The following is a 144,179-nucleotide window of genomic DNA, read 5'->3' on the forward strand; positions in this document are numbered from 1 at the left end:
TCCTTTAATGTCACACATTCATGTACACAATGAGGAGCATGGTATTTGGCCTACTAACAAAAACATCTACAATTATATGTGACATTAATGCTGCTTAACACAATGCAATTAATGATATGAGGTGGAATAGTGCAATACTAACATGTCTCAGAGTAACACAGGCCACAAGTCACATGTAGAGTTTTTAGTAAATGGACACTATAGCCATCACAATACGTTTAGCTCAGAAAGCAGGTTCTGTGCCTACATCAGGCTAAAGTAAATTGTGTGACCATAGTGTCACTTAAAGAACACATTTTTTCCATCATTGATATGTACACATAGCTATTGTATGAAACACATACCTGTATACTGTGCAGATTAAAATCCCTCATATCACAAATCACATTGTGCACATGCATGTTATAGAGTTTGACATGAGAATGAGTATAAGCCCTAGCATGTATCAATGTACATTGTATGCCCACATGGACATATATATGACTGTACTAATCCCTCTCATCATTTGACTCCTCCACAGAACCTCCTGTCACCAGGATTCAAACAGGCATGCCGCCACCTCCACCACCACCAGTCACAGGCATGCAGCCACCACCACCAGTCTTCAGGCAACAACGTGAACATTATGCTCCCAGGCATGAGCAGGGTTGGATGGCTTCAGTAGAGGACCCGGAAGTGATATTGACATATGACCCCTGGCCAGAGGAATTTTCTTCTTTTGGCTTTGAGGGGGAGCCAAATCAGCCACAAAGGGTCCATGTCTTTACCCCCCCCCCAACGCAATATCAGGGCAGTCATGGATTTTACACACAAGGTATGTCACAAGAAGTGAAAACTGGACAAGCTGAGTGGTCACACACTGGTCATCAATGGGACTACCAATCAACCCTGAGAGCTCCACCATTCTCTTCCCTTGGGAGAGCTCCACCATCCTCTTCCCTTGAGAGAGCTTCACCATCCTCTTCCCTTGGGAGGGCTCCACTATCCTCTTCCCTTCGGAGAGCTCCACCATCTGCAGATGAGCATATAGCTGGAATTACTCAAGCACCAGCAGATGCAGCTGAGGATGTCCCACCAGCAGATGCAGCTGAGGATGTCCCACCAGCAGATGCATCTGAGGATGTCCCACCAGCAGATGCAGCTGAAGATGTCCCACAAGCACCAGCAGATGCAGCTGAAGATGTCCCCCAAGCACCAGCAGATGCAGCTGAACCTGCACCTCAAGCACCTAGAAGCCCTGCTGCTCAAGAGCCTGTGAATGCACTGTATTCTCCCCTGGGTGAGGAATACATTTCACTCCAGAGGAGGCTTATAACAAGCTTCAAGAGCAGACAAAGGGGCCAACAGAGGTTTCACAGGAGCCAAGGGAGGTTACTCAAGCATAGCATAGAGCTGCAGAGGGACATGGCAGCATCATTAAATGGAATTGTACAAAACCAGTCACAGATCATGATAATTCTGTCTGATATGCAGATGCAGATGGACAATAGATGGCGGGAACAAAATCAACTCTTGGGTGTGTTGGTTGAGCACTTTACACACCAGCAGGACACTGCCTCCAGCCTATCATCTGTCGCCAGCACACCAGCAGAAACACCTCAGCCCCCTCATCCAAGAAGCCTAAAAAGAAATAAATATTCTTATAGTTCACCATAAATCTTGTCCTCTGTTATTTACCATATAATTGTCATCCACATCTATGTGAGGTGTGTTTTAGTACACTAATATTGTGTAAACATATAATAAGACCTGTGTGGAAATGGCCCAAAAAAGGTAATATTATCCTGTTTATGACATATTCTTGTACTATAACTCACATCCACAATAGTTGTTTATGAAGGGTACATATAGTAATATTCACTTGTAAGATGTAAATCAATGTATCTCACATCCAATATAAATTGACACATTGGTATATATAGTAGTGATGTTACTGATAGGGTGGGCATTATCAGGTGTTTTAAGTCTTCAGGTGAGAGGTTGTGGTGCCTGTGATTGGTTTGACACAATTGCAAAGAGGCAGCCTTCAAGAAGGTCTTAGAAATGATCATATGAGCCATCCTAGGTTTTGCTTTCAACTAAGAATACCAAGAGAACAAAGCAAGTGTTCTAATTAAATCTGAAAGTAGATTGAAATAACATGCCCTATTTAAAAGAAGAAGGTTTTCTTTGGACTTGACTGTCCCTTTATATATTTTGGCATCAGTGCCAAGCTGTGTTAGCATTAGAATAAATTACACTCCAGTGGGTTCTAAAGAGATGAAGGTAATCCAATTTAAAGTAAATAAGCAAGTATATGTCCACAATGTGATAAAGTACCTACAAGCTCAATCCATTTGATTATGTTGTGGCTTGAAACTATTTCAAATACACAAATAAACCTTAAAAAAAGAAATATCATTGTATACTGTCCCTTTAACCTTGAGATGCTGCTTAAATGTATGTGTTTGTTAAGGCTTCCAGGGAGCTACGTTGTTTTTTTAGTCAGTGCAAGGGTTCCTGTGCCTGCAATTTGTGGCGAGATGAGAATGGAGTAGATTTTCAGAAATCTGTGCGCGTAAGTCCTTACGCTGTATATTGGATACCAAATTGCGGGTATTTCTATGTTAGTGTATGGGTAAAAAAAATACGACCGAAGGGTGAAATATACGCTTGTAACTTGTATGCTACGCCGTATATGTGATATCAAAATTGCACAAAATCTGGCGTCGCTGGCTTTTGCGGGCGACGCTGCAAATCGGATGGGGCCCCTGATTCTGCACAATTTTACAGAAAAAAAAAACTGACACAGGCACACACCAATGCACTGGTCAAAAAAAGTACAAATGACTGGAAGATGGTTAATGTTTCATATACTAACACCTCCATATGATATGGTTACAGTGGATTGGACAAGTCTGTTTGGGATTTAATGCCTAACTTTGCTGGATCTCACATCGATCATTTACTGATGCTCTGTCAGGATTGGACATGGGGAATTGTCCACTTTAAGGAATGGATAATATTTTATATGTGGTGGTTTTTTGTTTTTTTTGTTGGTTTTTTTTTAAACAGACTTAACAGGTGCTACAACTATCTGCATATGGGAGTTGAATATATGACATAAACTCAAAGCTAGGGGCAGTCCGCTCACTTCTCATGTTGCTTAACTATTACATGAATAATTGATCTATCTAGTGTATCTGCAGCATCAAGGTACAATTTCCTTATTTGACCTAAATATAATACAATGGTTTAAGAATTAACATCTTAATCTCTCTTTTTACAAAACCCAATTTCATGTGTGCTATAATCTAATTATTATGTTTCATTATACTTTGTACTGATTCTAAATGATCTTTTCTTTATTTAAGATTCTGTTTTCTTTCCCTCACTTTACAGGACTCAATTTAACACTGTTCAAAATACTTTTTATGTGAAGCAGAAGCTAAGAAATGTTTGTTCTTTTTTAGTAGAGCTTATAATTAAAATGTATCACATGGGATTGTGCTATAAAGTAGAATATGAATATGTGCATGTTTTTGATTCTGTACCAACTGAAAAGTTTATCATAAAATCTACTTGCAAGTATTCCATAGTTTGATATATATATATATATATATATACTATCCTTCCTTCACCTCCCCATCGGTGCAAATGTCCTGGTTTGTAGAAACAATCCCAGCTCCACCCACTTCATGCCCTGGCAGTGCCTAACCTCATCCTAACATGCCCCAGTCCAGCCCATGGTACGCTTCTTTGCCCCACCCTTCTAACAGCAGCTCTGCCAACTAAACATCCTCAAAAGTCCTTGTAATGAAAGCTTGAAATACTGGAACATATGCTGATTTGTGCTATGATATAACTATTTAGAAAAGGGCTGCTGGCAATGGAGTGTGATATAAGCACCTACATAGGCATATCACAAAGGCACTGATTGAGCAGTATTTTTGTAAAAGACAGCTGGTGACCCTAATAGAAATTTAACAGAATGAAATGGTGGATATATTTTTGTAATGCTATAAAATGCATTTTTATTTTTTAAGCAAGGGAGCAAAGACTAATGAAATTCCTTTGAAGGGTGACTCCAATTTATTGTGGGGCTGCTAAAGTCCACAAAACAATTTTTTTTTTTTTTTTGTGGTTAAATACAAAAAACAAATCATTCCCTTTTGAATGCCCCCTAAAAAAATGCTTTTAGGAATGGATTATATTATATTTGTGTTTTTTTTTTTTTGCTTGTTTTTTAGCAAGGTTATCTGTTTATGCTGTTCAGTTCACTTTAATAAACAGACTTAACAGGTGCTACAACTATCTGCATATGGGAGTTGAATATATGACATAAACTGAAAGCTAGGGGCAGTCAGATCACGTCTCATGTTGCTTAACTATTACATGAATAATTGATCTACCTAGTGTATCTGCAGCATCAAGGTACGATTTCCTTATTTTACCTAAATATAATACAATGATTTAAGAATTAACATCTTAATCTCTCTTTTACAAAACTCAATTTCCTTTGTGCTATTATCTAATTATTATGTTTCATTATACTTTTTACTGATTCTAAATGATCTTTTCTTTATTTAAGATTCTGTTTTCTTTCCCTCACTTTACAGGACTCAATTTAACACTGTTCAATATACTTTTTATGTGAAGCAGAAGCTAAGAAATGTTTGTTCTTTTTTAAAAGCCTAGTAGAATTTATAATTAAAATGTATCACATGGGATTGTGCTATAAAGTGGAATATGAATATTTGTATGTTTTTGATTCTGTACTAACTGAAAAGAAAAAATATTCCATAGTTTGATATATATATATATATATATATATATATATATATATATATATATAACACACAGATAAATATATGTTCTGTTATATATATATATATATATATATATATATATATATTATTATTTTTTTTTTTTAAATAAATACATTTGTGTGTGTGTGTGTAGCGTGGAGGTGCCCACATAATTATTTTTGATGTATTTATTCCTTTTTATGACATGTCCCCATTTTAACTGTACAAATTCAAACCCTTTGTGTTTCTCAATAGTAGATACTTACATTACTGCTTATATAACCTGACTTTTTATGGTGTGTCATTAGTTATCCAATACTTCCCTTCTGTACATACATAAATACGCACACACACAGGTACAAATCACAAAATCCGTAATTCCAAAATCCAGACTTTCATTAATATGTTTTTTAAATAAAAATTATGATTACAATTTTTCCCTGACAGTAAGTCCCAATCTTCTCTTCCTGTGTTTTTTGTGTTCTAAAATGCAAATAAATTATAGTCTATATTTTTTAAAACAACAACTATTACCATCCTGATTACAGTACGTACTATCTTTCTTATAGTACTACGTATAAAAGTACTAAAGGCACTAAAAAGGATATAAAACTACCTTTAGGTTGCATGTATAAGATGTATTATGACATGTAATGAATACCTAAATGACATGATATATTGTTGTTTACACATCTAATCTCCACGCTGTCACATTTTAAAGATGCAAATACAGCAATATTCTGCAATCCAAACCTTTTCCAGCCCCAAGCAGCTTGGATATATGTATGTATGTATGTATGTGTGTGTCTTGTATATGTCTAGTGAAATGTGACATTTTACTATTATTTCACTGCATTAAATATATTTTAGTACTTCCTTGTAGCATTGCTTATAAAAATGCTCTGGTAAACTTGAAATTAAAAATAAAGTGTTAATATATTATGGGCAAAATCACAATGCTACAGATGAAAGAAGTTAATTTAAGATTTTTTTTTTTAATGCCATTTAAATTTTTATATAAGATACTCAACTAAGTATAACACTTTGTAGATAAGTAGGTGTTTCATTTCCATAATGAAGGATGGACTGGAAGAGAAAGGGTGTCATTAACTACCACATTTTGCACTTCTGGTAGGGATGGGCGAATGTGCTGAAAGTGTAATTAATTTGGTAGAACCAATAATCCTGTGGACATTCGTTTTGGACAATCGAATGTTGATAAGAATGACATTTTTCGAATGTTGCAAAACATTCCTAACTTCTGGTACTGTCATAGTGGCACCATTGGCATTCACAAACATTTGCCCATGGATTGATGGTCATAAAAATAAAAGGTCCTAATATAATATGACTGTATGCAAACGAAGGGTAAAGATGTCATAAGTTTGCAGTCTTCAGCCTGTTTTTTCAAGGTTCTCTTGCAGCTCTTTTCGTAAGTGCTAAACAACACTATTGAGGAAAATATCTTGTTATGATAATGCAATTGGGTTTTAGTATATGGATTTTTTATGCAAAAAAGCTTATCACTTCAACAAGGGCATTGTCTGGCAAATGCCCTTTACAGTAGGTTTAAGTGTTAGTTTAGGGGTTTTTTAGGTTTGGGCTTTTTTTTTAAGGGGACTGATTTTAGGATGTCTTACTTTTTTTTTTTAGTAATGTATTTTTTATTTTGGTATGTTTTTGGATTTTTTAAAGGTTTTTTTTGCACCCACAAGAAATCAAGGAGCCCAGTACAGTCGCAGGCTATGGTCCAACAGCAAAAGTACATATGCAGCTTTTAAATTGAAGTTTAACTGACTGCAGCAAAATAGAACTGTTTTTTTTTGCAGCTACAAAAAAATCAAGGGGCAAGCCAAATACAGTCTCATGCTTTGGCCCGCAGCAAAAGTATATGTGCAACTATTAAATTAAAGTTTAACTGACTGTAATAAAAAAATGTTTTCTGCATACAAAGGGTTGAATTTGAATTCTATTTTTTTTGCACCCCCAAAAAAGCAATGAGCCCAGTGCAGTCACAGGCTATGGTTCCACAGCCAATGCATATGTGCAGCTTTTAAATTAAAGATTAACTGACTGTAAAAAAACAGAACTAGTTGTCTGCACACATTGAGTTAACATTTTTATTTTAAATTTGTTTGCATTCCCAAAAAAGCAGTGAGCCCAGTACAGTCACAGGCTATGGCTCCACAGCAAAATTATAATGCAGCTTTTAAATTAAATTTTAATTGACTGCAATAAAATAAAAATGGTTTTCTGCATACAAAGGGTTAAAGTTAAATTCTCTTTTTTTTTTTGTCCCCCCCAAAAAAGCAGTGAGCCCAGTACAGTCACAGGCTATGGCTCCACAACAAAAGGATAATGCAGCTTTTAAATTCAAGTTTAATTGAGTGCGATAAAATAAAAATGGTTTTCTACACACAAAGGGTTAAAGTGTAACTTTACTTTTTTTGCATCACTAAAAAATCAAAGAGGACAGAACAGTTGCAGGCTATGCCCCCCCCCCCCCCCCCATCTAAAGATAGTGCAGTTTTAAATTAAAGTTTTACTGAGTACAGTAAAATAGAACTGGTTTTCACACAATGGGGTCAATATACCAATTGATTTGCTGTAGCTGTCGGCATTTATCATTGCACAAGCATTTCTAGGGAAATGCTTGTGCAATGCACTCCCGAAAAATCAAGGAGAACAGTGCAGTTGCAGTCTGTGTCTCCGCAGCAAAAGTATACACAAAGTATTTATATTAAAGTTTAACTGACTGCAATAAAATAGAATTCATTTTCTGCACACAAAGGGTTAAAGATGTATACAAAAAAATTTAGCACACCCAAAACAGCAAGTAGCAAGCCCAATACAGTTGCAAGCTACAACCCCACAGTAAACATAAAAGTGCAGCTTTTAAATTAAAGTTTTGCAATAAAATAGAAAAAAATCTGAACACAAAGGATGAAACTAAGTTTTTTCTTTTATAAAAATAATGGCAGCAGCAATCACACAGCTATTATCCACTGCCATAACGTAAGTTACAACTCTTTTACACTAAAACAAAGAAAAAGTTATAATGCCCTGGTCCCCAGAGTGAAAGTAAAAATAAATAAGTCTGAAGTGTGCATTGCTTTGCAAGAAAAAAATCTTATTCTGCACAATTTTACAGAAAAAAAAAAAACAGCACAGCAAACTGAAACAGGCACGCACCACTGCACTGGTCAAAAAAAGTACAAATAACTGGAAGATGGTTATGGTTAATGTTCCGTATTCTAGCACCTCCATATGATATGGTTACAGTGGATTGGACAAGTCTGTTTGGGATTTAAAGGGACATGACAACCACATTTTTTCTTTCATGATTTAGAAAGATAATGCATTTTTAAACATCTTTCTAATTTACTTCTATTATCTAATATGTGTTATTCTCTTGATATTCTTTGCTGAAAAGCATATCTAGATATGCTCAGTAGCTGCTGATTGGTTGCTGCACATAGAAGCCTCATGTGATTGGCTCACCCATGTGCATTGCTTTTTCTTCAAATAAGGATATCTAAAAAATGAAGCAAAATAAATAATAGAAGTAAATTGCAATGTTGTTTAAATTTGTATGTTCTATCTGAATCATGAAAGAAAGATTTTGGGTTTAGTGGCCCTTTAATGCCTAACTTTGCTGGATCTCACATCGATCATTTACTGATGCTCTGTCAGGATTGGACATGGGGAATTGTACACTTCAAGGAATGGTTATATTTTATTTGTTGTGGGGTTTTTTTGTGTTTGTTTTAAACAGACTTAACAGATGCTACAACTATCTGCATATGGGAGTTAAATATATGACATAAACTCAAAGCTAGGGGCAGTCCGTTCACTTCTCAAGTTGCTTAACTACTACATGAATAATTGATCTACCTAGTGTTTCTGCAGCATCAAGGTACGATTTCCTTATTTGACCTAAATATAATACAATGATTTAAAAATTAACATCTTAAAGGGACATGAAACCTAAATTTTTTCTTTCATGATTTAGAAAGAACATGCAGTTTTAAACAACTTTCTAATTTACTTCTATTATCTAATTTGCTTCATTCTCTTGATATTCTTAGCTGAAAAGCATATCTAGATAGGCGCAGTAGCTGCTGATTGGTTGCTGCACATAGATGCCTCCTGTGATTGGCTCTCCCATGTGCATTGCTCTTTCTTCAACAAAGGATATCTAAAACATGAACCAAATTAGATAATAGAAGTAAATTGGAAAGTTGTTTAAAATTGTATTCTGTATCTGAATCATGAAAGAAAAAATTTGGGTTTAGTGTCCCTTTAATCTTTCTTTTTACAAAACCCAATTTAATTTGTGCTTTAATCTAATTATTATGTTTCATTATACTTTTTACTGATTCTAAATGATCTTTTCGTTATTAAAGATTCTGTTTTCTTTCCCTCACTTTACAGGACTCAATTTAACACTTTTCAATATACTTTTTATGTGAAGCAGAAGCTAAGAAATGTTTGTTATTTTTTAAAACCCTAGTAGAACTTATAATTAAAATGTATCACATGGGAATGTGCTATAAAGTGGAATATGAATATGTGTATGTTTTTGATTCTGTACTAACTGAAAAATTTATAATAAAATCTACATGAAAATATTCCATAGTTTGAGATATATATATATATATATATATATATATATATATATATATATATATATATACAGGTGGCCCTCGTTTTACAATGGTTCAATTTACACCGTTTCAGAATAACAACCTTTTTTTCCAGTCATGTGACTGCTATTGAAAAGCATTGAGAAGCAGTGCATTTATTAAAATAGCCAGTAGGTGGAGCTGTCCTCTTGTGTTGCAGCAAAGCCAAGCAAGCTGAAATTAATCAGTTTAACCAGACCTGAGCTATCAAGCAGATTTCAAAGGAACAAGATTTCCTGTCTATAATTCAGTCCAGATTGGAATGCATAAAAAGAACTGTTTGCAGAAAAATGTAAGTGAAGTCTGTGTTGTGATTAATTTATTAGGTTTCTAATGCTGTTTAGCAAATGTTTTTGTTCATTTAACTTAGTTTAATTATATATTCTGTGTTGTGTGATTTTTTTTATTAGTTTTATAATGCTGTTTAGCATTTAAAGTCTTCATTTCAAAGCTTTAAAAATAATGTATTAGGTGTTACTTATGACAATTTTGAGAGGGGCCTGGAACCTATCTCCCTCACTTCCCATTGACTTACATTATAAACTGGGATTCAATTTACAATGGTTTCGATTTACAACCATTCCTTCTGGAACCTAATACCGGCGTAAACTGAGGGCTACCTGTATATATATATATATATATATATATATATATAAAACACAGATAAATATGTGATCTGTGTTTTATATATATATATATATATATATTTATTTTTTTATTTTTATTTTTTTAAATCTGTGTGTGTGTGTAGCGTGGAGGTGCCCACATAATTATTTTTAATATATTTATTCCTTTTTATGACATGTCCCCATTTTAACTGTACAAATTCAAACTCTTTGTGTTTCTCAATAGTAGCTACTTAGTTACAGGACATTACTGCTTATATAACCTGACTTTTTATGGTGTGTCATTAGTTATCCAATACTTCCCTTCTGTACATGCATTAATCCACACAGACAGGTACAAATCACAAAATCCGTAATTCCAAAATCCAGACTTTCATTAATATGTTTTTTAAATAAAAATTATGATTACAATTTTTCCCTGACAGTAAGTCCCAATCTTCTCTTCCTGTGTTTTTTGTGTTCTAAAATGCAAATAAATTATAGTCTATATTTATTTAAAACAACAACTATTACCATTCTGATTATAGTAATGTACTATCTTTCTTATAGTACTACGCATAAAAGTACTAAAAGCACTAAAAAGGATATAAAACTACCTTTAGGTTGCATGTATAAGATGTATTATGACATGTAATGAATACCTAAATGACATGATATATTGTTGTTTACACATCTAATCTCCACGCTGTCACATTTTAAAGATGCAAATACAGCAATATTCTGCAATGCAACCTTTTCCAGCCCCAAGCAGCTTGGATATATGTATGTATGTATGTATGTGTGTGTCTTGTATATGTCTAGTGAAATGTGACATTTTACTATTATTTCACTGCATTAAATATATTTTAGTACTTCCTTGTAGCATTGCTTATAAAAATGCTCTGGTAAACTTGAAATTAAAAATAAAGGGCCCGATCCGATATGCAGTGTCGCCCGCAACAGCCGACAACGCCATATTTTGCGCTGGTTTGGTATCACACATCCCTACAAACTTCCACAAACCCCTGCAAACATCCTTTACTAATTGACCCTAGGATTAGGAACGGATCAACCTGACAAAAACACAACCTGAGTTCCTATCTAAGCAGACGCTATTGAGACGCCAACAGTACTGAGGCTACACGCTGGGACATTGCTGACACGGAGTCCTGCGCATCATAGGCCTGCTGCAGCTGGTGGCCCTCAAAGGATCCTTCTCCTCTCCAGCCTGACACCGGACCTCCAGGCCCCCAGTAGGGCCCACGCAGAGCACAACACCTAAAGCGACCAGCCGCAGGACAAGCTACCTGGTAACCGGAGGCTCCCCCGCTCAGACCACTGCCCTGACTACCGCCGCTTAGCATAAGAGGTGAGAAGCCCGCACCACACACACACAACTCACAACTTACTACTGCGCGGGGAATTCATTCTGACCCCTCACTCGTCCAGACATCTGACCCGGGGGCTTCCCGCTGCAGAACTGGGCCACGATAACGGTCCCTTTTTTCTTGGCGCAAATAGACGCCATTTTGCCTCGCCACATCTTTAAGTGCTAGAAAGGGAAACAAAAACCCTACGATCCCTTACTAAGTCCCTTGTTATCGGTTTAGAGCAGGGAAATTGAGGAACGCTTCTCACCTTTGTACACTAAACCACTTCAACTTGTAAGATCCTAGACTTTGAGAGGAATTGAGCTGGGGGAATAAGGAGTGATAACTCCATTGCTCGCAGCAGTGCTAAACTGAAACTGTCTCAACCAGCACTAGCCCCATTATTCCTACTGGTACTGTCCCTGTTCTTTTTCCTCCCACCTGCATAGTGCTGGGGATAGTTTGATACTGAGAGGAAGGAGAAAGAGAAATATTAAACATTTCTAAGAGAAAGAGAGGAAGTGGTAAGAGAGAAATTAGGAAGAAAAGGAGAGAGAGGAGAGAGAGAAAGATAGAGATAAAAAGAGGGGAAGTGTAAAGGAACCTGAATTCTGATATCAGACCAGGAACAACAGCTACTGGGCACTCATTTCAGTACCAAATCCACCCTCCCCCCCTTTCTGGGGAGACTCCATTACGACTTAGCCTCAAATTTAAAATATCTGAAACAAATCCCTCCAGAAGGACAGTTACTCCTTACAAGAACAGGGAGCAAGCACAAATACTAGGACGCCCATCGTTAGCACCTCCCCCCCTCCCCCCTTTCCTACAGCTGTACCTAGCTGTGGGTCATACCCACCTTCCCTCTTCCAGACTCGCCCGGAGGTGGCAACTCCCCTGGAGGGGGGTAACTTCTGAAGACCCATCCTGCTACCCTGACAAGGATCTCACCCTCTGAGTACCTTTTACTAATAATTGTACCACTGTGCCACACTTGGGTAACATATCTGGCACACAACCAATGAGACTTTCACTGTTTCTGCCACAGTAACCCCAGAGCAAAATGCAGGGCTAGACCCTCAATCATGTGAGGTGCCAACTTAAGCTCCCCCAGGTTGCATTCCTAGAGCAGAGTATTCATCTCCTCTTGTCTACTTGGCACAATCCGGTAAACGAAAACCAAAGCACCAGGAAATTCCTAAAAGGACCCTAACAGACCACTGCCACAGCAAAAACACCTCTGACACTGACCTCTCAGAGGAAGACTCGAGAGACTCTAACCTCTCACTACACAGATGCCTGAAAGACGACAATCTATCTAAAGACAGAACAGCACTCTCTCAGTCAACTTTTTTCGAGTCTATCAAGACCTTATCAGACAAAATGGATACCCACTATTCCTCCATTCGACAAGATCTCCGCCAATCAGTCAGTGATTTGAAGAGGGAGATCTCTACATTAGGAGAAAGAACAGAAACCCTGGAAAAAAAACATGAAGAGCTGGCTGTAGATCACACCAACCTCCTTGCATATTCCCAGAGCCTAGCAGAGCAGATCTCTGAGTTAGAAGTCAAAATGGCAGACCTGGAGGACATATCCCATAGGAACAACTTGAGAATCAGAGGAATAACAGAGGAAATACCATCAGCGGATCTCAACAGTTATCTCTCTTTAAATGCATACTAGGTCCAATTCCTGTCTCAGATCTCCTAATTGACAATGCCCACAGAGCCTTACGCTCCCGCAATTCACCATCTGATGCCCCAAGAGATGTAATTATAAGACTCCACTACTATACGACAAAGGAGAAGATCCTCAGAGCATCCTTCACCAATAAGCCTCTTAACGAGCCTTACCAGAACTTACAAATTTTTCCGGATCTGTCTCTCCACACTCTAGCAAAAAGGAGATCCTTTCAACAGATGACACAAACCCTGAGACACCATAATATCAAATACAGATGGGGGTTCCCGGTAAAAATCTTCTTCAGACATGTTGAACAATCCTATACTATCTCGACCTTGGAACAAGGACTAAACATTTTGCACAACCTAGGCCTTGCACACCCTAGGGATCTCAAGACAAGACAGAAGAACACCCCCAAAGTCCTTAACTCTGCAGCTCCGGAATGGCATTCTCCAGCGGAGACCTCCCCTCCTCAGGAGGACAGTGACTTTGCTGGTCAACCCAGTCATTTGTGACAGTAACTTCTATCTCAGGTTATGGTTGCTGTCCTTACTCCCCCTGGAACTTCTAGCTGATACCAGAGCACACATACGGGTACTTCCCTTGACTGAAGGACTCATCCAGATAAACCCAAGAGCCTACATACGGGTACATAACTTACTCTCTTATGGCTCTAGGCTGTTTATTACATCTTCATGCTACATTATGTTGTACACTGTATTCCAAGCTGTCATTGCACTTTCTATTCATCCCTATGTTATAAGTTACTAGAGTAAATTCCTGCGGGCTGGCTCCCACTCCCCTCCCCCTTGCTCGGGGGGAGGGGACTCAAGCTCTCCTGCACAGAGATAATAGATACCATTCGCCTCTTACAAAAGACGATACTTAATATAATCAAGTGCAACATTTTATGCTAGCCTTCATATGCTATGTCCATTAAATGATATCTTACACCCTCTCCAGCTAGACCGAATTAAAAGATTCGACAAACACTCCATACTCCTACCTAGAGGAGCATAAGGGAGACGATTTGAAACTCATGTTTTTGATTTTCCCTATGTTTATGTTTCATAATATGCATATTTTTGTTGACTGATATGTTGGGTCTCTTCTTACATGCTCTCTCTCTTTCTAGAATTTAGGTAGTAATGGTGACATATGCATTATGTATATATTTTTATATCCATAGAGAGAATAGATCTAATACTGAGACTCGTCTTTAAGTTTTACTTTATATAGTTTGAATTGTTTAATATATTGTACTGCATATACGGGCTCTCCTTTCTATCTGGAGTTCAGTTAGTAACAATAACTCAATGACTTTGCTAAATGATTGTATAAGACAATCTTGAAGAATTCGACCACATAAGACACTACCCCCCTATCTTAGATACTCCCCCCTATACACATTACATCACAATACCACCCTCTGCAAATCATGCCCTCTTATATGAGGTCTTCTAGCTCCCGCTCTTATTCCCTGGCACAAATCAGCCTCACTATCTGCTATTCTCACACATATCATATGTCATAACCTGGGGGATACCCCCTTGTTTTGCACCTCCATCCCTCCGCAATTACATTCCTCACACCTGTTAACCATTAGCTATACCTTCTATTCATGCTCCAATTCTATCCACGTATACACACCCTGTACGCTAGACCGCTCAGTGGCCCAGAAACACACTTTATTTAAAGTAACGTGACATATTATAGGGCTCCTCCCTCCCCCCCACCCTCTCCCCCCAGCTTAATTCCTCTCTGCCAGTTTATTTATTTAAAGTTGCTCTCGTCCGCTGAATACCTCAGACCCCCCTTAAATCTCTCACACACTAGTTATTCATTATCTGAACTACGCTTGTAGCAGTACACAACACCTGCTGGCTGTCTCATCCCTAGATTCCCTGACCCGGGGGCACCCACCTCCCATCCACTTCCATCTCACACATACCTACCCTTCCCCCCTCTTCCCACCCCGCAACCATGAATGACATCAGACTTATTACCCTTAATACAAAAGGACTTAACTCCCCTTCAAAGCGCAGCCTCCTCAATACCTACCTCCATAAAAATAATATAGACATAGCTTTCATTCAGGAGACCCTCTGGACCTCCACCTCAGGGATCTCCCATACTACACGCCGCTATCCCATAGTACTTGAAGCCACATATTTCTTAGCATAAATGTTCAGTACGAACCATTATATACTGAATGCGATCCTGCCGCCAGATTTATCATTCTAGTCTGTAAGCTCAACAAACAACCAGTCACTCTCGTTAACCTGTATGCCCCTAACTCTAGGCAGTTTAGATTCCTCAGATCGCTTCTTCGATCTGTTTCCGCAGTAAAACAAGGGATACTCATTGCGGGTGGAGACTATAACTTACTTTGGGATATACACTTAGACAGAATCGGACCAAGCAATCATCACAGCAACAGAAACGTACATTCACTCTCCAAAGCCTTCCAGACCCTAATGGCACAGTACGATCTTTATGATATTTATAGATCGTTCCACCCACAGGAGAAAGACTTCACTTTTTATTCTGCTCCACATAAATTGCACTCCAGTATAGACTACTTCTTTTCAAATGCCACATTGCTTTCACAGGTATCCTATATCAAAATAACCATGATATCATGGTCAGACCATGATGCCCTACACTTACAGCTAGGCCCGTCCCTCTTTCCCAACTCCCCCCCTAGCTGGCGACTACAGGACTGGACAATTACTGTCCCAACCCTTAAAGTAGAATTACAATCCATAATCACGGATTACCTTAGCCTAAACGATAATCAGCAAACATCGATACAGTATTCATGGGCTGCACTTAAAGCAGTTATGAGAGGTTACCTTATACAGGCCGAGTCCACCGCCCGTTGGAGAAACAACACAACTCTCTCAGCCCTAAACATACAATTGAGACAATTAAGAACCTTACTGAGATCCCGGTACACCCCGTCAGTGAATCGTCAAATAGCAGACATCACTAATCAAATCTAACACCTAGAAATCCACAAAACACACAAACTACTAGAAAAGTTCAAAAGAATATACTACCACCAAAGCAATAAAGCTACTAGCCTATTAGCATTAAAACTTAAACATCAGACTGCCCAATCTCGCATCATGGCCATTCATGATCCGCAAGATAGACTAGTCTACTCCCCCTTGGATATAGGGAACTCATTTAAACAATTTTATCACACCCTGTATAATATAGAGGAATCACAAGACATGCAGGCTCACTCTATAGAGGAAATAGCCTCCTATTTGGAGACTATTTCTCTCCCCAGCCTCGACCCAGAAAAAGCTCAAATCCTGACAGCACTAGTCACATTAGTTGAAGTACAGAATGTTATACAATCCATGAAACTCGGGAAATCTCCTGGCCCAGACGGTTTCACCGCGAGATTTTATAAGGCCTTCCAACACTTACTCACTCCCATCCTCTGTAGACTCTGTCAGGAAACCATGAGTAGAGGCTCTTTCCTGGCAGAATATTTAGAAGCTACCATAGTAACAATCTTAAACCCAGGTAAACCACCAGATCAGTGCTCTAGCTACCGCCCAATCTCTCTATTAAACTTGGATACTAAAATCTATGCCAAATTATTAGCCAATAGACTCTCAGCAGTTGTCCCGTCTCTCATAGACCTTGACCAGGTGGGCTTCATCCCAAATAGAGAGGGCCCAGACGCGACAAGACGCATCCTGAACCTTCTACATTTTGCCTCGAATCAGCAGATTCCCCTTCTGGCCCTGTCCTTAGATGCCGAAAAGGCGTTTGACAGGGTCAGATGGGACTACTTATGGAAAACTATGGAATCCTTTCGAATTCCGGATCCATTCATACTTGCAGTCAATGCCCTCTACTCCAGCCCCTCAGCTAGGGTACGTGGAGTGGGGTTCCAGTCCTCCTCATTCACCATATCTAATGGCACTAGGCAGGGGTGCCCTTTGTCGCCCCTGCTGTTTGCCTTAGCTATCGAACCCTTAGCTCAGAGTATCAGAGAGGACTCATGAATATCAGGCCTCCATATTGGGACGCAGACTCACACCATTTCACTGTACGCAGACGACATCACCCTCTTGTTATCCTGAGTCCCAGGGACTCCCTCCCCCCTGTTTTTGAGATAATAGAAAACTTTGGTAAATTGAGTTATTACAAGCTTAATATTGTGAAAACAAAAGCACTTCCCATACACATTCCCTCTAAGGTCCTTGCCCGTCTGCAAAAGGAATACCATTTCCATTGGAATGAATCTACCCTTAAGATCTTGGGAATATCCCTTAGTCCAGACCCATCCATCACAATTACCCACAATTACTCGGATAGACTCCCAGAGTTCAGGAAACTGTTAGACACATGGGAATTCCGTGAAATTTCTTGGACTGGTCGCATTGCGGCGATAAAGATGTCCTTTCTTCCCAAAATCTCTTACCTCTTCAGATCCATACCGTACAATATTCCTAGACCTATTCTAAACAAATTACAGAGCCTGATGACGTCTTATGTCTGGAGAGGTAACAGACCCAGAACCTCTAGGCGAACAATAGAGAAACCGATTGAACACGGAGGCCTTGCCCTCCCCAACCTTATAAACTATTATTATGCAGCCAGGCTCTCACACCTCTTAGCCTTTAACAACATGGAATGCCACTCAAAGTGGCAGATCCTCGAATCAGACCTCATCCCATCTTCACTTACCCTGACGGATCTCCTCTGGATCCCGTCACACCATAGACAGCAATTGAATATTACCCTACCAGTATTAAAACACGCGTATCAGATATGGGACCAAGTCCGACATAATCCAGCCATATCTCCTTACCCTTCACCCATGCTCACGGTCCGAGGCGCGCTGTATTGCCTACCAGATTCCCACCCCGAAGCTTGGCGACACAGACAGATTCAGACTGTGACAGACTTCTATGATGGTGACAGGTGGCTCTCACACCCTAATCTTTGCTCTATGTACCAAATTCCTCCTAATCTTAGCTTTGAGGCATACCAACTGAGCACACGCCTACGCACATGGGGGTATCCAAAGACAAAACTCAGACAATCTACACCCTGGGAGTCCATGTGGTAACAAGCCTCCAATGTCACTCACCCCTTAGCTGCACACTACAACCTACTAAACAACACAAACACTCCACATAAAATTCCACAGCATATGGCGTGGGAAAGAGAACTAGGTTTCTCCGCAGATCTCGAGACATGGCAGGTCAGGATACTGATAACTAAAAAATTGATACACTCTGCTACTCTATGGGAGTTACATTATCAAATTCTGATCCGCTGGCATCTAGTCCCAAACGCTTTACACAGAATCCATAATACTTGCTCCCCTACATGTTGGAGATGGTGCCAACACCTAGGTACTGCACAACACATTTGGTGGTCCTGCCCAGCCATTCAGCCGTTATGGGAAAAAGTATATAGCCTCCTCCGCAACTTGGGAATCACAATACAGTACACTCCTGTAACAGCCCTACTCCATCTACAGATGCCAAACCTCTCTATCTCAAAAGAAGCCCTTGCAATTTATGTTCTCATGGCCACGAAATTAACGATAGCCAGATCATGGAGAAACGAAAACCCCCCATACTTCGCCCAGACACTCGCTGTAATCCACTATATTGGTCAAATGGAGCAATACTCCTATAGGACCTTAGATAAAGCCGACTCTTTCTTCGAGATCTGGTCTCCATGGCTTACGAAATTCCCTGATTGGGATACACATCAAACAACTAATCCGCGAATTTAAATACGTCCCAATCTTTTTCCCCCCCCCCCCCCCCTCTGCCTCCTCTCACTTCCCCTCCCGGGCAGGGAACCTTTCCCCGCTTTCCATCCACTATCCAGCATGCACACCTTGTACTCTCTATTACTGCTACACATATATCTTTGAAATAACTACTCTTATTAACTCTACATCTACCAACCCCACTCCCCCTTAAAACAAAACAAAAAAACGAATTGAGTCCATTCCTCACCATAACGTGCTTCACGCTTTATTTACAACTGTGTATTACATTGTTATATGGAAATGACATGTTTCACTCTACATTGGTTTCTTCTTAATCTGGTAATAACCATCACAATGTTGTTAACGCTTTGACTGTTCATTCACTGTGCATCTTACCCAACTGTTATTCTTCTACTTTGCATTGATCTCAATAAAATATTTTCTGTAACAAAAAAAAAAAAAAACAATAATATTCTTAATGAAATGTAATGAAATTCTTGGACATCTTGGGATTAGTTTAGCAACCTATATTGTTACTGGTATCCCAAGGGTCTTGTAGGTTTCATCAATAGAGGGGACTCTTGAATAGAGATAATTTAATAATGTATGTATATATATATATGTAATCGGGGGTTGAAAATTATCCTGAAATGCTAATAGTCCTAGTTTACTAGTATACTATAGTTTTGAAATCACTATATGCTAAAATATAATACACTTTTACACTTTTTTGTGGGTGTAATAAAATGAATGTCTTTATCCAGACTCCTAACTTATAATCTGTTGCATTATACAGTTATAAAGAAGAAAAATATAAGTTAACCTATACATATAATGTCTAAAACTGCTATCAGTACATTACTTAAAGGGATAGCAAACACCAAAAATGTTTTTTTTAAAACAATAGATAATCCCTTTATTTACCATTCCCCAGTTTTAAATAAGCAACACTGTTATAGAAATTAACTTTTTACCTCTGTATTTACCTTGTATCTAAGCTTCTGCCGACTGCCTCCTTATTTCAGATCTTTTGACAGACTTGCATTTCAGGCAATTAGTGCTGACTTCACGTGCATGAGCACAGTGTTATCTATATAGAACGCATGAACTTACGCCCTCTAGTGGTAAAAAACTGTCAAATGCAGAGGTGGCCTTCAAGGGCTTAGAATTTAGCATATGAGCCTACCTATGTTTAGATTTCAACTAAGAATAACAAGAGAACAAAGCAAATTTGATGATAAAAGTAAATTAGAAAGTTGTGTAAAATGACATGCCCTATCTGAATCATGAAAGTTTAATTTGGACTGTACTATCCCTTTAAAATATGTAAATAAACATTCCTCTATGTGTGCTTTTGCCAAAACTTTTAACAAACTATTCCAATATGTGAGTAGGACTCTGCACAGAAAGTGTTAACTTAGAACACATTGCTATTAATGAATTGAGATTCCATATTCTTTGCTGCTGTTAAAAAGGTTGTGGGAGTAAAAAATTCCCATATGTAGATCATAGCACACACAAACAGCATTGTGGAAGGGGGTGAACTCATGCAAAACTTTCTGCTTCCCAGGATGCTCACTTCCCACTACTGTATAATGCATACTGGGATCTGGAGTGCAGAACTGCAGTGCACAATACTGAGAGGGAAATAGTTTACTCTAAATTCCAGAAAGCCATGTAACTCAAAGAATACTGTGCTTTTTCCTCTAAAACTGAGCTACATTCAAGGAAAATAAAAGAAGTCAATTGTCTTTTTTTTCTGCAGTTTGTAGTCCAGGTGGGGAGAAAAATCCAGAGGGGATGCCCATGATTTCCAGACAAATATATTGAAATATGAAATATAATTTGTATTCAGTTTTAATATGTTTTAATATGTTTTAATGGTTTTTTTTTATAGAAATACTTGAAATTCCTATGTTCTTTCTGTTATTTATTTTAAAATAAATATTTCTAAAGATATCTGTATATACTATCTTTCAATCAATCAATCTATCTATCTATCTATCTATCTATCTATCTATCTATCTATCTATCTATCTATCATCTATTCATCTATCTATGAATAGATTCATATAAATATATTAGTATAGATATATATTTTACTAAAAATTTGTATAGATATATATATATATATATAGAAATATATCTTTTAAAATAAATAGATAATTTTCTTTTAAGTGAAGTACATAGCAATTTTAAAGGGATAGTAAACCCATTTATTTTTTTCTTTCATGATTTAAATAGAGCATGCAATTATAAGCAAATTTCTAATTTCCTCTTACTAGCAATTTTTCTTCATTCTCTTGGTATCTTTATTTGACAAAGCAGGAATGTGTGTTCCTTTATATATATGTGTGTGCATATAAATATGTTTGGATAGATGATAGACAGATAGATAGATATATAGATAGATAGATAGATAGATACTGTGTGTGTGTATGTGTGTGTGTGTGTATGTGTGCACATGTATGTGTATGTATGTCTATGCATGCAGTGTGCCTGTGTATATATGTGTGTATATATATGTCTGGATATGTATTTGTGTATATTTGTGTGTCTGTGTATGTATAATAGCCATACATGTGTATGCAGCTTCTAAAAGATCTCAAGCTCATCTCTTGAAATTAATTTAAAATAATGATTGGGTATGTTTACACAGAAATTCCACAAGTGTAAATGCATAGTTATGGCATTTTTATCCTGTTACCTGCAGGCTGTAACTTCTCTGTCACGCTATAGCAAAAGAGGATAGCTGACTGTGCATAAAATACACTCATACAATCTCACTATTAAAGGTTACCTAACAAACCTAGGATAATTACGACAGATACAAATGGAGATATAATAGGAGCACCAACAGTCTAAAGTATGATATTAGGCAACAGACAATATTGAAGATAAAATATAAACTATTACATTTATTATAAACGACTAAAAACCAATTCAAATAAATTAAAATTAAAATTGTCTAAAATGATGGTAGGATTAAAAACAAATCTCTATCGGCTAGATTTAGAGTTTGACGTTAGCCGTCAAAACCAGCGTTAGAGGCTCCTAACGCTGGTTTTGGGCTACCGCTGGTATTTAGAGTCTTGTAGGTAAGGGTCTAACGCTCACTTTGCAGCCGCGACTTTTCCATACCGCAGATCCTCCTACGCCACTTGCATATCCTATCTTTTCAATGGGATCTTTCTAACGCCAGTATTTAGAGTCTTGGCTGAAGTGAGCGTTAGAAATCTAACGACAAGACTCCAGCCGCAGAAAAAAGTCAGTAGTTAAGAGCTTTCTGGGCTAACGCCGGTTTATAAAACTCTTAACTACTGTGCTCTAAAGTACACTAACACCCATAAACTACCTATGTACCCCTAAACCAAGGCCCCCCACATCGCCGCCACTATAATAAAATTTTTTAACCCCTAATCTGCCGACAGCACACCGCTGCAACCTACGTTATCCCTATGTACCCCTAATCTGCTGCCCCTAACACCGCTGACCCCTATATTATATTTATTAACCCTTAATCTGCCGCCACCAACGTCGCTGCTACCTACCTACACTTATTAACCCTTAATCTGCCGACCGGACCTCACAGCTACTATAATAAAGTTATTAACCCCTAATCTGCCTCACTCACGCCTCAATAACCCTATAATAAATAATATTAACCCCTAATCTGCCCTCCCTAACATCGCCGACACCTAACTTCAAGTATTAACCCCTAATCTGCCAACTGGACCTCGCTGCTACTATAATAAATGTATTAAACCTAAAGCTAAGTCTAACCCTAACACTAACACCCCCCTAAATTAAATATAATTTAAATCTAACGAAATAAATTAAATCTTATTAAATAAATTATTCCTATTTAAAGCTAAATAATTACCTGTAAAATAAACCCTAATATAGCTACAATATAAATTATAATTATATTGTAGCTATTTTAGGATTAATATTTATTTTACAGGCAACTTTTATTTATTTTAACCAGATACAATAGTTATTAAATAGTTAAGAACTATTTAATAGCTACCTAGTTAAAATAAGTACAAAATTACCTGTAAAATAAATCCTAACCTAAGTTACAATTAAACCTAACACTACACTATCAATAAATTAATTAAGTAAAATACCTACAATTAAATCTAACACTACACTATCAATAAATTAATTAAATGAAATACCTACAAATAAATACAATTAAATAAACTAACTAAAGTACAAAAAATAAAAAAAGCTAAGTTACAAAAAATAAAAAAAATAATTACAAACAATAAAAATATTACAACAATTTTAAGCGAATTAAACCTACTCTAAGCCCCCTAATAAAATAACAAAGCCCCTCAAAATAAAAAAATGCCCTACCCTAAAAGCTCTTTAACCTTACCAGCCCTTAAAAGGGCCTTTTGCGGGGCATGTCCCAAAGAATTCAGCTCTTTTGCCTGTAAAAATAAACACAATACCATCCCCCCAACATTACAACCCACCACCCACATACCCCTAATCTAACCCAAATCCCCTTAAATAAACCTAACACTAAGCCCCTGAAGATCTTCCTACCTTATCTTCACCACACCGGGTATCACCGATCCATCCAGGCTCCGAAATCTTCATCCAAGCCCAAGCGGGGGCTGGAGATCCATCATCCGGCTGATGACTTCTATCAAGCGGCAAGAAGAAGTCCAGAAGAGGCTCCAAAGTCTTCATCCTATCCGGGCAGAAGAGGAGATCCAGACCGGCAACCATCTTCATCCAAGCGGCATCTTCTATCTTCATCCGATGACGAGCGGCTCCATCTTGAAGACCTCGGCGCGGATCCATCCTCTTCTTCCGACGTCCTAAGTCCGAATGAAGGTTCCTTTAAATGACGTGATCCAAGATGGCGTCCCTCGAATTCCGATTGGCTGATATAATTCTATCAGCCAATCGGAATTAAGGTAGGGAAAATCTTATTGGCTGATTGAATCAGCCAATCAGATTGAGCTCGCATTCTATTGGCTGTTCCGATCAGCCAATAGAATGCAAGCTCAATCTGATTGGCTGATTGGATCAGCCAATCAGATTGAACTTGAATCTGATTGGCTGATTCCATCAGCCAATCAGATTTTTCCTACCTTAATTCCGATTGGCTGATAGAATGCTATCAGCCAATCGAAATTCGAGGGACGCCATCTTGGATGACGTCATTTAAAGGAACCTTCATTCGGATGAAGATAGAAGATGCCGCTTGGATGAAGATGGTTGCCGGTCCGGATCTCCTCTTCTGCCCGGATAGGATGAAGACTTTGGAGTCTCTTCTGGACTTCTTGCCGCTTGATAGAAGACTTCAGCCGGATGATGGATCTCCAGCCCCCACTTGGGCTTGGATGAAGGTTTCGGAGCCTCTTCTGGACGGATCTGTGATACCCGGTGTGGTGAAGATAAGGTAGGAAGATCTTCAGGGGCTTAGTGTTAGGTTTAATTAAGGGGGTTTGGGTTAGATTAGGGGTATGTGGGTGGTGGGTTGTAATGTTGGGAGGGTGGTATTGTGTTTATTTTTACAGGCAAAAGAGCTGAATTCTTTGGGGCATGCCCCGCAAAAGGCCCTTTTAAGGGCTGATAAGGTAAAAGAGCTTTTCTATTTTAATTTTAGAATAGGGTAGGGCATTTTTTTATTTTGGGGGGCTTTGTTATTTTATTAGGGGGCTTAGAGTAGGTGTAATTAGCTTAAAATTGTTGTAATATTTTTATTATGTTTGTAATAAAAAAAAAAAATTGTAACTTAGCTTTTTTTATTTTTTGTACTTTAGTTAGTTTATTTATTTGTAGGTATTTTATTTAATTTTTTTTGATAGTGTAGTGTTAGATTTAATTGTAGATAATTGTAGGTATTTTATTTAATTAATTTATTGATAGTGTAGTGTTAGGTTTAATTGTAACTTAGGTTAGGATTTATTTTACAGGTCATTTTGTAATTATTTTAACTAGGTATCTATTAAATAGTTATTAACTATTTAATATCTATTGTACCTGGTTAAAATAATTACAAAGTTTCCTGTAAAATAAATATTATTCCTAAAATAGCTACAATATAATTATAATTTATATTGTAGCTATATTAGGGTTTATTTTACAGGTAAGTATTTAGCTTTAAATAGGAATAATTTATTTAATAAGATTTAATTTATTTTGTTAGATTTAAATTATATTTAACTTAGGGGGGTGTTGTTAGGGTTAGACTTAGCTTTAGGGGTTAATACATTTATTAGAGTAGCGGTGAGGTCCGGTCGGCAGATTAGGGGTTAATACTTGAAGTTAGGTGTCAGCGATGTTAGGGAGGGCAGATTAGGGGTTAATACTATTTATTATAGGGTTAGTGAGGCGGATTAGGGGTTAATACATTTATTATAGTAGCGGTGAGGTCCGGTCGGCAGATTAGGGGTTAATTATTGTAGGAAGCTGGCGGCGACGTTGTGGGGGGCAGATTAGGGGTTAATAAATATAATATAGGGGTCGGCGGTGTTAGGGGCAGCAGATTAGGGGTACATAGGTATAATGTAGGTTGCGGCGGTGTACGGAGCGGCAGATTAGGGGTTAAAATAATATGCAGGGGTCAGCGATAGCGGGGGTGACAGATTAGGGGTTAATAAGTGTAAGGTTAGGGGTGTTTAGACTCGGGGTACATGTTAGGGTGTTAGGTGCAGACTTAGGGAGTGTTTCCCCATAGGAAACAATGGGGCTGCGTTAGGAGCTGAACGCTGCTTTTTTGCAGGTGTTAGGTTTTTTCAGCTCAAACTGCCCCATTGTTTTCTATGGGGGAATTGTGCACAAGCACGTTTTTGAAGCTGGCCGCGTCCGTAAGCACCGCTGGTATTGAGAGTTGCAATGGCGGTAAATATGCTAAATGCTCCCTTTTTGGAGCCTAACGCAGCCCTTCTGTGAACTCTAAATACCAGCGGTATTTAAAAGGTGAGGGGGGAAAAAGGCCAGCGTTAGCTAAATCTAGCCGTATGTTAGGTACATAAAATCACTATCAACTAGATTAAAAGTTTTGTGTTTGTGTTTTAATGCTGAAAATTTCAGTGTTAAACAGCAATGCAGCCATTACGAGTCTTGTCGGTATAGCTGTACCGCAAGCATTTTAGCGTGTAATGCAACATCAGTCCCACACTCAAAAAAATGAATGAATGAAGTTTTTGCATGGGATTTCCATAGCTCTGTCACTCATTACAAGTTTTGCGGTGAGGCTAAAAAGCTTGCATTACAGCCTATACCTACACGATCCGTTCCGCAATCTGAGACCAGTAGATATGAGTTTTACGCAACAAAACTGTTACACAAAACTCATAACTAAAATGTTACATAGTACACTAACACCCATAAACTACCTATTAACCCCTAAACCGAGGCCCTCCAGCATTTCAAATACTATATTAAATTTATTAACCTCTAATCTGCCACTCCCGACATCGCCACCACTAATAATTTTTTTAACTCCTATTCCACTGCTCCCTGACATTGTCACCGCTATAGTAAAGTTATTAACCCCTATTCCCCCACACCCCAACATCACCCACACTATAATAAAGATATTACTCCCTATTCCACTGCTCCCCGACATCGCCACAAATAAATAAAGTTATTAACCCCTAATTCTCTGGCCTCCCACATCACTGCCACTAAATAAACCTATTAACCCCTAAACCGCAAGCCCCCCACATTGCAAAAAAATGAATTAAACTATTAACCCCTAAACCTAACAACCCCCTAACTTTAAATTAAAATTGCAAGGTCTCTATCTTAAAATAAATTAAAACATACCTGGGAAATTAAAAAAAACTAAGTTTAAACTTTAAATTAAACTAACTTTACTATTATACTAAAATTAAAATAACTATTAATTAAATAAATTAAACTACTCATTAAAAAGAACCTAACACTACTAAAAAAATTAAATTTACAGTTGCAAAAAATAAAAAATACTAAATTACAAAAAAATAAAAAAATACTAAAGTACACAAAATAACAAACACTAAATTATGAAAAATAACAAACAAAATTATACAAAATAAAAATAATCATTCATCCAGACGACGAAGTCTTCATCCAGGCGGTGAGGTTTTCATCCATCCAGGTGGCATCTTCTATCTTCATCCAGACGGCATCTTCTATTTTCATCCCGGTGGTGAGGAGCGGGTCCATCCTGAAGACATCCAGCACAGAGCATCCTCTTCATACAGTCGCCGCTGTATACTGAATTTTCAATGCAAGGGAGCCTTTTCAAAATGGAGTCCCTTGCATTCCTATTGGCTGATTTGATTTTTGAAATTCAAATCAGCCAATGGGATGAGAGCTACTGAAATCCTATTGGCTTTTCAAATCAGTCAATAGGATGAGAGCTACTGTAATTGTATTGGCTGATTTGAATAGCCAATAGAATTTCTTTATCTCTCATCCAATTGGCTGATTTGAACAGCCAATAGGATTTCAGTAGCTCTCATCCTATTGGCTGATTTGAAAAATCAAATCAGCCCATAGGAATGCAAGGGATGCATTTTTGAAAAGGCTCCCTTGCATTGAAGATTCAGTATACTGCGACGACCATATGAAGAGGATTCTCCGCGCTGGATGTCTTCAGGATGGACCCGCACTGTGCCACCAGAATGAAGATAGAAGATGCCACCTGGATGAAGATAGAAGACACCGCCTGGTTGGATGAAGACTTCCCCGCCTGGATGAAAACTTTGCCGCTTGGATATTCGGACTTCAGAAACTGTAAGTGGATCGTTGGGGGTTAGTTTTAAGCTTTTTTTTGGTTGGTATTTTTTTTAGATTAGGGTTTGGGCTTTTCTTAAAAGAGCTGAATGCCTTTTTCAGGGCAAGGGAAAGAGTTGAATGCCTTTTCAGGGCAATGGGTAGCTTAGGTTTTTGTTAGAGTTAGGCTTTTTATTTTGGGGGGTTGGCTGGGTGGTGGGTTTTAATGTTGGGGGTCTTTGTATTTTTTTCAGGGAAAAGAGCTGATTTTTTAGGGCAATGCCCTACAAAAGGTTCTTTTAAGGGCTATTGGTAGTTTATTGTAGGCTAGGTGTTTTTTTTATTTGGGGGGGGGCTTTATTATTTTTATAGGGCTATTAGATTAGATGTAATTGTTTTTATTTTGGAGAATTTTGTTTGTTATTTTTCGTAACTTAGGCCTAGATTTAGAGTTCGGCGGTAGCCGTCAAAACCAGCGTTAGAGGCTCCTAACGCTGGTTTTGGCCGCCCGCTGGTATTTGGAGTCAGTGATTAAAGGGTCTAACGCTCACTTTGCAGCCGCGACTTTTCCATACCGCAGATCCCCCTACGCCATTTGCGTATCCTATCTTTTCAATGGGATCTTTCTAACGCCGGTATTTAGAGTCGTTTCTGCAGTGAGCGTTAGAGCTCTAACGACAAGATTCCAGCCGCCTGAAAATAGCAGGAGTTAAGAGCTTTCTGGCTAACGCCGGTTTATAAAGCTCTTAACTACTGTACCCTAAAGTACACTAACACCCATAAACTACCTATGTACCCCTAAACCGAGGTCCCCCCACATCGCCGCCACTCGATTAAAAATTTTAACCCCTAATCTGCCGACCGCAAAGCGCCGCCACCTACGTTATCCCTATGTACCCCTAATCTGCTGCCCCTAACCCCGCCGACCCCTATATTACATTTATTAACCCCTAATCTGCCCCCCACAACATCGCCGCCAGCTACTTAAAATAATTAACCCCTAATCTTCCGACCGCAAAGCGCCGCCACCTACGTTATCCCTATGTACCCCTAATCTGCTGCCCCTAACACCGCCGACCCCTATATTATATTTATTAACCCCTAATCTGCCCCCCTCAACGTCGCCGACACCTGCCTACACTTATTAACCCATAATCTGCCGAGCGGACCGCACCGCTACTATAATAAAGTTATTAACCCCTAACCCGCCTCACTAACCCTATCATAAATAGTATTAACCCCTAATCTGCCCTCCCTAACATCGCCGACACCTAACTTCAATTATTAACCCCTAATCTTCCGATCGGAGCTCACCGCTATTCTAATAAATGGATTAACCCCTAAAGCTAAGTCTAACCCTAACACTAACACCCCCCTAACTTAAATATAATTTACATCTAACGAAATAAATTAACTCTTATTAAATAAATTATTCCTATTTAAAGCTAAATACTTACCTGTAAAATAAATCCTAATATAGCTACAATATAAATTATAATTACATTGTAGCTATTTTAGGATTAATATTTATTTTACAGGCAACTTGGTATTTATTTTAACTAGGTACAATAGCTATTAAATAGTTAAGAACTATTTAATAGTTACCTAGTTAAAATAATAACAAATTTACCTGTAAAATAAATCCTAACCTAAGATATAATTAAACCTAACACTACCCTATCAATAAAATAATTAAATAAACTACCTACAATTACCTACAATTAACCTAACACTACACTATCAATAAATTAAATAAACACAATTGCTACAAATAACTACAATGAAATAAACTAACTAAAGTACAAAAAATAAAAAAGAACTAAGTTACAGAAAATAAAAAAATATTTACAAACATAAGAAAAATATTACAACAATTTTAAACTAATTACACCTACTCTAAGCCCCCTAATAAAATAACAAAGCCCCCCAAAATAATAAATTCCCTACCCTATTCTAAATTAAAAAAGTTACAAGCTCTTTTACCTTACCAGCCCTGAACAGGGCCCTTTGCGGGGCATGCCCCAAGAAGTTCAGCTCTTTTGCCTGTAAAAGAAAACATACAATACCCCCCCCCCAACATTACAACCCACCACCCACATACCCCTAATCTAACCCAAACCACCCTTAAATAAACCTAACACTAATCCCCTGAAGATCTTCCTACCTTGTCTTCACCATACCAGGTTCACCGATCCGTCCTGGCTCCGATATCTTCATCCAACCCAAGCGGGGGCTAGACATCCACTGAAGAAGTCCAGAAGAGGCTCCAAAGTCTTCATCCTATCCGGCAAGAAGAGGACATCCGGACCGGCAAACATCTTCTCCAAGCTGCATCTTCTATCTTCTTCCATCCGGTGCGGAGCGGGTCCATCTTGAAGCAGGCGACGCGGATCCATCCTCTTCTTCCGATGTCTCCCGACGAATGACGGTTCCTTTAAGGGACGTCATCCAAGATGGCGTCCCTCGAATTCCGATTGGCTGATAGGATTCTATCAGCCAATCGGAATTAAGGTAGGAATTTTCTGATTGGCTGATGGAATCAGCCAATCAGAATCTAGTTCAATCCGATTGGTCGATCCAATCAGCCAATCAGATTGAGCTCGCATTCTATTGGGTGATCGGAACAGCCAATAGAATGCGAGCTCAATCTGATTGGCTGATTGGATCAGCCAATCGGATTGAACTTGATTCTGATTGGCTGATTCCATCAGCCAATCAGAAAATTCCTACCTTAATTCCGATTGGAATTCGAGGGACGCCATCTTGGATGACGTCCCTTAAAGGAACCGTCATTCGTCGGGAGACATCGGAAGAAGAGGATGGATCCGCGTCGCCTGCTTCAAGATGGACCCGCTCCGCACCGGATGGAAGAAGATAGAAGATGCGGCTTGGAGAAGATGTTTGCCGGTCCGGATGTCCTCTTCTTGCCGGATAGGATGAAGACTTTGGAGCCTCTTCTGGACTTCTTCAGTGGATGTCTAGCCCCCGCTTGGGTTGGATGAAGATATCGGAGCCAGGACGGATCGGTGATACCTGGATGGTGAAGACAAGGTAGGAAGATCATCAGGGGATTAGTGTTAGGTTTATTTAAGGGTGGTTTGGGTTAGATTAGGGGTATGTGGGTGGTGGGTTGTAATGTTGGGGGGGGTATTGTATGTTTTCTTTTACAGGCAAAAGAGCTGAACTTCTTGGGGCATGCCCCGCAAAGGGCCCTGTTCAGGGCTGGTAAGGTAAAAGAGCTTGTAACTTTTTAAATTTAGAATAGGGTAGGGAATTTTTTATTTTGGGGGGTTTTGTTATTTTATTAGGGGGCTTAGAGTAGGTGTAATTAGTTTAAAATTGTTGTAATATTTTTCTTATGTTTGTAAATATTTTTTTATTTTCTGTAACTTAGTTCTTTTTTATTTTTTGTACTTTAGCTAGTTTATTTAATTGTATTTATTTGTAGCAATTGTATTTAATTTATTTATTGATAGTGTAGTGTAACTATTAAATAGTTCTTAACTATTTAATAGCTATTGTACCTAGTTAAAATAAATACCAAGTTGCCTGTAAAATAAATATTAATCCTAAAATAGCTAAAATATAATTATAATTTATATTGTAGCTATATTAGGGTTTATTTTACAGGTAAGTATTTAGCTTTAAATAGGATTAATTTATTTAATAAGAGTTAATTTATTTCGTTAGATGTAAATTATATTTAAGTTAGGGGGGTGTTAGTGTTAGGGTTAGACTTAGCTTTAGGGGTTAATACATTTATTAGAATAGCGGTGAGCTCCGATCGGAAGATTAGGGGTTAATAATTGAAGGTAGGTGTCGGCGATGTTAGGGAGGGCAGATTAGGGGTTAATACTATTTATGATAGGGTTAGTGAGACGGATTAGGGGTTAATAACTTTATTATAGTAGCGCTCAGGTCCGCTCGGCAGATTAGGGGTTAATAAGTGTAGGTAGGTAGCGGCGACGTTGTGGGGGGCAGATTAGGGGTTAATAAATATAACATAGGGGTCGGCGATGTTAGGGCAGCAGATTAGGGGTACATAGGGATAACGTAGGTTGCGGCGGTTTACGAAGCGGAAGATTAGGGGTTAAAACTGTAATGCAGGGGTCAGCGATAGCGGGGGCGGCAGATTAGGGGTTAATAAGTGTAAGGTTAGGGGTGTTTAGACTCGGGGTACATGTTAGAGTGTTAGGTGCAGACGTAGGAAGTGTTTCCCCATAGGAAACAATGGGGCTGCGTTAGGAGCTGAACGCTGCTTTTTTGCAGGTGTTAGGTTTTTTTTCAGCTCAAACAGTCCCATTGTTTCCTATGGGAGAATCGTGCACGAGCACGTTTTTGATGCCGGCCGCGTCCGTAAGCAACTCTGGTATCGAGAGTTGCATTTGCGGTAAAAATGCCCTACGCTCCTTTTTTGGAGCCTAACGCAGCATTTGTTTGAACTCTCGATACCAGAGTTAAATTTATGGTGCGGCCAGAAAAAAGCCCGCGGAGCGTTAACAGCCCTTTTACCGCCGAACTCTAAATCTAGGCCTTAGTGTTTGTTATTTTTTGTATTTTAGTATTTTATTATTTTTTGTAATTTTGTATTTTTTTACCTTTAACTTACCTTTAGATTTAAATTAAACTATATTAAACTATGAATTAATCTACCCTAACTATTATACTAAAATTACCTTAAACTATATTAAAATAAAAATTAATCTAGCCTAACTTTTATACTAAAATTACATAAAACTACAATTTAAATTAAATATATTATATATTTACACATCTAACCTTACTCAAATAATTTAAATCTACACTAAAAAATTACAGTTACAAAAAACTAACGGCTAGATTTAGAGTTCTGCGGCCAAAGGGGTGCGTTAGCTACGCATGCTTTTTTTCTCCCGCACCTTTTAAATACCGCTGGTATTTAGAGTTCACAGAAGGGCTGCATTTGGCTCCAAAAAGGGAGCGTATAGCATATTTACCGCCACTGCAACTCTCAATACCAGCGGTGCTTACGGACACGGCCAGCTTCAAAAATGTGCTCATGCACGATTCCCCCATAGGAAACAATTGGGCCGTTTGAGCTGAAAAAAAACCTAACACCTGCAAAAAAAGCAGCGTTCAGCTCCTAAAGCAGCCCCATTGTTTCCTATAGGGAAACACTTCCTATCTCTGCACCTAACACTCTAACATGTACCCTGAGTCTAAACACCCCTAACCTTACACTTATTAACCCCTAATCTGCCGCCCCCGCTATCACTGACCCCTGCATATTTTTTAACCCCTAATCTGCCGCTCCGTACACCGCCACAACAAATGTTATCCCTATGTACCCCTAATCTGCTGCCCCTAACACCGCCGCAACCTATATTATATTTATTAACCCCTAATCTGCCACCCCCAATGTCGCCGCTACCTACCTACACTTATTAACCCCTAATCTGCCGACCGGACCTCGCCGCTACTATAATAAATTTATTAACTCCTAATCCACCTCACTAACCCTATAATAAATAGTATTAACCCCTAATCTGCCCTCCCTAACATCGCCGACACCTAACTTCAAGTATTAACCCCTAATCTGACGACCGGACCTCACCGCTACTCTAATACATTTATTAACCCCTAAAGCTAAGTCTAACCCTAACACTAACACACCCCTAAGTTAAATATAATTATTATCTAACAAAATAAATTAACTCTTATTAAAAAAATTAATCCTATTTAAAGCTAAATACTTACCTTTAAAATAAACCCTAATATAGCTACAATATAAATTATAATTATATTGTAGCTATTTTTGGATTTATATTTATTTTACAGGTAACTTTGTATTTATTTTAACCAGGTACAATAGCTATTAAATAGTTAATAACTATTTAATAGCTACCTAGTTAAAATATGTGGGGGGACCTCGGTTTAGGGGTACATAGGTAGTTTATAGGTGTTAGTGTACTTTAGAGCACAGTAGTTAAGAGCTTTATGAACCGGCGTAAGCCCAGAAAGCTCTTAACTCCTGGCTTTTCTCTGCGGCTGGAGTTTTGTCGTTAGATTTCTAACGCTCACTTCAGCCAAGACTCTAAATACCGGCGTTAGAAAGATCCCATTGAAAAGATAGGATACGCAAATGGCATAGGGGGATCTGCGGTATGGAAAAGTTGCGGCTGCAAAATGAGCGTTAGACCCTTTCCTGACCTACTCTAAATACCAGCGGGCGCCCAAAACCAGCGTTAGGAGCCCCTAACGCTGGTTTTGACGGCTAATGCCAAACTCTAAATCTAGCCATTACTAAGTTACACAAAATAAAAAACACTGTTACACAAAAAATAAACACTAAGTTACAAAAATTAATAAAAAAGAAATTATCAAAGCTTTAAACTAATTACACCTAATCTAAGGGCCCTGTGAAAATAAAAAAGCCCCCCCAAAATTAAAAAAAAACCCCTAACCTACAATAAAATACAAATAGTCCTTAAAATGGCCTTTTGCGGGGCATTGCCACAAAGTAATAAGCTCTTTTACCTGTAAAAAAAATACAAATGCCCCCCCAACAGAAAAACCCACCACCCACACAACCAACCCCCCAAATAAAAAGCTATCTAAAAAAACCTAAGCTCCCCATTGGCCTGAAGAGGGCATTTAGGTGGGCATTGCCCTTAAAAGGGCATTTACCTCTTTTGCAGCCCAAAACCCTAATCTAAACATAAAACCCACCCAATAAACTCTTAAAAAATCTTAACACTAACCCCTGAAGATCGACTTAGAGTTTTGAAGATTCGACATCCATCCTCCAAGAAGCCAGGAGAAGTCTTCATTGAAGTGGCAAGAAGTCCTCCAAGAAGCCGGCCGAAGTCTTCATCCAAGCCCGCAGAAGTCTTCACCCAGACGGCATCTTCTATCTTCATCCATCTGGCGCGGAGCGGGACCATCTTCAAGACATCCGACGCAGAGCATCCTCTTCTTCTGATGGACTAACGACAAATGAAGGTTTCTTTAAATGACGTCATCCAAGATAGCGTCCCTTAGATTCCGATTGGCTGATAGAATTCTATCAGCCAATCGGAATTAAGGTAGAAAACATCCTATTGGCTGTTGCAATCAGCCAATAGGATTGAACTTCAATCCTATTGACTGATCCAATCAGCCAATAGGATTGAGCTCGCATTCTATTGGCTGATTGGAATAGTCATTAGAATGCGAGCTCAATCCTATTGGCTGATCGCAACAGCCAATAGGATTTTTTCTACCTTAATTCCGATTAGCTGATAGAATTCTATCAGCCAATTGGAATCTAAGGGATGCCATCTTGGATGACGTCATTTAAAGGAACCTTAATTCATCATTAGTCTGTCGGAAGAGGAGGATGCTCTACGTCGGATGTCTTAAAGATGGACCCGCTCCACACCGGATGGATGAAGATAGAAGATGTCATCTGGGTGAAGACTTCTGCGGGCTTGGTTGAATACGTCAGCCGGCTTCTTGGAGGACTTCTTGCCGCTTCCATGAAGACTTCTCCCGGCTTCTTGGAGGATGGATGTCGGATCTTCAAAACTGTAAGTCGATCTTCAGGGGGTTAGTGTTAGGATTTTTTAAGGGTTTATTGGGTGGGTTTTATTTTTAGATTAGGGTTTTGGGCTGCAAAAGAGCTAAATGTCCTTTTAAGGGCAATGTCCATCCAAATACCCTTTTCAGGGAAATGGGGAGATTAGGTTTTTTTAGTTAGGGTTTTATTTGGGGGGTTGGTTAAGTGGGTGGTAGGTTTTACTGTTGGGGGGTATTTGTATTTTTTTTTACAGGTAAAAGAGCTGATTACTTTGGGGCAATGCCCCGCAAAAGGCCCTTTTAAGGGCTATTTGTAGTTTATTGTAGGTTAGAGTTTTTTTTATTTTGGGGGGGGATTCTTTATTTTCATAGGGCCCTTAGATTAGGTGTAATTAGTTTAAAGCTTTGATAATGTCTTTTTTATTTTTTGTAACTTAGTGTTTATTTTTTTGTGTAACTTAGTGTTTGTTATTTTTTGTAACTTAGTTAGTTTTTTGTAACTTTGTAATTTTGTAGTGAAGATTTAAATTATTTGAGTAGGGTTAGGTGTTTAAATATATAATATATTTAATTTAATTTGTAGTTTTATGTAATTTTAGTACAAAAGTTAGGTTAGATTAATTTTTATTTAAATATAGTTTAATGTAATTTTAGTTTAAAAAATAGGTTAATTAATAGTTTAATGTAATATTATTATAATAGTAAGGGTAGATTAATTAATAGTTTAATATAGTTTAATGCAATTTTATTATAAAAGTTAGGGTAGGTTAATTAATAGTTTAATATAGTTTAATGCAATTTTAAAGGTAAGTTTAAATGTATTATAAGATAGGAATGAGTTAATATTTAATATAAAGTTAGCAAGTTGTTAGGTTAAGGGGTTAATAGGTTAATTTATTTTATGGCGATGTGGGGGGCTGGCGGTTTAGGGGATAATACATTTATTTAGTTGTGGTGGGCTCTGGGAGCGGCAGGATAGGGGTTAATAACTTTATGTAGGTGGCGGCGGTGTCGGAGCGGCAGATTAGGGGTTAATATGTATAATGTAGTGGCGGTAGGCTCCGGGAGCAGAGGAATAGGGGTTAATAAGTTTATTAGAGTGGCGATGGGCTCTGCGAGCGGCGGTTTAGGGGTTAATGCGTTTATTTAGTTGCGGCGGGGTCCAGGAGCAGTGGTATAGGGGTTAAACAGTTTAGTATAGTGGCGGTGTTTAGTGACAGTATACAAATAAAGCTGGGAAAAAGCCGAAGAGCAACGAGATCGATGACTGTTAGTTAACAACAGTTCACTGCTCATCGCCCCGTACTTGGTGCATGGCTTTTTGACAGCTTTTTTGTTAAATATGGAGAGCGTATTCAGGTCCGCGGCAGCGATGTTAGGCGATTTCAGGTGAGCGTATTGGTGCCGGTGAATGCAGTATAGTTGACGGCTTGATAAATAGGCCCCATAGTCCCAATGACCAGTAGTGCAAAAGTCCAAATCCTAAAAAGTAGTGTGAATCCTTGACTGTGAAATCCTAAAGTTAATCCTGGGAGACTCCTAAAGATATCTTGAAAACGGTGAAAACAAATATGTATCCAAAAAACAAAAAGTGAAAAATAAAAAGTGAAAAAAGTCCCCCCCAAAAAATAACAATAATAATAATAATAATAATAATAATTATATATATATGGTACAGAGGGTTAACAGCGCTTACAAATCTTCCTAAATATATAAATAAATATGAGTCTCTGGTGAGAAAAACAGTTGTATATATAAAGTCCTTAATTATAATATAGAGATGTGTATCCAAGTGTAGTGGAGATAAATTAGATACCCTTACCAAAAATTACCCCAATCATATGAGGTAAGTTGTCCGCATTGGAGGGTATATCAGGTGATGGGTAGATCCTGGTTGGTGTATTCTGTGTTTTCGTCTACCTCTTGGAGTAGAAGGAAATGTAGATCCTTCTGTACTGGTCTCCCTCAAAAACTTCCTATGTAGATATGCTTGTTGCCTCTTGGAGCTGTACTCTGTTGTCTTGGTATGAACTTTCTTGTCCGTATGTGTAACCAGAAAGACAGAGAAGCATAGATAGTGTAATACCGTTTTTATTAAATTAAATCTTTAAAATAGACATATATTACACTCACATTTTCTGACCTCAGATATTATGAGGTATGTTCACAGCACAAAGGGTTAAAGGTGATCTCTTGTCAGATTCACTAGATGTTATGTCCCAGGTTAGTCAGAAATATATAGTGAGTCAAAATCCAGTATATTAGATTTATCAAGCCAGCAAGTAAAGTAGTTTAGGCAGTATGATTAGATATAAGTAAAAACCGTTTCTCCAGTATGTTATGCTTGTCCGGCTAGTAAGTTAAGCAGTAGGATAGTCTGTTAAGGTGCAGATAGATCCAGTATATTAAGCTTGTCAAGCCAGCAAGTAAAGCAGTTAGGATAGTTTGTATAAATGATACAATGTTGGGTTATCCAGAATGTTAGATTTTTATCGATCTAACAGATAAGGCAGCAAGGATAGTTAGTTTTGTTATAAGTAATAAAACAATACATGCACATAAAGAAGGCAGTAAAAACAGGAGGTTTAAAAACAATTAAAGTAACTTAGTATGATACCCTGACGAGTTTCAAAGGTTTCCTGATATCCTTCTTCTTCAGAGGGGTTGTTGATAATGTTTTGTTGGTGTCTCTATTTAAACCTAATGGGCGGCGGCACGTCCTCAGTTTAGGATAGGCTATAATGGAGCATGTGACCTGACGTTACGTTGTCAGGCATCAAGGCTGTAGTATTATGTTGTATTTTCTGTCTTATGTGTGTTCTCTAAACGTGTGGATATTTTGGCTGTATATGGCTGTTCAAAGGAGGAAGATTTTCTCAAAGAAGCAAAAACCCTAGAATGCAAACTTCTTAGTAAGGGTTGCAAGAAAGAAAATATAAAGAAAGCTTACAATAAAGTTAAAGGAATGGATAAAGAAAGTATGCTAAAAAAATACTAAAAAGAAAATCAATAAGCAAAATGATGTACCATTAATGATAACAACCTATAATGAGGGCGCAAATCCAATCAAGTGCATCCTAAATAAACACTGGCACATTCTTAAGAAAGATACACTCCTAAATGAAGTGACCAGAACAAACCCAAAATTGGTGTTTAGAAAAGGCATGAATCTAAGGGCCACTATTGCACCGAGTAAACTTAAAGAAACAAAAGAGGCAACAAAAACTACTAATTGGCTACACAATAAAACAAAAGGGTTCTTCAAATGTAATCGAATAAACTGCGAATCATGCAAACACCATTACAATAAAAATAAAAATACAAAACAGATTACATCATCCACTGATAAAAAAAACTTGGGAGCTTGAATCTCTCACTAATTGCAGAACAGACCACGTAGTATATCTATTATAGTGTAACTGTAAACTACAGTACATGGGGCGTACTACAAGGCCCTATAAGGTAAGGTTACTAGAACACATTAGAAATATTGAAAATGGTTTGAAAAAACATTGTGTATCTAATCACTTCAGATTAAAACATAATCTTGACCTTACATGCCTCAAAGGTACCATACTAGAACACATCAGGGAAGCTCCTGAAGGCATTAGTAAAGAGCTACATCTAAGGCGTAGGGAAACACTATGGATACATAAATTAGGGACCATGGCCCCTAAAGGCATGAATAAAGATATAGATATAGCTGCGTATCTGGAACAATAAGAAATAAAAAACTTCTGCCACTAACACTACCACTCATGAGAACATATGTAACTGAGAATACTCACTCTTATAGATAACTCTAATTTTATCACTAAGAACATCACTCATAACATCTAAATATAACTGACAGTTAATATGCTATAATATATCATCTCTATATAACAGAACGTAATCTAAGTACTCTATATGAACTAAGTTTACATTTACAGTTAGTAAGAATATAATAAATTATAACAACACCATTTAATAAATTACCATCTACCACCCCAACAAATATTAACCCATTTACAAGCAAATATTCTAACTAATGTGAATACTAATCCCCCCATCCAAATAATGGGTGCGGTATCACATATGTATATACATCCAATACAGTCCTTATACCTAGCTAGTCAGAGGACTTCACTTGTTATTGAATGTAATTTTTCTAACACATTTTGCCATGAAGAATAATTATATCTAAGAATATAATAAACATTCTACAAAGAGTTAAAACACCAACATAAATCTGCTAAGTCTTCACACCAAATAATGCTCTGAATACATCGAGCTAGTTAGATAAATCCTAATCAGAAGAAAAAAGCGCTAATAACTAGATATAACTAATAACATACATACACATTCACTAAATGGAAAGTATATAATAAGATTTGAAAAAGACACATCTATACATAAACATAGGTGTGTCTATCTCTAGGTTACCCCTGCACCATTTTTTATAACATTGTGTGAAAAAATAGGTGTATGGTGCAGCATGCAGACAAACAAATACAACTGTCAAACAAGATTAAACAAATATAACTGTCAAACAAGATTATACAAATGCTAAATGTTATTGGACTCTGTATAGAGACTGTAGATCCCTAGAGTATGATTGTGGCGGAAATATATGCCTGCTTACTTAATTATATCAAATAAAACCTCCTGTTTTTACTGCCTGCTTTATGTGCATGTATTGTTTTATTACTTACAACAAAACTAACTATCCTTGCTGCCTTATCTGTTAGATCGATAAAAATCTAACATTCTGGATAACCCAACATTGTATCATTTATACAAACTATCCTAACTGCTTTACTTGCTGGCTTGACAAGCTTAATATACTGGATCTATCTGCACCTTAACAGACTATCCTACTGCTTAACTTACTAGCCTGACAAGCATAACATACTGGAGAAACGGTTTTTACTTATATCTAATCATACTGCCTAAACTACTTTACTTGCTGGCTTGATAAATCTAATATACTGGATTTTGACTCACTATATATTTCTGACTGGCCTGGGACATAACATCTAGTGAATCTGACAAGAGATCACCTTTAACCCTTTGTGCTGTGAACATACCTCATAATATCTGAGGTCAGAAAATGTGAGTGTGATATATGTCTATTTTAAAGACTTAATTTAATTAAAACGGTATAACACTATCTATGCTTCTCTGTCTTTCTGGGTACACATACGGACAAGAAAGTTCATACCAAGACAACAGAGTACAGCTCCAAGAGACAACAAGAAGTTTTTGGGGGAGACCAGTACAGAAGGATCTACATTTCCTTCTACTCCAAGAGGTAGACGAAAACACAGAAAACACAGAATACACCAACCAGGATCTACCCATCACCTGATATACCCTCCAATGCGGCAAACTTACCTCATATGATTGGGGTAATTTTTGGTAAGGTATCTAATTTATCTCCACTACACTTGGATACACATCTCTATATCATAATTAAGGACTTTATATATACAACTGTTTTTCTCACCAGAGACTCATATTTATTTATATATTTAGGAAGATTTGTAAGCGCTGTTAACCCTTTGTACCATATTTTCTTATAGTTAACTTAGACTTAGTCTATAGTTAAATATTTTGTCCCTAATAGCTGTCTTACATTGTCTTCATATATCTGACTAGCGCATCCTTAGGAGCAATGCTTGTTTCCACTCAGACACACTGAGTGGGTACATTCTACTCACCTCCGTATATATATATATATATATATATATATATAAAATAAAAATAGAAATCCTAATGTGTCCGCTCCGTGTGATAAGGGTGTGAATCCACTGTGGAAAAACTAAAAGAGAAAAAAATATACAAACATGTGCAAAATCTCCTAAAAGGTGGTGACCAAATAGAGATATGCTTGCCAAAAAGAAAACTTGAGCCTCAAATCTCTGTCAACGTGTTTTAGCCCAACTTGGGGCCTTTATCAAGGCATCATGCTAACCTGAGGCTTTAAATATTAAAATATACGGTTGATGGTATAATTATAAGTTACTGAGTACACATAATTTAAATATTTTGCTAAATGAAAGATTTTACTAAGTGTATTTACCTAAATAAAATATATGTGAGAATATGGGTCTGAGAATCTTGACTTTTTAAATTTATATAATACTAAAAAAAATCAACACTTTTTCATATGAAAGTTAATTTTTCAAAATGTCTTGTTGTATTTCCTTTTTTAATGTATTTTCCTTTAATCACCAATAGTGAGGTCGCGAACCTAAAATTTTCAGTTCGCGAACGGCGAACGCAAACTTCCGCAAATGTTCGGGAACCGGCGAACCACCATAGACTTCAATAGGCATCGAATTTTAAAACCCACAGGGACTCTTTCTGGCCACAATAGTGATGGAAAAGTTGTTTCAAGGGGACTAACACCTGGACTGTGGCATGCCGGAGGGGGATCCATGGCAAAACTCCCATGGGAAATTACATAGTTGATGCAGAGTCTGGTTTTAATCCATAAAGGGCATAAATCACCTAACATTCCTAAATTGTTTGAAATAACGTGCTTTAAAACATCAGGTATGATGTTGTATCGATCAGGTAGTGTAAGGGTTACGCCCGCTCCACAGTGACAGACTAAACTCCCCGTTTAACGCACCGCAAACAACCGCAAACAGTCCATTTGCAGAACCGCAAACTCTCCATTTGCACAAGGTTGGACCTGAGCTCTGCAATGACGGCATTCTGGTGGTGGCAACAGCATGTGTTGATTGGCGTGCTGTCTGGCTGACCCCAGGTGCCGATGCATGCTGTCTGACTGTGCCACTAGCTCCTTGTGATGACCTCCCCCTGCTTCCAACTTGTCTCCTCCTCCTCTCTGTCTCCCCATCTGAACTTTCCCCCTGTTCTTCTTCTCTTCTAGCGGCACCCACATGACATCCACGGACGCATCGTCATCATCAACTGCTTCACTTGTATCTGACAACTCAGCAAAGGAAGCATCAGCGGGTACAACATGATCATCATCACACCGTACGTCCATGTGTGTAATGCTGCCTGACTGAGATATATCCCTGTTATCTACATCCTCTGGCAATAATGGTTGCGCATCACTCATTTCTTCCAACTGATGTGTAAATAACTCCTCTGACAGATCAAGTGAAGCAGCTGTGGTGCTAGTGTTGGTGGTGGCGGCAGGCGGGCGAGTGGTAACTTGAGAGGTGCCCGAAGCTAAGCTGGAGGAGGATGGTGCGTCAAGGTTCCGAGCGGAAGCTGAAGATGATTGGGTGTCATGTGTTAGCCAGTCAACTATTGCCTCAGAACTTTTCGAGTTCAGGGTACGTGGCCTCTGAACACTGGGCATTATTCTAGGGCCAAAGGGAATCACAGCACCACGACCACGACGGCCCCTGCAGGGTGGCTTGCCTCTGCCTGTCATTTTTTTTTTCAATTAGTGGCACTATGCGTGCAAGCTACTGTGACAACAGATATAAGTGGCACTGTGCACTGGCAGAAGTTGGCAGAGTAGACGCTGTAGGCCTGAAACACACGCTTGCAGACAACTAACTGCTATTCAATCTATTACAGTCAAAAAAAATGTTTTCTTTAAATACTACTGTTACACCAGATATGAGTTGCACTGATGTGACACTGTGCCCTGGCAGGCCCTGAAACGCACACGTGTGAAGGAAACTGACTGCTATTATTTAACAGTCAAAAAAGTGTTTTTTTTTTTAAATGTACACTACTGTTACACCAGATATGAGTTGCCCTGGTGTGACACTGTGCCCTGGCAGGCCCTGAAACGCACACGTGTGAAGGAAACTGACTGCTATTATTTCACAGTCAAATTTCTAGTTTTTTTTTTTAATGTACACTACTGTTACACAAGATATGAGTTGCACTGGTGTGACACTGTGCCCTGGCAGGCCCTGAAACGCACACGTGTGAAGGAAACTGACTGCTATTATTTCACAGTCAAATTTCTAGTTTTTTTTTTAATGTACACTACTGTTACACCAGATATGAGTTGCACTGGTGTGACACTGTGCCCTGGCAGGCCCTGAAACGCACACGTGTGAAGGAAACTGACTGCTATTATTTCACAGTCAAATTTCTATTTTTTTTAACCCCTTAATGACCGAGGACGTACGCCATACGTCCTCAGAAAAAATACAGTTAACACCTGAGGACGTATGGCGTACGTTTTCGTTTTGGAAAGCAGCTGGAAGCGATCCTGATCTTTTTCAGCTGCTTTCCGGTTATTGCAGGATGCCTCGATATCGAGGCATCCTGCAATAACAAATTTTATCCCTCCGGTGCAGAGAGAGCCACTCTGTGACCCTCTCTGCACCGGGCATCGATGGCCGCATTCGTTGGTGGGTGGGAGCTGAAATGGGAGGCGGGTGGGTGGCCATCGATGCGGTCTTTTTCAGAGAAATCTAAGTGATCTGGGAGCGGGTGGGGGGATTGATCTTGGGGGGGGGGGGAAGCTACACTGCAGAAAAATTAAATAAAATTTTTTTTTTTATTTGCAAACTGGGTACTGGCAGACAGCTGCCAGTACCCAATATGGCCCACAATAAGGCAGAGGGGGAGGAAGCTGTTTTGGGGGGGATCAGGGAGGTTGGGGGCTAAGGGGGGGATCCTACACAACAGCATATGTAAATATGCTAATATATATATATATATATATATATATATATATATATATATATATATATAAAAATAAAAAGATACCTTTTATTTTAGTACTGGCAGACTTTCTGCCAGTACTTAAGATGGCGGGGACAATTGTGGGGTGGGGGAGGGAAGAGAGCTCTTTGGGAGGGATCAGGGGGTCTGATGTGTCAGGTGGGAAGCTGATCTCTACACTAAAGCTAAAATTAACCCTGCAAGCTACCTAATTAACCACTTCACTGCTGGGCATAATTCATGTGTTGTGCGCAGTTGCATTTAGTGGCCTTCTAAATACCAAAAAGCAACGCCAAAGCCATATATGTCTGCTATTTCTGAACAAAGGGGATCCCAGAGAAGCATTTACAACCATTTGTGCCATAATTGCATAAGCTGTTTGTAAACAATTTCAGTGAGAAACCTAAAGTTTGTAAAAAAATGTAACTTTTTTTTTTATTTGATCACATTTGGCGGTGAAATGGTGGCATGAAATATACCAAAATGGGCCTAGATCAATACTTGGGGTTGTCTAGTACACTACACTAAAGCTAAAATTAACCCTACAAGCTCCCTACAAGCTCCCTAATTAACCCCTGCACTGCTGAGCATAATACACGTGTGGTGCGCAGTGGCATTTAGCGGCCTTCTAATTACCAAAAAGCAATGCCAAAGCCATATATGTCTGCTATTTCTGAAAAAAGCGGATTCCAGAGAAGCATTTACAACCATTTGTGCCATAATTGCACAAAATGTTTGTAAATGATTTCAGTGAGAAACCTAAAATTTGGAAAAATGTAACGTTTTTTTTTTTATTTGATCGCATTTGGCGGTGAAATGGTGGCATGAAATATACCAAGAGGGCCTAGATCAATACTTTGGGTTGTCTACTACACTACACTAAAGCTAAAATTACCCCAAAAAGCTCCCTACATGCTCCCTAATTAACCCCTTCACTGCTGGACATAATACACGTGTGGTGCGCAGTGGCATTTAGCGGCCTTCTAATTATCAAAAAGCAACGTCAAAGCCATATATGTCTGCTATTTCTGAACAAAGGGGATCCCAGAGAAAAATGTACAACCATTTATGCCATAATTGCACAAGCTATTTGTAAATAATTTCAGTGAGAAACCTAAAGTTTGTGAAAAAATTTGTGAAAGAGTGAACGATTTTTTTTTTATTTGATCGCATTTGGTGGTGAAATGGTGGCATGAAATATACCAAAATGGGCCTAGATCAATACTTTGGGATGTCTTCTAAAAAAAAATATACACATGTCAATGGCTATTCAGGGATTCCTGACAGATATCAGTGTTCCAATGTAACTAGCACTAATTTTGAAAAAAAAAAAAATAGTTTGGAAATAGCAAAGTGCTACTTGTATTTATAGCCCTATAACTTGCAAAAAAAGCAAAGAACATGTAAACATTGGGTATTTCTCAACTCAGGACAAAATTTAGAAACTATTTAGCATGGGTGTTTTTTGGTGGTTGTAGATGAGTAACAGATTTTGGGGGTCAAAGTTAGAAAAAGTGTGTTTTTTTTCCATTTTTTCCTCATATTTTATAAAAAAAAATTATAGTAAATTATAGGATATGATAAAAATAATGGTATCTTTAGAAAGTCCATTTAATGGCGAGAAAAACGGTATATAATATGTGTGGGTACAGTAAATGAGTAAGGGGAAAATTACAGCTAAACACAAACACCACGATCAGATGAGTCCTTCAGGACTGTAGTGGACACTGAATACACTAGCCTAGCTATCGATTTCCCTATTAAATCAGCAGCAGTTACACTGTCCCTCCTCTCACTAAGAATGCAGCTTCTGAATGAATCTAAAATGGATGCTGTCCAGGAGGTGAGAGGGTCTGGGAGGGAGGGTCTGCTGCTGATTGGCTGGAATGTGTCTGCTGACTGTGAGGTACAGGGTCAAAGTTTACTCAATGATGATGAATAGGGGGCGGACCGAACATTGCATATGTTCGCCCGCCGCAGCGAACGCGAACATGCTATGTTTGTCAGGAACTATTCGCCGGCGAACTATTCGCAAAATCACTAATCACCAATTTATGTGTCAGTGTTCCCTTTAAACCAATGAGCAATAGGTCCCAGAAGTCAACTGATGTTAATCATGTACTTCTTGTTAGTTTATTTCAAATTTAAAGAGATTTTAATAAATACATAAACAATTAAGAGCTCCCCATCTACAGATACATGAAAAAAGGATATGTGGCTAATGAATTATCTCAGGTGAATAGCAGTTTGTTCTCGAAATTGCTGCTGCTCAAGAGACACAGTACTAGATACTGGTTGAAACTTTATATGGAAAAAGCAAAATAGAAGGGTGCAAACTCCTCTAAGTGTAATTCATAAAAACAACAAGGCTTTATTAAAATACATTGGAACACTCACACTTCTCAACCTCAAACAATTATGAGGTATGATTGAAGATCATAAAATAGATGGATTCTCACAGCAAAGCTCAGGTAGAAAAGCATCCCAGCTGTGTCTCCCACAATCTATAACAATTGTTCCATATGTAATAGTCCTGCAGGGTCCACACTGTAAAGAACTGAAGTCCTTATTACTCCAAAAGTAAAGTTTGTAAAAACAAATTGGCCGCCACATACTACATCAGCCGCTGACGAAGTAGGGAGTTCCCCTACTAAACCCGTAAGGCCACACCCACTGTCTTTGGTGTAGTTTGTGGCGGCTAATTTATTTTTACAAATTTTGTTTTTGGAGTAATAAGGACTTCAGTTCTTCACACTGTGGACCCTGCAGGACGATCGTTTAGATTGTGTATGACACCGCGGGGACATTTTTCTACCTGATCTATGCTGTGAGAATCCATATATTTTATGATCTCCAATCATACCTCATAATTGTTTGAGGTTGAAAAGTGTGAGTGTTCCAATGTATTTTAATAAAGCCTTGCTGTTTTTATGAATTACACTTAGAGGAGTTTGCACCCTTCTATTTTGCTTTTTCTATATTAAAGAAATTTTACTCAACATTTTTTCATAAAAAAAAATATGTTTTACATGTTTAAAAGGGACAGACTACTTCAAAATTTGTATTGTTTGAAAATAAAGATAATGCTTTTATTACTCATTCCCCAGTTTCCAACACAGTTATATTAATATACTTTACCTCTGTGAATACCTTGCATCTAAGCCTCTGCAGACTGCCTCTTAACCCAAATGTTGTCTTTAAAATTGTTTTTTTCATGATCCAGATAGAGGATTTTTTCTTGGTTCTCTTTGTGGGGCCTAGTTATCAAGCCGTCAACCTCAAATACGCTGGAATTCCGCAGCGTATTTGTGGCGAGGCTGATTCGACTTACTTATCAAAGGCTAAAGACCGGCAAAAGTAGAATTTTGTGACGTAAACTTCAATCCGTCTGACTCAGTCTGACACAGATCGATTCTTACGTCACTCCAGATGTTCCGCACACAAGTGCGGCACAATCTGACTACTTTTGCTAGTTATCAAAAAACTAGCAGGTACGCTCGGCACTTTTCCGGCCCAGCGTACCTGGTTTTCAATCCGCCACCCTGGAGGCGGCGGATCCCATAGGAATCAATGGGAGTCTGACCATAGCGAAAGTACAAGTTCGCTGCTGCCAGACATCCCATTGATTTCTATTGGATATGTCTGCACCTAACACCCTAACATGTACCCCGAGTCTAAACACCCCTAATCTGTCCCCCCCACACTGCCGCAACGAAATAAAGTTATTACCCCCTAAACCGCCGCTCCCGGAGCGCACCGCAAGCTACACTATACATATTAACCCCTAAACCGCCGCTCCCGGAGCCCACCGCCACCTACATTATACCTAGTAACCCCTATCCTGCCCCCCTATACCGCTGCACTCTGTAATAAAGTTATTAACCCCTATCCTGCCGATCCCGCACCTAGCCACAACTAAATAAATAGTTTAACCCCTAAACTGCCGCTCCCTGACCCTGCCGCAACCTATATTAAATTTATTAACCCCTAATCTGCCCCCCTACACCGTCGCCACCTATAATAAATTTATTAACCCCTATCCTGCCCCCCACTACACCGCTGCCACTGTAATAAATTTATTAACCCCTAAACCTAAGTCTAACACTAACCCTAACACCCCCCTAACTTAAATATTAATTAAATAAATCTAAATAATATTTCTATTATGAACTAAATTATTCCTATTTAAAACTTAATACTTACCTTTAAAATAAACCCTAATATAGCTACAATATAAATAATAATTATATTGTATCTATCTTAGGATTTATTTTTATTTTACAGGCATCTTTCAATTTATTTTAACTAGGTACAATAGCTATTAAATAGTTATAAACCCTAAGATAGCTACAATGTAATTAATAATTACATTGTAGCTATTTTAGAAATTATATTTATTTTACAGGTAACTTTGTATTTATTTTAGCTAGTTATAATAGTTATTAAATAGTTATTAACTATTTAATAACTACCTAGCTAAAAGAAATACAAAATTACCTGTAAAATAAATCCTAACCTAAGTTACAATTAAACACTACACTATCATTAAATACATTAAATAAATTAACTACAAATAACTACAATTAAATACAATTACATAAACTAACTAAAGTACACCAAAAAAAAGCTAATTTACAAAAAATAAAAAAAATAGGTTACAAACATTTTAAAAATATTACACCAATTTTAAGCTACTTACACCTAATCTAGGCCCCCTAATAAAATAACAAACCCCCCCAAAATAAAAAAATGCCCTACCCTATTCTAAATTAAAAAAGTTCAAAGCTCTTTTACCTTACCAGCCCTTAAAAGGGCCTTTTGTGGGGGCATGCCCCAAAGAGTTCAGCTCTTTTGACTGTAAAAGAAAAATACAACCCCCCCCCAACATTAAAACCCACCACCCACATACCCCTAATCTAACCCAAACCCCCCTTAAAAAAACTAACACTAATCCCCTGAAGATCATCCTACCTTTAGTAGTCTTCCCTCAGCCGAGCAACGATGGAACTGAAGAGGAGAACCGGAGCGGCAGAAGTTATCATCCAAGGGGCGCTGAAGAAATCTTCCATCTGATGAAGTGATCCTCCAAGCGGCGCTGAAGAATTCTTCCATCCGGTCGATGTCATCTTCCAAGCGGCGCTGAAGAAGCCTTCTATCCGGGCGATGTCATCTTCCAAGTGGGGTCTTCAATCTTCAATCTTCATCCCGCCGACGCGGAACATCCTTCTTTACCGACGGACTACTGACGAATGAAGGCTCCTTTAAGGGACGTCATCCAAGATGGCGTCCCTTCAATTCCGATTGGCTGATAGGATTCTATCAGCCAATCGGAATTAAGGTAGGAAAAATCTGATTGGTTGATGGAATCAGCCAATCAGATTCAAGTTCAATCCGAATGGCTGATCCAATCAGCCAATCAGATTGAGCTCGCATTCTATTGGCTGATCGGAACAGCCAATAGAATGCGAGCTCAATCTGATTTTTAAGGGCTGGTAAGGTAAAAGAGCTTTGAACTTTTTTAATTTAGAATAGGGTAGGGCATTTTTTTATTTTGGGGGGGTTTGTTATTTTATTAGGGGGCTTAGATTAGGTGTAAGTAGCTTAACATTGGTGTAATATTTTTAAAATGTTTGTAACCTATTTTTTTTATTTTTTGTAACTTAGCTTTTTTTTGTGTACTTTAGTTAGTTTATGTAATTGTTTTTAATTGTAGTTATTTGTAGTTAATTTATTTAATGTATTTAATGATAGTGTAGTGTTAGGTTTAATTGTAACTTAGGTTAGGATTTATTTTACAGGTAATTTTGTATTTCTTTTAGCTAGGTAGTTATTAAATAGTTAATAACTATTTAATAACTATTCTAGCTAGCTAAAATAAATACAAAGTTACCTGTAAAATAAATATAATTCCTAAAATAGCTACAATGTAATTATTAATTAAATTGTAGCTATCTTAGGGTTTATTTTACAGGTAAGTATTTAGTTTTAAATAGGAATAATTTATTAAAGTATAGTGTAGTGTTAGGTGTAATTGTAACTTAGGTTAGTTTTTATTTTGCAGGTACATTTCTCTTTATTTTAGCTAGGTAAGCTATTAAATAGTTAATAACTATTTAATAGCTATTGTACCTAGTTAAAATAAATTGAAAGATGCCTGTAAAATAAAAATAAACCCTAAAATAGCTACAATATAATTATTATTTATGTTGTAGCTATATTAGGGTTTATTTTAAAGGTAAGTATTTAGTTTTAAATAGGATTAATTTAGTTCATAACATAAATATTATTTAGATTTATTTAATTAATATTTAAGTTAGGGGGGTGTTAGGGTTAGTGTTAGACTTAGGTTTAGGGGTTAATAATTGTATTACAGTGGCGGTGGTGTAGTGGGGGGCAGGATAGGGGTTAATACATTTATTATAGGTGGCGACGGTGTAGGGGGGGCAGGATAGGGGTTAATAAATTTAATATAGGTTGCGGCGGGGTCAGGGAGTGGCGGTTTAGGGGTTAAACTATTTATTTAGTTGCGGCGAGGTGCGGGATCGGCAGGATAGGGGTTAATAACTTTATTATAGAGGGCGACAGTATAGGGGGGGCAGAATAGGGGTTACTAGGTATAATGTAGGTGGCAGCGGTGTCCGGGAGTGGCGGTTTAGGGGTTAATACATTTATCAGAGTTGCGGCAGGGTCTAGGAGCGGCGGTTTAGGGGTTAATACATTTATCAGAGTTGTGGCAGAGTCTAGGAGCGGCGGTTTAGGGGTTAATAACTTTATTGAGTTGCGGGGGGCTCCGGGGGCGCCGGTATTGGGGGTAGAACAGTGTAGTTAGTGTGAGTGCTTAGTGACAGGCTAGCAATAAAGCTGGGAAAAAGCCGAAGAGCAGCGAGATCGGGTGAGTGATAACTCTCACAGTCCGCTGCTCATCGCCCCGTACTTGGTGCAGGCTTTTGGACAGCTTTATTTTATAACTTAGGCGAAATTTTTCAGGTCCGCGGCGGCGATGTGAGGCGAGCTTAGGCGGGCGTATTGGGCCGGCGAAGGCAGGAAAGTTGACACATTGATAACTAGGCCCCTGTGTCTTTATTTGAAAAGCAGGAATGTAAGCTTGGGAAAAGGCCCATTGCTGGTTCAGCACCTGGGTAGCGCTTGATGATTGGTGGCTAAATGTAGAGCTGTGTCAAAAATATACCCAAGGAGTGAATGGTTTGGAGCAGCAGTAGATGGTCAACAGTGTCAAAGGCTGCAGAGATGCAGAGAGGTCTAAAAGGATTAGTATAGAGTAATAACCTTTAGACTTGGTCATTTTTCACCTTGGTGATAGCAGTTTTGGTAGAGTCTTGTGGGCTGTCAGCTCATCTTAAGTGTCAGGCCAACCACCAGCAGTATCCTATAAAACAAATAATAGAAGGTGCCTAATATCGTAACCTATCAATATCTATCCAACATATAAACATAGAACCTATAACATTTGTAGAAGCACAACCAAGCCGGATCTTCCGAGTTGTCTGACAGACTTGCCTACTGCAACAGAAACATTCTCAACTATCTCTGGTTAAAAACAGAACTGCTGAATAACAGTAAGTGGAAAAAGTACTGTTCAATCGCAGAATCTCCACTTATAATAGTAAAAAGTGGATAAACACATAAGGCAAGATTACAAGTGGAGCACTAAATTATTGCGCTCTCGCAAACGGGCAAAATAACTAACCAGCCATTACAAGTGGCTGGTTATTGCTACTGCGAGCTTGCGGTAGCAATTAGTGCTCCGAAAGTTAACCAGAGTTCAGACCTCTGGTTTATTTTCTAAATGTGCCCTAAATGTCCTCCAAATAGAGGGAATTATAGATTTTAATAATAATAAAAAAAGTAGCATTTTCTTTTAATTAAAAAACACTGCACTTGGCAGTTTTGGGGCTTTAAAGTTAGTGGCTGTGGGGTGTTAGAAAAAAAATGGCTTTGAAAAGTGCCTTTACATTGCGGTCTATGGGAACTGTGTGTTCCCATAGACTGCAATGTAAATAGATATGTATGCTTATATACATATACATTTATGTGTTAATTATATACATATATATTTAAAACTGCTGCCCAATTGCTGCCCTACTTAACCCTTTCACTGCACAAGGTTCTGATGCCCATAGTAGCACAGTGTATACATTTTTTTTATTAAAATATTGCACAGGAAGTGTCAAAGCAACACATTTCTCAGTCTGAGATATGAACAAATTCTAAGATATCAACAATATTAATGAATCCTACAAATTTAGATAGAGGATCCCAAGCTTATCACCCATTTCAAATGTAGTTATAGGGAAATAAATACAATTCTAGAGAAATATTGGCCCATTCTACATAGGGACCCTATATAAAAGCATTTGGTAGGAGAGAGACCTATGTGTGTGTTTAAAAGAGCACCGACATTGAAGAATGTATTGGCATCTAGTAAGGCTGTATCCACCAAGGTTCATAAAATGATTAAAACTATAAATGAAAGAGGGATATTAAATATTGGCTAATATTGATACAGTAAATCCAAATGTGGTACATGCAAATTCATCAAACAAAAATGTGGTCCTTTAAAGGGACATGAAACTTAAAAAATGTATTTCATGAGTCAGACAGAGCATTCAATTTAAAAAAGTTTCCAATTTACATGAAGTGGAACAACCCACAACTCTACATTCTCTTTATAACTGTCCTACTATTTTCAGATCCCACCTGAATCACCACACATTTCTTCTAGCTTAGTAACAGAGAATGAGCAGACAATTTGCAGAGACTCAATTGTTATTTTTGAATTGGTTATGTGAAAATACAAATCTGTACCCAGAAACTACACAATAATGTTAACAAAAATATTTTTATACATTTTGTATTTGTGTACCAAAACTGTATGTCGAAAACAGATTCACAATAAACAGAATTAAAAAAAAAAGTTTCCAATTTACTTCTATTATCAAATTTGCTTATTTCTCATGTTATTCTTTGTTGAAAAGATATCTAGATAGGTAGCATGCACATCTGGAGCACTACATGAAAGGAAATAGTGCTGCATCTAGTGTTCTTACTAAAGGGACGCTAAACCCAAAAGATAGACAATGCAGTTTTTAGCAACTTTCAAATTTACTCCTGTTATCAATTTTTCTTCATTCTCTTGCTATCTTTATTTAAAAAGCAGGAATGTGATGCATAGGTGCTGGCCCATTTTTGGTTGAGAACCTGGGTTATGCTTGTTTATTGGTGGGTAAATGTAAGCCTCTAATATGCAAGCGCTATCCATGGTGCTGAACCTAAAATGGACTGGCTGCTAAGATTTACATTCCTGCTTTTAAAATAAAGATAGAAAGAGAATGAAGAAAAATTGATAATAGGAGTACATTAGAAAGTTGCTTAAAATTCCATGCTTTATCAGAATTCTGAAAGAAAAAATTTGGGTTCAGTGTCCCTATAAAGCTCTCACTCATGGTAGTTAATGATTTTGTATTTATTTTCATTTATTACAGCTCATACAAAAATTATATATATATATACAATGTCAATTGCAGTGTGTTGCCACCAAGAAAATATATACATTTATTTGTCATATAACTTATAAACACTAGAGAAATTAAAATGCTAGCAAATAGACTTGTGCAGCGCCAAACAATTTGGTTTGTCTGAAACTTTCAGAATGAATATTTAGGGAAATTTGTTTCCCTGAATATTTGTCTGCTGCACTATTCCTTATTTGTTTTGTTTCAAACTAAATAAATACTGATTATTTGTGCAACATTTACATTAATGATTTAATTTTCATTAACAAATGTCAATATTAATTTGCTACAAGTGAAAAAGTTCACCCGTAGCATTATATTTACCTTTAGTTTGCTGGAGTGAAGCGCTAGCCCCCATCCTTCTTCTCAGAGCCCCGAGTCCCGCTAATAGGAGCCTTAGCACCAGGGCCTATGTTAAAGACCCTTCTTATATAAACACAAGTAAAGAAAACAAATGACTACTGATGAATTCCGCCAGTATTTTTTTGTTTTCTTTAAAAGTCGTTGGCGTATTCGTTCTGATATTCTTTCATTAAAACAAAATTAATATCCATTTTTTGTTACGCTTACGAGTTTGAATTTGTAACAAAACAAATGCACATCTCTACTAGGAAATGCACATTACAACCTCGGTTTAACTTCTCAGTTAAAGGTGAATAGGCAGGTTAATTGTATGCGGCCCATTTATCAAGCTCCGTATGGAGCTTGAAGGGCCGTGTTTCTGGCGAGCTTTCAGACTCGCCAGAAACACCAGTTATGAAGCAGTGGTCTAAAGACTTTATAGACAGACCAACCCCATATAGTCAGTTTCTCGTCGGTCTGTCAATGCTTTGAATAACAGGGCCTTAATACCCAGACTGACTCTGGAATATTGTAAATAAATATTTTCAAATATTTACAAATGTCATTATGTTAAAATATATGGCTTGTTTTGCAGGCTGGGACACACCCTGTGACAAATCCCTTGAATGTTGTTTATCTTACTTCCTTTACTGTGGCTAATCATGGACAAGTATAATAAAACTTCTAAAAAAAAATAAAAAAATATATTGCATGCTTTGTGCTTAGTGAAACATTTTATAGTTTTACGTTGTGAATTTAATGTCCCTTTAAAAATTAATAGGGTAACAATTTGTAATAAACATATAGGACAAGGTTATCCTTATTTTTATTGAAAGGAATGATTAGTATTGGCGCTAACAGCTAGGTAAGGTGATCTATATAGAAATAGAGATATACTCCAAAGATATGAGCAAGGCGAGTATACTTATAAGAATCTAAACAACGTCTATAGTTCAATCCTAAGAATAATTAATAAAAACTGTTTGAAAATACAGATATAATAGGTATTGGGAAAGGGTATGCAGGGCAAATAAACCTAACTCTAAGGATGAGCTCAAAAAAGCAAATTGCGGTAGAGAGGTACAGTGGCTTGCAGATCGGTTCCCTATTACTTATAATCTAGATAGATAAAGCTGAGCAAGATATAACCTAGAAATATGTATGAGGTATATAAATACTTGCAATAGTATCAAAACATATAAAATCTGGACGTCCAGTACATGTATATATAAATAAGTGAAAAAAGTGAAAAGTAAAAAACGGCCCGTTGTAAGAAACAGTCAGTTTATTGATGGCTGTGTATAAATCTCTCTATTCCGTAGCCAAGTTAGTAATGGGTACCACCAGTATATCAAATGGAAATCAGTGGTTATAATTAGTGCTCTCAAATGCAGTTGATCATGCTCACATGTGTATTGGATCAAAGCTCAACACATATGAGAGGGGTACCTTAATTCGTAGCTGCCGAATAATTAAAAGAAGCTGTCTGCTTTTTCCAGGCTGGGCGGTCTCCACAGTCTCTGGCCAGTGCTGTATCTGTGTAAATTTACCGCTTTATCCAAGATACACAGAGCGGTATGCTTACAGGAAAAAATGAGCCTCCGCTGGCGTCTGTAGTCAGGAAAATTCCTCCTATCCATGTGTCTCCGATTGCGTAGAGCTGTATCAGCTGTTTCTTCACAGTTGGACACTATCCAAGTCTTCCGCTTTCAGTGAAAGCTAGTCTGATGTTTTGGTTCAGTGTCAATAGCTGTAGACCTTTTCTTCTCTACTCACACTTGATATTGAGTGCTTTATCGTTCCGTTGTTATAGTGGGCAAGTGGAATCCTCCTCAATTACAATCAATAGAGGGTGCTGAAACGTTTTTGCAATGTGTGTGCAGGTTAACAACTTCAATGCGTTTCTCCCCTTCCTGGGGCTTTTTCAAGAAGTGTTCCTAGTCCATGTAAATCCTCTTTTTATACACCTCTATGGTGTTTCATTGGTCATCAGATATTAGGGGCGTGTAGTTAAGTTCATTACTGATCCTTAAGGTGGTATTTTTTGGTACATATGTTTGCAAGTGTTGTTCACAGATTCTCATTTTGTTAACTGACAATCTATATTTATACAAAATAAACAACAAACATATACACTTAGATTATTTATAGAGAGAGCCATATATAATCATAGCTAGTTTATCTGATTCAGAGCAAGTACTATTTGGAGGTCTGTTCATTTTATGGATAGAAAACAATTCTATTAGGATCAGGCGGAATATATAATAGTAACCTTTCAGTCATACATAAAGGGGCTTATATCTAATTCTGAGTTAAGACCTAGGGGGTGTAGGGTTTTCATATTATATATCAGTTCGGCCTCTTTTTTGAGCAATTTAGTCTCATAATGCCCCCCTCTCCAGTCACATTTCACTTTTATTATCCCCCAGAAAGATAAGTCTTTAAGTCTATTATTATGTACATTCCTAAAATGTCTGTATAGGTGTGTATCCATATTATCCATATTATCCATATAATCTTATTTTTATGCTGAAGCTAAATGCACAAATTTTTTTTACTGTTAAGTCCCATTAATATTGTCTGTAGTAATAGAAATCAAGGAACATCAATATAATAAATTTAGCAAAAGAGGAAAGTGAATTAAACATTATTTTAGGAAATTTTAAAGATAATTATTAATGTGGGTTGATACATGATTGGTCATGGACATTTAGATTACAAATGAGACATGAATTAAACAAATAATAATTAGCGAGAATAATAATAACATATATGTCAGTTTATAACATGCACTGAGAATATTATTTTATTTGACAAACATGTAGACTGAGAGGTTACAAACGTGGGGGTATATTTTATTTTTCTTTTGTTTTGCATTTGAGATACAAAGCACTTACATTGTGAATTTCCATTTTAGAGACAGTGATGGAAATAGAAAACAAATTAAAAAAGGAGATAATTGGTTTACAGTCACCCACAAGTATTAAGGTTTTAAAATTAAGTTCCAAGAGAGGAACTATAGAGGATCCTGCATCGAGAGATCAAAGTCGGAACCGGACATTCCTACCAGATCCCAAACAACTACAGGGGGGGGGGGCCTGAGAGGGAGCATCCTTTAGCGGAGAACCTATATGCTGATGTCTTACAGGATGTGAAGAGGGAAAGTGATTGAGCACCAGTGGAAGTCCTACTCCGGCGGTTTTCTGGGGTGGTGTAGCCTTCCTTCTGGAGAGCTTCAGTCGTTTCTTCTATACAGAATCGACCACATCCACTGCTGATTTGTGGCCCATAGAGGATACAGACTTGTATAACAATGACCTTACCTTGTCTTCTCCCTTCAGATCTACATCTGGGCTGAAATCCCTGGGAAAGGACATCGCAGAGTACCTGGAGAACATTCTTAGATAGAAAGATCTATTTCCCGCACGTTGAATAGCAAAATTGCTTAAGCAGACAAGTACACAAGGCTCCTTTATTCCATGTAACGTGGGATAATGAGGGGATTTTGCATTTCCGTTACATTCTCCTGATTAATAGTTTAAAACACTGATTATATTACTAGCTGTCACATAAACTTTATTAATGGTGTTGAATTTGATTTATACCCATTGCAAATAACACGGATCAACCTTAATGATGACACATTTGAAATGTCTGACATAGTGTTTGACTTTGTTACAGCTAATTTCATACACAATATTCGATTTGCACTACATATTTATATTTAGACGTGACCAGCTTGTTGTTACATTATAGATATTTACAATTATAATGCTTTAGTAATTCCTCTACACTAGTGCTGCTCCCAGATACACTCCACCCAGTTCTAACATTTATCTTCTGCAAGTTACCCTACTTTTCCTATATATGTGTGCTCATTAAGTTTCATTTCTAATATTAGGGATATGGCTTTCAATGCAGAAATAGCCATCTGACCTTTTACATTTTTTATGGATCCGCTCTGTTCCCATGACATAAATACTCCTTACTAGGGAATGACACTAATGTACAGATATGTTATAGTATTGGTATCAATGAGTTAGCTTGTATTATGTCTCTTCTGTATATATAGGAACTATACTGTACTATATAGGAATATCAACCTTCTCAGAAGGTCAGAGGTTCATTTCCTCTCATTTAAAAAAAATAAATCTTATCTACTTTTTTTCTTTTCTTCCTTTTTGCTTTCCATAGAGTGAAATCAATGCTTGGCTATACCCTTAAACATTCTATATTAGTTGAGCCAGCACAACAGAAGGCCATACTATTAGAGTTATATTAGATAAGTGAACCTCCTTTACTAGATATAAAAGATCTTTGATTATTTTTATTATACTGTCCATATTACTAATACCATAAAGTTGTATAAATCTTCATAGAGGGTCCAAGAATGGCCCTAGGTTGTCAAACATCCTCATGAAAGTGTCATTTATATTAACTCAGAAAGCCCAAGAGTGGTATTAATTTGTCACATGAGGTGCTAATACAAAGAAATTATTGCTGGGTTGAACTTAGTACCAGTTGCTAATCTTTATTTATATATGTGCCCAAGAGTGGCCATCTTAACCACCCATCTTCCTCTATATTGAATAATTAGAGTAACCAGGTCGAAAAGTGACCACATATGACTAGAGGAACATATGCTAAAGAAAATGAAGTTTCACTTTTATATTCTTATATATTCCAATCAACCAATAGAATGCGAGCTCAATCCTATTGGCTGATTGGATCAGCCAATAGGATTGAACTTCAATCCTTTTGGCTGATTGTATCAGCCAATAGGATTTTTTCTACCTTAATTCCGATTGGCTGATAAAATTCTATCAGCCAATCGGAATCTAAGGGACGCCATCTTGGATGACGTCACTTAAAGGTACCTTCATTCGTCTTTAGTCGTCGGATGAAGAGGATGCTCCGCGTCGGATGTCTTGAAGATGAACCGCTCCACGCCGGATATATGAAGATAGAAGATACCGTCTGGATGAAGACTTCTGCCCCGTCTGGAGGACCACTTTGCCCGGCTTGGATGAAGACTTCTCCCGGCTTCATTGAGGACTTCGGCCCGACTTGGATGAAGACTTCTCCCGGTAAGTCGATCTTCAGGGGGTTAGTGTTAGGTTTTTTTAAGGGTGTATTGGGTGGCTTTTATTTTTAGGTTAGGGTTTGGGCTTGCAAAAGAGCTAACTGCCCTTTTAAGGGCAATGCCCATCCAAATGCCATTTTCAGGGCAATGGGGAGCTTAGGTTTTTTTAGATAGTATTTTATTTGGGGGGTTGGTTGTGTGGGTGGTGGGTTTTATTGTTGGGTGGGTTGTTTGTATTTTATTTACAGGTAAAAGAGCTGATTACTTTGGGGCAATGCCCCGCAAAAGGCCCTTTTAAGGTCTATTGGTAGATTAGTTTAGGCTAGGGTTTTTTTTTATTGGGGGGGCTTTTTTATTTTGATAGGGCTATTAGATTAGGTGTAATTAGTTTAAATAACTTGTAATTTGTTTATTATTTTCTGTAATTTTGTGTTTGTTAGTTTTTTGTACTTTAGCTAATTTAATTTAATTGATTTAATTGTTGTTAATTTAGTTAATTTATTTAATTATAGTGTAGTGTTAGGTGTTAGTGTAACTTAGGTTAGGTTTTATTTTACTGGTACTTTTGTATTTATTTTAGCTAGGTAGTTATTAAATAGTTAATAACTATTTAATAACTATTCTACTTAGTTAAAATAAATACAAACTTGCCTGTAAAATAAAAATAAATCCTAAGCTAGCTACAATGTAACTATTATTTATATTGTAGCTAGCTTAGGGTTTATTTTATAGGTAAGTATTTAGTTTTAAATAGGAATAATGTAGTTAATGATAGTAATTTTCTTTAGATTTATTTAAATTATATTTAAGTTAGGGAGTGTTTGGGTTAGACTTAGGTTTAGGGGTTAATAACTTTAATATAGTGGTGGCGACGTTGGTGGCGGCAGATTAGGGGTTAATAAATATACGTAGGTGACGTCGATGTTAGGGATGGCAGATTAGGGGTTAATAAATATAATGTAGGTGTCGGCGATGTTGGGGGCAGCAGATTAGGGGTTCATAAATATAATGTAGGTGGTGGGGTGTCCGGAGCAGCAGATTAGGGGTTAATAATTTTATTATAGTGTTTGCGATGCGGGAGGGCCTCGGTTTAGGGGTTAATAGGTAGTTTATGGGTGTTAGTGTACTTTTTAGCACTTTAGTTATGAGTTTTATGTTACGGCGTTGTACCATAAAATTCTTAACTACTGACTTTTAAATGCATTACGGATCTTGACAGGGTAGGGTGTACCGCTCACTTTTTGGCCTCCCAGGACAGACTCGTAATACTGGCGCTATGGAAGTCCCATAGAAAAAAGACGTTTTGCGGTAAGGCCAAAGAAGTGTGCGGTGACCCTAAACCTTCAAGACTCGTAATAGCAGCGGGCGTAAAAAAGCAGTGTTAGGCCCTCTTAACGCTGCTTTTTTACCCTAACACACAACTCGTAATCTAGCTGTATATTTCTATGAGTATACACTCACCTTTATTAACAAAGAAGTGCACAGAATTATTTTTAATAATATGTATAATATATAGCAGCCCAGGCTCACCTGTCCCAAATAAATTTCTGATCTAGTACTTCATTGTGTGTGTGGTGTGCTATGACATGCACATAAACTAGCACAACGGATATACTGACTAGGGATGGGCAAATGTTTTTAAAAATTTGAAATTTAAAATGATTATTGATACATTCGTTCGTATGAATAGAATTTTGGATGTTTATGTAACATTCTAACATTCTATTTTCGAATTTTTGTTTTTAAATTTTTCAATAAAAATATTTGTTCGAATAATAGAATGTTTAGCTATGTATTCATTCAATTTTTAAATGTAATATTCGAATTTGAATGTGACATTCAAATTCAAATGTCACATTCAAATTTGATATAGTATTTCTAGTCTGATACTGTGTTTTTTAAATGTAATATTCAAATTCAAATGTCACATTCAAATTCCAATGTCACATTCGAATTCAAAATAGTATTTATAGTCTACAATTGTGTTTAATAAATGTAATATTTAAATTTGAATGCTACATTTAAATTCAAATGTCCCATTCGAATTCAAAATAGTATTTCTAGTCTAATACTGTGTTTTTTAAATGTAATATTCAAATTCGAATGTCACATTCGAATTTGAATGTCACATACAAATTTGAAATAGTATTTCTAGTCTACAACTGTGTTTAATAAATGTAATATTCAAATGCTACATTCGAATTTGAAAGTAACATTCAAATTCGAAATAGTATTTCTAGTCAAATACTATGTTTTATAAATGTAATATTAAATTCAGATGTGACATTTGAATACAAAATAATATTTCTAGTCTACAACTGTGTTGTATAAATCTAATATTAAAATTTGAATGTTACATTCAAATTTGAATGTTACATTCAAATTCAAATGTAGCATTTCAATTTGAAATAGTATTTCTAGTCTACAACTGTGTTTTATAAATGTAATATTCGAATTGGAAAGTGACATTCTAAAACTGTAAATAACATTCAATAATAGAATGTTTAAGAATAATCATTCTTATCAACAATTCTATTATGTAAATCAAATTTCTACAATACCATTCATTCTAACATTCAAATTCAAATATAAACACATTCGCCCATCCCTAATACCGACCCAATTGTACTTTCCACATAGGGACTAAAGTACGAAGCATGTGAGGCCACCACCTTCCATGTGATTTTAACACACCCCACTACATCTTCATGGGAAAAATAGCAGCTAACAAGCCTAGAGTACCTTTGGGTCGTCCTCCTCCGACTAAGTAAGTGCTTCTGTCCCAGACTCGGGGATGTGTACAGACTGCTGCTCTCATTCATGGTGCAACACTGCGATCACGTGGGTATCCATTCACACTCACATCACTCTAGGATCGTATTGCTAGTTGGAGCCTCAGGTAATGGGCTGACAAGCTGGGATAAACCATTGATCTCTGTAAAAAAAAACATCTATCGACAGAATAGAGTTAAGACCCAAAGGAACCATGGTGGCAAGTTTAAAGATCCACAATATTTCTCTTTATTTAAAACTTTGTTTCTATAACTACTACATTTGGGACAGCATAGCATATCAATGGCCTGACAACTAAAGGTATTTAATTCCTTATTATGTCATTTCACAAAATGTTGTATCAAAGGGGTGGAAGCTGTGCCTATATGAAAAGTGGACAAATGTTCTCTAATTCTAGACCTAATGTCTCTAGTAGTAAAACCTACATACTGAACCTTGCACAAGGTGCACGTGATTCAATAAATCACATAACAAGAGGTAGAGTTCAAACAAAAGTTAATGTTGTAAACCTTATTATTGACCATATGAGGTGTCAGAGGCTATGAGGTATTAGGATCCTCAACATCTACTACTCCCATATCTGAAAGAGCCTTTATGAAGAAGCAAATCATTTTTGATACACTTGGGATTTCTTAACAACAGAAGGAGACAAATAATTCTAAGAATTGTATTCTTATAAGAGCACCTAATGCCTCCTTGTACACAATCTATCAATTTGTCATCAGCTATTAGCATCTCAAAATGTTCATTGACTATATTACAAACACAATCATACTGTGCATTATAGTCAGTTACGAAAGTCACACTAGCATGGTTACTCATCTTATTCTTGTCTTTATCAGAGAGAAAGATAGACCTATCCATTGAGTATACCTCCTCTTTTGCTCTCTTAATCAATTGAGTTGGATATCCTCTCTTAGTGAGACACTTTTACAGCTTGTTCATCCTAATATTGCAATTATATGTATCAGAGCAAGTTCTCTTCACTCAAATAAATTGGCCTTTGGCAATTGCATAGGGCAATTCCTAGCATGAAGTAAGGAATTGCCTGAGACTGGCTTTCTATATAGGCTAGTTTTAATTGTTCCATCTCTCCTTCCTTTCAATATTGGATCGAGGAAATTAATCTCACAATTGTGTGTTTCGTATGTAAACTAAAATCCCAAATTGTTGTTGTTAATCCAGACCAGAAACTCATCAATGTGACTCCTATCACCCTGCCAAATCACAAGCAAGTCATCAATGAACAATATTGTGTCTGATGGGATTCTAATCCCCAAAGATGTTGGCCAGCTCCCACCAACCCATATAAAGGTTGTGATTGGACAGGGCAAATTTAGCCCCCATAGCTTTCCCCCACATGTGGAGATAAAAAGTCCCCTCAAAGGATGACTTAAAATTTCTTGCCCATGAGAGAAGGTCTGTATCCAGTAACTTGAATAGGGAAGAAATAACAGCTCTCAATGAATTGCAGAATAATCAAAATGTGGTCATATGGGCTGCGGATAAAGGAGGATCTGTAATAGTATTGAACAAGATAGATTATATCAATGAGGCTTTACAACAACTTAGTGAAGAGAAATGTTACCCTAAACTCCATTTTAATCCATCCTGGAATTATCAGAGAGAGTTGTTGCACCTTTTGGATGATGGTTTGGAAATGGGCTATATAAATAGAGATACATTTGCTTATCTATATGTTAAATCCCGATCCCATCACCTTCCAAAGGTGCACACATCTCTAGAGAATGTCAAGGGGCTCCCCATTGTTAGTGGTATAGGATTGTTGTTCGAACATTTATCACAATCGCTGGATTCTATCCTGTATCCATTTATGAAATCACTACCCAGTTATTTAAAAAAGATACTAAGCTTGTATTGAACATATTAGAACAATATAAATGGGATAGTGATAACTACACATGGATTACGATAGATGTTAGAGCACTCTATTCATCTATTCCCCACACAAAAGGGCTAGAGGCTATTTCCTATTTTCTATGTCAGCACTCATATTTCTCAGAGCAATTTCCAAAGTTTGTTGAAAAAGTGGTCCTTTTCTTCTTCTTTTTCTGAGTTTGAGGAGTCTTTTTATCTCCAGAGGTGGAGGGCAGCTATGGGGGCTAAACTTGCCCTGTTCTTTGCCAAACTTTATTTGGGTTGGTGGGAACTGGCCCACATCTTTGGGGAACAGAATCCCTTAAGGCACAATATTGTGTTCTATAGATGATTCATTGATGACTTGCTTGTGATTTGGCAAGGTGATAGGAGTCACATTAATTAATTTCTGGTCTGAATTAATAATAACAATTTGGGATTACAGTATATATATATATATATATATATATATATATATATATATATATGAAACACAATTGTGAGATTAATTAAATAAACAGACATATATTCCTTTCTAAACTCCATCTATTAGCGAAATATATATTTATATAAACCAAATAATATTCCAATTAAACTACTTAGTGTGCATACTGCTGTTGCAAAGGATGCTTTTCCTGTCAAGACTAGGGACAAGGTGAGGGATATAAACTAAATTTCACAGAATATTAGACAACAGCATTAAAGCCTCACTGGTAGAAAGTGGAACAAGAACAATTTTCAAATGTATTTTATAGCAAAACACAAATAATGAATGTATATTGCAATAACATTATACAGCAATAAAACATTTTGGTCTAGATTATAAGGGACAATATGATATTGCAAACCACGGTAAATCATATTTACCAGAGAAGGTTTAGCTAAATAGCGCTGATATTACAAGTTTAAAAATATAGGTTTGCTCTCAAGCGAAAGCCCAAATGGCGCAAATATCAAGCTCGCAAATGTGCAATTTTGCACTCCACTCATAATGCAAATACTTTCTAATCTCTTCGCTTGATTTATTCATTTTGCGTGCATCGGGTCAAGTTTGTATTACTCTCCATTGACTTTTAGCAGGGTAGTGTTATCGTGAAGTCCGGAAGTTAAAGGGACATGAAACCCAAATTTTTTCTTTCATGATTTAAAAAGAGCATGCAATTTTAAACATCTTTCTAATTTACTTCTATTATCTAATTTGCTTCATCCATGTGCATTGCTATTTATTCAATAAAGGATATTTAAAGAATGAAGCAAATTAGATAATATAAGTAAATTAGAAAGATGTTTAAAATTGCATGCTCTTTTTAAATCATGAAAGAAAAAATTTGGGTTTCATGTCCCTTTAACTTCCGGACTTCACGATAACACTACCCTGCTAAAAGTCAAAGGAGAGTGCAGAAGAAAAAAAACTATTGCTCGCGTGCTAACCTGACAGGTGTTATTAATATTTCACATTCCAATGTTCTGCACTTCCAGAATTCCTACAGATACAGTCGTATGCAAAAGTTTAGGCACCCCTGAAAATTTCAATGATTTTCGTTTATAATTAATTGGGTGTTTATATCCGCAATTTCATTTTGATCTATCAAATAACTGAAGAACACAGCAGGGCCGGACTGGGAAATCAGACCAGCCCTGGAAATGTGTATAGACTAGCCCAGCCCAGCCCCGCCCCCCTCCTAGTCAGCCCCTCCCCTTTATCTTAGCCCCACCCCCTCCGGCTCAGACTCGCCCCCCTCCGGCCCAATCTCCCCGGGAATGTAAAGACACCCTCCCTTACCTCGCACTGTGTAATGTTGCCTTGTGCTATACCGTTTTAAATGCATAATTTTCTGACAATTTGAATGTACCATAATACACATATAACAATAACATTGTGCACTCTTTTGTCTCCTTACTTAGTATTAATATTTCACACCAGATTTTTTAGCTATTGTACCCCTGGAAATAAGATTTTCCATAACCACCAGGGTACCCGGGATGCCCTGATCCCCAGTATTAGAGCTGCTTTATCCCCTACATTAGACCTAAGCGGTCCCTCAGCATTAGTGTTAAGGTAACTGGCTGTGCTCTACAGTAGTATGGATGCAAATGCAATAGTCCTAATACTGAGATGTATTACTTTATTAGTGTTGCTGTACTCAGTAATACAGCTGTATTTCTAATAATTAAAAAATGATATATATGATGGTCGTGATCGATTCAGAGTTCACTTGATGATCACTTCAGAGACTGTCTTGAACTGACTGTGCCACTGCCTGCCTATGTGTTGCTGCCAAATTGCCACTGGCCAGCCTGTGAGTGTGACCGTTGTCTTTCTTCCGTCCCACACATGACCCTCACCCCATGTGGCCTGCACATACTCAATGGCTCGGCTATCATGTCACAAGAAGTTGAATGGAAGAGAGATGGAAGAGAGATAGAGAGCCAGGCGTCAACTCACCTCAGTGACGTCACGTAAGCTGCTGGCCCACCCGGCCCGCATATTCATTGATTCCACCCTGGCCTGGCCCGTCGCCTCCCACATCCAGTGACAGTCATCTGTGACAGACAGACTGAGCCTGTGACTGTGAGTGAAACAGACACAGACTCAGTTGTCTGGAGGAGTGATTCGCTATTTGGCTAAGTAACAGTTGCGGACATAACAGGTAAGGTTAACTTGCGGTCCGGACTCGGAGGCGGAGGCCGGGGATTATAGACAGACAGTGCACAGTGCAGGCCAGTCACGGACAGTGGTCAGTGACTGTAAAACAAACAATTTAGATAAGATTATTAACATTATCGCAAGGCGCACGCGAGCAATAATAATACTATAATAAGGCTTTCGCAATGCATCATATACAGCAGCAGCCAGCCTGAGCCCTCAGCCCAGCCCAGCTGAGCTTCCGGCCAGCAGCCCACCGGAATTTTTCCCGGTATCCCGGCTGGCCAATCCGGCCCTGGAACACAGTAATATTTCAGTAGTGAAATTAGGTTTATTGGATTAACAGAAAATGTGCAATATGCATCAAAATGAAATTAGACAGGTGCATAAATTTGGGCACCCTTGTCATTTTATTGATTTGAATACCTGTAACTACCTAGCACTGATTAATTGGAACACACAATTGGTTTGTTGAGCCCATTAAGCCTTGAACTTCATAGACAGGTGCATCCAATCATGAGAAAAGGTATTTAAGGTGGCCAATTGCAAGTTGTTGTTCTCTTTGACTCTCCTCTGAAAAGTGGCAACATGGGGGCCTCAAAACAACTCTCAAATGACCTGAAAACAGGTCATTATGGTTTAGGGGAAGGCTACAAAAAGCTATCACAGAGATTTAAGCTGTCAATGTCCACTGTGAGAAACATAGTGAGGAAATGGAAGACCACAGGCACAGTTCTTGTTAGGGCCAGAAGTGGCAGGCCGAGTCAAATATCGGAGAGGCAAAGAAAAAGGATGGTGAGAAAGGTCAAAAACAGCCCACAGACCACCTCCAAAGACCTCCAAAATCATCTTGCTGCAGATGGTGTCACTGTGCATTGTTCAACAAGTCAGCGCACTTTGCACAAGTAGAAGCTGTATGGGAGAGTGATGTGGAAGAAGCCTTTTCTGCACACACTCAGAGTCGCTTGAGGTATGCAAATGCACATTTGGACAAGCCAGCTTCATTTTGGAAGAAGGTGCTGTGGACTGATGAAACACAGATTTAGTTATTTGGTCATAACAAGGGCGTTGTGCATGGCAGCAAAAGAAAACAGCTTTCCAAGACAAACACTTGCTACCCACAGTAAAATTTGGTGGATGTTCCATCATGCTGTGGGGCTGTCTGGCCAGTGCTGGTTCTGGGAATCTTGTTAAAGTTGAGGGTCATATGGATTCCACTCAATATCAGCAGATACTTGAGAATAATGTTGAGGAATCAGTCACAAAGTTGAAGTTACGCCGGGGCTGGATATTTCAACAAAACAACAACCCAAAACACTGCTCAAAATCTACTCTGGCATTTATGCAGAGGAACAAGTACAAGTCCCCAGACCTGAATATCATTGAAAATATGTGGGGTGATTTGAAGCAAGCTGTCCATGCTTGGCAACCATTAAACCTAACTGAACTGGAGATGTTTTGCAAGGAGGAATGGTCCAAAATATCTTCATCCAGAATCCAGACACTTATTACAGGCTATAGGAAGCATCTAGAGGTTGTTATTTCTGCTAAAGGAGGCTCTACTAAATATTGATGCAATATTTCTGTTAGGGTGCCCTAATTTATGCACCTGTCTAATTTTGTTTTGATACATATTGCACATTTTCTGTTAATCCAATAAACCTCATTTCACTACTGAAATATTACTGTGTCCTTCAGTTATTTGATAGATCAAAATGAAATTGCTGATCCAAACACTCAATTATTTATAAATGAAAACCATGGAAATTGTCAGGGGTGCCAAAACTTTTGCATACAGCTGTATATAGGTAGATATATCTTTTTTTACATTACTCTTATCCCATATATATAAAAATATGTACTTAATAATAAAAGTTAGATTTTTTTTCTATGTAAAGAACATAGGAATGTAAAATATGTGTGACGCAATGTTTTGTGCTATAGGTCTAATGAGGTATCAGATTACCGCATATGAGTAATTGATAATATCAAAGCACATTTTTAAATATTACATAGAAAATTAAAAAAAAAAAAAATAATTATAAAAAAATATACATATTGTAAAGAAAAATAAAACCTTTACAGTATATATATATATATATATATATATATATATATTCTATATATTATTTAGAATTGTTTACAGTATGTTTAATAATTTTTAATTATTATTATTAATATTTTTTAATATGTTTTATGTAATATTTAAAAAACGCGATTTGAGATTAGCAATTCTTCACGAGTGCTAACCTTACACCATGTTAGACCTAAAGCTCAATACATGAAGCGTGTTACAAACATTTTACATTCCTATTTTCTTCACATATATTTTTTTTGTAAATGTTTTATTAATAAATGTATATATTTATATTTATATATATATATATATATATACATATATATATATATATATATATATTTATATATATAAATATATATATATATATATATATATATATATATATATATAAATCTGAGAATGTTAATGTAAAATAGATACCCGTATATCTAAAGGAACAGATATATATATATATATAGGTCTAGGTATACACAGATATAGTTATATATATTTAAAATAAAAAAATAAAATATTTCTGTAAGTGAAGAACATTGGAATGTGTAATATGTACAGTATATAGACAGTAAAACACATACATACATATGTACATATATATATATATATATATATATATAGATATATATATACAGTATATATATATATATATATCTCAAAGTCCAAGGAGGATAAGCACAGACCTTCAGTATCAGCAGTTGCCAAGGTGCACATTCAAAGTAGATGAATATCAAAGTGAAAAAACGGCACTCACTGAACTTTTCATAAAATATACAATTTATTCCAAACAATTTAAAATAGCATAACATTTTGAGGTTCTTACAACCCCTTTGTCAAATGCCACAGCATGGTCCACAAATGTGAACCTAAAAACATATACCTTCATTGACACCAAACCGTCCTTAAATACCCATGATCAAACACAAGCTCCACACACTGTCCTGTATGGATGATGTTATTACGCCATGCCATCAACCCGGTACACGTGGGGAGAATGGTCATCATGGTTACTGAACATCAGAGACACAAGATAGATGTGCATACGTGAAACCCATGTACAGCGACAAAGCGGCTACATCCCTTCTATCGTTACCACCCACAAACACAGCGTCATGAATCATGACCCTGCGGTACAACTTAGTGTCTGAAAAGTCGTCATGGTAACGCTGTACATAGTCCGCCCATAGCGATCTGAAATGTCAGATATAATAGAAGTGCATACATAATATGGAAAATACAAAACACAAATGGACATGTCTACATAACAGCATCTGTCCCCTATGATATACTATTATTATTAAATCACCTCTGATGCTAGAATATTTAGCAGAACATATCCTCATTACAATTACAGATGTATCCAAATGTCATTGTTATTTAAAGCTCTTGCTGTAATACCCTATAGCATCGGATATGATGTCAAATAGCAAACTATAATATACATTAAAGGGTATAACCCCATCAAATGTATTCTTCTTCTAGTTAGCCAACTACGATCTGTTACTCTAAGTCTAAGCAACATTGTAGGATAACCTTTTGTCAAGCCTATTCAGAGGATATCCAATTTCTTTGATCACAGTTGAGGTATGATAGAAACCAGTGAGATTCTACTAGATCAAACAATCATGTATAGTCCCACTGGAAAGATACTTAAGAAGACATTTTAGCCATAAAACGGACTAAAGTCCATAACTGTGTTTAATCCCTTGGATATCACAGTGTCCAAATCATGGATCCATCTTGTTTCCATCTTGTTTCTCAACAAAGGAGTAAAGTAACCCTGTTACCACCACGTACTAGGGGTGGCACTAGGGGTGGCACATGATCAATGATCACTGTACATAATATGGATACACTGTGTTTTTGTTGTAAAAAAATGTCTTGTGACTGATTGGTCTGAATCGCCTTCCTTGTAAGCTTTACGGATGGCAAAATGGTGATTAGCCATCCTCTCTCTGAGTAGTGACCGTCTTACAACGTTATGTGGTCGCTAGTGTACGTCAGGTGGTAATGAATAGCATATCTTATTCTTATGTTCGTATTTGGGTGTTGAAAAGATGCACCCCTCAACATGCTGTTACATGTCATGAGGCTTCCACAAGTAAAACATCCCTTCTTCGAAGATTGTAACCATGTGCTCGCCTGGTAACATGCAGTTAGGTCTGTCGTAACTAGTAGATCTCTCAAGTTTTGAGCTTGTCGATACACCATCCTTGGTAAGGTCGAATCAGATTCAACCAGTCCCCAGTTTTTGCGTATTGATTGGGTCAGTTTTTGATGCGATGGTCCATAGGTGGTAACAAAATTGATAGCAGTGTGTTCAGTAGTAAATTTAATTTCATCCTTCTGTGATCGATTCTCGGGTATTTTCAACAGGCCCTCCTTAATGTCATGTACCAACTGGGTATCATAACCTTTAGCAATAAGCTTGTTAGCCATATCCTCTAGTTGGATCATCATGGTAGAATACTCACTGATATTACGCATCACACAAGTGAGTTGAGAGGTGACTATACCCTTCTTCTGGTGATAAGGATGAAAATTTGAGGCTAGCAATAATGAGTTATGATCTGTAACTTTAGTGTATATTTAAGTACCAAAATGGCATACATCCCCCTTTAATTACCTTAAAGATATTTAAATACAGAAAATTAGGTTTTTATTGTCATGTTCCAACTTGAAGCATATAGGGTCCTCCAAACTATTTAAATAGTTTACCCATTCAGTTAGTTCAATGACAGAACCTCTCCAAATTAGGAATACACCATCGATATACCTAGTATAATATATAATGTGTGCATTAGAGAATGGTTTCATGATGAACTGCTCATACCAAGCCATATAAAGATTAGCATAACTTGGGGCCATCTTTGAGCCCATTGCAGTACCCGAAACTTGCAGATAATAATCCATTTCAAATTTCAAATATTTTTTTTCTAGGCGAAGCTGGAGCAGTTCACACAAAAACTCAATAGATGGATCTGAGTATACATCACAATCAGATAACATGACCCTGACAGCCCCCACACCTCTCCCATGTGGGATGGAGGTGTAGAGACTGTCCACATACATGGTCACTAGTATATCATCTGTACATAAACCAGAAAATTCACCCAAGATGTGTATTAAACTAGGAGAATCTTTCTAAGTAGGAAGGGATTGCTTTGACAGCCGGTTGCAAGAGGTAATCAGTAAACTTGGCTGTATTGTGTGGTGGTAATTAGTACCAGAATATTAAACCAAAGGGGTTGTCCACTTTCTAAAATTATTTTATTGGAAGACAAATAATATAGGTATGAAGATTAACAATTATCTATAAGCTACAAAATATAAAACAAGTCTCAAGAAATACCAAAAGCTACAACATCCAGTCCAAATTATACAGGGCAATTTTATCTTAAACAAACCCAGATTAAACAATATTAACTAAACATAGTGAACAAGAGAATTTATCCCAAGGTAAATGCACAAGAATGCTAATATACTCAGCCAGTTCAGTCCTCCAATGTTCTCTCTCTCATCTCTCTCTCTCTCTCTCTCTCTCTCTCTCTATCTCTCTCTCTCTCTCTCACTCACTCTCTCATCAGTTGCTTCCAGGAGGTGAGGAAGATAAAAAAAAGTATGTATAGTAACTGTTGGCTCCAATTGTATACTTAATTCACTTAAGGTGTGTCCTACCATACACCAATCAAAGGCTACATGGGAGTGTCCTTCTTAGATAAAGACTAGGCTAAAGGCCTAGTCTATATTTTAAAATATGTTTGTAAATTTAAGAATTAACTACTTGAACACACTAGCGATACATTTTCTGGTTTTATGACACCACATTCCCCCACTTTAATTTTTCCTATGTTGCCCCAAATTCAACCCACCGTCCCTCTGGAATAAATCCCTTGGCGACTTGAGCTCTTCTGTACTTTCCTAGGACTGTCAACTGCTAACCTAAATGTTATACAATTAATAATAAAATCCTAACTATTATTCTCAACACAATACAAACAAATTCTGGTAGCCATTGTCCTGGTCCCTTAATCTATGCATGTTTTAAATTGTCCTCCGTAACTATCACACCTTTTTTCATTAATGTTGCTATGATCCTAGTTGCATTAAGTTTTCCTGTCCACTTGTTTCCTTTTATATCACTTATAGTATCCTTCAGATCAGATAATAGTTTATTTCCGGTCATGGAGCAAAAGATGGCAGCTCCTATTTCTTCATTTTTAATGCTGTTTGAGATGTCAGTAATGTTCTCCTCCACTAGTTGTAAATTGTGGGCAATGGTGTGTAATGTCATCTACATTGTTTCCCAACTTCTCTACAATAAGTGAGTCGGCTACTCCACCTATGTCCTATGATATCAGTTAAGTTCCACACACCTAATCTGGTTCTGACTCCTCACAAAATTGTTACTATGGTATCTCTCTTGTCCCTTCTCTTGGGCTTAGTTTTCTTGCCATCTCTCTTATGGGCTTGTACCCAGTCCCTTATGAGGTCGACTTTTTTGTGCAGTCGCAACCTCATATCTCCGAACCTCCGCATGATCTGATCCTGGCTCCTCTGGACGCCCAACACCAATTGAACCTCATTGGTGATAGCTGTCCAGAGGGCCTTCTTAACCTTCACATCTGTCGACCCCCTCTTGTTCCCAAACAGCTGCGTATAAAAGTCCTGGACGGCGTTGACCAGTGCAGCATTCTCCTGCTTGGTGAACCTGGGAGGTGTCATGCCTGCTGGGTTTTATAATATAATAATAATTATAATAAATATATATATATATATATATATATATGCCTGCAGGCATTAGAGAACTGACAAAGATGGCAACGTGTAATGGACTTTTATATGGTGAAGTAAACATGAGATGCACCATGGGACATGGTATCTGTACATCTGATTGGATAAAATTTTGAACTATTGTTAGAATGTCTGTGAGACCATCCTGACTCAAGTTGTGTTTTTGTGATGAACTCTGATTGGCCGTTCCTTAATGTTTCATATCTTAGTAACTTCCATACACATAACTCCTGGGGGTGCTGTTACTACATTTTTCATGTAGACTTATTTGTAACTCATGGGGCTGTTATGCGGATATGTGTGACACAGATTAAATATACGTGATCCATTAAATATTAATGTTTTATTTTTCACAAATATATAATACTGTCACATTATTAAATGTTGTAGACATTTCTATGTTTAATATCGTTCTGTTTCTTTAATACAAATACGTTTTAGTAATACCAATTTTACATTGTATTTATTTATTGTTCCTTAAATCAATTTCGTGACTTTTTGACATTGCTCTATTAAATGTATTTATAATGCACATCGATTATGTGCTATTGCGTGACATTAGACTAGAATGTGTAAATATGCGATTCCCGTGTTGCAAGATACGTTTCCCAAGCGACTTTTCTGAAATGCGTAATTTCTGGTTATATGTCCGTAACTTGGATAATCTGTTTATAAATGTTAAAATATATGTTTGTTTCTTATTAGTAAATAAACCTCAAGCTTGTATTTGTCTGAACTGCTCACATATGTTATTGTGCAATGGCGTCTTTATTTGTAAAGAGACATTACACCAAAATATTTTAAAAAATTGATCCGGAGAAAGAATACATTTTTAGACTTTGAAATGTAACTCAATTTATCTTTTTATTTAGATATCCTTAACAGAAGAAATTGCAATGCACATGGTTGAGCAAATCACACAAGACATCTCTGTGCATCCACCAATCTTCATCTACTGAGCATATCTAGATATGTTTTTAAAGCAAATAACCACAAAATAATGATTTCAAATAGATGATAGAATTAAATGTTAGGTTTTTTTTTTTAGGTTTTTTTCATATTCCAGAACTAAAAGCTTGTTAATTTTTCGTCCTTTTCATGAGCTGATATGCAATCTTGCTCTAAATAAATCTGTGTAAACATTGTAAATATGTATTGTTGGCCAGCCCCAATTAAAGGGACACTAAACACAAATATTTTCTTTCATGATTCAAGTAGAGAAGACAATTTTAAACAAGATTCAAATTGGCTTCTATTATCTATTTTGCATCATTCTTTAGATATCCTTTATTGAATAAATAGCAATGCACATGGGGGAGCCAATCACAAGGCATCTATGTGCAGTAACCAATCAGCAACTACTGAGCCTATCTAGCTATGCTTTTCAAGAAAAGTATGTCAAGAGAATTAAGATAATGACATAATCGAAGTAATTGAAGATTTTTAAACATGGCATACTCTTTTTAAATCACAAAAGAAAAGATTAGGGTTTCATGTCCCTTTAAGTAGATATTTCCAAATAATGCTTTTATGATCATAAACCTATGCACCTCCCTTTCTCAAACTTCTGGATTGTTTGCCCCACTGTGAATGAAATATGTTCTAATGGCTGTATTTAGCCATCTTCACCTTAAAGGGACATTAAGCTATATGTTTTAAATTATTTTGAGGGATAATAGAATATTCAAACCACGTTATATTTGGTTTTATTCTCTCATTATCTTTTGAAAATTTATATTCTTGGCTTAAAAGCATAGCTAGATAGGCTATTTTGATTCTGATTATTGTTTGCACATAGATGCCTTATATCATTATCTAAGCCATGTGCATTGATATTTCTTTAACAAAGGATATTTAAAGAATGAATATAATTAGATAATAATAATACATTTAAATGTTGTTTCAATTAAATTTGTATTGTCTATAATTCACTAAATGATATATTTGTGGAATGTCCCTTTAAGGACCAAACCACTAGAAATATGTGGAGTTAAAGGGACACTGAACCCAAATTGTTTCTTTTGTGATTCAGATAGAGCATGACATTTTAATCAACTTTCTAATTTACTCCTATTATAAAATTGTATTCATTCTCTTGCTATCTTTATTTGAAATGCAAGAATGTAAGTTTATCTTCCGGCCCATTTTTGGTGAACAACCTAGGTTGTCCTTGCTGATTGTTGGATAAATTCATCCACCAATCAAAAAATGCTGTCCAGAGTTCAGAACCCAAAAAAATTTTTTAGATGCCTTATTTTTCAAATAAAGATATCAAGAGAACAAAGAAAACTTGATAATAGGAGTAAATTTGAAAGTTGCTTAAAATTGTCTACTCTTTCTAAATCACAAATTAAAAAAATTTGGTTCAGTGTCCTTTTAACATTGTAGAAAGAAACTAAAGGGGAATGAAAATACATATGTATATGTGATATCTATCCAAGAGGTAAGATGAATAATTTTAAAAAAAAATTATATTACGAGCTAGCTATAGTTAAATGAGCCTTCAAATGACTCCACTAGAACAGAAAAGTCATCAATATGGCATACAATAACTAGCTTGGTATAAATATGAAATAAAATGAGTTTACATTTCCGAACAATTTTAAACATAACAAATAAAAAAAAATATATTATAATAATGTTTTTGGATACCTAAGGAAGATACATGATATTATCCCCCAAAAAAAAACATTCAACTACACTGTCACTTTAATGTAAGTTAACCACTTTCCTTTCTTAAAAGTGAAAAGAACAAATTTGTTCTGTCTAATTTAGACTACATATCCTCGTCATAAATATTTTCTAATTTTAACATCTATAAATTACACAATAAAAACATCTATGGATTTAACTCCAAATTAATTTTAAAAAGATAATTGACTTTAACATTATCTGAAGAAGCTGTTTTTATATTATTAATTCAATACATGATGAAAAAACATAATTTATGTAAGAACTTACCTGATAAATTCATTTCTTTCATATTAACAAGAGTCCATGAGCTAGTGACGTATGGGATATACATTCCTACCAGGAGGGGCAAAGTTTCCCAAACCTTAAAATGCCTATAAATACACCCCTCACCACACCCACAAATCAGTTTAACGAATAGCCAAGAAGTGGGGTGATAAGAAAAAAAGTGCGAAGCATATAAAATAAGGAATTGGAATAATTGTGCTTTATACAAAAAAATCATAACCACCACAAAAAAGGGTGGGCCTCATGGACTCTTGTTAATATGAAAGAAATGAATTTATCAGGTAAGTTCTTACATAAATTATGTTTTCTTTCATGTAATTAACAAGAGTCCATGAGCTAGTGACGTATGGGATAATGACTACCCAAGATGTGGATCTTTCCACACAAGAGTCACTAGAGAGGGAGGGATAAAATAAAGACAGCCAATTCCTGCTGAAAATAATCCACACCCAAAATAAAGTTTAACGAAAAACATAAGCAGAAGATTCAAACTGAAATCGCTGCCTGAAGAACTTTTCTACCAAAAACTGCTTCAGAAGAAGAAAATACATCGAAATGGTAGAATTTAGTAAAAGTATGCAAAGAGGACCAAGTTGCTGCTTTGCAGATCTGGTCAACCGAAGCTTCATTCCTAAACGCCCAGGAAGTAGATACTGACCTAGTAGAATGAGCTGTAATTCTCTGAGGCGGAATTTTACCCGACTCAACATAGGCAAGATGAATTAAAGATTTCAACCAAGATGCCAAAGAAATGGCAGAAGCTTTCTGGCCTTTCCTAGAACCGTAAAAGATAACAAATAGACTAGAAGTCTTACGGAAAGATTTCGTAGCTTCAACATAATATTTCAAAGCTCTAACAACATCCAAAGAATGCAACGATTTCTCCTTAGAATTCTTAGGATTAGGACATAATGAAGGAACCACAATTTCTCTACTAATGTTGTTGGAATTCACAACCTTAGGTAAAAATTCAAAAGAAGTTCGCAACACCGCCTTATCCTGATGAAAAATCAGAAAAGGAGACTCACAAGAAAGAGCAGATAATTCAGAAACTCTTCTAGCAGAAGAGATGGCCAAAAGGAACAAAACTTTCCAAGAAAGTAATTTAATGTCCAATGAATGCATAGGTTCAAACGGAGGAGCTTGAAGAGCTCCCAGAACCAAATTCAAACTCCAAGGAGGAGAAATTGACTTAATGACAGGTTTTATACGAACCAAAGCTTGTACAAAACAATGAATATCAGGAAGAATAGCAATCTTTCTGTGAAAAAGAACAGAAAGAGCGGAGATTTGTCCTTTCAAAGAACTTGCGGACAAACCCTTATCTAAACCATCCTGAAGAAACTGTAAAATTCTCGGTATTCTAAAAGAATGCCAAGAAAAATGATGAGAAAGACACCAAGAAATATAAGTCTTCCAGACTCTATAATATATCTCTCGAGATACAGATTTACGAGCCTGTAACATAGTATTAATCACGGAGTCAGAGAAACCTCTTTGACCAAGAATCAAGCGTTCAATCTCCATACCTTTAAATTTAAGGATTTCAGATCCGGATGGAAAAAAGGACCTTGCGACAGAAGGTCTGGTCTTAACGGAAGAGTCCATGGTTGGCAAGATGCCATCCGGACAAGATCCGCATACCAAAACCTGTGAGGCCATGCCGGAGCTATTAGCAGAACAAACGAGCATTCCCTCAGAATCTTGGAGATTACTCTTGGAAGAAGAACTAGAGGTGGAAAAATATAGGCAGGATGATACTTCCAAGGAAGTGATAATGCATCCACTGCCTCCGCCTGAGGATCCCGGGATCTGGACAGATACCTGGGAAGTTTCTTGTTTAGATGAGAGGCCATCAGATCTATCTCTGGGAGCCCCCACATTTGAACAATCTGAAGAAATACCTCTGGGTGAAGAGACCATTCGCCCGGATGCAACGTTTGGCGACTGAGATAATCCGCTTCCCAATTGTCTACACCTGGGATATGAACCGCAGAGATTAGACAGGAGCTGGATTCCGCCCAAACCAAAATTCGAGATACTTCTTTCATAGCCAGAGGACTGTGAGTCCCTCCTTGATGATTGATGTATGCCACAGTTGTGACATTGTCTGTCTGAAAACAAATGAACGATTCTCTCTTCAGAAGAGGCCAAAACTGAAGAGCTCTGAAAATTGCACGGAGTTCCAAAATATTGATCGGTAATCTCACCTCCTGAGATTCCCAAACTCCTTGTGCCGTCAGAGATCCCCACACAGCTCCCCAACCTGTGAGACTTGCATCTGTTGAAATTACAGTCTAGGTCGGAAGAACAAAAGAAGCCCCCTGAATTAAACGATGGTGATCTGTCCACCACGTTAGAGAGTGTCGAACAATCGGTTTTAAAGATATTAATTGATATATCTTCATGTAATCCCTGCACCATTGGTTCAGCATACAGAGCTGAAGAGGTCGCATGTGAAAACGAGCAAAGGGGATCGCGTCCGATGCAGCAGTCATAAGACCTAGAATTTCCATGCATAAGGCTACCGAAGGGAATGATTGAGACTGGAGGTTTCGACAAGCTGTAATCAATTTTAGACGTCTCTTGTCTGTTAAAGACAGAGTCATGGACACTGAATCTATCTGGAAACCCAGAAAGGTTACCCTTGTTTGAGGAATCAAAGAACTTTTTGGTAAATTGATCCTCCAACCATGATCTTGAAGAAACAACACAAGTCGATTCGTATGAGACTCTGCTAAATGTAAAGACTGAGCAAGTACCAAGATATCGTCCAAATAAGGAAATACCACAATACCCTGTTCTCTGATTACAGACAGAAGGGCACCGAGAATCTTTGTGAAAATTCTTGGAGCTGTAGCAAGGCCAAACGGTAGAGCCACAAATTGGTAATGCTTGTCTAGAAAAGAGAATCTCAGGAACTGATAATGATCTGGATGAATCGGAATATGCAGATATGCATCCTGTAAATCTATTGTGGACATATAATTCCCTTGCTGAACAAAAGGCAATATAGTCCTTACAGTTACCATCTTGAACGTTAGTATCCTTACATAACGATTCAATAATTTTAGATCCAGAACTGGTCTGAAGGAATTCTCCTTCTTTGGTACAATGAAGAGATTTGAATAAAACCCCATCCCCTGTTCCGGAACTGGAACTGGCATAATTACTCCAGCCAACTCTAGATCTGAAACACAATTCAGAAATGCTTGAGCTTTCACTGGATTTACTGGGACACGGGAAAGAAAAAATCTCTTTGCAGGAGGTCTCATCTTGAAACCAATTCTGTACCCTTCTGAAACAATGTTCTGAATCCAAAGATTGTGAACAGAATTGATCCAAATTTTTTTGAAAAAACGTAACCTGCCCCCTACCAGCTGAACTGGAATGAGGGCCGTACCTTCATGTGAACTTAGAAGCAGGCTTTGCCTTTCTAGCAGGCTTGGATTTATTCCAGACTGGAGATGGTTTCCAAACTGAAACTGCTCCTGAGGACGAAGGATCAGGCTTTTGTTCTTTGTTGAAACGAAAGGAACGAAAACGATTGTTAGCCCTGTTTTTACCTTTAGATTTTTTATCCTGTGTTAAAAAAGTTCCTTTCCCACCAGTAACAGTTGAAATAATAGAATCCAACTGAGAACCAAATAATTTGTTTCCCTGGAAAGAAATGGAAAGTAGAGTTGATTTAGAAGCCATATCAGCATTCCAAGTCTTAAGCCATAAAGCTCTTCTGGCTAAGATAGCCAGAGACATAAACCTAACATCAACTCTAATAATATCAAAAATGGCATCACAGATAAAATTATTAGCATGCTGGAGAAGAATAATAATATCATGAGAATCACGATTTGTTACTTGTTGCGCTAGAGTTTCCAACCAAAAAGTTGAAGCTGCAGCAACATCAGCCAATGATATAGCAGGTCTAAGAAGATTACCTGAACACAGATAAGCTTTTCTTAGAAAAGATTCAATTTTTCTATCTAAAGGATCCTTAAACGAGGTACCATCTGACGTAGGAATGGTAGTACGTTTAGCAAGGGTAGAAATAGCCCCATCAACTTTAGGGATTTTGTCCCAAAATTCTAACCTGTCAGGCGGAACAGGATATAATTGCTTAAAACGTTTAGAAGGAGTAAATGAATTACCCAATTTATCCCATTCTTTGGAAATTACTGCAGAAATAGCATTAGGAACAGGAAAAACTTCTGGAATAACCGCAGGAGCTTTAAAAACCTTATCCAAACGTATAGAATTAGTATCAAGAGGACTAGAATCCTCTATTTCTAAAGCAATTAGTACTTCTTTAAGTAAAGAGCGAATAAATTCCATCTTAAATAAATATGAAGATTTATCAGCATCAATCTCTGAGATAGAATCCTCTGAACCAGAAGAGTCCAAAGTATCAGAATGATGGTGTTCATTTAAAAATTCATCTGTAGAGAGAGAAGATTTAAAAGACTTTTTACGTTTACTAGAAGGAGAAATAACAGACAAAGCCTTCTTTATGGATTCAGAAACAAAATCTCTTATGTTATCAGGAACATTCTGCACCTTAGATGTTGAGGGAACTGCAACAGGCAATGGTACATTACTAAAGGAAATATTATCTGCTTTAACAAGTTTGTCATGACAATTATTACAAACAACAGCTGGAGGAATAGCTACCAAAAGTTTACAGCAGATACACTTAGCTTTGGTAGATCCAGCAGGCAGTGATTTTCCTGTAGTATCTTCTGGCTCAGATGCAACGTGAGACATCTTGCAATATGTAAGAGAAAAAACAACATATAAAGCAAAATAGATCAAATTCCTTATAAGACAGTTTCAGGAATGGGAAAGAATGCCAAATATCAAGCTTCTAGCAACCAGAAGCAAATGAAAAATGAGACTGAAATAATGTGGAGACAAAAGCGACGCCCATATTTTTTAGCGCCAAATAAGACGCCCACATTATTTGGCGCCTAAATGCTTTTGGCGCCAAAAATGACGCCACATCCGGAACGCCGACATTTTTGGCGCAAAATAACGTCAAAAAATGACGCAACTTCCGGCGACACGTATGACGCCGGAAACGGAAAAGAATTTTTGCGCCAAAAAAGTCCGCGCCAAGAATGACGCAATAAAATGAAGCATTTTCAGCCCCCGCGAGCCTAACAGCCCACAGGGAAAAAGTCAAATTTTTGAGGTAAGAAAAATATGATAATTCAATGCATAATCCCAAATATGAAACTGACTGTCTGAAAATAAGGAAAGTTGAACATTCTGAGTCAAGGCAAATAAATGTTTGAATACATATATTTAGAACTTTATAAATAAAGTGCCCAACCATAGCTTAGAGTGTCACAGAAAATAAGACTTACTTACCCCAGGACACTCATCTACATGTTTGTAGAAAGCCAAACCAGTACTGAAACGAGAATCAGTAGAGGTAATGGTAAATATAAGAGTATATCGTCGATCTGAAAAGGGAGGTAAGAGATGAATCTCTACGACCGATAACAGAGAACCTTATGAAATAGACCCCGTAGAAGGAGATCACTGCATTCAATAGGCAATACTCTCTTCACATCCCTCTGACATTCACTGCACGCTGAGAGGAAAACCGGGCTCCAACTTGCTGCGGAGCGCATATCAACGTAGAATCTAGCACAAACTTACTTCACCACCTCCCTTGGAGGCAAAGTTTGTAAAACTGATTTGTGGGTGTGGTGAGGGGTGTATTTATAGGCATTTTAAGGTTTGGGAAACTTTGCCCCTCCTGGTAGGAATGTATATCCCATACGTCACTAGCTCATGGACTCTTGTTAATTACATGAAAGAAAGTTAAGATCAGGCATGTGCTTGTCAAATAGACAACTTACAGTCATGGGAGTATTTTATTTTTTTTACTTGTCAGATTAGATGGATATATTTATTATAATATTTTTAAAAAAAAGATTATTAAAAAAAATATATAGTATTAAAAAATTATTTATTGACAATAAAATAAATTAAAGATAAAATAAAAAAATAAAATAAAAAATAGGGTAATTCATCACAGATGAAACTCTGAAAAAGAAAGAAAAAAATATAAACATTAGTTATTTCATGAACACATGTCTTAAAATATTCAGTAAAACAAATTAAATTTCCTCTTGTGTCTATGCTCTAACATTTTTTTCCCCCCAATAGATATTTAAAAACAAAAAAAATTAATACATTACATCTATACCTATCCATAATTTCAAATACCATTATATTGTCTCATCAATATTACATTTAAATATCAGCATTTTAAAATATAAAAAATTATGCATATAACATTTAAAAAAAAACAATTTATATAGTATGCTGAACATAAATGTAATATTTCATGTCCCTTCTAATAATATACCTCAATATCAACTCTAAAATGTATTCCTTTGTCTGATTGGTCAGAATGTGATTCCTCTGTAGCACAAAGTAGGAGTAATGTATGTAAAATTTAAATATTCTAATCTAGGACATGTAACTATTCCTAATTCTTAACATTCTTCCTCCTGTGATTCGTAACTAGCATGCATTGTGCAAACCAACCTGTATGCATGGTCTTTGAAAGTCAATTATCTTGAAAATAACAGTTTATCTTCATTAGGTGTCTTATTCATCATTTTCAAATGAGGATTGTGAAATACCATCTAAAATAAAAAAAAAACATCTAAGTGTCTCCAATAGGATGCATCTACAGCCTTAGTCTATCAAATTGTTGCCACTTACCATGTGAACGTGTCTTTGTATGGTTTTCAAGGTCAGCACATTTGAAAGACAATGCCAAACATGATCACATTGGTATTCTTCACTTTCAATCTTGGATTCTTCACTTTCAATCTTGGATTCTTCACTTTCGATCTTGGATTCTTCACTTTCAATCTGGGATTGTTCACTTTCAGTCTTGAATTCTTCACTTTCAGTCTTGAATTTTTCACTTTCAGTCTTTAGATGAAGTCATCTCCCTAATGGCAGAGAAAGTGAGAAACAAACAATTAATACAAGTGTGTTAATTATTTCTTAACACCTCTCCCACCCCCTATTTCTGAAACAATTTCTGTCACTAGCTTACTAAGCGTGTGTAGCATCTTGTGTTATGTTCTATCAATCAAGTGTGAAGATGAGTCATATATTGAGCATACCTAACCTCTAATGTGTGACTTTGAACCACAGTCTTGCTAGAGGATCCCTTTCTAAGTATCCAAAATTCAAGCAATGTGTAAAATAAATAATAGTTTGTCAAATGTATGACATATGATGTCTGTTTGTGCCAAATTCCCGCCAGCCACAGTACATACATTATTTATACTTACCAGCTGATGTTGTCTTTAAAAACCAGGTGGCAAAGTCGTTACAGGACCCAATGACCAGAGCATCACCAATAGTAATACATTTAAACATTTTAATCATTTGATGAACAATCCTAACATATTTGCACAATTCTCTACTTGTCATTTCCCTAGAATTCACATATTTTGGCAATACTCCTATCTAACTTCTATTATTTACCATCTGAAGTGGCGCTTGATGATGTCTGCTCTGACATTGAGCCCCTCGTCCCAGAATGGCCCCTCTAGAATAGGCTCGTCCTCCTCATCTCTGAGGAGGTGTTGGGGTGCCTGGACAGCCTGCAGCATCCCAGCCCGCTCTGCAATATTATGCAGGACGCTGCTGGCTATAAAGATCTTCGCCACCTTACTAGGGCTGTATTGGAGGGCTCCTCCCGACCTGTCAAGGTATCGGAGTCTCATTTTGAGGAGCCCATACATCCTCTCGACTACAGCCCTAGTCTGCTTGTGCACCCTATTGTAACGCCTCACCAGTGGGGTTACGTATAGGCGTAATGAGCCAAGGCCGGCTCATGTAAACAGAATCACCTATAAATAATGAACATAACAAAATGACAAATATTCATAATTTATTTATAATTATTATATTAAAATACTTTTCATTTGTGTACACGAAAATCCCCTAAAATAACATTTCCCTAAAAAAGATTTATATGTTTAAATCACATTCTCTATCTGGCTATTTAAGCTAAGACATGCTACATATGCGTATTTCGCATAAACCAGACCTTTGCTAAACTAAAAACAAAATGGTTAAATTGCATTCTCTATCTGCACATTTAAGCTAAGACATGCTACATATGCGTATTTCGCATAAACCAGACCTTTGCTAAAATAAAAACAAAATGGTTAAATTGCATTCTCTATCTGCACATTTAAGCTAAGACATGCTACATATGCGTATTTCGCATAAACCAGACCTTTGCTAAACTAAAAACAAAATGGTTAAATTGCATTCTCTATCTGGCCATTTAAGCTAAGACATGCTACCTATGCGTATTTCGCATAAACTAGACCTTTGCTAAAATAAAAACAAAATGGTTAAATTGCATTCTCTATCTGGCCATTTAAGCTAAGACATGCTACATATGCGTATTTCGCATAAACCAGACCTTTGCTAAACTAAAAACAAAATGGTTAAATTGCATTCTCTATCTGGCCATTTAAGGTAAGACATGCTACATATCTGTTTGGAGCTAAAACTAGACATTTATTGAAAGACCATTAAATGGTTAAATTGCATTCTCTATCTGCCCATTTAAGCTAAGACATGCTACATATCTGTTTGGAGCTAAAACTAGACATTTGTGGAAAGAGAAAGAAAAGGTTAAATTGCATCCTATAGCTGCACATTTTGCACATTACACAAACACAACAGTTTTTTAAGACTACAGTGGCAATTGTCTAACTAATTAACCATGTTGTGCACAAGTACTCACCAACGAGCCACACAGGGGGAAACTGTCTTTCCTCAAACGGCCGCCACAGGGACGACTGTCTAAGGATGCGGGCATCATGACAAGCCATGCCGAAATTCGCACACACGTGCATAATCCGCATCCGTGTGTCACAAACATACTGCACGTTGAGGCTATGGAAATGTTTGCGATTTCGTAAGGGCAAGTCATGTGCTGGAGCACGCAGCGCAATGTGGGTGCAATCTATTGCTTCCAAGACATTGAGCAATTCAGCTATTGCAAAGAATTCCCTCTTCAGGCGCCTCCAAACACCATCATTCTGAGGGAATCCTATGTAACGCTTATTTACACGTACCATGGCATCCAGAAAGTTATCAAAAACCACTGAGAATGTACCTTGAGACAGGCCATGCATGTACATCTCTCCAGAATGAAAACTCCCGGAGGCCAGGACGTATATACAACTTAGCATCTTGGTGATGCCAGAGACAGCAGTCCTTATTCGTATACGTGGCTCCAGATGAGGTCTAAGAACATCGTAAAGGCCAAAGCCAAACAGCAGAGCAAACACAAGGAGTAACAAGGTATGCAAAAACAAAAAAGCGAATTGATACAATGTCAATCACAAGGGATGCCTTGGCCATGTTGTTTGGTGGATTTATAGTGCAATTAGTCCAATGGTAGTGAGTTTGTAATGATTGCTGTTTGTGTACACTTGTTTGTATGTGAGCGGCGCAAATGCTTTTAAAGTGGGCATTTTTTTTTAGGTGTTTGCTGAAATGTTGTTTTCCCCCAATGAATCCCAACGTGAAAGTAGTGCATCTTCGTAATGTTTGTTAATATGCGTAATAAATACTTAATAAACGCGATCTTATAGTAAAAAGCACACGTCCACGCTAACATGAATGAAAGTGCATACTAGTGTATAATGGTATAGAATCTGATTGATCAATGTTGCTGCAATATTGTTTGTTAACGATAAAGTAACAGCTGCCATCTCTAGTATTGTATATATAAGTGATTGGCGAGATGTCAATATTGTACGCGTCCCTTTAAAATCGCAATAATACTGAAGATCTTCCGGCTGACATCTGTAGTATTGTATATATAAGTGATTGGCGAGATGTCAATATTGTACGCATCCCTTTAAAATCGCAATAATACTGAAGATCTTCCTGCTGACATCTCTAGTATTGTATATATAAGTGATTGGCGAGATGTCAATATTTCAAACGGAGAAAAAAAGGGGTGTACTAAGGCACTACTAATATTGTAATGCAGGAATTTAATTTGCTCAACTAACCCAGCTTTGTATTGTTGCAGGGTTATATAATTGAGAAATAGAGGTGCTATGTACTTTAACACAAACTAGAACAAATCAGTATTAAACTGACAGAAATGTACATCTATTTAGCACTCATTTTCCTGCCACATCATAAAGTGGATAATGACATATTTGAGACTCCTCGGCGGAGTTCAAAGCTAGAATTTAAAATTTAACCTTTATTAGGAATTATTTAAAACCATTACATATATACAAAGACAAAACTTTTAAAATTAACGTCTGCTGTAGAGAACAATTTCTATGTTAGCATTCAATTTTGAATCAGTGTAAAGTGGTTTATAAGCTGCTGTGGTTGCTTATCTTGTAATTTAATAATTTCAGGTAGAACAATAGGTAACTCAACCCACGAGTGATCAGATTGCTATACTAATGTAAACTATGCAGTTACTGTAATGGCAAATATTTGTAGTATTGCTGGAGTTGAAATAATAATTATATAACTGCCGTAAATCTAATGATACTGGCTAATGTAGTGGAAAATTCCATAAGAATAGCAAAACCAATGCTACTTTTGGGATATTATCTTGACTTGGATTGAGCACTAGGTGTCAGTGTATTTTTTTACCTTCTTCCTTACATCTAATTGGGAATAAGGTTTACTATGAATTGTTCTTGATCAAGAATTCTAGGGTATAGATAGTGTGGGTATTACACTCCAGATACTCGTAAATATATCTTCGTGAGTAATATTGGCCCCTTATTTCCTCTACGGGGTCTTATAGTTTTTTAGATTGCCCTCCAAGTATACTTCTATTTATTCATTTTCGGGGTTAAATAGGACCTAAAGTTTAGAGAGTAATTCTCTGTATCGTTTAGCTGAGAAAAGTCACAGCTTATGTTATGAAGTATCACTATGTGTGTTCAGAACTTTCTAAATTCACGATATAAAGTATCCTGTTACCACACTGAATTAGGCTGTTGCAATAAATGAGTTTAAGTTGTCTCTGTAGTAGGTAATTTTGTATAAACCATACCTAAATGATTTGTTCAGGATAATCTACTCAACAACATTTCAATAAAGTAATACCATTTTTATTATTGTAATATTGTTAGTCTGGGTGATTTTACTTACGTTTTTAACTTTTTATGTATTCCCACTTGGGCTATAAGTTCGTTTAGCTGAGAAAAGTCACAGCTTATGTTATGAAGTATCACTATGTGTGTTCAAAACTTTCTAAATTCACGATATAAAGTATCCTGTTACCACACTGAATTATGCTGTTGCAATAAATGAGTTTAAGTTGTCTCTGAAGTAGGTAGTTTTGTATTAACCATACCTAAATGATTTGTTCAGGATAATCTACTCAACAACATTTCAATAAAGTAATACCATTTTTATTATTGTAATATTGTTAGTCTGGGTAATTTTACTTATGTTTTTAACTTTTTATGTATTCCCACTTGGGCTATAAGTTTTCCTTTATTTTTGTCAGGATTGGAGGTAAAATACTTTTATTTGTCACTTTTAGTTTTTCTTTTAAGTTCAGTGGTAATTTACCAATCTTTACCTGTGTTCTCTAGAAAATCACTAATCATTCTCATTAACACTGCCTTAGCCTGTGGCTTTAAGAATATGTTGATATATATATATTTTTTTTGCAGTATAATATCTGCTCCAATTGAGAATGTAATTTTAATTTCAATGCTGATACGTAACCGCAACTTTATTTCAGCGGTGGGTTGCTGTTTGAGCTTTCTAGACAGTTTGTAAAAAGGAAGTAATTTTAATGTAAATTGTCTCTAAATGCCTGGAGACAAGTTACTGATACGGACCACAATTTGTGTAGCAGCAGTCACTGGTCTATGTCAGTTAAATTATGTTAGTAGAATGTTAGCAATTATACCAATGTTATGAGTCACCTATTGATACCAGTAAAGTATCACCGCTATCAATTCATTTAATTCAAAGATAGATTTCGGTTTTTACCGTATGAGTCGCAGAATATTTCCAAAACGGATACCTGCTTGTACCCGGTGGGCAATTATACACTGTTAGCAGTTGTTTTTAGTTTAAGAGTTTCATACTGAAACTAATGAGACGTTACTGCTGCAACCTTATACTGTTCTAAGGTAGTTACCGGCCTATACCGTATCTGAATGGTTACCGGCCTATACCCAATGAGTAGTTATAAAAACTTTAGCGATTATGTTTGTGTTAGAGGTTACCTGTAAATACCAAAAGAAAGTTAACATTATCACTGCATATGGGTCTAAAGAGATTACCGGCCTATACCATGTAAATAGTTTGTTAGTTTAACACCCTAATTATGTGTTGTGTATTCCCAGTAAGGTTTCTGGGAAAAGTTACCACTTTATATTGGGGTGATTTTACGGTGAATACTGGCCTATACTAGGTGGGTGATTGTTATGTTAAACCTGACTTAGAGCCTCTGACTGGTATTGAATATCGGAGGAGAGTTTAAGCAACTAACAACAGCTTACATATTTATTATTGCTTACATATTTATGCTAAGGTTGCGAGGAAGGCAAAGTGCCATAATAGTTTAGAGTTATAAAATATTCCCCACACCTTTGCTTTTCTACCAACAACAGACGAGCTAAAATTAACAAAGCAACATCTCCCCTAACATGTTTCGCCAGTAACCTGGCTTTGTCAAAGGGTGGGGGCGCACCTCTGATTCAGCTATTTATTGGCTTATTCCTCCTCCTCCTTGCCAGTCGTTAAGCCAATGAAAACAGTTAAGACAAAACCTCAGTCATTATTTAGACTGCATGCATTGCAATCAAGATGTTAATTCGTTGGTTTTTCTTTCCTACTGTTAGGAAACATTCAATTTATTAAGGTGGAATATAGTAATCCCAAAAGAGGAAAGTTTAATGCCTCGAATATATGACTGTGTTTGCATATTTTTTTCCTTTTTAAGATTAGATATTCTTGGAGTTTGAAATCAAAATGTAAGTATTCATATTTCTCATATTCACTGATGATTATTGATTTTTATCCATTTGGCTAAATATGCCGTTATGATTTTTATCATTCGTTAAATAAAGTATTGTAATATTCAGCTTACCTATTAAGAGTGTATTTCAACTATTTGATCATACTTAGATCTTTTTTTATATATTATTAGTGGAGTCTTGAAAATTAATTGTCAGAGATGCTTGAAAAATTCTATATACATTAGTAACCATTTAATGGGTTGTTTACAATCCTGTTTTTACTTTTTCCCACATTACATTCAATATTCCATTATTTCATGTATTTCCAAAATTTCTAAAATTAACATAAATTATTGTAATATGAAGCGATTGATTTTTGCAGTGATAATTAAATTGAGAGTCAAAAGGATGATGTGGTGACTATTTATAGAGAGCCTTATATTCTCTCTTATTGGTCGTGGTATAAAAAGTGAGTACAATATATAGTGACATAGAAAGTGAATAAATTATGATCTTATAATTTTGAAATAGATCATATTGTGATATAATGCTTGCTTTATATATACAATTATTGCAAAATCAAAGTGCTAGAAAATGGGAAGAAATTATTATGTGCCTCAATGCTGTGTTTAGTCTTTAGCGAAATTTAGTGATGATAATGATAATAACTTATTATCATTAGTTAAGGTGATTCTATTCTCTGATGTGAGAGTGTTTAGTTGAACTTAGTGTTTAGATGAAGTGCTTAAGATAAACGTGAGTTAGCAAATTTTAACAGATCTATTTCAAGATTTTAGTGGGGTTATATTTTTGTATTTGTAATTTTGATAAAATGGTTAGATTTTGATTATTTTTTAATTTTTACAAGGTCTTATTTTCTTCATAAAACGGTTCTCATATTAATACTTTCTGCATAGATCTATACTTTTTTTGTTCCTCTTTCCTAAGTATGATTCTTACAGGTAGGAGAAGTAATTGTTGTGTTCATTTAACCCATGCGGTTGTACCAAATTTAAAAGATAGATCCATCTGCTCTCTTTTTGTAAGAGGGCAGTTTCCATGTCTCCACCTCTTATACCCAGACTTATTTTCTGTATCCCACAACAGATTAAACTATCAGGTTTGGATTGATGGTACCTCTGAAAATGGTACGCTACCGATGTGATGGGTTTCTTTTTGGTTAGATCTTTCTCTGTATTTTTAATATTACGAAGATGTTCTTGTAGTCTTGTGCGTAGCTTTCTAGTAGTCATGCCCACATAGATTTTTGGGCATTTGCATTTTAGAATATAAATAACACCTGTAGTGTTGCAATTTATGAAAGATCTAATTGGATGTACTTTTCCAAACCTGTCTGTTATTGTGGTGGTTTTCTTTACATGCTTGCAGCTGACGCAGGTGCCGCAAGCGTAAGATCCTTTGATAGTATTTGTTTTTTTCTTTCTGTCATTGTGTCTGGTGAAGTGGCTGGAGTTTACCATCTCTTGTAAGTTCTGTGTTCTTCTGTAGCTAACTTCTACTCTTTGTCCTATTAGTTCTTTTAGTGTGGGATCTGATTGCAGAATCGGCCAATGTTTTTGAATTATGTTAATGATGTCTTTACTTTGGGAATTGTATGTTAGCACTAAACAAGTTTTTTTGACACTTTCTCGTTTTTTAGGTTTTAGTAGTTTCAACCTGTCAGTGTTTAGTGCTCTCTTTTTGGCTGCTTTGACTGATCGTTTGCTATACCCTCTTTGATATAGCCTGGTTTCCAATTCTTTAGATTGCTTTTTGAATAAATCTTCCTCAGAGCAATTTCTTTTAGTCCTTAGGAATTCTCCTACTGGTAGAGACTTTATGGTATTTGGAGAATGGGCACTGGTGCTAAAAAGGATGGTATTAGTTGCTGTCGGTTTTCTAAATAGGTCTGTACCTATTTTTACCATCATCACGTTTGAAAATTCTTAAGTCCAGGAATGTAATCTCCCTTGAGCTGAGTTCATATGTGAGTTTGATGTTGAATGGATTCTGGTTAAGTTTAGCTAGGAAGGATTCCAGTTCTAATTTAGATCCCTCCCAGATGAACATAATATCATCTATGTATCTCAGCCAGAGGGGAATTTGTTTTAAGTATTTGTCATTTTCACTGGAGAAGACTGAAGTTTGCTCCCACCATCCTAGAAACAAATTAGCGTACGTGGGGGCACATGCCGTGCCCATCGCTGTCCCTCGTGTTTGCAGTTAAAATTTATTATCAAATATGAAGGAGTTCTTCTTAAGTACAAATTCTAAAAGGTCTAATATGAATTTGTTATGCTCTTCTTCTTCCTCAGTCGACATATCTAGATAGTGCTTAGCAGCTTTAAGGCCTAATTCATGTTTGATACTAGTGTATAGTGCCTCCACGTCTGCAGTTACCAACCAGCTGTTTTCATTGAGTTGGATGTCTTGTAGATGTTGTAATACTTCCATAGTATCTTTCATGTATGACGGCATTTGTGTTAGGAATTCCCTTAGTCTTAGATCTATGTATTGGCTAGCTTTCTCCGTTAAATTCTCATTCCCCGACACAATCGGACGACCTGGTGGATGTTTACTATTTTTATGTATTTTGGGTATAAGGTAGAATGTTGCCACTTTTCGTTTTTTTACCGTTAAAATTTTCTTTTTCAGAGATAGTGTTGTGTATTTTAGCCAGGGAGATCAAATCATTGTATTCTTGATGGAATTGTTGCATGGGGTTGCTCCATAATTTCTTATAGCAGGTATCATTTTTTAATTGGTTATTCACTTCTTTGATATACATTTCTGTGGGCCATAGGACGATGTTACCACTAGTGATGTCCCGAACTGTTTGCCCGCGAACAGTTCACGGTGAACATAGTATGTTCGCGTTCGCGGCTATAGACGAACACATGCGATGTTCGATCCGCCCCCTATGTGTCATCATTGAGGAAACTTTGACCCTGTATGTCACAGCCTTCTGACACATTAGAGACAATCAACATCAGGCACTCCCTCACAGACCCTCCCAGCTACTTGGAAGCCGCGATTTTAGACTCATAACGACCTTGCTTTCTTAGTGAGAGGACATGTTGTTTTTGTGCTGCTGACATTATAGGGAAATAGATAGCTAGGCTAGTGTATTTAGTGTCCACTACAGTCCAGAAGGACTCATCTCATCTCTGCTGCAAGGACAGCACCCCAAAAAACCCTTTTTAGGGCTATAATTCGAGCCGTTTTTTTTTTTTTTTTTGTATTTTTATTAGTATTTACCTGGCTTTCAGCCTGTGTGTAAGGCTCACAGCATATGCTGTGATTACTGCCACCACTGATATCTGCCTAACAACATTAGTTTAAATTTAACCAACAAAAATTTTTAATAATTTTGCTAGTGTAATTTATTTTCATTTTCTATCAGGCCTGTGTCACACAGCATATACTCTGGTTCATTGCTCTGTGCCAGCCACCATTGTTAATATTCGTTTATAACATTATTTTAAATTTAAAAAAAAAAATTAAATAATTTTGCTAGTGTAATCTAATTACATTTTCTATCAGGCCTGTGTCTGTCAGACTCACACAGCATTAATATACTTAATTTTTTTTCAGTCTTTTGGTTAATTGCTCTGTGCCAGGCAGCCACCACTCATATCTTCTTCACCTTAATTTCAATTAAAAAAAAAAAAAACTTTTAAATTTTTTTGATAGTGTAATCTAATATCATTTTCTATCAGGCCTGTGTGTTTTGCTGACATACAGAGCCTACTGTGTTTACTTGCTGCCCTCCCTAGTCTATGAGCCATGACTCATATGTGTTTAACCTTATTTTAATTTCCCCTCAAAAAAAAAAATGTAAATCATTTTTCTAGTGTAATCTAATAGTATTTTCTATCAGGCGTGTGTACAGAGCCTACTGTTTTTAATAGCTGCCCTTCCAAGGCTATCAGCCACGACTCATATCTATGTGCTTATCCTTTTTCTTTAAATTCCCCAAAAAAATCTTTAAATCATTATGCTAGTGTAATCTAATTTTATTTTCTATCAGGCCTGTGTCTAATTGTCTATCTGACTTACACAGCATACTGTTGTTAATTGCTGCCTTACGTAGCAGCCAGCCAGTGCGACCACTCATATGTGCATTGCACTTCTTAACATTATTTTAATATTAAAATATAACATTTTAAATTATTTTGGTAGTTTAATCTAACTTAATTTTCTATCAGGCCTGTGTTTTTGTCACTTACACAGCATACTGTGTTAAATTGCTGCCCTACCTACCAGCCACGACTCATATCTGCCAGCCTGTGTGCCAGGCTCAACTAGCCAATTAGTGCCACCAATCATAGTTGTTGTAACATATTGAAAACATTGTGAATCATCACTTTTTTGACTGTGAATCTGCAGTCTAGTAGTGCCATTGAATTGCAGTTCCCTCCTGCCTGCCAGCCTGTGTGCCAGGCCCAACTAGTCAATTAGTGCCACCAATACTAGTTGTTGTAACAGTATTGTTAATCTTTAAAATTACAAATTGTTCGCTTGTGATTCATCAGTTTGCTCGTGCCATTGAATTGCACTTTCCTCCTGCCTGCCAGCATGTTTTCCAGGCCCAACTAGCCAATTAGTGCCACCAATCATAATTCTTGTAACAGTATATAAAAAATTTAAAATCATATTTTTTTTACTGCAAATATTCAGTCTCCTAGTCCAAGACTGCTTGGCTTTTTTTTGGCTTTGGGTGCGGCTAAACATGCAGGCCATATAGAGCTGCCACCATTCGGTGTTGTATCAGGTATTAAACTAATAAGAACAGTACTACCAAAATACAGCCAATAAAGGGCCTTATGAAGACTGAGCCAAGGTTGGATTGTAGTATTTGGTTAGGCTAATCATGATGGCCATGTAGACCACCGAGACTCCTGGAAGTAACAGGGATGAGATGAAAGTGCTAAGAATAGTACTACTTGAAACAACCGAGTTAGCCATGGGTGTTAATCCAAGACCGCTTGGCTTTTTTTTGGTTTGGGTGCGGCTAATCATGCAGGCCATATAGAGCTGCCACCATTCGGTGTTGTATCAGGTATTAAACTAATAAGAACAGTACTACCAAAATACAGCCAATTAAGGGCCTATCAAGACTGAGCCAAGGTTGGATTGTAGTATTTTGTTAGGCTAATCATGATAGCCATGTAGACCACCACCGAGAGGCCTGGAAGTAACAGGGATGAAAGTGCTAAGAATAGTACTAATTGAAACAACCAAGTTAGCAATGGGTGTTAGTCCAAGACCGCTTGGCTTTTTTTTGGGTTTGGGTGCGGCTAATCATGAAGGCCAGATAGACCTGCCACCATTCGGTGTTGTAACAGGTATTAAACTGCTAAGAACAGTACTACTTAACACAACCTAGTTACCATGGGTCCCAAAGCATATGTTTTGTTATTATATTTTGTAAGGGTAATCATGCAGGCCATATAGACCTCCCCCAATAGGGTGAGTAAAAGGTATTGAAATGCTAAGAACAGTACTACTTAACACAAAGTTAACATGGGTCCCAGAGCATATGTCTTATTATTATATTTTGTTCGGTTAATCATGCAGGCCATATAGACCTCCCCTGATAGGGTGAGTAACAGGTATTAAAATGCTAAGAACAGTACTACTTAACACAACCTTACCATGGGTCCCAGAGCGCATGTTTTATTATTATATTTTGTAAGGGTAATCATGCAGGCCATATAGACCTCCCCCGATAGGGTGAGTAACAGGTATTAAAATGCTAAGAACAGTACTACTTAACACAACCTTACCATGGGTCCCAGGGTGCATGTTTTATTATTATATTTTGTAAGGGCAATCATGCAGGCCAAATAGACCTCTCCCGATAGGGTGAGTAACAGGTATTAAAATGCTAAGAACAGTACTACTTAACACAACCTTACCATGGGTCCCAGGGTGCATGTTTTATTATTATATTTTGTATGGGTAATCATGCAGGCCGTATAGACCTCCCACGATAGGGTGAGTAACAGGTATTAAAATGCTAAGAAGAGTAATTCTTAACACAACCTAGTTACCATGGGTCCCAGACCACATGTTTTGTTATTATATTTTGTAAGGGTAATCATGCAGGCCATATAGACCTCCCCCGATAGGGTGAGTAACAGGTATTAAAATGCTAAGGAAATTACTACTTAACACAACCTAGTTACCATGGGTCCCAGACCGCATGTTTTGTTATTATATTTTGTAAGGGTAATAATGCAGACCATATAGACCTCCACCGATAGGGTGAGTAACAGCTATTAAAATGCTAAGGACATTACTACTTAACACAACATAGTTACCATGGGTCCAAGACCCAGAGCAGATGTCTTATTATTATATTTTGTATGGGTAATCATCCAGGCCGTATAGACCTCCCCAAATAGGGGGAGTTACAGAGATTAAAGTGCTAAGAATGGTACTACTTAAAACACAACCTAGTTAACATGGGTCCCAGACCGCATGTCCTATTATTATATTTTTTCAGGGTAATCAGGCAGGCCATATAGACCTCCCCCGATAGGGGGGGTAACAGGGATTAAAATGCTAAGAAAAGTACTAATTAACACAAGCTAGTTACCATGGGACCAACACCGTGTGTCTTGTTGTTATACTTTGTCAGGGTAATCATGCAGGCCATATAGACCTCCCTTGATAGGGGGAGTAACAGGGATTACAGTTCTAAGAATAGTACTACTTAAACACAACCTAGTTACCATGGGTCCCAGACCAGATGTTTTCTTATTATACTTTGTCAGGCTAATCATGCAGGCCATATAGAGCTCCAACAAAAGGGGGGGGGGTAAGAGGGATTCAAGTGATAAGAAAAGTTTTACTTAACACAACAAAATTACCATGGGTCCCAGACCGCGTGTCTTGTTGTTATACTTTGTCAGGGTAATCATAACCGCCATATAGACCTCCACCAATAGGGGGAGTTACAGGGCTGAAAGTGTTAATAATAGTATTACTTAACACAACCTAGTTACCATGGGTCCAAGACCGCATATTTAATTATAATACTTTATCAGGGTAATTATATATCTAACAAATCTATCTATTTCTCTTCTATCGATTCTATCTAACTATCAATCTATGTATATCTATCTATCCTATCTATCAATCTATCTTCTGTCCGGACTGTTTTGAGACAGCCACTTGTGTTTTTAACAAATTTGAAGTAGGAGGACAGAACAATCATCTTCTTCCATCTCCCGGTTCCAAAAATGAAGGCCATATAGACCTCCCCCGATAGGGGGAGTAACAGGTTGTAGTAAAATGTTAAGAATAGTACTACTTAACACACCACGGGTCACAGACCGCATGTCTTATTGTTATACTCTGTCAGGGAAATTATATATATTTCAAATCGATTTATTTATCTATCAAATCGATAGAACTATCAAACATATCGATCAAATGTAGATTGCATCTATTGATCGATGTAATTCGTATCTATAAAATGTATATTACATATTTTGGTTGATGTCATTTGTATCTATAAAATGTATATTGCATCTTTGATTCGATAACATTCGTATCTATCAAATGTATATTGCATCTATTGATCGATGTAATTCGTATCTATCAAATGTATATTGCATCTATTGATCTATGTAATTTGTATCGATCATATGTATATTGCATCGATTGAGCTATGTAATCTATGCATCTATCTATCAAATCTATCTCGTGGTTGTGCAAGTGGACTGTTTGCGGTTGATTGCGGTGCGTTACACTTGGAGTTTGCTCTGTCACTGTGAAGCGGCCGTAACCCTTACACTACCTGATAGATACGACATCATAACTTATGTTTCAAAGCACGTTATTGCAAACAATTTGGGAATGTTAGGTGATTTAGGCCCTTTATGGGTTAAAAGCAGACTCTGCCAGGTGTTAGTCCCCTTGAAACAACTTTTCCATCACTATTGTGGCCAGAAAGAGTCCTTGTAGGTTTTAAAGTTCGCCTGCCTATTGAAGTCAATGGCGGTTCGCGAAGTTCGAGTCTGCAGTTTGCGAACCGAAATTTTTAAGTTCACGACATCACTAGTTACCAACTTTGTCGGCTTTACGGATGATTAAATCATCCCATCCTTGTATTTCTTCTAAAGCCTTAATTTCTCCTTTGCTTAAGTTTTTGGATGGGGGCTTTATTTTCAGATTAGAAATCTCTTGACATACAACTTCATTAAAGATTTGTACACTTGGAGTTTTGGATGTTCTGGGTATTTATTTGGATTTGTTTTTTATTTTCTTACGCCAGTTGTCGTTGGTGTCTTCTATGTTCTCTTTTAATAGATCTTCCAAATCTAATAATGTTTGACGTTCTTCCTCCGTCCAAGTGTTGTTTGGATCTTGCTGATCCACATCCGTCATGGCTCTAAATTGTTTTTTCAACAATAATTTTCTCAAATATAGTTGAATATCTTTAATATTTTCAAACTTGTCAAGATTGGTGCGTGGACAAAAAGAAAGTCCTTTAGATAATAATTTAATATGATCCTCTGAAAGCATTTTCTTTGAAAGATTGATTATTTTCATTGTTTCCTTCTGATCTGGGAAAATGGGCTTCGTTTGTATGGTTTGTTGTTCTGCCTGGTTTCCCTCGCGTTTCTTGTTCTTGATGTTTTTTTGGGAGCCCCGACCTCTTCTGGGGGTTCTGAATCTGAAATCCCACCTTCTTCTAAAAAACCTTTGCGTTTTTTGTTTGTAGTGTTGGAAGTACTGGGGGTTGGAGGGGTAGTTTCACTGGTAGTGTCAGATTCTTCTCCCTCTGTTTCAGATTTGCTTTGTATATACGTGACTTGTCTCTGAGGTCTGTTCGTGCGATTGGGATTTTGTTTATTTTTCCATTTATAAACTCTGTCGTTTTTATAATCTTCCAAGTCTCTGTTTAATTTTCCCAGTTTGGTTTGTTTTATTTCAGCCTCGTACTTATCTAATTCTTTTTTATATTTTTTGTAAGAACTTTCGAAATCTTTTAGAGTTTCAAATTGTTTTAACTCTTCATTTTGAATGTTGATCAGTTCTTCAAATCTTTTGTATTCAGAGTTATCATGTTTTATTAAGATGTTCATTAATTTATTGGAAAATTCCGTTAGTGCCTCTTCCTACTCTATTGTTAAATCTTTGTTTTTAAACTCAAATACAGGGAACAATTGTATCCTTAGGCCTCTTGGAATTAATTTTTTCTCAATGTATTTATCGAAGAAGTGATGGTTCCACCATACTTTGTCCTGCTTAAATAAATTTTTATGGAGCTCTCTAAGAAGTTTATCTAATCTTTCTGGTGTTGGTTCTGTATTTGTAGATTGAGGTTCATCAAAAACTTCTTGGAAGTCTGTTAACCTTTTCTGTTGTCTCAATAGTCTATCCTGTTGTAATTTGTAGTCATAATACCAAATTGGTTTCTTAGTGTGCAAACTATATATCCTGAGAAAAAGATCTCTCTCGGGATATTGGATATATTTCAAACGGAGAAAAAAAGGGGTGTACTAAGGCACTACTAATATTGTAATGCAGGAATTTAATTTGCTCAACTAACCCAGCTTTGTATTGTTGCAGGGTTATATAATTGAGAAATAGAGGTGCTATGTACTTTAACACAAACTAGAACAAATCAGTGTTAAACTGACAGAAATGTACATCTATTTAGCATTCATTTTCTTGCCACATCATAAAGTGAATAATGACATATTTGAGACTCCTCGGCGGAGTTCAAAGGTAGAATTTAAAATTTAACCTTTATTAGGAATTATTTAAAACCATTACATATATACAAAGACAAAACTTTTAAAATTAACGTCTGCTGTAGAGAACAATTTGTATGTATGTTAGCATTCAATTTTGAATCAGTGTAAAGTGGTTTATAAGCTGCTGTGGTTGCTTAGCTTGTAATTTAATAATTTCAGGTAGAACAATAGGTAACTCAACCCACGATTGATCAGATCAGATACGGTTACGCATCAGCATTGAAATTAAAATTACATTCTCAATTGGAGCAGATATTATACTGAAATTTTTTTTTAACATATTCTTAAAGCCACAGGCTAAGGTAGTGTTAATGAGAACGATTAGTGATTTTCTAGAGAACACAGGTAAAGATTGGTAAATTACCACTGAACTTAAAAGAAAAACTAAAAGCGACAAATAAAAGTATTTTACCTCCAATCCTGACAAAAATAAAGGAAAACTTATAGCCCAAGTGGGAATACATAAAAAGTTAAAAACATAAGTAAAATCACCCAGACTAACAATATTACAATAATAAAAATGGTATTACTTTATTGAAATGTTGTTGAGTAGATTATCCTGAACAAATCACTTAGGTATGGTTAATACAAAACTACCTACTACAGAGACAACTTAAACTCATTTATTGCAACAGCCTAATTCAGTGTGGTAACAGGATACTTTATATCGTGAATTTAGAAAGTTTTGAACACACATAGTGATACTTCATAACATAAGCTGTGACTTTTCTCAGCTAAACGAACTTATAGCCCAAGTGGGAATACATAAAAAGTTAAAAACATAAGTAAAATCACCCAGACTAACAATATTACAATAATAAAAATGGTCTTACTTTATTGAAATGTTGTTGAGTAGATTATCCTGAACAAATCATTTAGGTATGGTTTATACGAAACTACCTACTACAGAGACAACTTAAACTCATTTATTGCAACAGCCTAATTCAGTGTGGTAACAGGATACTTTATATCGTGAATTTAGAAAGTTCTGAACACACATAGTGATACTTCATAACAGAAGCTGTGACTTTTCTCAGCTAAACGATACAGAGAATTACTCTCTAAACTTTAGGTCCTATTTAACACCGAAAATGAATAAAAAGAAGTATACTTGCAGGGCAATCTAAAAAACCATAAGACCCCGTAGAGGAAATAAGGGGCCAATATTACTCACGAAGATATATTTACGAGTATCTGGAGTGTAATACCCACACTATCTATACCCTAGAACTCTTGATCAAGAACAATTCATAGTAAACCTTATTCCCAATTAAATGTAAGGAAGAAGGTAAAATAATACACTGACACCTAGTGCTCAATCCAAGTCAAGATAATATGTACATATACTTAAGAAAGTAAGCTAGACGGTGGAACATATCTAATATACCTAACCAGGGCATTTAAGTCCTTAATCCCAAAAGTAGCATTGGTTTTGCAATTCTTATGGAATTTTCCACTACATTAGCCAGTATCATTAGATTGACGGCAGTTATATAATTATTATTTCAACTCCAGCAATACTACAAATAATTGCCATTACAGTAACTGCATAGTTTACATTAGTATAGCAATCTGATCACTCGTGGGTTGAGTTACCTATTGTTCTACCTGAAATTATTAAATTACAAGCTAAGCAACCACAGCATCTTATAAACCACTTTACACTGATTCAAAATTGAATGCTAACATACAAATTGTTCTCTACAGCAGACGTTAATTTTAAAAGTGTTGTCTTTGTATATATGTAATGTTTTTAAATAATTCCTAATAAAGGTTAAATTTTAAATTCTAGCTTTGAACTCCGTCGAGGAGTCTCAAATATGTCATTATCCACTTTATGATGTGGCAGGAAAATGAGTGCTAAATAGATGTACATTTCTGTCAGTTTAATACTGAGATGTCAATATTGTACGTGTCCCTTTAAAATCGCAATAATACTGAAGATCTTCCTGCTGACATCTCTAGTATTGTATATATAAGTGATTTGCGAGATGTCAATATTGTACGCGTCCCTTTAAAATCGCTATAATAATGACGGTCTTCCGGCTGACATCTCTAGTATTGTATATATATAAAAGCTGTCAATATTTTGTACGCATCCCTTTAAAATCGCCATAATAATGATGTTCCAAACTGTCATTTACGTATATGTTGTATTCTCGTATTGAGTGCTAAACTTCTGAAAGGGGCGGTACAGTCCTAAAGCGGTAATGTGTATGGTTGGAACTTCTAATGACGTCATCATATTATCAACCTGCCTCTGTAGTTATGAAATCCTCATTGTGTTATGTACATATACGTATATATTGTGATTGTCTCCCACATATGCTGACTCCTATAAATCAGTATAGCATTGTTGTTCCTTCCCAAAAAGTGACAGCTGTAATCTGCTCTACTGATGTTCTTATTGTACGTAATTCCTAATGGTATATTCTGAGTGATTCGTGATGTTAAAGGGACAGTAAATCCCTATTTTATGTTTCCTGATTCATAGAGAGAATGTAATGTGTTTTTTACCCATCATATGAATGCACATGTATGAGTGAATGCTAAAAGTAAAGTATGTGCATCCATTAATGATCATGTGTTAATGTATATATGCTGTTCATGCAAACATATGAGTTGAATAAATTAAATGCTATAATCGAGGTAAATGAGAGGTGTTTCCAATTGTCTACTGTTTGTGAATCATGAAATGTTCAAATTATTTTTCTGTCCATTTAAATATTATATAATTATTCCAAATGTTTGTTACTAGTGATGGTGATTTGTAGTTGATGTAATGTGAATGTATAAAACGATTTGATGTTGTTGTGATTTTCACATAAGTAAAAGCCATAAGTCCATAGGGAAATAGCCATTTCGTGATCTATTTGTCATAGCGGGACTAACGCAGGAAAACATGAGTTAGTTTCACAATTCTAACACTGGTATTTAGTTTTCTTGTCTACGCTTTTTCCGTGTGTTAGGTAAATCTGTCTGTCGCGTGCACGAGCACGTCTTCCCCATAGAAGTCAATGGAGGAGAAAAATGTGTGTGTAAATAAAATCCAAGACTGGTTTTGAGCTTAAAGAGAGTGACATCATGGTCTTGTATGAAAAAGTAGCTAAATCGTGTTTATTTCCTAATAAAAATGTGATTTGTGTATGTAATGTGGTGTATATTGTTTGTATGTATCGATTAGTGCAGTGTTTTTCAACCAGTGTGCCGTGGCACACTAGTGTGCCGTGAGAGATCCTCAGGTGTGCCGCGGCAGACTGACAACAGTGTGATATATTTTTTAAACTTTGCTTGTTTTTTACTCCCAGTGCAGGGGTAGTTTGTAGGAGGCATGGCATAACAGCACAATACATACAGTATGTGTGTGTGTATGTATATATATATATATATATATATATATATGCTACAATGTGTTTTTTTTTTTTAAATTTTGGGATGGTGGTGTAATGTAAAAAAGTGTGCCACAGCAAAAAAAGGTTAAAAATCACTGGATTAGTGTATGTATGTGATAATATTATTATTTAGATGTAGCTATATGAGTGTCTGTTCCCGTCTGTCAATGTAAGTCAATGAAAAAAGGATATTAGTGGGGGGGTTTTCAAACACCCGAGATCTCGTAACTTTGATCCTTTCTATTTTGACATGAAAATATGAAAAATAAAAAATTAATATAGTGTAGTGTTTGTATGAGTGTAAGTGTACTTTGTGTAATATTTTTTTTTTTTATTCGTGGATGTTTATTTTGTCGTTAGATGTTAACTACTGGGTCTGTGTTGTCGGCAATGATTTCAGCGTTAAACAAATTTTTAGTGACCTTAAGGAAACACTAAATACCAGCGGGCGGTAAAAATCAGCATTAGGAGCACTTAATGCTGGTTTTTAACCCTAACGCAAAACTCTAAATCTAGGCGTTAGGTTTTTGTGGTAGAAAACATTGAATGCATGTGCTTCATACAGGTTCAGAGCTGGAGGTGTGGGGAGATAGTGGAGAGTTTAGGGTTTTGTTTTGGATAGTTGGTTTGGTTGAGGTCTTCCCTTTCTTAGATACTTTGGTTTGGTATATATTATAACCAAAGTCTCCCTGGGAGAAAGTGGAACAAGTATACATTTCTGGTGTATTTTACAGCAAAAAGGAAGCAACATAAATAATTAATCTATATTGCAATAATATTTCACTTTCAATAATGATACATTTTATGCATTGTTGAAATGTCAAATTCATTGGTCATTTAGTCTTTGACATTTTGTGGTGACAATGCTACATAGCAGATATCAGGTACATTTTTGTGCTGAAATTCAAAAGCTGTAACCATTTAACATGGAACTGACAATTATCTAAAATAATGACTACACAACTGAGCATCTATAAATATCTAGGTACAAAAACACTTTATATATCAATATAGTCTACAACACTGTGGGCAAGATTTAAAGAAGCACTTTATAAGTCTTGCGTGTTTGATGTGGTCTTTTCACAATCCATTTACATTTTGCAGATATCACAATTCTTGAAATAGCGAAATTACACGCACATTCGCCTTTTTCGCAACAATCTTTTCAGTGCTCGAATAGCTGTAGTTAACAGTTTTGCGCAACATAAAAGGTTTGCAAAACTCTTCCAAAATACATTACAAAATACAGTTACACTCATATTAACACTGTCTAATAAAAATGATTTAAAACAAATATTGCACACAAAAGTTCTAAAAGCTCAAAGATACGAGATCTCGGGTGTTAGGGGAAAAAAGTAGATGCAGGGATTTTACATTGACATACATATTCATTCACTGAGAAACATGGATTTATATGTATAGAGATATGTTTGACAATGGAGGTGATGAAACGATTTTACATTACAATCTTATGCACATTAAACAATCAAACACAAAAGAGACTAATAAGCGCAGAGTGTAATCACTAAACTCCTGAATCACCTAAGGATCCCTCTCAAAGGTGTAGAAAATTAGCACAAATAGTAAAAATAGACCAGGAGTGCTAAAAAAGCTAAAAGTGATAGGGTAATAGTAGCCTAATAATAATAAAATGCCAAGTATATGTGCAAAAGATTATGTGCAAAATTATTTCATAAAGTGCAAAAAATCAAAAATGTAAAAAATGGTCCAGCCAGGTATATATATTTTAATATATGCCTAAGTGATATATAGATAATGCTTATACGTCTAGAAAACACTTTCATAAAGTGCACAAGTGTAAAAAATGATCCAACCAGGTATATATATCTCTTAATATATGCCTATGTGTAATATAAATAATACTGATGCGTCTAAAATGCTTTCATAACGTGCACAAGTGTAAAAATGGTCCTCTGACCAGAGTGCGTGTAGAAACCAGAACGGTGATTACAGAGATAGCTAAAAATAATGCAAATGTGAAATATACATGAAAATTTATTAATACATGGCCAAATATGCAAACATTATATGCAATAAAAATGATATATAAAAAACGGACGTCTCTGTATAAAAGTAAGGTTGCCACCACACAAATTATCTAAATGCGTATAGTCAGTTGAAAAAGCTTTCAGTATTAGTGCAAAAGCCGCATTTCTTAATAAATAGTTTCTTTTTGTGAAGGGGAAATCCTTTTAGCTTACCCCCAGCAGTTCAGTCAGACCAGTCCGTCAGTTTGGAATTACTGCCGTGGCGGAGTGACGTCACTTTTATAGGTGTTGTCCTCAATCTGTGATCCGATTGGTCCTTAGGTCCCAGCTCGAGTTCCTAAGCTGCCGTGTTCCGTAAACTGTAGTATCCGCTCTTTAGTGCTGAATAGCATGCAGGATACTTTTTGTAGTATGCAAACAGTTGAATGAGTGCTGGAACTCCTGGTTTCACCTTAGAGTCCGATGGGCACTATATCAGTGCATAAGCGCAAGTTCCAATAGGTCTGTGAATATTTGCCTGTCAGGGTATTAGTGTGACAGGAATAGGTCCACAGCTTCAAAAGCGAATTCAGCAACAATACCTGGCTGGACCATTTTTTACATTTTTGATTTTTTGCACTTTATGAAATAGTTTTGCACATAATATTTTGCACATACACTTGGCATTTTATTATTATTAGGCTACTATTACCCTATCACTTTTAGCTTTTTTAGCGCTCCTGGTCTATTTTTACTATTTGTGCACATTAAACAATATCTCAGAGGAATTTTCAAAGCAATATTTGCATATAGATCTCACTATAAATAGATATATTAGTCCAAAAATCATCACATATATAGAGAAATATTTATTCAGAAATAAATAGAACATATTCCATTATGAAAACATTGTCACAATATGAAATATTTACATTTTCATGTATACTTTTTATGGATAATACGTCATGGGCTTTGCAAAACATATTGTCTGTGTTTTTTTTCTTTCTATTTCTCTTCTCCATTGACTTCTATGGGGATTATGTGACCGTGCATTCAATTTGGCTATTTGCATCACAAGGATTAACGTGCGCACAAAATAAGTTATTTTGCAACTTGTAATAGCTGTGCAACCCCAAATGCGAAAAAGCCATAACATTTGCAACTGATTTGCTGCACAACTTGTAATCTTGTCCTGTATGATTATGTGGAACTGAAATGGTGGATGAAATCCACCAAAAAGTATACATCTGTCTAGCACTCAAGGTTTATGATTTGTCACTTTAACTCATAGCGTTAGTTCAAACTTCAGTGTGATGAGTTTGGTGCAACTTAAAATATAACTTTTATTAGTAAACAATTAAAAATGGGAAACATATAAAATCATCCTCTCATGCTTGAGAATGATTAAATTGCTTTAATTATAGGGGCATATGTATCAATGTGCGAGCGGACATGACACGAAGTAGCGTATCATGTCCGCTGCACATCGCTACACATCGATAAATGCTGACAGCATATGCTGTTGCCATTTATCATTGCACCAGCAGTTCTTGTGAACTGCTGGTGCATTGCTGCCCCCTGCAGATTCACAGCCAATTGGCCACTAGCAACTGGTGTCAATCAACCCAATCGTATTTGATCGGGTTGATTTCTGTTCGCCTCAGGCGGACAGGTTATGGAGCAGCGGTCTTTAGAGGAGCTTGATAAATATGCCCCAATGTCTCTTCAATCTTTAAGTAACAAATGTCCCCAATGAGTAATAGTGCATTGAATAAGGAGATGTACGTTTTGTTGGAATCCCATTAAACTTTCAGAATTAAATACTTAAATAAATTCAATTACTATCTCAAACAGGTGAATCACCTTATAAAACAGGTTGTAGATTGTGCTATGCACCTATTAAATTAAAAGATACCTTTATAATATGTCCCAAACACTTGGATCCCAATATTATAATATATACAAGTGAGGGATATCACTTTAAATAATAAGCATCCATGTGATATTCACATATAAATGAGCTCTGACGTTATTAATAACAAAAGGCTGACTATAATTCTAACAAAAAACTGATATTAATGAAAAACCCCAGGCAGATAGTCTGTAAATATACTACACAATGTTACAAACAATATATTCATAAATATCTGGCTGTTTACCATTAAATGAATCATTCTAAAAGTATCAACTGACAACTTGGTATATTTGGCTGTTTGCCCAGGCAAATGTGTCAAGGCGCTCGTTTAACAGTTGGCCTTAAAGGGATAGGAAAGTCAAAATTAAACTTGCATGATTCAGATAGAGCATGTCATTTTAAGACACTTTTAAATTCACTTGCTATGTTCTCTTGGTATCCCTTGTTGAAAAAGAATATACACATATACTACACTAGAGGGAGCTAGCTGCTGATTGGTGCCTGCACACATTTGTCTTTTGTGATTATCTGACTACATGTGTTCATCTTCCTGCCAGTAGTGCAATGCTGTTCTTTCAGCAAAGGGTAACAAGATAACGAACTAATCAAATTTGATAATGGAAGTAAATTAGAAAGTTGTTTAAAATTGTATGTTTTATAAAAATCATGAAAGATTTTTTGGGGGTTTCCTGTCCCTTTAAAAGTATAAGTTGCAATGCTGCAAAAGGTCTTTCTTTATATGACTACTGCAATTGCTGCAAACATACTGAAATTAGCTGCTGCGGTAATATCCATTACATTACCGATGATATCTTAGCTAAAAATAATAACTCTATATAAATGAAACAAACATAGTCACATCCCACCAAAAGCATGAGGTTCTTTTAAAATAAAATTTAAGAGCCCCCATTAGCTCTTCTCACATCTGATCTCTTTTTCTTTTTCAACTGTATGATTATGTGTTAATCAGTATTTACTGCTAAGTTATACATTCCCACATTTTTTAATACACTACCAATCTATTTTATATGTCATTAACTAATCTATATATATTATACTCTGTATTAACAGTGATTTATTCCATTTCTGACTTACAACATTCTACCATTAAAATGTATAACTTACGTGTTATGGTGGTCTTTACTTATGACAATTTGAATACAAGCAAAATTATTTAAAAAGTGTGATTATTACACTTTTATTATTTGAGAACTAGAAGATAACATAAAAAACAACTTTTTGCACAACATAGTTCCGTCTTTTCCTTAGCTTACAGATCTTCCCAAAATATCCCCATGTTCTTACTAGATAAGAAAATCCAGAAGTGTTGAAGTATCTATGGTATATTTCAAAGGTTTTTTTATAATGTAACTCACAAATGTGGAAACACAGAGGTACCCTTCTAGTAATAGTTTTGCATCTTATCTTTCCTCTGATTACCTTTTGCCTATCTTAACATTTTTCAACTTTAGTCCTCAAGGCACACCAATGGCAAGGTTTTAATGGTAACTCAACTACCTGCAGGTGAAATATTGAGTTGATCACGAATCATGGTTACTAACCTGTTTTCACCCATGATCTTATTATTTCACCAGTTCTCTAGGTAAGATATCATTAAATTGGGCCCATTGGTGGGACTTGAGAAATGGAGTTAAAGGGACAGTCTAGGCCAAAATAAACTTTCATGATTCAGATAGAGCATGTCATTTTAAACAATTTTCCATTTTACTTTTATCACCAATTTTGCTTTGTTCTCTTGGTATTCTTAGTTAAAAGCTTAATCTAGGAGGTTTATATGCTAATTTCTTAGACCTTGAAGCCCACCTCTTTCAGATTGCATTTTAACAGTTTTTCCCCACTAGAGGGTGTTAGTTCACATATTTCATATAGATAACACTGTGCTCGTGCATGTGAAGTAATCTGGGAACAGGCACTGATTGGCTAGACTGCAAGTCTGTCAAAAGAACTGAAAAAAGGGGCAGTTTGTAGAGGCTTAGAAACAAGGTAGTCACAGAGGTTAAAAGTATATTATTATAACTGTGTTGGTTATGCAAAACTGGGAAATGGGTAATAAAGGGATTATCTATCTTTTAAAACAATATAAATTCTGGTGTAGACTGTCCCTTTAAAGAAACACTGGCAAATCTAATAAAATATATATTAAAAATCAATATAGGATTTATTTGGTATCTCTGTTTCAATCGTTTATCCATTTAGTATTGACATATTTATTATATTATTTTCATAAAGCTTTGTTTTTGCTTGTTCCTACAGATTTTGTTCATCGGATTTCACAACCATGTTAAACTCTTTAAAGATACCAGCTCTGTTAATACTTCTACTATTGTTTGCTATCATCTATTATTTATTCTATCAACAAAATAATATTCTAGGCATTTATTTTAGATACCCAGGAAATAAAAGCTACAATCTAAATAACATTAAAAATCAAGCAGATGACAACATTTTTCAGGAGACAACTGCTAGCTTGGGAATATCACCTACAAATTACAAAAATATTCTAAGCCAAGGAAATGTCATCATATTTTTGGAAACAACTAACAAATTGGAGCCAGCACACTTGGTACTATGTGCAGTTGAGTCAGCAGCCCGTGTTTACCCCAATAGATCTGTAATTTTATTTATGAAGGGTTTGAGCACTTTGAAATCAGAAGATGAAAACAGTTTAAGGAACCGTTTCCCAACCCTTTCGTCTTTCAATAATGTCTACATATTTCCTCTCCTAACAGAGGAAGTGTTTAAAGATACACCCTTGCTACCCTGGTATTTAAAGGTAAGAAATGTTTTTCCTATTTCCAAGCAGAGGCACGTTACATTTGTCCATTTTATTCAACATAGTGGCAAGTAATGTCCATGTGAAAGATAATATAGAAGCATATTCTAGGGCTTGTAAAACCATGATTATAGATGCATTAACAGAAAATCAATATAGAAGTAATATGAGAAAAAGTAACCTGTAGAGAAAATGTTTTAGCGTGCAACTCGCTCTCCAAAAGCTCGTAATCTAGCCCTTCATAGAATGTTTTTAAATATGTTTTTTTTTCTAAAGGATTGACTACAATTGTTGCTAAGTATAAAATGTATGGGGCTTTAATCCTTTAGGTTTATTTTTGTATATTAAAATGCCACTTTTTGCTTATTCAAGACTAGGTCCATTGTTTGATTATCTGGCGCATGAAAAGTAATGAAGTTGTCTTGGAACTGAAAGTTTTTAAATTTCAATTTAATTAGAACAAATGTAAAGTGCAGTGAAATTTGCAAAAAAAATAAAAATAAAAAAAAATACATAAATATAGCTGCAAGCAGCAATAGAGGTGGCCAAGTGCATCGCCTTTGCAATGGCATACAAGCTGCTAAGTCACAATATATAGCTATATAGCAAATTTCATAGCTTTAACATAAGCGGTTGCAAAGAAAACACATTTTCAAATTTTTTGCGTAAACCAATATGGCTGCCATAGCTTGTGACTAAATCCTTCAACATGAACAACTGTGACTCTAGGTCACAATATAAGGTTACAAAGCAAGTTTTACAGTTCTAACATAAGCATTTGCAGAGAAAATATACTTTCAATATTTTTGCGTAAACCAAGATGGCTGCCCGATTATAAGATATACAGCCTTCATATTGCGCACAATAGTGCTCACCATAGATGTTAATAAGCATGGCAAAAATAAAGCATTTTTATAAAACGGTTTTTGTTTTATTATTAATTTAAAAATATCGTTAAGCGTTTTTGAACAATTCAAAATGGCTGCCAAACCACATGACCTATCAACTTCTCTTGAACAAATCTGAATGTTAGTCATAAGATAACCGCAACTGCGCCATGCGAGTTTTGACTGCAATATTGCATTTAGGGGTCATGACTATGTGTAATCAGTTGTCTGCTGCACTGTAATATAGTTAAATAGTGCAAATATAATGCGTAAAGTGCAAATTTACGCAATTAAACAACGATAAAAAGGCGAATGGCTCATAGCAGCCATGATGATTATGGAAGATTCGCAGTTTTAACAATCTTGGTAGATGACCTTACAAAGAGTGCATGTGCAAAATTGCGCTTCATTGCACTTAGCGGTTGCAGAGAAGATGTTTAAATATTTTCGCACATTTCAAAATGGCAGCTAGATCATGTGACTACATCACTTCTCTTGAACAAACTTTATTCTAGGTCAGTACAGCAGTACACACAGCAAGTTTCATAACTGTAACATAAGTGGTTCCAGAGAAGAAGATTTTCAAGCGCTTGTCAAAATTTGTCACAAAAAGCAATATGGCTGCTAGATCACATGACCTATGGGATTTATGTTGCAGAAGATTATGCACAGCGTAGATCTCTAGCACTGTGCCAAGTTTCATGAGTTTTTGAGTTATGCTGTGGTTATTATAAGCATTTGAAAAAAATGGCGGAAAAATAATAATAATAATAATAATAATAAAAAAAATAAAAATAATAATAATAATAATAAATATAGCTGCAAGCAGCGATAGAGGTGGCCATGCGTATCGACATTGCAATGGCATACAAGCAGCTAAGTCCCAATATAAAGCTTTATAGAAGTTTTTACAATTCTAACATTAGCAGTTGGAAAGAAAATACATTTTCGAAATTTTTGCATTTTTCAAGATGGCTGCCCCACCATATGACCAATACTTTCATCACGATCAGATGTAACTCTAGGTGACAATATATGGTTATACAGTAAATTTCACAGCTTTAACATAAGCAGTTGGAAAGAAAACACATTTTGGAAATTTTTGTGTAAACCAATATGGCTGCCACATCTTGTGACCAATTCCTTCAGCATGAACAACTGTGACTCTAGGTCACAATATAAGGTTATACAGCAAGTTTCACAGTTCTAACATAAGCAGTTGCAGAGAAAATAGATTTTCTAAATATTTGCATAAAACAAAATGGCTGCCAGATCATATGATATACAGCCTCCATATTATGCACAATAATTGTCATCAAAGATGTCAATAAACATGGCAAAAATAAAGCATTTTTGTAAAACGGTTTTTGTTTTATTATTAATTTAAAAATATCTTTAAGCGTCTTTGAACAATTCAAAATGGCTGAAAAACCACATGACCTATCAACTTCTCTTGAACAAATCTGAATGTTAGTCATAAGTTAACTCTGCAAACAAAATTTCAAGTGTGTGCCTTAAGCGGTTTCGGAGAAAAAGATTTTTATAGTTTTTAAAAACAGCGCATACGATACAAAATGGCCGCCAAGCTATGCATTGTATGGCTTTCAAATTGCACATACTAATGCTCACTATAGCCCTCTACAACTTGTAGAAGTTTTATGAAAATTTGCAAATGTTTTATTTCACGAAGGCAACTGCGCAGTGCAAATTTTTACTGCAATATTGCCTTTAGGGATCATGACTATGTGTACTCATGTGTCTGCTGCACTGTAATATAGTTAAATAGTGTAAATATAAAGCATAAAGTGCAAATTTACGCAATTAAACAACGATAAAAAGGCGAATTGCTCATAGCAGCCATGTTAATTATGGAAAATTAGCAGTTTTAACAATCTTGGTAGATGACCTCGCAAAGAGTAAAATTGCGCTTTATTGCACTTAGCGGTTTCAGAGAAGAAGATGTTTAAAGATTTTCGCACATTTCAAAATGGCAGCTAAATCATGTGACCAAATCACTTCTCTTGAACAAACTTTATTCTAGGTCAGTACAGCAGTATACACAGCAAGTTTTCCCAACTGTAACATGAGCGGTTCTGGAGAAGAAGATTTTCAAGCGTTTGTCAAAATTTGTCGCAAAAAACAATATGGCTGCTAGATCACATGACCTATGAGATTTATATTGCATAGGATTATGCACAGCATAGATCTCTAGGACTGTGCCAAGTTTCATGAGTTTTTGAGTTATGCTGTTCTTATTATCAGCGGCGGAAAAATAATAATAATAAAAATAATAATAATAATAATAATAATCTGAGCAAAAACAATAGGTGTCCAGCACTATAGTGCTGGCCACCTAATAAATAACAATAATCTGAGCAAAAACAATAGGTGTCCAGCACTATAGTGCTTGGCCACCTAAATATACAAAATACTAGACTAATTTGTTACAAGGTTACACAGAAACTGTGAAAGCATTATAAGAATTTGTAAAATCATAATCCTAAATACACTGCCGTATACAAAATAAAATACTAAATAGAAAGTGCAATGTTTAAATGTAATAAAAGTTAATCTTAAATGTAAAGTGGTATATACAAAGCCCAGAGTTTAAATGCTGTAAAACACTCATGCTAATCAATGCTATATTTAACTGAGCTTGTCTCTTATTCACATAAATAAATGCAGGGAACTCCCCTATGAAAAGTATAGCAAAATCTGCCTTTTGAAAATGTCACTAGGGATCTTGCAGTGCTGGAGGATAATTTTAAAAACATAAATTATGCTTACCTGATCATTTTATTTTCATCATGGGGAGTCCACGGGTTCATTTATTACATGTGGGAAATAAGAACCTGGCCAACCCAGCCAAAGACTTAAATATCTCCCCCACTCCCCTCATCCCCCACTCATTCTTTTGAGAGAACAAGGAACAGTAGGAGAAATATCAGGGTATAAATATATCAAATTTAGGTCCGCCCATCAGAGATATAGGTGGGGGCTGTGCACTCTCCTCCCCACAATGGAAATACAATTATCAGGTAAGCATAATTTATGTTTTCCATCTAAAGGGGAGGAGAGTCCACGGCTTCATTCATTACTTGTGGGAACATATACCCAAGTTTTTAGAGGACACTGAATGAAACCAGGAGGGTAAGGAGGCCCTTAATCTGAGGACACCACAGCCCGTAGAACCTTTCCCCCAAAAACAGCTTCCGCAGGAGGGTAAGGAGGCCCTTAATCTGAGGACACCACAGCCTGTAGAACCTTTCTCCCAAAAACAGCTTCCGCAGAAGCAAAAACGTCAAATTTGTAAAACTTAGTGAAGGAATGCAAGGAGGGCCAGGTAGCCACCTTGCAAATCTGCTCCATGAAAGCCTCATTTTTGAAGGCCCAGGATGAAGCTACCGCTCTAGTGGAATGAGCCGCAACCCTCTGAGGAGGCTTATGTCCCACTGTTTCATAGGCCAAGCAGAATAAGCTCCTCAGCCAAAAAGACAAAGAAGTAGCAGAAGCCATCTGACCCCTGCCCTTCCCTGAATATACAACAAAAATTGATTTAGATTGTCTGAAATCCTTTGTGGCCTGAAGATAGAATTTCAAAGCATGAGCCACATCCAGATTATGAAGTAACCTCTCCTTAGGAGAAGAAGGGTTAGGACATAAAGAAGGAACAGCTGTCTCCTGATTGATGTTACGGTTAGACACCACCTTGGGGAGAAACCCCAAGCCTGTGAGAAGAACAGCCTTATCCACATGAAACACCAAATAAGGGGGCTCATATAAGGCCACCAGCTCAGAGTCTCTGCGTGCCGATGCAATGGCCAACAGAAAGAGAGCCTTCCATGATAGATACTTTATGTCAAGAGAATGCATAGGCTCAAATGGAACCCTTTGTAAGACCTTAAGAACCAATTTTTAGCTCCAAAGGGGAGCAGCCTGCCTAAAAACCAAGTCTGATTCGAGACAGAGCCTGAACAAAAGATTGGATGTCAGGGAGATCAGTGAGTCTCCTATGCAACAGAACAGATAAAGCTGAAATTTGTCCCTTTAGGGAACTAGCAATGAGACAATTCTCCAAATCCTCTTGGAGAAAGGACAAAATCCTGGATACCCTCACCTTGTGCCAAGGGTAGCCATGACTCTCACACCAGGACAAGTAAGTCCTCCACACCTTATGATAGATGCATCGAGTGACTGGCTTTCTTGCCTGAACTAGAGTGTCAATAACATTCTCAGAAAAAACCCTTTTTGCCAAGACTAAGCGTTCAATCTCCTCGCAGTCAGCCTCAGAGAATCTAGATTTTGATGTTGAAAAGGACCCTGCTCCAGCAGATCCCTGCGACAGGGTAACCTCCACGGTGGAGAGGATGACATCCCCACCAGATACGTAAACCACATCCTCCTCGGCCACGAGGGAGCAATCAGAATGGAGGACACTATCTCCCGTTTTATACGAGCCACTACACGATGAAGAAGCGTTAACAGAGGAAATATGTATACTAGACCGAACCCCCAAGGCATCACCAATGCGTCTATTAGCTCCGCCTGGGGGTCCCTCGACGTCGATCCATATCACGGAAGTTTGCAATTCAACCTTGATGCCATGAGCTCAATCTCCGGCGTCCCCCATCTGAGACAGATCTCCGCAAACACATTGGGGTGAAGAGACAATTCCCCCAGATGAAAAGTCTGCCTGCTGAGAAAATCTGCTTCCCAGTTGTCCAAACCCGGGATGTCGGTTGTGGGTCTCTGCCCACTCCAGGATCCAAGACACCTCCCTCATTGCCAGGGAGCTCCTCGTGCCCCCTGGTGGTTGATGTAAGCCACCGAGGTAAGATTGTCCATCTGGAACCTGAAAAAGCTGACGTCCCACAGATGAGGCCACACCCTCAGAGCATTGTAGATCGCTCAAAGCTCCAGAATATTTATTTGGAGAAGAGACTCTAAGCGAGACCACTTCCCCTTTGCCATCCTGGCACCCCAAACAACTCCCCATCCCGCCAGACTCACGTCCATGGTAACAATCTCCCAGGATGGTCTCAGGAAGGATGTCCCCATGGACAGGTACTCTGGGCGGATCCAGGACATGAAGTCTATGATCGTGCCCAAGAACTCCATCCTGGTACTGGAAACCAGAGAACTCTTCTCGAGATTGATCTTCCAACCATGAGATTGAAATAACTGCAGCAGGACCCTGGTGTGGGCCTCTGCCAGATGGAATGATGGCACCTGACCAGGATGTCATCCAGGTAGGGCACCATTGTGATTCCCTGGGATCTGGCTACTGCTAGAAGGGCCCCCAGGACCTTCCTAAAGACTCTCGGGGCCATCCCCAGACCGAAGGGGAGAGCCACGAACTGGAAATGCTGATCCAGAAAAGCAAATCTGTGGAACCTGAAATGGTCCCTGTGAATTGGAACATGAAGGTATGCATCCTTCAAGTCTATAGAGGTCATTAGCTGCCCCTCTTGAACTAGGGGAAGAACGGATCTGATCGTTTCCATTTTGAACAATGGAACGGACAGGAACTTGTTTAAACAATTGAGGTCCAGAATCGGGTGGAACGTGCCCTCATTCTTTGGGACCATGTTCCAGGCTTGGGCAGGCTTCTAGGCACCCTTTGGTTGGTCCGCTTTCACTGTGGGCTATTGGCTTTGCGCCTTATTCCCATGAAAGGGATGGAAATTAGAACCCTTAAGTTTTGCCTTCTTATCCTGGGGAAGGAAGGCACACTTGCCTTCTGTAACCGTGGATATGATAGAGTCCAGACCTGGACCGAACAGGATCTTAACCTTAAAAGGCAAAGACAGCAGCCTCGTCTTAGAGGTCATGTCCGCCGACCATGATTTTAGCCACAGAGCCTTACATGCTAGAACTGAAAAACCTGATACCTTAGCATTAAGAAGGATAATTTGCATATTAGTTTCACAAATGAAGGAATTGGCCACTTTAGGGCCTTAATATTCTCCTGCACCTCCTCGAAATAGGGTTCACCCTCAATCATATCAAATAAAGCATTGAACCAATATGACCCAGCTCCAGCAACCACGGCTACCGCTGCTGCCGGCTGAAAAACAAACCCAGTGTGCTGAAACATCTTTCGCAACATGTTTTCCAGCTTCTTATCCAAAGGCTCCTTGAACGAAGAACTATCCTCTAAAGGAATCGTTGTGCACTTAGCGAGCATGGAGATGGCCCCATCCACCTTGGGAATGGTCCCCCAAAACACTAGCTGGGCCTCTGGGATGGGGAAAAGCTTTTTAAAGTTAGAAGAAGGGGGCGAGGAACAACCTAATCTCTCCCACTCATTCTTAATAATGTTCACCATCTTGACAGAATTCAGGAAGGTCTGGGGAACCACCCTGTCCTCGTAAACCCCAACTTAGTATTAGAGGGCTCCTATAGAAGTTTGGGTTCCAGAACCTCCAAAGTAGCCAGCACCTGCTTTAAAAAAAAAACCCACAAGTTCGCCATTTAAAACCAAAAACCGGGTTCCTCCACTGTTGGAGATTTAGATGACACAAACTCTGACCCCAAAAGGGCATCTTCCGATGCGTCGGATTGGGCCTCCTCATTGTACCCCCCTCTAGGGTGTCCGACAGATACAACTCTTGGGACGGGCCACTATGAAAAGCTCTATGCTTGCGCTTTGCAGAATGCGACAAAGCATGGATCACCTTAGTGACTGCCGCTCCAAGCTGGTCCGCAAAGTCCGGCGGCCAAGCAATTTCCCCTGAAGGGGTAACAGTTGGACCCTGGGGCGCTGCATGTGGTATAGGGGACCCAATGGGGAAAGCATCTTGCAGGACAAAGACCCCTCAGTAATGCTAGACATTCTCTTATGTTTGGAAGTCGTAGCCTTCTCAAGGCATGTGGAACACAGTTGCGCAGGCTGGTCTACCAAAACCTCACAATAAACTATAATAAAATTATTTAATCCCTAATCTGCCGACGGACATCGCCGCCACCTACATTATACCTATGAACCCCTAATCTGCTACCCCTAACATCCCTGACACCTACATTATATTTATTAACCCTAATCTGCCCCCCCAATGTCGCCGCCACCTACCTACACTTATTAACCCCTCATCTGCCGACTGGACATCGTCGCCACTATAATAAATGTATTAACCCCTAAACCGCCACAATCCTGCCTCGCAAACACTATAATACATTTTATTAACCCCTAATCTGCCCCCCCTACGTCGCCACCACTTACCTACAATTATTAACCCCTAATCTCCCGCCCCCAACGTCGCTGCTACTATAATAAAGTTATTAACGCCTAAACCTAAGTCTAACCCTAACACCCCCCTAAGTTAAATCTATTTTTAATAAATATAAATTAAATTTCTAAAATTAAATAAATTATTCCTATTTAAAACTAAATACTTACTTATAAAATAAACCCTAATGTAGCTACAATATAACTAATAGTTACATGGTAGCTATTTTAGGATTTATATTTATTTTACAGGCAACTTTGTATTTATTTTAACTAGGTACAATAGCTAATAAATAATTAATACCTATTTAATAGCTACCTAGTTAAAATAATTACAAAATTACCTGTAAAATAAATCCTAACCTAAGTTACAAGTACACCTAACACTACACTATCAATAAATTAATTAAATAAATTAACTACAATTATCTAACATAAAATACAATTAAATAAACTAAACTATATTACAAAAAAACAAACACTAAATTACAAAAAATAAAAAAAATATTACAAGAATTTTAAACTAATTACACCTAATCTAAGCCCCCTAATAAAATAAAAAAGCCCCACAAAATAATAAAATCCCCTATCCTAAACTAAATTACAAAGTAATCAGCTCTTTTACCAGCCCTTAAAAGGGCTTTTTGCAGGGCATTGCCCCAAAGTAATCAGCTCTTTTACCTGTAAAAAAACCCAATTACAATACCCCCCAAATCGGAATTAGAGGGACGCCATCTTGGATGATGTCATTTAAAGGAACCGTCATTCATTGGGTAGTCGTCGGCCGAGGAGGATGTTCCGCGCCGGAGGTTTTCAAGATGGAGCCGCTCATCACCGAAAGGATGAAAATAGAATATGCCGCTTGGATGAAGACTTCTGCTGGATGGAGGACCTCTTCTGCCCCGACTGGATGAAGACTTCTGCCGGTCCGGATGCCCTCTTCTGCCCAATCGGATGAACACATCTGGACGGAGCGGATGACCACTTGTGCCTGGCTGGGTGAACACGGCTCAAGGTAGGGTGATCTTCAATGGGGTAGTGTTAGGTTTTTTAAGGGGGGATCGGGTGGGTTTTAGAGTAGGGGTGTGTGTGTGTGGTGGGTTGTAATGTTGGGGGGGTATTGTATTTGTTTATTTAACAGGTAAAATAGCTGATTACTTTGGGGCAAAGCCTCGGAAAAAGCCCTTTTAAGGGCTGGTAAAAGAGCTGATTACTTTGTAATTTAGTTTAGGATAGGGAATTTTATTATTTTGGGGGGCATTTTTATTTTACTAGGGGGCTTAGATTAGGTGTAATTAGTTTAAAATTCTTGTAATATTTTTTTATTTTTTGTAATTTAGTGTTTGTTTGTTTTTGTAATATAGTTTAGTTTATTTAATTGTATTTTATGTTAGATAATTGTAGTTAATTTATTTAATTAATTTATTGATAGTGTAGTGTTAGGTGTATTTGTAACTTAGGTTAGGATTTATTTTACAGGTAATTTTGTAATTATTTTAACTAGGTAGCTATTAAACAGTTATTAACTATTTAATAGCTATTGTACCTAGTTAAAATAAATACAAAGTTGCCTGTAAAATAAATATAATTCCTAAAATAGCTACCATGTAACTATAAGTTATATTGTAGCTATATTAGGGTTTATTTTATAGGTAAGTATTTAGTTTTAAATAGGAATAATTTATTATTACCTAGTGTTAGGTGTATTTGTAACTTAGGTTAGGATTTATTTTACAGGTAATTTTGTAATTATTTTAACTAGGTAGCTATTAAACAGTTATTAACTATTTAATAGCTATTGTACCTAGTTAAAATAAATACAAAGTTGCCTCTAAAATAAATATAATTCCTAAAATAGTTACCATGTAACTATAAGTTATATTGTAGCTATATTAGGGTTTATTTTATAGGTAAGTATTTAGTTTTAAATAGGAATAATTTATTTATTTTTAGAAATTTAATTTAGATGTATTAAAAATAGATTTAACTTAGGGGGGTGTTAGGGTTAGGGTTAGACTGAGGATTAGGGGTTAATATCTTTATTATAGTAGCGGCGACGTTGGGGGTGGGAGATTAGGGGTTAATAATTGTAGGTAGGTGGCAGCGACGTTGGGGGTGCAGATTAGTGGTTAATAATATGTATTATAGTGTTTACGAGGTGGGAGTGTGGCGGTTTAGGGGTTAATACATTTATTATAGTGGCGGCGATGTCCGGTCGGCAGATTAGGGGTTAATAAGTGTAGGTAGGTGGCGGCGACGTTGTGGGGGGCAGATTAGGGGTTAATAAATATAATATAGATGTCGGTGATGTTAGGGGCAGCAGATTAGGGGTTCATAGGGATAATGTAGGTGGCGGCGGTGTCCGGAGCGGCAGATTAGGGGTAAATAGTATAATGCAGGTGGCGACGATGTTGGGGGCGGCAGTTTAGAGGTTAATAAGTGTAAGATTAGGGGTGTTTAGACTCGGGGTTCATGTTAGGGTGTTAGGTGTAGACTTAGAAAGTATTTTCCCATAGGAAACAATGGGGCTGCGTTAGGAGATGAACGCTGCTTTTTTGCAGGTGTTTTTTTTCAGCCAGCTCAGCCCCATTGTTTCCTATGGGGAAATTGTGCACGAGCACGTTTTGCCAGCTTACCGCTACCGTAAGCAACGCTGGTATTACAGGTAGAAGTGGAGCTAAATTTGCTCAACGCTCACTTTTCTGAGGCTAACGCAGCCATTCAGAAAAGTTGTAATACCAGCGCTGTTTAAAGTAAGCACTGAAAAAAAAGGCTTGTTAGCCCCGCAAGTTTTTACTGACAAAACTTGTAATCTAGGCGATAGTTTTTCTATAGAGAATGCTACATATTACTATTTTGTATTATAGGCGGTGGCTCCAGCTATTTTAAATGATAAAATAAAGATAAAATAACTATTTATATACAATTACAATTTGATGCACTCCAGCTGTAAAACAGATAATTGGAAAAACATTAAAGTGTAGACAAATTTACAATACAATGTTCCTTGAAACACCTTGCATTTGTGAACATCTTAAATTTTGACCTAAGATGTAAAATGATGTGTCCTTGTGTTATGTGTTATTTACTATTCTTTCAGTTTTTATTTTTAATGATTTTCCATTATATTTACAGGTTAATACTAGTATGGAAAAATATTGGACCCATGTACTTGCAGATGGCTGCAGGCTGGCACTGATTTGGAAATATGGCGGCATGTACTTTGACACTGACATTGTCTCAATTCAACCAATTCCAGTTGTCAATTTTTTGGCAGCTGAATCCTCTAAGTATTCAAGTAATGGAGCTCTTGGCTTTTCTCCACATCATGAATTCATCTGGAAATGCATGGAAGACTTTGTCCGTAACTATAAGGGAGAGGTGTGGGGACAGCAAGGACCTTTATTATTAACAAGAATTCTAGAACAGATTTGTTTACAGCATAGCTTTATGGCTTTAGAGGATATTATGTGTGGAAACATCACTTTCATGAATCCTGTCAGATTCTATTCTGTATCTGGTAATAATTGGAGGACTTTTTATGAAGTTTGGAAGCCAGTGCCAATATTTAACAACTCTTATGGCTCACATTTTTGGAACTACATGAATCATGAGAAAGCAGCAAAGGTTGTGATTCCTGGAAGTAACACTTTAGCAGAATATCTTTACAAACAGTATTGTCCAGACAACTATGAAGTTCTTAAAATGAAAAATAAAAATAACGTGTAATTATTTGTAAGGGGTAAATGATCTCTCATTGTAACTGTATTTTGTAATGTATTTTTGATGTGTTTTGTGACATTTATTAGTTTAGAGAAAACATCCACAGCTCTGACAACACGGTAATCATTCTAACATAAATTGCAATTGTGCTCACGAAATCAAGTTTGGGCTCTACTCGTAAAACAAGCATAATCTGGCCCTAAATATGATTAATAGATGATAATCAAATGACATTCCAGACTCTTTTATCATTGATTTAAAAAATATAAGAGATATGAAAGTGCTTTTGAAAGTGCTTATGAACGGATTATAAATTTATACTTAAAGAAAAACAGAATGCACCTTGGTTAACTATATATTTTAAAGTATATTTTATGTTAAAGATAAGGTAGTTTGAGCAAATATATGATATTGAGAAAATGTTTCCTTCCCTAAGCATTACTAGCTCAATAGTCTTAATTATAACACATCATTTTATAGCTTTTACAGCATGAATTACAGTGTTGTAACTTTACTTTGTACATGAGCTTTCAGTGTGGGGGGGGAGTGGAAATAGGTTTTTGCTGTTTATATACAAATGTAAACACTCGATTCAAAGTTTTGATGCCAATGAACCATCATATTTTAAGTGATGCACAGTTCATGTGTACATTAAAGGGACAATAAACTCAAAATGAAACTGACATGATTTCAACAGAGCATGGTATTAAAAAAAAACCATTTTTTTAAATTTTTGTTTTGTATCTATTATCTAATTTGCTCTACTCTCTTACACCTAGATTACGAGTTTTGCATTAACAGGGGTGTGGTGCTAACAAGCAGTTTAAGCTCACAGCTCACTTGCAGACAACGCTGGTATTACAGGTATTTAGAAACCCGGCGTTAGCCGCAAAAAAGTGAGTGAAGAGCAAAATTTTGCTCCGCATCTCACCTAAATACCAGCGCTGCTTATGGTAGCGGTGAGCTGGATAATCGTGCTTGTGCACGATTTCCCCATAAGAATCAATGGGGGAGAGCTGGCTGAAAAAAACCTAATACTTTGTTGGTCGCACTCAGACACTCTACGATTGCATTGCACTCATGCAGGTAATACTTCAAATTATATAACTTGTAGTTCAGATGCAGGTGATACTCCAAACTGTGTAACAGTATAAGTGCAAATATGCTCATGTGTGATCCACTGTTAAATAGAGAGCATTAAACTCCTGACTTAAGGTATAAATAGTATGGACAGTAAAAAAACAGTATCTAAGCATATAAAGATTACCTGGTGTCCGTTGTGTGTCCCTTCATGGGTAATAAGAAAATACCTTATGTCCGTTGTGTGTCTCTCCGTGGATGATGAGGCTCCTTGTGTTCGGAAATAGAGACACTCCTCAGTCTCTTGTGAGAAAAGCTTGAATACTGATAAGAAGATCCGTTACAAGGAAAAAACAAACAGCCGCAAATATTGCAAATAAAGGCCGACTTTGTTGAAAGTCAAGGTGAAGCCCAGGTACATACAAGCTCGGGAGGGAGCACAAAAAATGAAACGTCCGACACGTTTCCTGCCCGGAGGCACTTCGTCAGGGACTTACGGCCTTTATTTGCAATATTTGCGGCTGTTTGTTTTTTCCTTGTAACGGATCTTCTTATCAGTATGAAAAAAACCTAACACCTGCAATAAAGCAGTGTAAAGCTCCTAACGCAGCCCCATTGATTCCTATGGGGAAATACTTTTTATGTCTACACCTAACACCCTAACATGAACCCCAAGTCTAAACACCCCTAATCTTACACTTATTAACCCCTAATCTGCCGCCCCCAACATCGCTGACACCTGCATTATATTATTAACCCTTAATCTGCCGCTCCGTACACCGCCGCAACCTACATTATACTTATGAACCCCTAATCTGCTGCCCCCAACATTGGCGAACCCTACATTATATTTATTAACCCCTAATCTGCCACCCCCAATGTCACCGCAACCTAAGTACATTTATTAACCCCTAATCTGCAGCCCACAATGTCGCCACCACTATTATAAAGTTATTAACTCCTAAACCTAAGTCTAACCCTAACCCCCCCTAACTTAAATATAATTAAAATAAATCTAAATAAAATTAATACAATTCACTAAATAATTCCTATTTAAAACTTAATACTTACCTGTAAAATAAACCCTAAGCTAGCTACAATATAACTAATAGTTAACACTCATATTGTAATGGGACATTGCAAGTAAGTCTGTGAATATGTCTGGCACAAGGTTACAACTCCACTATACAGTCAGAGAAATTATCCCACTCCAGTTCTACATACGTAGCAATAATAAAGAAGGCAAATCTTCCTCCCCTGTTGTTACACGCTCAGAGTCAGAATCAAATATTTAATAAGGCCCCAGCATGTGAACCTGGCAGGAGACCTCACCTAGCCCACTTCAACTTTCAGGCTATCAGAAGGACAGCAGGAGCTCTGCCGTGATGGCGAATCAAATTTCCAGCTGGATAATGATGTTGAGGTCCCATTGTATATCTCACGCACAGCAGCTCCCATAATAATGTTCCATGGTAGAGAGTCCAGCATCTCGGCTGGGATAACCGCTCTCAAGGAAAAAAAGCTGCAGTCCACTGTGATCGAATCGCTCTGTTAGGTGAGTATGTTCCGGATTGCCAGTCATCATGTAAGAGGCCTCAGTTAGCAGAAATTTCTTCTCTGTCTGGTTAGTTTTCCTTTCTTTGTGGTCTATCCATAAGCTTAACAGCATTGTAGGCTCTTCTTTGCCTGGGATGTCCATGGAAGTCACAAGGGTTGGCATATTAATTTTAGCAGTAGTGTGTACCGAAAGTTGCACCATGGGCGAGGGGGTTGCCCCCATCTCACCCCCCCATCTATGCTGAGATCAAGTCTGTAATCATGATCTTCTAGGCGAAAGTCAACAGGTAGCCGCTGATTCCCACATGCCGTTCAAGTTTAGTGGATTTTGCAGAATAACTTCAATAACCGGCAGATTAGAAATTTCTTGCTGAGAGACATAGATATTGCGACTTTCCAGAGTCGCTGCCTAGACACACACCCCAATTGTTTTTATTTTTGATAATTTCATTTATTTACTTTTGTAATCTTAGTGTTTTTTATTTTTCGTGATTTTAGTGTTAAATTTTTTTTTTGGTAAACTTACGCCTAGATTTAGAGTTCTGCGTTAGCCGTCAAAACCAGCGTTAAAGGGTCCTAACGCTGTTTTTTACCGCCCGCTGGTATTTAGAGTCAGTCAGGAAAGGGTCTAACGCTCACTTTCCAGCCGCGACTTTTCAATACCGCAGATCTCCTTACGCCAATTGCATATCCTATCTTTTCAATGGGATCTTCCTAACGCTGATATTTAGAGTCTTGGCTGAAGTGTGCGTTAGAACTCTAACGACAAAACTCCAGCCGCAGAAAAAAGTCAGGAGTTAAGAGTAGTGATGCGAATGCGAACTTCCGCAACTGTTCGCGAATGGGCGAACCGGGCGAACCGCCATAGACTTCAATAGGCAGGCAAATTTTAAAACCCACAGGGACTCTTTCTGGCCACAATAGTGATGGAAAAGTTGTTTCAAGGGTACTAACACCTGTACTGTGGCATGCCGCAGGGCGATCCATGGCAAAACTCCCATGGAAAATTACATAGTTGATGCAGGGTCTGGTTTTAATCCATAAAGGGCATAAATCACCTAACATTCCTAAATTGTTTGGAATAACGTGCTTTAAAACATCAGGTATGATGTATCGATCAGGTAGTGTAAGGGTTACGCACGCTTCACAGTGACAGATCAAACTCCCCGTTTAAAGGGACAGTCTACACCCGAATTTTTATTGTTTTAAAAGATAGATAATCCCTTTATTACCCATTTCCCAGTTTTGCATAACTAACACATTTATAATAATATACTTTTAACCTCTGTGATTATCCTGTATCTAAGCCTCTGCAAACTGCCCCTTTTTTCAGTTCTTTTGACAGACTTGCAGTCTAGCCAATCAGTGCCTGCTCCCAGATAACTTCTTGTGCACAAGCACAGTGTTATCTATATGAAATGCGTGAACTAACACCCTCTAGTGGTGAAAAACTGTTCAAATGCAATCTGAAAGTGGTGGGCTTCAAGGTCTAAGAAATTAGCATATGAACCTCCTCGGTTAAGCTTTCAACTAAGAATACCAAGAGAACAAAGCAAAATTGGTGATACAATTAAATTGGAAAATTGTTTAAAATTACATGCTCTATCTGAATAATGAAAGTTTATTTTGGCCTAGACTGTCCCTTTAACCCACCGCAAACAACCGCAAACAGTCCATATGCACAACTGCAAACTCCCCATTTTTTTTAAATCTACACTACTGTTACACCAGATATGAGTTGCACTTGGGTGACACTGTGCCCTGGCAGGCAGGCAGGAACTGAAACGCACACGTGTGAAGGAAACTGACTGATATTATTTAACACAGTCAAAAAAGTGTTGTTTTTTTAAATCTACACTACTGTTACACCAGATATGAGTTGCACTGGGGTGACACTGTGCCCTGGCAGGCAGGAACTGAAACGCACACGTGAGAAGGAAACTGACTGCTATTATTTAACACTGTCAAAAAAGTGTTGTTTTTTTTTAAATCTACACTACTGTTACACCAGATATGAGTTGCACTGGGGTTACACTGTGCCCTGGCAGGCAGGCACTGAAACGCACACGTGTGAAGGAAACTGACTGCTATTATTTAACACAGTCAAAAAAGTGTTTTTTTTTAAAAATATACACTACTGTTACACCAGATATTAGTGGTGGCACTGGGCAAGTGGGCACAGAATACGCTGTAAGCCTGACACACACGCTGGCAGGCAGTCAACTGCAATTAGATTACACATGGAAAAAAAAAAAAAAGCAGACTGATGTTCCAGCCCTAAAAAGGGCTTTTTGGGGTGCTGTCCTTACAGCAGAGATCAGATGAGTCCTTCAGGACTGTAGTGGACACTGAATACACTAGCCTAGCTATCGATTTCCCTATTAAATCAGCAGCAGCTACACTGTCCCTCCTCTCACTAAGAATGCAGCTTCCAAATGAATCTAAAATGGATGCTGTCCAGGAGGAAGGAGGGTCTGGGAGGGAGGGTCTTCTGCTGATTGGCTGGAATGTGTCTTCTGACTGTGAGGTACAGGGTCAAAGTATTACTCAATGATGACAAATAGGGGGCGGATCGAACATCGTATATGTTCGCCCACTGCGGCGAACGTGAACAAGCTATGTTCGCCGGGAACTATTCGCCGGCGAACAATTCGCGACATCAATAGTTAAGAGCTTTATGGGCTAACGCCGGTTTATAAAGCTCTTAACTACTGTGCTCTAAAGTACACTAACACCCATAAACTACCTATATACCCGTAAACCGAGGTCCCCCCACGTCGCCGCCACTCTAATACATTTTTTTAACCTCTAATCTGCCGACCGGACACCGCCGCCACCTACATTATCCCTATGAACCCCCTAATCTGCTGCCCCTAACACCGCTGACACTTACATAATATTTATTAACCCCTAATCTGCCCCCCCCCCCACGTCATCGCTACCTACCTACACTTATTAACCCCTAATTTGCCGACCGGACCTCGCCGCTACTATAATAAATGTATTAACCCCAAAACCATCTCACTCCCGCCTCGCAAACCCTATAATAAATAGTATTAACCCCTAATCTGCCCTCCCTAACATCGCCGACACCTAACTTCAAGTATTAACCCCTAATCTGCCGACCGGACCTCACCGATACTATAATAAATGTATTAACCCCTAAAGCTAAGTCTAACCCTAACCCTAACACCCCCCTAAGTTAAATATAATTTAAATCTAACAAAATAAATTATTTCTTATTAAATAAATTAATCCTATTTAAAGCTAAATACTTACCTGTAAAATAAACCCTAATATAGCTACAATATAACGATTAATTATATTGTAGCTTATTTAGGATTTATATTTATTTTACAGGCAACTTTGTATTAATTTAACTAGGTACAATAGCTATTAAATAGTTAATAACTATTTAATAGCTACTTAGTTAAAATAATTACAAAATTACCTGTAAAATAAATCCTAACCTAAGTTACAATTAAACCTAACACTACACTATCAATAAATTAATAAAATAAACAATCTACAATTACCTATAATTAAACCAACTAAACTAAATTACAAAAAACAAACAAACACTAAATGACAAAAAAAAAAAAATACTAAATTACAAAAAATAAAAAAAGATTCCAAGAATTTTAAATTAATTACACCTACTCTATGTCCCCTAAAAAAATAGCAAAGCCCCCCAAAATAAAAAAATGCCCTACCCTAATCTAAAATAAAAAGTTAACAGCTCTATTACCTTCCCAGCCCTTAAAAGGGCTTTTTCTCCTGTTAAGTGTAGTCAGTCCACGGGTCATCCATTACTTATGAAATATATCTCTTCCTAACAGGAAACTGCAAGAGAATTACCCAGCAGAGCTGCTATATAGCTCCTCCCCTCACCTATCATACTCAGTCATTCTCTTGCAGCCTAACTAAAAAGGAAGCTGTGAGAGATCTGTGGTGTTTTTTAACTTAGTTTCTACAATCAAAAGTTTGTTATTTTTAAATGGCACCGGAGTGTGCTGTTTATTCTCAGGCAGCATTAGAAGAAGAATCTGCCTGGGTTTTTTTCTATGGTCTTTGCAGACGTAACTAAGATCCACTGGCTGTTTCTCATCTGAGGAGTGAGGTAACTTCAGAGAAGGGGAATAGCATGCAGGGCTCCCCTGCAACAAATGAGGTATGTGCAGTAATTTATTTTCTGAGGAATGGAATTGACTGAGAAAATACTGCTGATACCATTGTAAAGTAAGTTCAGCCTTAAATGCAGTGATAGCGACTGGTATCAGGCTGATGTGTGTGTGTGTGTACACTGAATGTATTTTTCTAAGGAATGGAATTGACTCTGAAAATACTGTTAATACTGAAATAATGTATGAGCCTTAACTGCAGTAAAAACGACTGGTAGCAGGCTTATTAATAATAATACATAACTTTCAAATGTATGTTTAAAACGTTTACTGGCTTGTTAATCGTTTTTGTGAGGTACTTGGTGATAAAACTTATTAGGGCATGATTTTTACCACATGGCCATTTTTGTTTTCTGCATAGAAACAGTTTCTGAGCTTCCCCACTGTTGTAATATGAGTGGGAGGGGCCTATTTTAGCGCTTTTTTGCGCAGTAAAAATTCAGTCACAATCTGTCTACTTCATCCTCCATGATCCAGATCGTCTCTAGAGAGCACAGGGGTCTTCAAAATCCATTTTGAGGGAGGTAATCAGGCACAGCAGTCCTGTGACAGTGTATTTGACTGTGAAAAAAACGTTAATTATATAATTGTTATCCGTTTTTGGGTACTAAGGGGTTAATCATCCATTTGCTGGTGGGTGCAATCCTTTGCTAACTTAATACATTTACTGTGAAAATTTGGTTGCTATAACTATTTTGGTCATTGTTATTTCAACTGTGTCAGTTTTTCTGTGCTTCTTAAAGGCACAGTAATGTTTTTTATATTGCTTGTAAATTAATTTTGAAAAGTATTTCCAAGTTTGCTAGTCTCATTGCTAGTTTGTTTAAACATGTCTGACTTAGATGAATCTCTTTGTTCACTATGTTTAAAGGCCAATGTGGAGCCCAATAGAAATTTGTGTACTAATTGCATTGATGCTACTTTAAATAAAAGTCAATCTTTACATGTAAAGAAATTATCACCAGACGACGAGGGGGAAGTTATGCCGACTAACTCTCCTCACGTGTCAGTACCTTCGCCTCCCGCTCAGGAGGTGCGTGATTTTGTGGCGCCAAGTACATCAGGGTGGCCCTTACAAATCACTTTGCAAGACATGGCTACTGTTATGACAGAAGTATTATCTAAGTTGCCAGAATTAAGAGGCAAGCGCGATAGCTCTGGGTTAAGGATAGAGCGTGCGGATGAGATGAGAGCCATGTCAGATACTGTGTCACAGTTTGCAGAACGTGAGGACGGAGAGCTTCATTCTGTGGGTGACGGATCTGATCCAGGGAGACTGGATTCAGAGATTTCCAATTTTAAATTTAAGCTAGAGAACCTCCGCACATTGTTAGGGGAGGTATTAGCGGCTCTGAATGATTGCAACACGGTTGCAATTCCAGAGAAATGATGTGGGTTGGATAGATACTATGTGGTACTGGTGTGTACTGACGTATTTCCTATACCAAAAAGGATTACAGAGATTATTAGCAAGGAGTGGGATAGACCGGGTGTGCCTTTTACCCCTCCTCCCATATTTAGGAAAATGTTTCCTATTGATGCCACCACACGAGACTTATGGCAGACGGTCCCTAAGGTGGAGGGAGCAGTTTCTACTTTAGCTAAGCCTACCACTATCCAAGTGGAGGATAGTTGTGCCTTTTCAGATCCAATGGATAAAAAATTAGAGGGTTACCTTAAGAAAATGTTTGTTCAACAAGGTTTTATTTTACAGCCCCTCGCATGCATTGCGCCTGTCACTGCTGCGGCAGCATTCTGGTTTGAGTCTCTGGAAGAGGCCATTCGCTCAGCTCCATTGGATGAAATAATCAACAAGCTTAAGACACTTAAGCTAGCTAACGCATTTGTTTCTGATGCCGTTGTGCATTTAACCAAACTTACGGCTAAGAACTCCGGATTCGCCATCCAAGCGCGCAGAGCGCTATGGCTTAAATCCTGGTCAGCTGACGTGACTTCTAAATCTAAATTGCTTAACATTCCTTTCAAAGGGCAGACCTTATTCGGGCCCGGCTTGAAAGAAATTATTGCTGACATTACGGGAGGTAAGGGCCATGCTCTGCCTCAGGACAGGGCCAAATCAAAGGCCAAACAGTCTAATTTTCGTGCCTTTCGTAACTTCAAGGCAGGAGCAGCATCAACTTCCTCCGCTCCAAAACAGGAAGGAGCTGTTGCTCGTTACAGACAGGGCTGGAAAGTTAACCAGTCCTGGAACAGGGGCAAGCAGGCCAAGAAACCTGCTGCTGCCCCCAAAACAGCATGAAGAGAGGGCCCCCTATCCGGAAATGGATCTAGAGGGGGGCAGAGTTTCTCTCTTCGCCCAGGCTTGGGCAAGAGATGTCCAGGATCCCTGGGCGTTGGAGATCATATCTCAGGGATATCTCCTGGACTTCAAAACTTCTCCTCCACGGGGGAGATTTCATCTTTCAAGGTTATCAGCAAACCAAATAAAGAAAGAGGTGTTTCTACGCTGTATACAAGACCTCTTACTAATGGGGGTAATCAACCCAGTTCCGCGGACGGAACACGGGCAGGGATTCTATTCAAACCTATTTGTGGTTCCCAAGAAAGAGGGAACCTTCAGGCCAATCTTGGACTTAAAGATCCTAAACAAATTTCTAAGAGTTCCATCATTCAAAATGGAAACTATTCAAACCATCCTTCCCATGATCCAAGAGGGTCAGTACATGACCACAGTGGATCTAAAGGATGCCTTCCTTCACATACCGATTCACAAGGACCATTACCGGTATCTGAGATTTGCCTTCCTAGACAGGCATTACCAGTTTGTAGCTCTTCCCTTCGGATTAGCTACGGCTCCAAGAATCTTTACAAAAATTCTAGGATCACTTCTGGCGGTACTAAGACTGCGAGGCATAGCGGTGACTCCGTACCTAGACAACATTCTGATACAAGCGTCAAGTTTTCAAACTGCCAAGTCTCATACAGAGATAGTTCTGGCATTTCTGAGGTCGCATGGGTGGAAGGTGAACGTGGAAAAGAGTTCTCTATTACCACTTACAAGAGTTCCCTTTCTAGGGACTCTTATAGATTCTGTAGAGATGACAATTTACCTGACAGAGGCCAGGTTATTAAAACTTCTAAATGCTTGCCGTGTCCTTCACTCCATTCCACACCCGTCAGTAGCTCAGTGCATGGAAGTAATCGGCTTAATGGTAGCGGCAATGGACATAGTACCATTTGCGCGCTTGCATCTCAGACCGCTGCAATTGTGCATGCTAAGTCAGTGGAACGGGGGTTACTCAGATTTGTCCCCCCTACTAAATCTGGATCAAGAGACCAGAGATTCTCTTCTATGGTGGCTTTCTCGGCCACATCTGTCCAAGGGGATGACCTTTCGAAGGCCAGATTGGACGATTGTAACAACAGACGCCAGCCTTCTAGGCTGGGGAGCAGTCTGGAATTCCCTGAAAGCTCAGGGATTATGGACTCAGGAGGAGAAACTCCTCCCAATAAATATTCTGGAGTTAAGAGCAATATTCAATGCTCTCCTAGCTTGGCCTCAGTTAGCAACTCTGAGGTTCATCAGATTTCAGTCGGACAACATCATGACTGTGGCTTACATCAACCATCAAGGGGGAACCAGAAGTTCCCTAGCAATGTTGGAAGTCTCACTCTTGCCACCTGTCAGCGATCTACATCCCAGGCGTGGAGAACTGGGAGGCGGATTTTCTAAGTCGCCAGACTTTTCATCCGGGGGAGTGGGAGCTTCATCCGGAGGTCTTTGCTCAACTGATTCGTCGTTGGGGCAAACCAGATCTGGATCTCATGGCGTCTCGTCAGAACGCCAAGCTTCCTTGTTACGGATCCAGGTCCAGGGACCCGGGAGCGGTGCTGATAGATGCTCTGACAGCCCCTTGGGTCTTCAACATGGCTTATGTGTTTCCACCATTCCCGATGCTTCCTCGTTTGATTGCCAAGATCAAACAGGAGAGAGCTTCGGTGATTCTGATAGCGCCTGCGTGGCCACGCAGGACCTGGTATGCAGACCTAGTGGACATGTCGTCCTGTCCACCGTGGTCTCTGCCTCTGAGACAGGACCTTCTAATTCAGGGTCCTTTCAATCATCCAAATCTAATTTCTCTGAGGCTGACTGCATGGAGATTGAACGCTTGATTCTATCAAAGCGTGGCTTCTCGGAGTCGGTTATTGATACCTTAATACAGGCTAGGAAGCCTGTTACCAGAAAAATTTACCATAAGATATGGCGTAAATATTTACATTGGTGCGAATCCAAGAGTTACTCATGGAGTAAGGTTAGGATTCCTAGGATATTGTCCTTTCTACAAGAGGGTTTAGAAAAGGGCTTATCTACTAGTTCGTTAAAGGGACAGATTTCTGCTCTGTCTATTCTTCTACACAAACGTCTGGCTGAAGTTCCAGACGTTCAGGCTTTCTGTCAGGCTTTAACTAGGATTAAGCCTGTGTTTAAGTCTGTTGCTCCGCCGTGGAGCTTAAACTTAGTTCTTAATGTTCTTCAAGGCGTTCCATTTGAACCCCTTCATTCCATTGATATCAAGCTGTTATCTTGGAAAGTTCTGTTTTTGATGGCTATTTCCTCGGCTCGAAGAGTCTCTGAGTTATCTGCCTTACATTGTGATTCTCCTTATCTGATTTTTCATTCAGACAAGGTAGTCCTGCGTACTAAACCTGGGTTCTTACCTAAGGTAGTTACTAACAGGAATATCAATTAAGAGATTGTTGTTCCATCTCTGTGTCCTAACCCTTCTTCAAAGAAGGAACGACTTTTGCATAATCTGGACGTAGTCCGTGCCCTGAAATTCTATTTGCAGGCAACTAAGGATTTTTGTCAAACTTCTTCCCTGTTTGTCGTTTACTCTGGACAGAGGAGAGGTCAAAAGGCTTCAGCTACCTCTCTCTCTTTTTGGCTTCGTAGCATAATACGCTTAGCCTATGAGACTGCTGGACAGCAGCCTCCTGAAAGGATTACAGCTCATTCTACTAGAGCTGTGGCTTCCACCTGGGCCTTTTAAAATGAGGCCTCTGTTGAACAGATTTGCAAGGCTGCGACTTGGTCTTCGCTTCACACTTTTTCAAAATTTTACAAATTTGACACTTTTGCTTCGTCGGAGGCTATTTTTGGGAGAAAGGTACTTCAGGCAGTGGTTCCTTCTGTTTAATGTTCCTGCCTTGTCCCTCCCTTCATCCGTGTACTTTAGCTTTGGTATTGGTATTCCATAAGTAATGGATGACCCGTGGACTGACTACACTTAACAGGAGAAAACATAATTTATGCTTACCTGATAAATTCCTTTCTCCTGTAGTGTAGTCAGTCCACGGCCCGCCCTGTTTTTACGGCAGGTCTAAATTTTAATTAAACTCCAGTCACCACTGTACCCTATGGTTCCTCCTTTCTCGTCTGCTTTGGTCGAATGACTGAGTATGATAGGTGAGGGGAGGAGCTATATAGCAGCTCTGCTGGGTAATTCTCTTGCAGTTTCCTGTTAGGAAGAGATATATTTCATAAGTAATGGATGACCCGTGGACTGACTACACTACAGGAGAAAGGAATTTATCAGGTAAGCATAAATTATGTTTTGCGGGGCATGCCCCCAAGAAATCAGCTCTTTTGCCTGTAAAAAAACCCATACAATACCCCCCAACATTACAACCCACCACCCACATACCCCTAATCTAACCCACCCAAACCCCCCTTAAAAAACCTAACACTAAGCCCCTGAAGATCTCCCTACCTTGTATTCACCCATCCGGGTATCACTGATCCGTCCAGAAGAGGGTCCGAAGTCTTCATCCTATCCGGCAAGAAGAGGTCCTCCAGAGGGTCCGAAGTCTTCATCCTATCCGGCAAGTAGAGGTCCTCCAGAGGGTCCAAAGTCTTGATCCAGGCGACATCTTCTATCTTCTTCCACCCGGAGCGGGTCCATCTTGAAGCAGCCGACGTGGAGCCATGCTTCCTCACCGACGGACTAACGATGAATGAAGGTTCCTTTAAATGACATCATCCAAGATGGTGTCCCTCGAATTCCGATTGGCTGATAGGATTCTATCAGCCAATCGGAATTAAGGTAGGAAAAATATGATTGGCTGATTGAATCAGCCAATCAGATTCAAGTTCATTCCGATTGGCTGATCCAATCAGCCAATCAGATTGAGATCGCATTCTATTGGCTGTTCCGATCAGCCAATAGAATGCGAGATCAATCTGATTGGCTGATTCAATCAGCCAATCAGATTTTTCCTACCTTAATTCCGATTGGCTGATAGAATCCTATCAGCGAATCGTAATTCTAGGGACACCATCTTAGATGACGTCACTTAAAGGAACCTTCAGTTGTCGGGAGTCGCTGGAAGAAGAGGATGGATCCGCGTCGGATGCTTCAAGATGGACCCACTCCGCGCCGGATGGATTAAGATAGAAGTCGCCGCCTGGATGAACATGTCTACCGGTCCGGATGTCCGGATAGGATGAAGACTTCGGACCCTCTTCTGGACCTCTTCTTGCCGGATAGGATGAAGACTTCGGACCCTCTTCTGGACGGATCGGTGATAACCAGCGTGGTGAAGATAAGGTAGGGAGATCTTCAGGGGCTTAGTGTTAGGTTCTTTAAGGGGTGTTTGGGTTAGATTAGGGGTATGTGGGTGGTGGGTTGTAATGTTGGGGGGGGTATTGTATGGTTTTTTTTACAGGCAAAAGAGCTGAACTTCTTGGGGCATGCCCCGCAAAGGGCCCTGTTCAGGGCTGGTAAGGTAAAAGAGCTTTTCTATTTTTATTTTAGAATAGGGTAGGGCATTTTTTTATTTTGGGGGGCTTTGTTATTTTTTTAGGGGGCTTAGAGTAGGTGTAATTAGTTTAAAATTCTTGTAATCTTTTTTTTATTTTTTGTAATTTAGTGTTTCTTTTTTTTGTAATTTAGTTTAGTTGATTTAATTGTAGATAATTGTAGATAGTTTAATTAATTTATTGATAGTGTAGTGTTAGGTTTAATTGTAACTTAGGTTAGGATTTATTTTACATGTAATTTTATTATAATTATTTTAATTAGGTAGCTATTAAATAGTTATTAACTATTTAATAGCTATTGTACCTAGTTAAAATAAATACAAAGATGCCTGTAAAATAAATATAAATCCTAAAATAGCTACAATATAAGTATTCGTTATATTATAGCTATATTAGGGTTTATTTTACAGGTAAGTATTTAGCTTTAAATAGGATTAATTTATTTAATAAGAGTTAATTTATTTTGTTAGATAAAAATTATATTTAACTTAGGGGGGGTGTTAGTATTAGGGTTAGACTTAGCTTTAGGGGTTAATACATTTATTATAGTAGCGGCGAGGTCCGGTCGGCAGATTAGGGGTTAATACTTAAAGTTAGGTGGCGGTGATGTTAGGGAGGGCAGATTAGGGGTTAATACTATTTATTATAGGGTTTTTGAGGCAGGAGTGCAGAGGTTTAGGGGTTAATACATTTATTATAGTGGCGGCGAGGTCCGGTAGGGGTTAAGAAGTGTAGGTAGGTAGCGGCGACGTTGGGGGGGGGGGCTGATTAGGGGTTAATAAATATAATATAGGGGTCGGCGATGTTAGGGGCAGCAGATTAGGTGTACATAGCTATAATGTAGGTTGCGGCAGTGTCCGGAGCGGCAGATTAGGGATTAATAATATAATGCAGGGGTCAGCGATAGCGGGGGTGGCAGATTTGGGGTTAATTAGTATAAGGTTAGGGGTGTTTAGACTCGGGGTTCATGTTAGGGTGTTAGGTGCAGACTTAGAGAGTGTTTCCCATAGAAAACCATGGGGCTGCGTTAGGAGCTGAACGCTGCTTTTTTGCAGGTGTTAGGTTTTTTTTCAGCTCAAACTGCCCCATTGTTTCCTATGGGGAAATCGTGCACGAGCACGTTTTTGAAGCTGGCCGCGTCCATGTGCAATGCTGGTATTGAGAGTTGAAGTGGCGGTGAATATGCTTTACGCTCCCTTTTTGGAGCCTAATGCAGCCCTTCAGAGAACTCTAAATACCAGCGTTGTTTAAAAGGTGCGGGGGGAAAAACACGCGTAGCTAACGCACCCCTTCTAACGCAAAACTCTAAATCTAGGCGTTAGTTAATTGTAGTAATTTTATTTAGATTTATTTAAATTATATTTAAGTTGGGGGGGTAGGGTTAGGTTTAGGGGGTGATAACTTTATTATAGTGGCAGTGACGTTGGGGGCGGAAGATTAGGGGTTAATAAAATTTAACTTGTTTTTGCTAGGTGGTAGTGCGGCGGTTTAGGAGTTAATATATTTATTATTTTGGCGGTGATGTCCGGTTTGGCAGATTAGGGGTTAAAATATTTATTTTAGTGTTTGCAATGTGGGGGGGGGGCTCGGTTTAGGGGTTAATAGGTAGTTTATGGGTGTTAGTGTACTTTTTAGCACTTTAGTTAAGAGTTTTATGCTATGACGTTGTAGTGTAAAACTCTTAACTACTGATTTTTAAATGCGGTACCAGGCTTGACAGGAGAGGGTGTACTGCTAACTTTTGGTCAGACTCATAATACCGGTGCTATGCAAGTCCCTTTGACAATTTAGGATACGCAATTGACGTAAGTGGATTTGCGGTATTTCCGAGTCTGTCCAAAAAAGTGAGCGGTATCAAGACTAATACCAGCGGGCATTAAAAAGCAGCGTTGGGACCTCTTAACGCTGCTTTTTAAGGCTAACGCACAACTCGTAATCTAGGCCCCTGCACTGGGAGTAAAAAAACAAGCAAAGTTTAAAAAATATGTCACACTGTTGTCAGTCTGCCGTGGCACAACTGAGGATCTCTCACGGCACACTAGTGTGCCACGGCACACTGGTTGAAAAACACTGATCTAGGCCACTAAAAGCATTACAAAAAATAAAAAAACACTAAAATAAAAAAAAAAATACCATTACAAAAAATAAAAAAATAAATTATCCAAAACAATAAAATTATTCCTATTCTAATACCCATTTAAAAAAAAAAACAAACATCCCAAAATAAAAATAATCCTAATCTATAATAAACTACCAAGGGACCTTAAAAGGGTATTTGGTAGGACATTAAAAGGGCCTTTCGTAGGTCATTGCCCTAAAGAAATCAGCTCTTTTCCTACAAAAGAAAAACACGAAGGCCCACTAACATTACAAACTCCCACCCCCCGAACTCACAGAATAAAAATAAAAATAAAGTTAAACCTAAATCTGAAAAGAGCATTTATATGGGCATTGCCTTAAAAGGGCATTCATCTTTTTTGCTGCCAATTAAAAATAAAAAATGGCTATTCTAAAAAATAAAAAAACACACCACAAAACGGAAAAAAAAACATTACACAAAATAAATTATAATTCTAATACCCATTTAAAAAAAAAAATCCCAAAATAAAAAAACCTAATCTATAATAAACTACCAATAGCCCTTAAAAGGGCCTTTTGTATGACATTGCCCTGAAGAAATCAGCTCTTTTTCTCACAAATAAATACAAAGACTTACTAACATTACAAACCCCCACCCCCCCAAACCCTCAAAATACAAAAAATAAACTATTTTAAAAAACCTAATCTATCCATTGCACTGCAAAGGGCATTTGTATGGATATTGCCCTGAACAGGGCAATCAGCTCTTTTACTGCCCTTAAAAGGGCATTCTGCTTTTTTAAGAGTGCCCACCCTAATCTAAAAATAAAACCCACCCCAAAAAACCTTAAAAAAACCTATCACTAACCCCTCTTTAGGTACTCACAGTTGTTGAAGTCCCGCTTGAACGATCTTCATCCAGGCTGCTCCATCTTCATCCAGATGGCATCTTCATCCAGGCGGCTCCATCTTCATCCCTCGCAGGACTGGCATCTTCTTTATCCCTGCGGAGGCAGAGCAGGGATGTGCGGAGGTCCAGGCCGAAGTCCGGGAGGAGGTCCAGACGGAGGTCCATCTCCTCTTCATGCAATTGTCCACTGCACACAGGGGAATAAAATGCAAGTTACCCCTTTTATACTGGGGGTACCATTGCATTCCTATTGGCAATTTGAACAGCCAATAGGAATAAGAGCTGCTTAAATCCTATTGGCTGTTAAAATCAGCCAATAGGATTTAAGCAAGCTCTCATTCCTATTGGATGTTCAAATCAGACAATAGAAATGAAAGCTGTTTAAATCCTATTGGCTGATTTGAACAGCCAATAGGATTTAAGCAGCTCTTATTCCTATTGGCTGATTCAAATTTTTCAGCCAATAGAAATGCAATGGAACCCCCAGTATAAAAAGGGTACCTTGCATTTCAATCCTCAGTGTGCGGCGGATGATCACATCAAGAGGACCTCTATGTCGGATAGATAGACCTCTGCCTGGACCGCCTCCAGGACTTCGGTCTGGACCTCTGCCACGCGCATCACCGCTATGCCACCGCAGGGATGAAGAAGATGCCGGTCCCGCTATGAATGACCTCCACGTCGGATAGATGGAATCTGCCTGGACCTCCGCCTTGTGCCTCTGCTCATTGACCGCTCTGCCTCTGCAGGGATGAAGAAGATCACAGTCCTGTGATGGATGAAGATGGAGCCATCTGGATGAAGATGCCACCTGGGTGAAGTTGGAGCCGCCGGGATGAAGATAGTTCAAGCGGGACTTTAACAACTGTGAGTACCTAAAGAGGGGTTAGTGTTATGTTTTTTTAAGGTTTTTTGGGGTGTTTTTTTTTAGATTAGGGTTTGAGCATTTCCTAAAAGAGCTGAATGCCCTTTTAAGGGCAAGCAAAAGAGCTGAATGCCATTTTAAGGGCAATGCCCATACAAATGCCCTTTTCAGGGCAATGGGTAGATTAGGGTTTTTTAGATAGTTTTTTTTATTTTGTGGGTTTGGGGGGGTGGGGGTTTCTAATGTTAGTGGGTCTTTGTATCTATTTGTGAGCAAAATAGATGATTTCTTTAGGGCACTGCCCTACAAAAGGCCATTTTAAGGGCTATTGGTAGTTTATTATAGATTAGATTTTTTATTTTTGGGTGGGCTTTTTTAAAATGGATATGAATAATATTTATAATTTTTGATAATTTGTTTGTTATTTTGTGTGGGTTTTTTTTTAGTTTTGGGGTGTTTTTTTTTAGAATAGCAGTTTTTTTATTTGTAATGTGCAGCAAAAGAGCTGAATGCCCTTTTAAGGGCAATGCCCATACAAATGCCCTTTACAGGGCAATGGGTAGATTAGTTTTAACTTTATTATTATTTTGTGGGTTTGGGGCGGTGGGGGTTTATAATGTTAGTGGGTATTTGTGTTTTTCTTTTGTAGGAAAAGAGCTGATTTTTTTAGGTCAATGCCCTATAAACGGCCCTTTTAAGGGCCCTTGGTAGTTTATTATAGATAAGGAATGTTTTTGATTTTGGGGTGTTTTTTTGTTGAAAAAAAGGGGTATTAGAGGGTTTTAGAATAGGAATAATTTTTATTGTTTTCGACAATTTCTTTTGTTATTTTTTGTACTGGTAGTTTTTTTTATTTTTTGTAATTTTTTATTTTTTTATTTTTTTTTAGGAGGTGTTAAGTTTAGGGTTAGGTTAAAAGTTTAGGGGGTGATAGGTTTAGGGGTTAATATAGTTTAATTTAGGTTGTAGCGATGTGGGGGTCAGCGGTTTAGGGGTTAATATGTTTAGTTATTGTCTGTGATTTTTTTTGGTAGGACAGTTTAGGGGTTATTAGGTTTAGTTAGTGTTGGTGATTTGGGGGGTGCAGTTTAGGGGTAAATAGGTTTAGTTTGTGTCAGCAATGTTTCAGAATGGCGGTTTAGGTGTTAATAAGTTTTAATAGTGTTGACGATGTGGGGGGTACGGTTTAGGGATTAATAGGTTTAGTTTGTGTCGGCGATGTGGGGGGCATGCAGTTTACGGGTTAATAGGTTTAGTTCATGTTGGCGATGTGGGGGTTCGGCTTAGGGGTTTTGGTCGTGTCGGCAATGTTTTGGGACACCGGTTTAGGGGTAAATAGGTTTAGTTTGGCGATGTGGGGAGTGCAGTTTAGGGGTTAATAGGTTTAGTTTGTGTCGCGAACGTTCGTGTTTAGACTTAGAATTAAGAATTATTTTTTTGGGTCAGTGTGTAAATATTTTTTTTCTTTTTTTTTCTTTATAACAATATAAAAGAAAATGGACTAGCAAAACACTTGCATACAGGTGGTTTGAATTGCATGCATCTCATACCATTTTCTCCCGAGAGAAGGGAGAGAAAAGAAGGGGAGGGGAGAAAAGGGAAGTAAAGGAAAGAAGGAAGGGAGGGAGATAGAGAAAAGGGGGAGGGAAAGAAGGGAAGGAAAGAAATGAGTGAAAGAAGGGAGCAAGGGAGGGAGTTGATAGAAAGAAGGGAGGAAGGGATGGAGGGAAAGAAGGGAGTGAGTTGAGGGAGGTAGTGAGTTGAGGGAGGAAGGGAGTTGAGGGAGGAAGGGAGGAAGGGAGGGAAAGAAGAATACACTATGAGACAATCACTAACCTTTACACGCAACAACATACAGTAATTACCATCATTCAAGTAATTAAACTTTTTAAGTGTCCATTTACTATTTACTCTGTGGGTGTCAGGGTTTCTTCCCTGCTTTGTTTGCCATGTGCTGCTGGCAGACATTTTACTCACCGCTCTCACTGAATCTGGTGCAGAGTGTGTGATGCTGCTCATTTCCTGCACGCCTTCTTATGGCCAGACTGGTGAACATCATCCGTGTGAGACAGTTTGCAGTTTCGGAATTGTGATGTCATCACTTATTATTTAAAGGGTCTCTGTTCAGTATGCTTTGCCCCTGCCTTGTCTCAGACCTGTTTGTGAGTTCCTGTGTTCCAGTTCCTGTTTATTACCTGGCTTCTCTGACATCCCTTCTGGTTCCTGATCCCTGGCTTGTTCCTGACTCTGCTGTTCTCCTTATTCCTGATTCCAGCTCATCTGACTACTCGCTTTGGCTCCTGGCTTGGCTTATCTGACTACCATCTCTTGCTTTGACTCTTGGCTTGTTAGTTGACTTGTGTACTTTTTATTATTTTTTGTTATTAATAAAGTTGTGATTATATTTGCATTTGATTCCTGGCACCCTGAATGAATGGATCATGATGGTGCTAATAATCCACCTTTACCTACCATCATTTCCAGGATGGATGAACTGGATCACCACTTGGATCAATTTGCACTAGCCCTGCAAACCCTGCTGACTGGCACTGCACATTTAGACCAGAGTGTCCCACAAGATATGGCTGCTCCTGTTTCTGCTGCTGCACCTATTCCTACTAAGAGTATGTCCAGTTCTGCACCTCTACCTCAGCGATATGGAGGCGATTCTATTCAGTGCAGAGGGTTTTTGAACCAGGTGAGCATTTACTTTGAGATGTTACCTCAGGTGTTTCCCTCTGACAGACCTAAGGTGGGATTTCTTATCTCGTTACTGTCTGACACAGCACTTGCGTGGGCTAATCCCTTGTGGGAGACTAATAAACCTGTGATTTCAAATATCCCTGAATGTGTGGCCTCCTTTCCAAGGGTATTTGATGTTCCGGCTCGCTCTTCATCTGCTAAACAACTCATGTCCATTCAGCAAGATACGAGATATGTTGCTCAGTATGCCATTGAGTTCCGTACGCTTGCTGCAGAGGAAGGTTGGAACAATGAATCCCTTGTTGCCACCTTCTTTCATGGGCTCTCTGATGTGATTAAAGACAAAGTTGCTGCCAGAGATTTACTAGAGGATCTCGAGGCTTGGTGTCTTTTTTAATCCTAATTGACATCAGATTAAGTGAGAGGCCCTCTTTCAAGGAGTGCTTGCAGAAGCCTCCTGTTCCGTTGTCTCCTACGTGTTCGTTCCCACCCATGCCTCCCTCTCCTCCCATGCCTCCTGGTCCCGAGTCACTGGGTACTGCTGAGCCGATGCAGTTAGGATTCACAGGTCTGTCCACGGTGGAGAGGGTCTTTTGGAGGATGGAGGGGCTCTGCCTCTATTGTGGGTTACAGGGCCACCTTTTAAAGTCTTGTCCTACATGGCCGGGAAATGCTTGCACCTAAGGTCCTGTCGGGGGCATACCATGGGTGGTTTATCCTCGTCCCCGGAACTGCTAAAGGAGAAACCTTTCGTCACGGTTGTCCTTTCCTCGGTGGACTCCTCCATAGTCACCCAGGCTCTTGTTGACTCTGGTGCTGAGGGACATTTCATTGACAGCGCTTTTGTATCAAAGCACTCCATTCCTGTATTGCCTTGGTCCGTTCCGCTTGCTATTGAGGCCATTGATAGCAGGCCCCTTCAGCCTGCACTCGTTACTCACGAAACTGCTTTGTTATCCATGGCTGTTGGGGCTCTCCATTTTGAAATCCTCCAGTTCCAGGTGATAAACTCTCCTCCTTTTTCGGTAGTTCTAGGTTACCCCTGGCTCCAAAAGCGCAATCCCAGTCTCAACTGACGAAGGTCCAAAATTTTGTCATGTTCTCCACAATGTATTTCCACTTGTCTTCAGAAACCAGTCAAAGTCTTGTGCACTTCTTTGGTATCTCAATTGCCAGAGGAGTAACGAGAGTTCCTAGACATTTTTGACAAAGTGCGTGCCGGTATGTTGCCTCCTCACCGGTCTTACAATTGTGCAATAGACCTTCAACCTGGAGCCATTCCTCCTCGGGCCGGGTTTACCCTCTGTCTGTTGTGGAGAATTGTTCTATGGAGAAGTAGTTTGCTGATGCTCTGTCGCTGGGGATCATCTGAAAATCCTGCTCTCCTGCAGGAGCTGGCTTCTTCCTTGTGAAGAAAAAAGGTGAGGAGTTAAGACCATGCATCAATTATAGGGGTCTTAACCGTCTTACCATTAAGAATGCATACCCTTTTCTGCTCATTACTAAACTTTTTGACCGCCTCAAGGGAGCTACATTTTGTTCTAAACTTGATTTGAGAGGAGTGTACAATGTCGTTAGGATCAAGGAGGACCATGAATCAAAAACACACTTGAGGCTCATTGTTCTTATGTCACATGGGTATTTCAGAGACTACGTGAGAATGGCATGTTTTGTAAACTCGAGAAATTATAGTTCCATCAGACTCAAGTAAACTTCCTAGGTTATGTAATCTCCATTGCAGGGTTCTCCATGGATCCTGACTAGTTGTCTGCAGTTCTGCAGAGGCCTCGCCAAGTTGGTCTTCAGTTCATTCAATGGTTTTTGGGCTTCGCCAATTACTATAGATAGTTTATTAAAAACGTTTCTCGCTTGGGGGAGGAGATCCTGGCTGCACAAACCAATTCACCTCCTGAGAAAGCTAGTGGTAATAGCTTTTTTTCCTGAGAATCTTCGAACTGAACTTTGCACACTTACCACTATCCTAAAGCTGCAAGTCACCTGAGCAAGAACCAAAGGATTTGGTCTGTCACTTGACAATTCTAGTGACCACGTCTTTGTTCTGATGTTGCTGCATATGTTGCCTCCTACTCAGTCTGTGCACAGAATAAGACTCCTTGACTTCTTCCTGTGGGTCTTTTTCAACCTATTGCTAATGGTGAGCGTCCTTGGACACATCTTTGCATGGACTTCATTGTCAAGCTCCCTGTTTCAAATGGCAATACTGTTATCCTAATGGTGGTTGACCGTTTTTCTAAAATGTCACATTGCATTCCCTTGAAGAAGCTACCTACCGCTCAGGAGCTTTGCCCGGGAAGTCTTCTGTTTACATGGATTACCCAAGGAGATAGTCTTGGACTGGGGTAGCCAGTTTGTCTCCAGATTTTGGCGTTCCTTTTGTGCTCAAATGGGGATCCAGCTTTCCTTCTCTTCGGCATATCACCCTCAATCCAATGGGGCTGCGGAATGGTCTAATCAAGCTCTGGAACAGTTCCTCCATTGCTATGTATCAGATCACCACAATAATTGGTCTGAACTGTTACCCTGGGCAGAGTTCGCTCATAATAGTGCTATTAATGCTTCCTCCCAGATATCCCTGTTCATGGCAAATTATGGGTTTTAAACATCCTTGTTGCCGATTCATTTATGTCTCAGGGTATTTGTAGGAGCATCTCCTGCAACTCCGTTCCACATGGGTGCAGATTAAGGATTGCCTTCTTCATTCTATGCAGCTCCAAAAGTTCCAGGCTGATCATAGGCGTCTGCCGTGCCTTCCAACCAGGTTGGTGAGAGGGTTTGGCTGTCCACCCACAACTTGAACCTTCATGTGCCTTCCTAAAAACTGGCTCCCTGTAATGTTGGTCATTTTTGAATACTCCAACGGGTCAATCCTGTGGTCTACGCTCTTGACCTTCCTTCAATGCACATCTCCAATGTTTTTTCAGTCTCCCTCTTGAAATCATTGGTTTGTAATCGGTTTAACACTGTGTTGCCTCGTCCCCATCCTATCTCTGATGACAACCATGAAGAATATGAGGTCAGCAGCATTATTGTCTCGTATGTCCAGGGACCCCATACAGTATTTAGTTCACTGGAGGGGCTACGGTCCGGAGGAGCGTTCATGGGTTCACTTCTCTGATGTTCATGCTCCCACCCTCATCTGTGCCTTCCATGCCTGTTTCCCCAATAAGCCTTTTGTCCTCCTGCAGAGGAGGGGTCGTTGAGGGGAGGGTACTGTCAGGGTTTTTTTTCCTGTTTTGTTTGCCATGTGCCACTGACAGCCATTTTACTTACTTCTCTTACTGAATCTGGTAGAAAGGTTCATAATTAGTTTGCAGACTATTATATTATTTTATTTACACGCTT

General features: G+C 37.8%; 1 protein-coding gene across 2 annotated transcripts; it reads left to right on the top strand.

Annotated features, from left to right (window-relative positions):
• The first annotated feature begins 4,272 nt into the window (after positions 1 to 4,272).
• Positions 4,273 to 120,676, top strand: LOC128656087 (alpha-1,4-N-acetylglucosaminyltransferase-like). 2 transcript variants are annotated; one of them, XM_053709774.1, is made up of 3 exons: positions 4,273 to 4,413; positions 108,303 to 108,822; positions 120,073 to 120,676. In XM_053709774.1, the coding sequence occupies exons 2-3, from the start codon at positions 108,328 to 108,330 to the stop codon at positions 120,664 to 120,666; spliced, it is 1,089 nt and encodes a 362-aa protein (XP_053565749.1). In that variant the 5' UTR covers positions 4,273 to 4,413; positions 108,303 to 108,327; the 3' UTR covers positions 120,667 to 120,676. The 2 variants fall into 2 exon arrangements, with proteins under 2 accessions (XP_053565749.1, XP_053565750.1); XM_053709775.1 differs by lacking the exon at positions 4,273 to 4,413 and adding an exon at positions 8,653 to 8,703.
• Positions 120,677 to 144,179: the final 23,503 nt, after the last annotated feature.

This window comes from Bombina bombina, chromosome 4, assembly GCF_027579735.1.
Source record: "Bombina bombina isolate aBomBom1 chromosome 4, aBomBom1.pri, whole genome shotgun sequence".
Classification (NCBI taxonomy): Eukaryota; Metazoa; Chordata; class Amphibia; order Anura; family Bombinatoridae; genus Bombina; species Bombina bombina.

Coding starts and splice junctions, on each gene's coding strand:
- LOC128656087 (XM_053709774.1), top strand. CDS start 108,328: ATGTTAAACTCTTTAAAGATACCAGCTCTGTTAATACTTCTACTATTG. Junction 108,823..120,072: donor TGCTACCCTGGTATTTAAAG/GTAAGAAATGTT, acceptor TTATATTTACAG/GTTAATACTAGTATGGAAAA.